At 40.4% G+C, this 132061-nt stretch overlaps 3 protein-coding genes and 1 pseudogene across 3 annotated transcripts; 3 read left to right on the top strand and 1 right to left on the bottom strand.

Moving 5' to 3' along the window:
* The first annotated feature begins 45452 nt into the window (after positions 1-45452).
* LOC146380120 (B-cell receptor CD22-like) lies at positions 45453-51566 on the top strand. The gene is made up of 7 exons (XM_084939005.1): positions 45453-46351; positions 46654-46713; positions 47227-47610; positions 48469-48774; positions 48861-49118; positions 49757-49838; positions 49944-51566. The coding sequence occupies exons 2-7, from the start codon at positions 46671-46673 to the stop codon at positions 50023-50025; spliced, it is 1155 nt and encodes a 384-aa protein (XP_084795131.1). The 5' UTR covers positions 45453-46351; positions 46654-46670; the 3' UTR covers positions 50026-51566.
* Positions 51567-69335: 17769 nt separating this feature from the next.
* Positions 69336-73162, top strand: LOC146380119 (myelin-associated glycoprotein-like). Its single transcript, XM_084939925.1, has 5 exons — positions 69336-69399; positions 69529-69912; positions 71116-71421; positions 71874-72128; positions 73074-73162. The coding sequence occupies exons 1-5, from the start codon at positions 69357-69359 to the stop codon at positions 73160-73162; spliced, it is 1077 nt and encodes a 358-aa protein (XP_084796051.1). The 5' UTR covers positions 69336-69356.
* An 8059-nt stretch (positions 73163-81221) lies between these two features.
* Positions 81222-107297, bottom strand: LOC146380118 (vascular cell adhesion protein 1-like). Its single transcript, XM_084939924.1, has 10 exons — positions 107147-107297; positions 106563-106868; positions 106228-106488; positions 105739-105823; positions 104783-104822; positions 104284-104461; positions 84962-85222; positions 81798-82067; positions 81355-81436; positions 81222-81258 (listed from the first exon to the last, which is right to left on the bottom strand). The coding sequence occupies exons 1-10, from the start codon at positions 107295-107297 to the stop codon at positions 81222-81224; spliced, it is 1671 nt and encodes a 556-aa protein (XP_084796050.1).
* A 12298-nt stretch (positions 107298-119595) lies between these two features.
* Positions 119596-131406, top strand: LOC146380117 (myelin-associated glycoprotein-like; annotated as a pseudogene).
* Positions 131407-132061: the final 655 nt, after the last annotated feature.

Raw genomic sequence — 132061 nt, 5'->3', positions numbered from 1 at the left:
CCAGACGAGTTCGACTGCAAGAATACAGGGTATAATTGGATTGAAATGAAACCCTGAACTCATGATGGTGTTTAGAGATGTCCACCAGAAAAAAGGGAAAATGAAGAAAGAAAATAACTGACAACTACGTGAATGAATGGAAAACACACATACACAAAGTGTTACATGTGAAATTATTTCTGGAAAGAATCAGAAGTGAGATAGTTTTGAATTAAGAAATCAGTGAAATGAAGTATGAATTAAACCTGATTATAACATACAGAGGCAATGAAGAAAGCAGCTTACACTCACTGAACATTAACAAAATACATAGGAAAAGCAATGAAGACCTGCTTACACTTATACACATGACATAAGCTGGTATTTCTGACCAGAGAGAGGGAAACGGGTAGTTTAAGTACTCACGATAATAATAAAATGTCTCAGTTGTGTTTCTTCAGGGGCGAAACAGACCTGGATCAATTCTCCACGTGCAGCGGTCGGAAGAAACCTATAGGTTAACATGACTGGATATGATAAGGCAAGTTTCTGGTTGAATTGTCCACAGCGCCATGTCTCCATAAACCTGACAAGTGGGCCCTAACTTCTGGCTGAGGACCAGGAATGCTGTTAATAAGGTGGGAACTTAAAATTTGGGTTAGCAAATTTGGGTAGGAAAACTGACGGCTTAAGTGGAGAAATGTGCAGGAGTCTGAAACACTGCAAAAGCAACATATGCAAATTCACATACACAAGCAGAAAATGCATTAGCCTTACAAGGACAAGCTCATAATGATTAATGCATAGACATTGATTAAACCTGGCTACGAACACAAACATACGCAATGAAGAACAGCTTGCTGTTTCTATGAGTGATAGAATGGTGTGAATGTTTAATAGAATACATTTGAGTTTGAAGTAGAGGAAATTCAAAGAAGCTATATGACAAAGGGAGTGAGTTATGAACAAAGAAAAAGTGATTAAAGTAGTTTTAAGCATAGCAGACAGAAGAGGAGTGCAGATTTGCATAGGAAACATATAGTTTAGTGATTATATGTTGTCGTAAGGGGGTGATTGTTGTGTGCAAATTGTGTGGTTTTAACAAGACTTTCGGTGTATTGAGGAGGTGTAATTATGTGAGTTGACCCGGGAGTGTCAGGACTGCGGGGTCAATATTTGTGTGTGTAAGGTTGTTGAGGTTGTGGTGATGGGTTGATTTTGTCAGTGAGGTTCGGGTTGTTGTTGTTTTGTTTTTAATAGAGGGAGTTTTAGGAAACATGGACATGTCTGAGAGGGGCCCATTATTTTTGTAACAGTGCACTTAGAGAAAACCTGTCAGGTGATTTTGTTTTGTGTTTTCATGAGCTAATAATCAGCTCTCTTTTTATTTCTCATTTTTGTTCTAAGCAGGCCTGTAACAGTGGATAACAGCGCTGATAAATTCTCGGGAAGAGCAAATATAAGGTGGGCTTTCCAGATTACAACTGGCCAAGGGGAAAGCTACCTGTGGGGATCTGATCAGGTCGTAAGTCCCTGTCGAAAAGGATTGTAGCGATTCAATCCAGTCCAAAACATAAGGAATTAGTTTCCTATCGAAAATAAAAAATGAATGAGCTAATTTTGCTGAGGGTGGAGAATCTGACGCGGGAGGCTCCACTATTAGCAAAATATGGTGTGATTACAGGTCAGTGAATGTGTGTCAAAATAAAGGGGGAATTTAGGGTTTAATAATTTAATTGTTAAATAATTTAGGATCATTTTATGACTTTTGGGTTTTTTGGTCATTTGGATATGGTAAACAGAAACTGTTATTTTTATGTTAAGGTTAAAGGATTAAAGTGAACTGAATCCTGTTTAGAAGATACAATGCCAGTGTTTTAAAGCTGTGTACAAATTTTAGAGGGAAATTGTGGGACACGTTGACAAAGGAAGTAGTGGTTATAATGTAGGCTTACACATACAGATATTACATAGATTTATTTTTAGGATAAAGGGGAGAGCTTATAAGTAGAAATGATTTTTTATACATATTGCATTCTGTGCCTTTAAAGGAGTTGTGGCTCAATTCGTCTCTTGAGGGTCACGAGCTTTTGGCTAGCGCTATGATTGGCCAATCTACTATGAGGAGGATATGAGTTATTGAGGGATTGCACACGCTTACAGACACAGAGTCCAGAAACACACATGAGAGTATTGATTCCAGGCAAAAGGCCTGAAATTCGTTTAGCTTTTAACTGAACTTAAAGACGGACCAAAGAGGAAGGAAAGCATATATTTTGGTTACAGCTGATAAATTAGAATTAGAAGGTATTTTTACATTAGAAGGAGCAAAATGAAATAAAAAGAGTTATATCAAAACAGGTTATAACATAGGAAATGTGAGGGTAAAGGGAAGTTAGTGTCAACACACAGGAGTTGTGTCTAGCCAGCATTTAGCTCTGATCAAAGTTATGCAGGAGTAATTGCTTATATGCTTAAACTCAATTGATTAGAGGGGAAATGGGGTTTTGTTTCCTTTGCAGAAGATCTCTGGACCACGAGAGAGGGTCAGAGCGAGGACACAATGTATTGCGACCTCTGGTGTTCCAGAGGGCGAGAGAGGGAGTGTGGAGCAGGGAAATTATTTTACTGCTATTGCTAAATAATAATCATCATCACCATTGCATTAATAATATAATTTACAGCACAGATATTGCATTCGGAGATTTATACAGTGTGTGTCTTTCAGAAAGACTAAGTTGCATTCTTTTACTAAGCTCTTAGTAGGGGTTCTTTTAAAGTTTTACTGTTGATTTTTGTTTTATATTTTGAACAGTGCACTGATTTTTGTTTGAGAGTCTTTTCTTTAAGCAGATCTGCACATCGGAAATTACAAGCATTACACGTCGGCGAGAAAATTGTTGCAAGTGAGTTTCTCCACATTAAAATGGGCTCTGGAGAAAGCCACTTATTGGGACAATTAGAAAATAAGGGTCCCTGCCTAAAAAGGATTCAGCGAGGTAATCCGATCTAAAGTTCTTGTTTTTCTTTTTGAAATGACGTCATTTTGCTGAGGGCGGAAATCTAAATGCGGCGATGGTTTCCACTATCAGCAATGAATGAATGAATGAATGAATGACTGGAAATAAAACAAACTGACTGACTGGTAAAAGCTGACAGGACTTGACCACGACTCAAGGTTAACCTCCACCTAGATAGGAAAAAAGGGTGGATGAATTTAGGTGTGTTTCTTTTTACAGGAGCAGATAGATGACAGCGACATCTGAGGTTGCATGACGATTTAACTGTTAAATACTACTTTCGGTGTTCGTGAACCTACCAGGGTGGTTGTTCAGGGGTTTGTGTTGTGGTGCTCACAGAGATAACTGTGAGAAAGTGTGTACACACCTGCGCAGCGTTAACATTTGCATTTTCTTCTTTTGAAACAGGGTGATTCTTTTTACAGGAAATGTTTTACAGGACCTCTGGAATGTGGATGGCTGACGCCTAACCCGAGATGGTCAAATGTGGTTTGCTAATGTTTGTTTTGGCATGTGGAGGATTCAGTAGAAAACAGACAAGTGACATGAGAAAACAAATAAGGGATGCAGTTTCTATGGAACAGTTTAATATGGGGTTCGTAGGGATAAAGCAAGTGGAGTGACATTGCTTAAGGGAAGTCACTGATTAAATTGGGGATAAAATAAATTGCGGCAATAATAGTGATGTAATGATTTGGGAAATCCTGAACGTGATACTTGTCTGTTGTGCTGAATACTTTATCACTTTCGTGATCTATAGTTGGTTATAAATAAGATGTCTGATTTAGCAGATTTGTCTTCCAGGATACAGGTTCCAGGTGGAGCTGGGAGTTAAATGAGCTTAACCTGTAACTGCTGACTGATGTTTTTACACAAGCTTACAGGTTGGCAGGAGATTGTTTTAGAGAAAATGTGTAACGTTCTTGTACAGGCCTCAGTAGGGAGTCAACATGTGGGAGGAGGCCAGGAAGGCCCAAGAGGAGGTGGCCCCGGAAGAGAGCTTACTCGAGATAAGCTCCACCCTAAGTAACACGGGGGGAACATAGAGGCAGAATAATCCTCTCCCCCTGTGCCGCGGTTCTCCCCAGCAGTCTACCTGGGGACACGAAGAAAGAAGAGGAGCGTGACATGCCAAGCATTAATTCATTTCAGGCTCCTAATAGGCTAGGGCTCTAGTCTAGAGTATTTGATAGTTTAAAGGAATCGTAATAGTTTTGTACGGTTTTTACTTTTATACTCATAACGTTATACTCTTATCATGAAGTGAAAGTAAAAGAGCCTGGGAACAGTGATCATGAAATTGTGGGAAAATTGGAAAATAACGGGGATGTTGGGGTTAATAAGTGTTATAATGTGTTTGTTTGTTTATTGGCAGACAGGTGAATTGCCCAGACGCAGAGGTCTATCCGCTCCAGAGTCCAAACCGATCGAGTCGTCGAGGAAATTCAAGCGCGAGGTTGGCTCAGGTGGGAACAATTAGGTCCGACGTCTTTAATGGGAGTCCAAAATCGAATGGCTCTGGACATGTTGTTGGCTGAGAGAGGTGGAGTATGTGCAATGTTTGGTGACATGTGCTGCACCTTTATTCCCAACAATACTGCTCCGGACGGAACGGTCACTCGGGCGCTTGAGAATCTGAAAACGTTATCTAGAACCATGCATGAGCAATCAGGCGTGAACACGGGGCTGGGAGACTGGATCACGTCTGTCTCTGGGCAATGGAAGGGTGTGTTTATGTCTGCCCTGTTTTCTCTTATAGTTTTTCTAGGTATATTGATGATCGGATGTTGTCTCATTCCTCTGGTAAGGCGAGTGTTGGTAAAACTGGTAAGCAGGGCCCTAGACTCTGGTTCAGCTGGTTCAGCTGGTCCGGGGTATATGATGCCGTTGCGAGAAGCCGCCTGGACGGAGGAGTGAAACAAAATTCGGGTAAAGGTTGGCCGATGGCCAAAGAGGAGGAGTGTGGACAAGAGATATTTTATTTTGTATTCTTAGGGTGACAATTTATAATCAGAACTATCATTGATCAATCATTCATCATTGTCGAACCAGTTGACAGAATAATCTCTGAATTATATCTATGGTAATCTGAGCAAAATATTAATGTATGTATATTATCATCACTTTAATTAGTCTATTGTTGTTCTCTATCATTCTTTCTATCTGCTTAAGCTGTTGCAAATGGTATCCATATCAGTGTATTCACACCTCTCGAAGCTGTGGGTCCAGTAGGGCCTTCTACATTCACTTACACACATATTCAGGCCCACACCAACATGCACATAGAGAGTCATGGAAAGTACGCACGTTCACTCCTGCACGTACTAAGAACAGGGAGGTCGTCTCAGGACAATCTCTCGGTTGGACACACAGTCTCACAAAATTGCACAACATATCACACACTTGTTTGTTTCGAAAGTAGTATCGGATGTCTATATAAGGAGAACTTTGGAACTGTTATCATTTCCAGTAAGATCTAGCTGTGATGTCATCAGGGTAATATAAGGATGGGGAGCGGTCTGCTCGAGGGAGATTGGAAGATTGTAGGGTGGCTGTTGCAAGTTTCTTCTCACACTGTACTGTGTGTTTCAATAAAATAATTTGTGTTGACCCACTATGGACTTCCAGTCGTATGTCTCTTCCTCAAAAAATCGAACCACGACAATAGTAGCCTGCTGTCAGGCTATTAAGAGGTTTGGCTATCTGGGAATATCCTTCGACAAACCGCCGATAATACCCAGCGAAGCCTAAGAAACATTTAAGCTCTTTCCTATTTGAAGGACGAGGCCATTCTCTCAAGGCAGATATCTTGTCAGGGTCAGTATGAACTCCTCGTGCATCGATGACATGACCAAGATACTTCACTGACGCCTTAAAGAAGTGACATTTTTCCGGAGAAAGCTTTAGACCGAAATCTTTAAGACGGTTCAGCACCTTCATGAGTCGTGCTTCATGTTCTTCCAATGTGTCGGAAAAGACAATTAAGTCGTCCAGAAACACCAATACCTCATTGAGATGCAAGTCACCGACACACCTTTCCATAAGGCGCTGAGAAGTGCTTGGCGTGTTCGTGACACCCTGAGGCATGCGATTGAATTGAAAGAAGCCGAGTGGACATGTGAAAGCGGTTTTACTCTTGTCTTCTTTGGCCATCTCAACCTGGTAATAACCAGATTTAAGGTCCATGATGGAGAACCATTTAGCACCGGTAAGGGCAGCAAAGGTCTCCTCAATGTTCGGAAGAGCGTATGCATCTCTGATGGTTCGAGCATTTAGCTTCCTGTAGTCGATGCATAACCTGATAGAACCATTCTTTTTCCGGACCAAGACCACTGGGGATGCAAAAGGGCTCTGTGACTCTTTAATGATTCCTGCATCAAGCAGTTCTTTAAGATGCTGCTTGACTGCTTCCCTGTCACTGGGATGAATAGGCCTTGGCCTCTCCTTAAAAGGAGTCTCGTCATGTAGCCTGATGTGATGTTTCACTGCAGTGGTGTGACCATATAACAGGTCATCCACAGCAAAGACTTCTGGAATAGATCTAAGCTTGGTGATGATACGATCTTTCCATTGTTCAGATATTGGTGAATCATCAAGATTGAACTTGAGGTTGTCACTGTCAGGCTTATTGTGATGAGAGTCACCTTTCACTGGTCCAAGCGATGTGACCTGCTGAGCTGCACATATTTGAGCAATGATGCATTTTGGCTGCAGCGTAACATCATGGTCACTAAGATTACGCAGGACGACCGGGACCTTGCAGCTAGACTTAAATGGAATGTCCATCAGAGCAGCTTCAAGGAACACGCCACCTGGCAACCTGTGATGTTCATTGGGTTCAAGCACAAATGTGGTCTGACTGTTCCTTTTCAACCTGACATCACCTGTGATGCAGCACTTTTGTTTTGCAGGGATGGTGATGGGGTTTCCACCATGTAACCTGACAGGATGAGCATGGTTGTTGAGGTCATGGATCTGGGCAATATGCTGGAAGATCACTGCAAAATCTCTAGAGAAGAGTTTGCAAACAACCTCTGGACCATCTTGTTCAAGTACTTGTTCATAGAGTCGTAATAACACATTGGTACCAATCAACAGGGGGTCCTGCTGTTGAACTGACACTCTGGCACCACAAGTGCTAACACGACTAGCTCCTCTTTCCTGCCAGGAACGGACAGCGGGAAAGTGACACGCGCTTCTATGTAACCAAGATAGGGGACCTGCTGTCCACCTGCTCTTTCGATTTCAAGAAGGGCATGAATTGGATGTATAGGTAAGTGAGACAGATGGTTCTTATGGAAACACTCGGACACTGTTGTAACTTGTGAGCCGATGTCCATTATTGACTCACACTGTACACCCTCAAGAAAGACAGAAGCCGCACACCGAGGACCTACAAGCCCTGCAGGTATAGATCACTCTGTGCAACGGTAGGTTTCAGTCATTGTGTGGGTTATAACTTTCTTTTGTGTTCCAGCACCATCAACTGATCTGTTGGGACAGGGGTTATCATCAACTGCAGCTCCTGGATGTCCCACAACAGGAGCTGCTACTAGTTTAAAGTGAATGGGGAAGCAGCCTGCTGAGCTAAAAACTTATCCTGCCTCTCCCTGAGTTCTGCATTTTTCTTGCGAACCAGTGTGGGGTTGGGTTCATTGGAGCAATCAGCAGCAATGTGGTTGTCTTCCCCACACTTAAAACAAAACCACGGCCTCTGCATTCCAGGCACCTTAAGGCCCCTCATCATGTTACTACTACTGATTGCAAAGCAGTCGGTCTTTTGAGTACTCTCTCTCTGATTTTGTGCTAGTTTTTCAACTTGCTGTGTCAGTTCAGCTATCTTGTTCTCAATGTTAGAGGTTTCATCTTGCTTTGCTTTTACCACTAGGGGAGGATTACTATCATGAGTGAGGCTCGGTGGCTTTTTGTTTAGCTTTTCCAGCTGTTTAGTTAGCTCATTTACCTTCTTTTCAAGCTTTGATGTCTCATTTGGCTTTGTGTTAGGCAGTGGGACAGGCTCGCAGTCATAAGAGGGCATATCAAAAACATGGTGGGCATACATGTTAGCTTTCGAAGCACCTAAATGCTTTTTCATCCTATCTAGCTTTGTGGAACGGCAGTCTTCCTCAGTTCTCAGCATGAGGAGGAATTCGGGAAATGTTGGTGGATTTCCCTTTTTGCACTCTAACTGTAAGCCGATGATGATGCTCTGATCCCAACAGCCCCTACAAAACTGTCTGAGCAAATGATCATTGGAATTTTCAGCTGAGGCTCCCCCTCTAGAAATTGCTCTTGTGAGGAGGCTATGGAGCCTGTTCAAGTATGCTGATGGCTTCTCTCCACTATCTTGGTTAGAGCCGAGAAATGCAGCAAACAACTCCTCTCCATCCTCCACAACACCAAAAGCAGAGTCGAGTGATGTAGACACTTGGTGGTGAAGAGATGCCAAGAGGCTTCTTAACATCAGCTGCTGGACTCAGCAAGCTCTCAAGAATCCTTCTCACCTTGTGAGCATCATTCAAGGAAGGATCGTTAAGGAGAAGATCAACTTGGGTGTGCCATGTTTCGTAGTCCACCTCACCGTTTGGCCTTGGCATCCGCCCAGAGAAGTTCCCCTGTAGTTCCTCCCGAAACACACTCAAGAAACCTTTCCTGCCACTGCCTGCGACAGGCCTTAGTTCGCCCAGGTATCTGCGAGCTATCTCCCTCCCCACTGCTTCCTGACAAACATCTCTAATGGTCCTCGCAAACCACAACATAGCGGGGTCCTTTGGACTTGGTACGGTACCCAAGGTAATGGGGTCGATTCTAGAGATAGACCTGTCAGATGCATACTGAATCAGGGCTCTACCCTCTGGTTGTCCTGATTCGTCAGGGATCCTGACTAATTTAGAAATGTCTCCATTAACTTTGAACACAGCAGTTATTTCTTCATCTGTGTATTCTGGTCCTATACTTGTTACATACAGGGAGTTCTGACCATTAACCTCAAAACCGTTGCAAATATCCATACCTGACTCAGTGGAATGAATGACAAAATCTCAAACGTGCGTAGTGTGGGGTGGAAGATCAGAAAGCTAATATTAACCAATCTCCTGGCTGGCTCGCCACTTTTTATATAACCTGGACGTGTGTCCCTCTATCTATAAAGAGATGATCTATACTGCTTGCTCAAGTGCAATGTCTACAATATCCAAATCTAGGTTTGGGAAGGAGATTGGCGGTAGCAACTTTGTAAGAGCAATAAGACTTCCAACCCACATAACACGCACAGCCACAGGTTTGTGAAATAAAGTTTGCTTTATATATATTTTCTTTAGATCAGTTCCCTTTGCTCATCCTCAATGTAGGGATACCTTCAAATGCAGTAACCATCTCAAATGCATCACAAAAATAATTGAAACAATCAAAATAGATGTAAGACAAGAAAGAAAACACAATATTTCAACACACCAAAGAAAAGGAAAAAGAAAAGAAAATAACATGTGAGTGTCCAGTTCCTTATGGTGTCAGTTTATTCAGTCACCCACTGTCTTGGGTTGAGAACTGAAAACGACCTGAATCTCAGGCGGGGAAAAAGTAGCAAAATAAAATGATAAGGTATCTCTCAGGTGGGCTTCCTTTTGTTTTTTTCCCTACCGCCCTCCTGGTAAGGCAGGCATCAACGTGTCGGCGTCCTGACACACAGAAGGCCTCCACAGCAGCAACAGTGTCTTAGACCCACGATACCAGCTCCTCACTCGGCACACATGGAACTGTTCCTCAAAAAAAAAGAAAAAACAGTCAGAACAGTTCAAAAAGTTCATAGAACCACTCCGACTCCTTCGAGGTAGGTACCCGTCTGTGGTTCACCGCTAACGGCAGCGCTCTCACAAATGTTAATTGAACCTCTTTTTTCTCTTTCAACTGGAAAACCGTGCTCCGCGGCAGCATGGAGTTTTTTCCTTGCCGTCTTTGTTCCCCTACACCACACCTTCACGCACCGAGCTGCAGATGATTCCTTCAGGGCAAGCCCGGAAATTAAACTATCAGACAAGAACTACGATGCATTCAAAGAACTCTGTACTTCTGATTGCTGTAAATCTTACCAGGGTTACACTTTTATTTAATGAAACTAAAGCTTTTCTTTTGTGATTCTTATTTTAGTGCACTGACAGTTTTACTCACAAAAACAAACCCTGTTGTATTATTACTGTTTTTATATTTCATACGGCAAATGCTGTTAACAATGGTTCCTTATGAAAAAACGACAGCTCCTACTGCACAGTCTGGATTATGAATATGTTTTAAAGAATAATGAAAAATCTCTTCAAAATCCATAATTCAAATTATTAAATATGTGATGTGTGTTTGTAATTCAGGGTTTCAACAAGTTCCTGTGTGTGAACATGGTGACAGTCGACATGTTGCTGATTGTCCCCTTTGTTCCAGGTGAGCTGTTTGTTCAGTCATTCACAGACATGGAGTCATTTTGCGTTCTGAACTTTAACAAAGAAAATCTTAAAGGTCAGTGAAGATAGAATCAACAGCTAATAATGGCACTGTATTTAAAGCTGCTTTGGTAGACTAAAAGAAGCATCACTCTCCATAACTGCACGATTTGTTTAAAATGTGCAGTTGTGTGATTGGATTAATCATTATGTTGTATTTACAGGTGCGTTGGCTGGTTGTACTGTTAAAGCAACACTCTCCATAACTGCACCAAAGATGCTGGAAGCACTGAGTGGATCTTGTTTGCAAATCCCATGTAGCTTCAGACGCAAAGAAGGACAGAAATTTATCAGCACAAGAAAAATCTTTGGAGTGCGGATTAGAAATAGATTAGGCATTTATTCAAACAATGTGATCTTCAACAGTAGTGGAGCAGTTAGCATCTATCCAATGAGTATTACTGGGAACCTGAGTCAGAGAGACTGCACCACTCTGTTTTCTAATTTAACCACCACATACACAGACACATACTTCTTCAGAGTAGAGAGTGAACCATTCAAGGCAACAGCTTCTTGTGATCCTCTTCAAATAACAGTCAGAGGTGAATGATTAAGTTTTAATGTTTAATAACAAAATGACAATAACCCACATTCAAATAGTTGCTTTCTGTTCTTTGCATACAATATCTCTTGGAGCTAAAAATAGCAATGTAGGATCAGTGATTGTCCTTACAGATTATTCATGTGTTACATAAAAGTCTTTCCAAAAAAGTCAGGCTGTAAAATGTAAGTAAATGAATGGATGCAGTTTTCACTATTTTCAAAAACAGGTTTGGTCAGTTAAAGCCGATTTTAATCTCTGTCTCACTTCATGCTAAATAAGTTCACAGGAATGGACTTTTCTGTTTCCAGCTCTACTGATGTTTGATAGAACTGTCTATGTTCACTGCAGTTTGACCTGAAGGCATGAAGATCATTTTTACAGATTTTTAAAGTGTGCTTAGATATTCCCCAACTTCTCCCATTCCCTTCTCCATTCCATTCACATGTTTACTGCTGACAGGCCTCACTCTTTTTAGGTCTATAAATGTTTATTATTAAACTTGTTATTTGTTAGATATGAAAAGATAACAAAACAAATTGTGGCGGGGCGTGGTCTGCAGTGCCACTGCAGGGGAGGCAGATGCATCTGAGAGGCATCTGCAATCACGCCTCGCCAGCTTTAAAATCTGTACTGGGTCCGGAGAGTGGTTTTTGGTGATGTGTGTGTGGCTGGCAGCTGTAGAGCTGCAGCCAACTGTGTACAGCACCCGTGTGTGCAAATAAAGTAAACGCTAAAAAGCATAAACATGTGGACGAGTCTACTGTGTGATTGTTAGACAAATATCTTAATGAGGTAATCTGAAATCAAAATCAAGTAAAAAAAAAAATGTTAACAATGAAATTCATTCCAATTGAATAAAGTAAATTACAAATGATTATATAAAATATTTCAAAATTAATACCAAAGCGCTGCAACAGCAAACATGTGACAACAGAGTGGTTCATAATAACAAGTGTAGTGTGCAGTACATTGCAGTATACTGGATTAGTGTGTGTTAAGTGCAGAGTTTAAATAAATAAAAGAAGAAATGATTCTACACTAGACAGATATAGTGCATTATATACTGTATTTATTTGTATGTATTTGCAACATCTTTGAAACCACAGATTCTCCTTGGAGGCCCAATATTACAATCCCAGGTGATCTGAAGGATAAGGAGTCTGTCACTATAACCTGCTCAGCTCTCACTCCCTGTCCACACTCCCCTCCTCAACTCACCTGGAATCTCCAACAAGACTCTCACAACAAAATAGAGCAAAACACAGATGGAAGCTTTACAACTAAAATCCAGCAGAACATCACTCTGTCAGACACACATGGTGGAAAGAAGATCAACTGCTCTGCCAGATATCCTGTGAACCAAGGAAACGACACCAAGACAGCAGAGACAGAAGAGACTCTCAGTGTTTCATGTAAGACAGTCAGAGTTTGTTGTTGGATCCTGTCAACATATCATCATTTATAGGAAGTCAGCTATTTATAATGAATAATAGGGATTTGTGTTAATATTCTTCTTCACATGCTCCTAAAGACACCTCAGCATCCATCAGTCCATCAGGTTTGGTGTCAGCAGGCAGCTGGGTGAAGCTGACCTGCTCCAGCAGAGCCAAACCTCCAGTCAGCAGCTTCACCTGGTTCAAGAAGAGCAGAGATGGAGCTGTGAAAGTATCTGAAGGAGAGATTTACAGCTTCAATGTAACAGATGGAGGAGTTTATTACTGTGTGGCCACTAATGATCTGGGTAATCAGACATCAGCAGAGATTCATCCAACAGGTAAATGCAGATAGCAGCACAATAATCAATCATTTATTAATATTAATAAACTGTATGCAGAATTGTGATTAACAGGTTTGGATTTAACAAAGAAAGTTTGGTGAGAATAAACATATTCACAGAAATAAGAGCATTGCAAACAGGTTGTAAGAGCTTAATGGTGTCCTTCTAAAATTCCAGTGCAAACAGAGAGTGTAGAAATAAAGTGCTAATAATACATTATTGCACATTATCTTCTGCATATTTATTTTTTTGAAATCAGGAATTGATCTGACAGTGAAACCAACTTTGGTTAATGGTAAGTAGATTCAGATACAGATACAGATACAGCACCCTGAACCTCATAAGTTACTTTAGATGAGCCTCAACACAGTGACAAACATGATATTTAATAAAATGTTTTTTTCACTTGTAACTTTTTTATATCTGTAGTAACAGAACAGCCTTCATCATGGTGGGCTTCTGTAGGTGGGATCAGTGGGATCATCATACTCCTCTATATGGTTTTTGTGTTTTGGTAAGACTCTCACATTAATGTGAAAATATTTAATTTCTTCTCAGTTTTCTTAATTTCGTGTGTTCCCCAGATGTGTCCTCTCTGCCTTGATTGTGTAGATATTTTCAGATTCTTCAGCCTCTGTTCTTTGTCACATCTTCGTTGACTATTTTTTTACATGTTGCGTGCTTTGTGTTCAAGTTCCCTCGTCTAGTTTCTAGTTTTAGTTCCTGGTGCTAGCCATGCTGCATTATAGTTTTGTATTTTGTTCTCAGGTATATGAATTCCAGCAATAAAGGTGTCGTTCAGTTCACTTTATTCTCTGAAGTCCTGCACTTGGGTCTGTGTTCGTGCTTCCACACAGCTGCCACATGACAAGATGTTATGTTAATTCATTCTTCCTGAGTGTCTGAAAAATTATCGTTTTTCCCCTGTGAGTGTCTAAGTTATGTAGTTAATTCCACACTTGTCAAATCAACATAACTAAACTTGTAGAAAATGTTTCATGCAGATTGCTTTGGAGTTTTTTGTTATTATTACTTCTGAAAATTTAAGAGAGCGTCTATATTTTTTATAGGCAACAAAAATCAGCACGTCAACCTTCACATCAGACATGGGTAGGAAAACTAACTTTTTGTTGTGAATATGATTGTAGTTATTGGAACTGCACTTAAAAAAAGACAAAGGCTTGCTGTGACTGTTTTCAAAAGCATATTTGTTTCTTAGTGTCGTCTCATTATATCATCAGCAATTTTTCAAGAAACGTTTCTTCATTACATTTCAAGTTTGGTGTATTTGATTTCACAGAGTCTGTCTCTACAAGAAGCAGCCAGAACAGCAGAAAATGAAGACGTCCATTATGGAGAGATTGACTTCTCCAAGCAGAGACCTTCTTTAGACACAGTGCAGGAGAGCACACAGCAGCAGGATTTGGTGTATTCACAGGTCAAAGTGTGCAAGACTCCAAACAGCTTAACACAGACATGTGATGGGCCAGAGTGTGTCTACACTCAAGCGCAGAAGAAATGAGTGAAACCAAACCATGACAAAGAAAACAGAGGACTGTTTTCCCTTTTTCTGAATATGTCAAATATGAGGAGACTGTGTAATTTCCATCACTTCACTGTGTTTTTAGCAGACACATAAATGATCTTTTTTAATGACACATCAATGTTCAACAGGAGAAATGTGACGTTCATGGGCATTGTTAACTGTATTATTGTAATTGTTCTAAAGATGGTCTCATTTTACTCAAACTTTTATTTAGTTATTTTTCTTTTACTACACTGTGGAGATCTTATTTACCAGTTTTTAGATTTTGAGTTTTACGGTTTTAGTTTCATTCAGAAAAACCTGAACACTGTTGTGTTACCATAGTTTTTATATGTCAGGCGTTTTGAAAATTCACAGATGTTAATCACTTGCGTTAAAATAAATACAACTGTGCTCTCAAAGGCCACGTTTTTATTGTGAATTAAAAACAATAAATGATCTGTAATAAATGAATAGACCCAGATTAATGCCAGGTCAACTGTAAATATGTAAAGACTGGATATTAAGTATGGAAGGTGCCAAATATATTAAATGAATGCAATAAACTGTCAAGAATGGATGAAAATGAAAAAAAGAGGAAATATTACTTCATCAATTATTATTTTAAAATTATTTCCAATTGAAATTCATTAATGACCCATTAAATTATTGTTTTAGTTATTTCCAGTCAAACCGATATGAAGTGGTCGTGGTGTGGACTTTGGGCAGTACGGTGTCCCAGAATGTTTTTCAAATCAAAAGTGTTAATGGTGGAGGAAGGGCCCCAATCTTTGAAATACTCAGTTTTTGTGTCACTAAATACGCTAATATTTTTTTTGCTGAGATTGTAGTGGTGTACGCTTAAAATATCTGATCAATTTGTTACAATAGAGCCTATTTTCAATAGTGCTTTGATGTTTTTGGAGATGTCTGTTACTCCTGGTCTAACAGCCAGCTCACCTCATCAGCTGTTATCTGACCTGGTTGTCAGAGCTCATGATAACGCCGACAACACCTGGTTCCAGGCCCACTGCCTTTTTCTCAGTATGCACGCTTGTGTATCCTGCTCTCTTGTGGGCCCCTGAAATGTCATCAGCCACAGATTAAGTGCTGTTCAGAGTAAGCATCAATTTTGTGGAAAATGCCTGGATGTGTTCCCTCTCTGCCCATTCCATCCATAATGGATTTTGCATCAGGATAATGGTGTCATGGTCCTGGGCCTGTGACCCAGTGTTTATGTGTTTTCAGGGTTAATTTATATTCTGTGGTTTAGTGTCCATCATGGTTCTGGTTCTCTTAGTTTACTGTTATGTTATATTTATAGTTTCCAGTCTGTAATTTTCTGTTACTGTGCCTTCCCTGTGTTCCACGTTTCTCGTTAAGTTAAACTTGTCTCCATGATCCATGTTTCTTTTGTGTCTGTTGTGTCTCCATGTCTGTATCTCCCCTGGTCACAGTCTCAAGCTCGGGTGCTTCCTGTTTTGTTTTGTTTTTTGACAGTCTCTAGTCCTGTGTTCATTGTGTTCAGTGTTGCTTTTCCTCTCCTGTTATGTCTAATTAGTTCCTTCAGTGTTTCCCAACTATCTCCAATTCCCTGATCTACACTGTGTATTTATAATGTGAGTTTCCCTTTGTCCTTTGTTGATTCATCTGTTTATCGTCTGTCATGTTTCATGTTTCAGGTCTTCACATTCCATGTACTTAGGGTTTAGTTGTTTTCACAGTTTAGGTTTTGTTAGTTTAGTCTTTGTCTTCCTTATGCTTTTTCTTTGTATTTCAGCCATAAATAAAGACTTGCTTTTAGTTAAAGTTGCGTTTCTTCTCCAGTGTCTGCATTTGGATCCACTCTCTCCTCTCCACACGGTCTACCAGCACAGACCTGACAAAGTGTTTAGTCTTTAAACTTTTAGTCAATTCACCAGTAAAACCCCTCATTAAAAAATTTCCTCACAGGAAGATGGAGTGCTTTCACGCGATGTTTGTTGAACTTTCTTTATCTTAAAAAAAAAACAACAACAAAAAAAAAACAAATCACACTTCTTTTTTTTTTTGCTTAAAGAACCAAATTTATAATGTGGGAGAAGAAAAATGTTGTTTTTGTTCTCATAAAAGTCAACATACTCCCAAACTATTCATGGCAGGAATCACATGGGAGTATTTTGCGTGTATACATTGGTCACTGCTTGTTGAACAAAAAACACACTAATCAGATCAATAAATTAATCTAATTTGTGTCATTTTTCAGTCAATCTGATTTTATTCTAGTAGACTTCCAACATTTATAAAAGAGAGCTGGTGTTTAAAACACAGCTGAATAAGTTTTTAAAAGACAAATAATTGAATCATTTCTGAAGCCGGCTGCATGTTAACAGTATTAACATGTTGGTTTAGATGTTTCTGCTCCTTGTGAAAATTCTAAACCCAAGTGAATTAGATCCTGTGTTTAGATCCTGAGAGATGAAGGTCAGAGGATGTCTTTCAGACTTTGTGCATGGATTTGGGCTTTTTTGGTGGTAACATGAGTTCTGACCATGCGGTCAGCTGACAGTTAGCGAGGCAAGGTGGCTGTTAGTCCAGCAGGAGTTGATGGAAAACATTGTAGCACTTTTGTAAATAGGCTCTATCTTGACAGCTAATCTGCCATCGGCCTTGACAGATTTGTGTGTGACTGTGTCTCCAAAGCATCATTATACATGACTTTGAATAAAAGAAAGGGTATTAATGGTTAAACACAGAACCACAGTTCACATGTGATTGTGCTGATTAAGTGAATTATCCCCTGATACTGATTTAAATGTTATCAGTGTGTTTAAGTTGAACTCATATGACAAGTAAGAAAATCTAATCTAATAATGATTAGATTAAATAACACCTCACAGTGAAGAGTCTGACCTTGGTGTGTGTGAGTGTGCGTGTTGTTGCCATTAGGTCGGTATGCCACTTGCAAAGGGAGTGAGTGGAGTCAGGTGGGTCTGTCAGTCATTAGTGCTGTGACTGTCCTGGGGCCCCAGTGGTGTTAAGTGATGTGTTGAGCTGATACTGAGGTGAGGATCTGTTTTCCTGCCTGTCTGGACTATTGTGACCACTATAAAAATCAATTATTTAATAATGTTAAATTAATGTTAAATTCTTTTGCAGAATTGTGATTAACATGTTTGAATTTAATGAAGAAAGTTTGGTGAGATTAAATGAACAGAAATAAAAGCACTCTCAACAGGGTGTAAGAGTTTAATGTCATCCTTATAAAACTGAAGTGCAAACAGTAAGAAAAAGTAGAAATAAGGTGGTCATAATACATTAGGATGAATTGGTTGTTGAAGTCCAGTTGAGGTAACAATGCCCTAAAGCGTAGACTGATTTATCTTCTACTGTACTGAATATAATGCTTTATTAAATAAGACATCAAAGCAATGATTGGGATCATTATGTTAATAGGTAAGCTTTTGCTTTCATAACAACATTTCAGAATCAGAATCAGAATACTTTATTAATCCCGAAGGAAATTAGGGTTACAGCAGGCAGCACGCTAATGGCGCATGCGCACTTACAAAGGAACCTTCTGACCAACTTTACACAAACATCACATTGGGGAGACATGTCAGAAAGGTAGGCTGATAGAAAAAAACAATGAAAATACATAACATGAGGTAAGAGGAGGAGAAAAAAAACTCCACTCAGACTGAGCTCCTAGTGGGAGAACAGTTTGATAACAGAAAATTTCATTGGATCAGAATTTGATTGGATGTAAGTAGATTACACCATGCACAGCAACTTGAACAACTTGAACATTTGAAGTTACCTTCATACAAGCCTGAACACTCAGTGACAAACATGATATTTATCAAAGTGCATTTGTCACTAACCTTTTTAAATCTGCAGGAACACATCAGCCTTCATCATGGTGGCTGCTGTAGGAGGGATCACTGGGATCATCGTACTTATCTGTATGGTTTTTGTGTTTTGGTGAGACTCTCAGATTCATGTCCAGTCCAGATTTATTTAGTCCAATTTGCATGGACAGATTTAGTCCATGCAAATTCAAATTTTGTCTCACTTTTGTTCATTTTGTTTGATTGTCCATCATTTTTAACTTATTCAGTATTAGTATTTGTTCTTTTACAGCTTGCTTGAAACTGTTGATTGTTTCATTTTGACTGAACTTTTCATACAACAAGTGGAAGTGTTGAGATGTATTTTTTAAGTTTATAGCTTCAGTATTTCAGTTTTTGTATTACTGGGAAACCAAAGCTAAACCTACAGATGTCAGGTTGTATCATAAGATGCTCAAATTATACAAAACCCCCCAGAAATATTTGTTTTAGGCAGATGATAATATCCCTGATATCATATTCAGGGGAACACAAGGCATTCCCAAGCCAGCTGAGCGATATAATTTCTTCACCATGTCCTGGGTCTGTCCCAAGGCCTCTTCCTGGAAGGACATGCCTGGAACAACTCACCCAGGATATGCCCAGGAGGCATCCTTGTCAGATGCCTGAACCACCTCAATTAGCTCAATTCGATGTGGAGGAGCAGTGGCTCTACTCTGAGCCCATCCCGCATGGCTGAACTCATCACAATATCTCCAAGGTAGAGTCCAGCCACCCTTTGGAGAAAGCTCACTTCCGTGCTTGAATTCATGATCTTGTTTGGGAATATTATTATTATTTCGGAAAATTAAATACAACATCTGGTTTTGTAGAAAGTTACTACATTTCATAAACTGCACTCATGCATTTAGAATATCATGTATTGTTTCAAAAGCTTTGTGACTTCAGAAACATGTTTCTTATAGTTTACTTTTATCATGAGATTGATGAGTGCATATCTGCAGATGTAGTCAGTAACACACTGACAACTCCTAGCACACTGTAGCTGAAGCAAAGGTATTTTAAGAATGCTGTTCATTATATTTATTCACTTTTATATGGAAACATTTACATGAATAACATTTACCATTTAAAACCAAAACATATGAAAGCAATCATGTCTGCCCACCTTTTTCTCTATATACATCAAAGACAAGTAGATCATGTAATTTCCATCACTTCACTGGTTTTACTGGCAAAAACATTGATAAATTGGCACATCAGTGTGAGATAGGAGAAATGTGACATTCATACTGGGAGTTATTAAATATATTGTGTAAGGCTGAGTTTACCATGTTAGACTGTTAAGGACAGAAGCAGGATGTGATGTGTTCACAGGTCAAAAGGTGCAAGGCTAAAAAAATCCATCACAGATGGGTGATGGCTCAGTGTAGAAGAAATGAGTGTGAAAGTGTCTTTGGTTGAACAAATGTTGTTAGAAAAGCATTTCTCATGTAGAGTATCACAGGGAACCTGATCAACATGTTCAGGATGTTCATGTCTGATTTATATGTAGTTTGGTATCAGCACTGAGTCATGCTTCCACAAAACTCTCAAAAAGCCATTAAAGTGATGCCACATTCAGTTCATTTCCAGTTTTCTTATGGAACGTGTTGCATGTTTATACAGGGAGTGCAGAATTATTAGGCAAATGAGTATTTTGTCCACATCATCCTCTTCATGCATGTTGTCTTACTCCAAGCTGTATAAGCTCGAAAGCCTACTACCAATTAAGCATATTAGGTGATGTGCATCTCTGTAATGAGAAGGGGTGTGGTCTAATGACATCAACACCCTATATCAGGTGTGCATAATTATTAGGCAACGTCCTTTCCTTTGGCAAAATGGGTCAAAAGAAGGACTTGACAGGCTCAGAAAAGTCAAAAATAGTGAGATATCTTGCAGAGGGATGCAGCAGTCTCAAAATTGCAAAGCTTCTGAAGTGTGATCATCGAACAATCAAGCGTTTCATTCAAAATAGTCAACAGGGTCGCAAGAAGCGTGTGGAAAAACCAAGGCACCAAATAACTGCCCATGAACTGAGAAAAGTCAAGCGTGCAGCTGCCAAGATGCCACTTGCCACCAGGTTGGCCATATTTCAGAGCTGCAACATCACTGGAGTGCCCAAAAGCACAAGGTGTGCAATACTCAGAGACATGGCCAAGGTAAGAAAGGCTGAAAGACGACCACCACTGAACAAGACACACAAGCTGAAACGTCAAGACTGGGCCAAGAAATATCTCAAGACTGGTTTTTCTAAGGTTTTATGGACTGATGAAATGAGAGTGAGTCTTGATGGGCCAGATGGATGGGCCCGTGGCTGGATTGGTAAAGGGCAGAGAGCTCCAGTCCGACTCAGACGCCAGCAAGGTGGAGGTGGAGTACTGGTTTGGGCTGGTATCATCAAAGATGAGCTTGTGAGGCCTTTTCGGGTTGAGGATGGAGTCAAGCTCAACTCCCAGTCCTACTGCCAGTTTCTGGAAGACACCTTCTTCAAGCAGTGGTACAGGAAGAAGTCTGCATCCTTCAAGAAAAACATGATTTTCATGCAGGACAATGCTCCATGACACGCGTCCAAGTACTCCACAGCGTGGCTGGCAAGAAAGGGTATAAAAGAAGAAAAACTAATGACATGGCCACCTTGTTCACCTGATCTGAACCCCATTGAGAACCTATGGTCCATCATCAAATGTGAGATTTACAAGGAGGGACAACAGTACACCTCTCTGAACAGTGTCTGGGAGGCTGTGGTTGCTGCTGCACGCAATGTTGATGGTGAACAGATCAAAACACTGACAGAATCCATGGATGGCAGGCTTTTGAGTGTCCTTGCAAAGAAAGGTGGCTATATTGGTCGCTGATTTGTTTTTTTGTTTTTTTTGAATGTCAGAAACGTATATTTGTGAATGTGGAGATGTTATATTGGTTTCACTGGTAAAAATAAATAATTGAAATGGGTATATATTTGTTTTTTGTTAAGTTGCCTAATAATTATGCACAGTAATAGTCACCTGCACACACAGATATCCCCCTAAAATAGCTAAAACTAAAAACAAACTAAAAACTACTTCCAAAAACATTCAGCTTTGATATTAATGAGTTTTTTGGGTTCATTGAGAGCATGGTTGTTGTTCAATAATAAAATTATTCCTCAAAAATACAACTTGCCTAATAATTCTGCACTCCCTGTAATTCTGATAAAATGAAGATGAAGCACACTTATTATTCTTAATAAGAACCTTCGCCTGCAACTCAAATACAGTGTTGGGCAAGTTACTTTGAAAAAGTAATTAATTATAGTTACTAGTTACTTCTTCAAAAAAGTAACTGAGTTAGTAACTGAGTTACAATATTCTAAAAGTAATTAATTACTTGAAAAGTAACTATTGCGTTACTTTAAAAAAAAAAATGTTTAACCCGCTGGGGTCCAGGGTATAATTGTCCATTTTTAACTACTTTAGATTTTCCCTCCACATTTTACCTTTAAAAACGATTTACTTTGGTATCATCCTTTTCAGCACAACCTCACGTGTCTGAATTTACAGTCATGTTTTCATTTTGACATACTGTATTAACACAATTGATCTAAAATCAGACAAAAAACATAATATCAGAGTAGAAAAGTTATATTTTTTACTGTAACAACCACAAACATCTTTAATGAATCATATTTTATAACTTTAAATGCAAATATAAATTGTCAATTTTAAAATCCTCTGCACAAGTTTTGCAAACAATAAAGTTATTTTCATCCATTTACCTTTTATCTTGATTTTTTAAATAACCATTTCAAACTATTTACAGAACAATCAGCTGTTCTGCATTCAATAAGATGCCACACAAATTATTTGTGCCACTCCAAAACAATAATTTCTGTCCACTATAAAGGAGAACATCACAGCCTGATACCTGCAGGTCTGACAGCAGCAGGTGTATCACTCCTTTTTCTACCTGGAGACAGCAGTCACCTCATTGTTCTGACACACAACACAAAACTATCCACAACACTACACACTAACTACACAAGACAACAAATTAACTACACACTCCAAACACGCTAAACATCACAAATCTCTCACATCTCAAAACTCGCTCTCTCTCTCTCACTGTCACTCCTAGAACTTCCCCTGTTTTTTTTTTTTTTTTTGGTCATAAGCAGAGAGTGCTTGCTAGCGCTGTCCTTAGACGTTAAATGTGACAAAACTATTGAGGAAAAAATGCTGCGTATATATTGTTTATCATGGTTTTACGTGGCCTATCAACGCAATTTAAAACTGGTATATATCACCTTGTTGCTTTTTCCTTAAGTGGTCATGTGATTGACTTACCACGACTACTTTATTCTTCCTCAGTCAAACAGCAGCACTCATGCGATTGTTTTGCCCCCTTAGATCCAGGTGTTGTGCTAGACCAGCTGCCAACATCTGCAAACAAATATAATTCTATAAAGTTGTTCTATATAGTGTAACTGTTAATATAGTGTGTTATTAAATTTATTGCTAATGCAGTCATATGGCACATTGACTTCTGAGGAAATTTTAGATGGCACTCATCATCAGAAAGGTTGCCTACCCCTGTGCAGTGATCGTGATTACCGTCGTGATTACCGTCCGCGCAGCTGCTTAAAGTTGTAGCGTCCAGATTACTTATGTAGTCAGCTACTTCGGTGCAACTGATATAAGATGCGGTAAGCTGAACACAGCTTCAACCGTCTGTTTGTTGAAAAATAGTAACGGACCGCTTTTTCTTGATAGTAACTGTAACGGCATTGTAACGATAGGAATAGTAATTAATTAGATTACTCGTTACTGAAAAAACTAACGTCGTTAGTAACGCTGTTACTTGTAACGCCGTTACTTGTAACGCCGTTATTCCCATCACTGCTCAAATATAACATGTCTTTTTGTATTTAAATACAACTTTACTGGCCTTTTACTGGTCATTTGACCACTCATAGTCAGGGTCAAATTTGTTGTCACTGATTCATCTGACTAACACAAGTCAAAGTCTTTTGTTACTGCTTTATGTCTGACAAACAGCAACTTCTCTTTTCAAGTCTAACACTTGCTTCATTTGACTATTTGGTTCTGTGTGTGTAATTTGCAAATATTAGTTGTATTGGTAGTATTTTATAATAATGTCATAATAATTAAGCATTACATTACTAGAGATTAAACATAAATACGGCCAGTTGGGGTGAAGAAAGACAAGATAAAAGACATGCTGAGGAAGAGAGCCTGAGATTAATAACAAGTATGATTCGGTGCAGAGAGGTCTATTAACACATACTGAGTAAGAAAGGCGACTGACGAAGAAACACTGATTGCATCATGGGAATCCCTCCAGCATCCATCATCTATTGCTGCATAACTAAGGGAGGATTCAGGGTCATTAGTATTTTTATAAATACAAAAATATGATTATGATTATTACTAGCAGTGATGTAGTAGCAATGATAGCTCACTTCAGTCACTAACCTAAATGCATGTTTTTGGATTGTGCGAGGAACCCAGGCAACACGGGGAGAACTCACACACCTCACACAGAAATGCTCCAGTCTGGATTCAAACCCAGGACCTTGTTGTTATGAGTGGATGGCGCCACCACACAGCACCACCTGCTGCCCCTCTTATTAAGCTGGAGCTTCATATATGCTGAACAAACCTTTGAGATTTGCTGTAGCCAGCAGAGGGCGTGCTTGTGCTACTTTTCATGCTTTCTTGAATCCAGCTGGCACTGAATGACACAGATGTAAAGAGGAAGTGCAGGGAGGCAGAGACACGTGACACAGGCTTGCTCAGTTTTAATTAATAAAATTCTTTAGTATTAATTAGTTTCTGAGCATTTTTAATGGTAACCCTAATAACCTGTAACATATAATTGCTGGTAGTTTGAAAATATATTCACTAAAGTTAAACTTACAGGATTAAAGGTACAGAAAGTGAACGAAGTTAGTATCCGTGTGAGTTTACAGTTTTAAAGCCTTAAACATGAAACAACTGCCAAAAATGCATTTCTTTTTAAAAATGGAGTTAATTAAAAATAAATCTATATTCATTTGCAAATATGACTTTTAATTTGTATCACATCTGCTACGTTGTTGTTGCAACTTATTCCTATTAAATGTTTTGGGGAACTTCATTACAGGAAAAAAAATCACTCTGATGATGAAGAAGTCTCAAAGCTCAAAAGTTCTCATCATAAATATGACAAACTTGGTGTTACAGGTCTAAGAAAGAATACTAATTCACTTCCTCTTTTAGCAGGTGAGAAGCAGGAAGGACATAAATGAGTTTAGTATGCAGACGTTAATCAGTGGATATCTCAGTGCTTGCTTCTTTCTGATATGATGATCACTAGTTTACAGGGTTTATTGTAGTTTTGCTTCATTTCACTTTAAAACTGTTTGGTAAGAAAACATTTGATGCTTTTTTTTAATGAAACTGAAGCTTTAATTTTGTGATTCTTCTTTTAGTGCACTGACGGATACATTTATGTCATTTTCTTTCCTGTTGATTTAGTTTTACTCACAAAAACAAACTCTGTTGTATTATTACTGTTTTTGTATTTCACATGTCAGATGTTGTTAACAATGCTTCCTTATGAAAGAATGACAGCTCGTATTGCAAAGAGGAAGTTTGGATAATGAATTTGTTTTAAATAATAATGAACAATCTCTTCAAAATACATAACTCAAGTGATTAAATATCTGATTGTGTGTTTGTAATTCAGGGTTTCAACAAGTTCCTGTGTGTGAACATGGTGACAGTCGGCATGTTGCTGATTGCCCTCTTTGTTCCAGATGAGCTGATTGTTCACTCATTCAGAGACATGGAGTCATTTTACAATTTGAACTTTACTGACAAACAAAATCTGAAAGGTCAGTGAAGATAGAGTCAAAAGTTTACTAATAATGACACTGTATTTACAGCTGCTTTGGCTGATTGTCCTGATGAAGCAGACCTCTCCATAACTGCACCAGAGAAGCTGGAAGCACTGAGTGGATCTTGTTTGCAAATCCCATGTAGCTTCAGACCCAAAGACGAACAGAAATTTATCAGAACAAGAAAAACCTTTGTGGATTAAAAATGATTCTAGATTTGTCAATAATCCAAACAATGTGATCTTCAACAGTAGTGGAGCAGTTAACATCTATCCAATGAGTATTACTGGGAACCTGAGTCAGAGAGACTGCACCACTCTGTTTTCTGATTTCGCAGGGCTAACATAGAGACAGACAACCATTCACACTTACAATTTATAGTTATCAATGAACTTAACCCCATTAATTTCATGTGTTTGGAATATGGGAGGAAGCCGGAGTACCCGGGGAGAGAATCCATGCAAACACAGGGAGAACATGCAATCTCCACACAGAAAGGCCCTGCCCAGAGTGTGGATTTGAACTTAGGACCTTCTTGTAACTGATGTGCCACCATGTTGCTGCATTTTCTTAATTTTTTATTTTATTTTTTAGATTATTCGTTTTTTTTGTGATATATCTCAGAAGAAAGTATAAACAGAAGCGTGCTTTTTCTGAGACTGAATTTTATTTTATGGAATTCAAAGATTTTATTTCATCCTACAATGTGTGGTTTTTCATGTGTTAGACTTGGAAAAGTATTTTCTCACCTTAAATGATTTTATTTACTGTTAAATGTTCATTCTCTCACATACTGTGTTAATCAATCTCAAATCTTGTTGCATTACAGATGGAAACCTGGTTGGTGTCTACACTATAGTGAAGACTGTGGGAATCATAATGCTCGTGATCACACTGATCATATTTGAGTGGTGAGACAAATGCTTCTCATGTATATACTCATGTGAAACCAATAATAATAAAACAAAATAATTCATTTATTCTTGTTTATTTTTTGTTTTTTCCTTCAGCTGGTTCAGATCAAGACGCTCCAGCAATCCAGAGACTGGAAGCTGTGAGATGAGCAGAGTCACATCACAACACATCAACTAAAGTTTCTGCAGGAGGACATACTCCACCTCAAAATATCACTAAATTCACTGCTGTGACATGAGGCAGTTTTGCTTTCCTTTGAGGACAAGTTTATCCCACTCCTCAACAGGACTGAACTTTTTAAATAGGCCCTGCTTCACTCTAAGGTCAAGCATTTTATCCATGAACACTGATCTAACCCTACACTTATGTAAGACTGCTTCAGCATGATGCTTCGACAATCCTGTCAGTTTCCACTCCGTTACAGTTTCAACTGTTTTCCTAACATTAGTATTAGATTCAGAATCAGACTCATTATTATTTGGCCAAGTTTGTGCACACAAACAAGGAACAAGTTACACAAAGTCTTAAGAAAGTATACAAAGTATTGTTGCCAGTCTGAGTAATATGCATGTCTGATAATGATTTGAAAAATGTAACACTGGGTCATTTCACAATGTTCATCAGAATGACAGCCCGAGGGAGGAAACTCTCTCTGTGGTTTTTGTAAACATTGTTCTGTAGCAGCCGCCTGAAGGCTGCAGTTTGAACAGTGTATTTAGAATAGAATAGAATAAACCTTTTTATCCCACGGATTAGAAATTTGGGTGTTACACATCTCTTATAATAAAATATAAAATATAAAAGTAAGACACAAGGTGATCCTATATACATAAGCAACTGAAATTCGCATTTAGAAGTAACAATGTATAGAAATATGTATGGAAATGATTGTACGGAGATATGATAAAATGTACAGGGTTATGTATTCTGGGATGTGAGGCGTCTGCAGAGATGTTTTCCACCTGTTTCTTAACCCTGGACTTGTACAGGTCCTGGATGGAGGGAAGATCTTCTCTGCAGACCTGACTGTCCGTTGAAGTCTGGCACCTAAATAGCTTTTCCACTGATAACTACTGCCCCCTTGTGGAACTTTGCCAAAACAATTACAAATATTTGAATGCCCCGAGGTGCTCAGGCTGAGGTGGGGGAATATCAGTGATTTACAAGTGCAACTTGTAAAGTTGTCATCCATTTACTCTGAGCTCATATCATCCATTCAAATTTAAGTATGTAAATCCATTTTGGTGTATTATTATCCACCGACCTCCTGAATCCTGTGATGACTTCCTAAATTAATTATCTCATCTGTTTTCGTATATTGTCAAATTTGACCAATTCCCTTTGTTTGGTAATATTGATTTAAACATTGATGATAGTGCAGCATGTTAATGGTCCTACACATAACAGTGAGCACCCCTGGATCAGGTTTTTAATCCCATCTTATCTATAACTTTCCTGCATATCTCTGATCTACTGACTGACCACACATTTGTATTTTTTGACACAGTGTTTTTAGTTAGTGTTGTTTTCCCAGAAACAAACTATTTAGTCTTGTTCCTTTAATGAGAATTAGGGCGCTATATCAACACACCATTTTTCAGATGTCAGTGATTCACTTCATGGGTCTAGTAGCCTATGTTAATCATCTATATTAAGTTTTAATGGAAATTTTTAAGATTATTCTTCTTGTCTGTGTCAAGCTGACTTTACAGAGTAAAAGTCTCTAAATTATCCTATTGTGTCTCTATGTAATCTTTAAAGCAAATGTTGATGGGTTTTCTGTTGTATACAATGTTCTAAATGTACTCTGTAATCATAGCAGGTAGATACCTTCTCTCTGTAAATATTCTGGGCTTACAATCCTAACGTGTGTCAGAAGACAATCAGACTGTGGTCGCTGCGTGTACTGTTGTTGACTTCTTTGCAAAGGTAAATAAACTGATAAAGAAAACCTGTTTTGTTTTTTGTTTTTTGGCACCACAGTTTTATTCAGAGTTTATTGCTAACCAGTTTTTGTGTATTAATTGGTATTTGAATATTGATTTTCATGACAACCCTAACAGCTAACTGCTGGTAATAATGATGCTTTTATTTAATGAAAACTGAAGCTTTTATTTTGTGATTCTTCTTTTAGTGCACTGACAGATGCATTTATGTCATTTTCTTTCCTGGTGATTTTGTTTTACTCACAAAAACAAACTGTTGTATTATTACTGTTTTTCTATTTCATATGTCAGATTTCATTAATAATGGTTCCTTATGAAAGAATGGCAGCTCATATTGCGCAGAGGACGCTTGCATTATGAATTTACAAAGCTGCGAAGAGCAGAACACCTCAGACAACAATATAAGAAGAAAGAACGGACAAGGACCCTTTCCTACAGCAACCCATACAACTTTGTTAAGGGTCTTTTTGTCGAAGAGAAGAGCGGGTGCCTCAAAATGCCCATAAAAGACCTGGAAGATCATCTGAGGAAAACTTACTCTGAGCATCGGAGGCACAAGCCAGTTACTATTCCAAGTGATATGCCATCTATCCAGGCACCTGAACACCAAATTGACATAAGACCACCTACATGGATTTAAGAGGAGAAGATAGTGAAGCAGGAAAGAGCAGCATCAGCTTCAGGACATAATGGAATCTCATATAGGATATATAAAAACATCCCACGAGTCCTGTGGAAGATGATGAAGGTAGCGTGGCAGAAAGGAGTGATTCCAAAGGCTTGGCGAAGAGCAGGAGGTGATCTGATCAACTAGTTTCTCCAGATCAGCCTCTGAAAGGTAGAGGAAAAGATCTTCTTCAGTGTCTTGGCCCAAAGACTATCTACTTTCCTGCAAAGAAACAACTATATTGACACACATTTACCATGGCAATGGAGTTGGTCATGCCGGCATCTCGGTGAGTAGTGGAAGGTGAGAGACTAAAGAGTGGCTGTCATGAACCAAAAGGTTCGCCCAGGAAAGTGGACCCAAAAATGCAGACAAACATGGGCGAAGAATGCTTCTTTGGAAACGTGATCTAAAGTGACGAGGGGGGCCAAAGAGGCTAGTGCAGGAATTGGGAAGAGGTCAGAGTGCCAAGGGAATATTCTGTAACAGAGGGAAAGGCAGTTATGATCTGGAGAGAAAACTGGAGCCTGATAACTAGTAACTGGAGAATAGTTTGCCTTACTGTGCCAGTCCGGGTTAATGTCACTGAGTGTAGGGGAGAGAGGTCTGTGGAAAGCGTCTGGAGGGTCTCAGGCTGAGGCGGGGAGGTCAGAGGGCAGGTGGGCGAGCAGGCTGGGAGACAGGGACTGTCCACGTAAGGTGAGGCCAAGATGGAAACTCCGCACCGAGAAGAGTAGAACAAACTGGCAAGGAGGAGCCGTTGAGTCAGCTGAAGTAAGTCTCCTGCTGATTGCTCGCAGCTGAGGCTCAGGTGAAGCACTGAAGTCTCTGTCCCAAAGGGATGGCTCAGCAGCCACAGAAGGAAACCCCCTCCAGGTACTCCCACGGACCATGACAGTGGCCTTCGTCTTCCACCCATTAGAGCCTACATGGATGACATGACCATCATTAAAACAACAAAACCATGTACTAGGCGATTGCTACAGAAACTCCAGGAAAACATAGAATGGGCAAGTAAATCCAAGTAAAGCCAAGTAAATCTCGCAGCATCTCCATCATAAAAGGAAAACTGACAGCCGAGCTATTCTACCTGTATATCAGTGGAGAACAAATTCCAACAGTCTTAGAGAAGCCCATAAAGAGCCTGGGGCGGTGGTACAATGCAGACCTCAATGATACGTGGCAACTAGAACAACTAAGGCAGAACTTGGCTGATGACCTCAAGTGGATTAACAACACTGCACTCCCAGGGAAACTGAAGCTCTGGTGCTTCCAGTTTGGGTTATTACCCAGACTACTGTGGCCTTTGACAATGTACGAGGTCTCACTCAATCATGCCAATCGATTAGAGAGGCTAGTGAGCTCCTACGTTAAGAAGTGGCTCGGACTTCCCAAATGCCTCAGCAGCGTTGGACTCTATAGCGACGGGATACCTGGTAGAGGAGTTGTGCAAAAGTGAGGCTAGAGATGTCACTCATGGACTCCCAGGACCCAATAGTGAGAGGCACTGCTCCCACCCTAGCAATGGGGAGGAAGTGGAACCCAAGTGGTTTGAAGAAAAAGAGCAAACATGTGTAGATTGAGTCCAAACGGTTCTCATATTTCCTCATTTTTCCGATGTCGTCATTTAGGAACGTGTTAGCTGCCCAGAAATGTAATATGCTGATGATTTATCACCTAGCGTAAAATGTTACGCTTTGGGAGTGAGAACGTGTTGCTCCATCACGACGTGGTGGGTCACGTCCAACAGGGCAGCAGAGGATTTAATCTTGGAACAGTAACACCTCGGTGGCAACAGGCATCTGTCACTGAACATCGAAAAATGGTGGTGGAGGAGGTGCGTCGACAGGAGGAAACAGCCAGACATGCCAGAGCCGTGGCACTGGCCAAACAGGGTCGCTGGATGAACTGGGAGAGTGTGGAAAAGAGGAAACTGTCATGGAGTGAAATCTGGGGAATGGAATCTAATAGACTAAGTTTCATCATCCGAGTGACATACGATGTGCTGCCTTCCCCAATAAATCTGCAGCTGTGGTTTGGAAAGGACCCATCTTGCCCCCTGTGTACAGTCGCAGCCACACTCAAGCACATCTTGGTTGGTTGTAGGACTAGCCTTACTCAGGGCAGATACACATGGAGACACAACCAGGTCCTCAGGTGTCTAGCCGAGAAAGTTGAGTGCAAAAGAAAATCCATCAATGCTCAACCTTTCACGAACCGAGAAGATCGTCGGCTTTCATTAACATTTGTCTGGGAAGGAGACAAGTTGAGGGCAAACCCCTCAACCCCGGACCTGGGACCGCTGGCCAGGGATTGGCAGATGCTGGACTTGTATAAGAGGCTAATTTTTCCCACAGAGATCGTAACAACTACTCTGCGACCAGACCTCTTCCTTTGGTCTAACTCCCAAAAACTTGTGTACGTCATTGAGCTGATGGTACCATGGGAGGAAGCAATTGAGGAAGCATTTGAGCGTAAGAAGCAGTGGTATGCCAACTTGGCAGCTGAAGCAGAGGACAGAAGCTGGAAGATCAAGGTGCGCCTGGTGGAAGTGAGGTGCAGGGGCTTTGTTGCCAGTACAACAGCAAAACTGTTTAGAGAGATTGGGATCAGAGGACAGGCGCAATGGCAGGCTAGAAGAGAATTAGCTAACACTGCTGAGAGGACCAGTCACTGGCTATGGTTAAAAAGGGCTGAAATCAATTGGGCAGCTAAGGCAGTCAGCTAACTGCGAGAGAAAAGAAAATATTCTGCTCTTCTTCCCTTTTCTGGGAGGCAGTGGGGAGGTAGAGCGTACAGCCTGATCCGGCGGGGAGGTGTAGGAAGCCAGATTGGGTGCCCCCCTTCTGACTCTCCTCTCTCTTATCTTGTCCCTTTTGTCTTACTTCTCTCTATCACATTTTCTATTCCTTTGAAGAAGTGAGGCTAAAGAGGTATGTATTATTTCTCAGCTGCAGTGAATAGATAGGAGAAATATAAACTGCAGAAAAATAAACAGAAGAAAGAAGAAGAGAAAAAACAATTTAACATAAACTAGTGACACACTCCGGTACATGATCAACCCTGGCCTCTTTGGATGAGGGTGTCTAGTGATAATGGCCGAAACACCCGATGAATCCAAGGTCCACTACTGACGATGTGTCCCAAATCTTAATATGATAATCTAGATCAGCTCTCTTATCAGAGCTCCCCCCCCCCAAAAAAAACAGCATCTAGTCCGTTTTATTGAATCAGAATGTTTTAAACAATAATAAATAATGTCTTCAAAATCCATAATTCAAATGATTAAATATCCAATTGTGTGTTTGTAATTCAGGGTTTCAACAAGTTCCTGTGTGTGAACATGGTGACAGTCGGCACGTTGCTGATTGTCCTCTTTATTCCAGGTGAGCTGTTTGTTCAGTCATTCACAGACATGGAGTCATTTTACAATCTGAAATTTACTGACAAACAAAATCTGAAAGGTCAGTGAAGATGGAGTCAACAGTTTACTAATCATGACACTGTATTTACAGCTGCTTTGGCTGGTTGTGTCATGAACTGGCTGTGTGGAGGCAGATGAGGACCCAAACGCAAAACTCACGGAGACAGGAACTGAACTCAAAATCACTGCTTTATTGCAGGCCTTACAACGAAACAGAACTAAACTGGAAATGCTAACAGAAGACCGAGGGAACACAGAAAGGCACACAGGTTCGGGGAGGAGACATTGACGACGCGACACCGAACTGAGGGAGACACGCACATAAATACACAGAGGGTTAACGAGGGAAGTGGGAGCACACGGGGAACACAGCTGACACAGATGAACATAACGAGACATGGCAACAACACTGATGGGAGACTGTCAAAGTAAAACAGGAAGTACACAGAGGTGCGGACAGGAGGAGAGAGAGCACGGGCATAGTGGGCTGGGGAAACATGGAATGAAACACAAGGAGAGACGAGGGCTCACAGATACATAGAGGGGCACACAGGGGATAAAAGTCACAAGGAGAAATCAAATAAGGAACAAAATACAAAAAGACATGAATACTAAGACTGCTGGGCCAACATGGCGCAGGATCATGACATCACCCCCCCCTCAAGGGCTGGCTCCCGACAGCCCAAACCCGAGAACCAAAACACAAGACAAACAGAAAACAACCCACGCAGGGCGGGAGGCGGGGGACCAGGACGGAGGGAACGAAACCAAACAAAAGACGAGGAGCATGAACCAAAACTGAGTCCACAAAGACAGTTCAAAACAGGTCAAAAGCAGGGAAGCAACGTCCATATAGAACGGAAGGTCGACCCGGGAGGTGACAGCACAAAAGTTCAGTTCGGCTATTCCGGGGGCCGGCCACGTGAAAGGTGGCAGCAGCGGCAGAGCGGGTCCGGAGGCCGGCCGCGGGGAAGACGGCGGCTGCGGCTACAGAGCGGGTCCGGAGGCCGGCCGCGGGGAAGACAGCGGCGGCCCCCAAGCGTCGGGCGTACTGGTCGAGGCTTGGTGGGCACAGGACCAGACGAGGCAGGACCAGACGGTGGCTTGGTGGGCACAGGACCAGACAAGGCAGGACCAGATGGTGGCGTGGCAGCCACAGGCGACGGAGCTGGACCAGACGGTGACGTGGCAGCCGCAGGACCAGGCGATGCGGGGGCCGGACCAGGCGAAGCTGAAGCCGAGGCCGAGGCCGGACCGGGCGAAGGCGGAGCTGAAGCCGATGCAGGGGCCGAACCGGGTGAAGGTGGAGCTGAAGCCGATGCAGGGGCCGGACCGGGCGAAGGTGGAGCTGAAGCCGATGCTGGACCAGGCAACGGCTGAACGGGCCCCTCGGACCCTCCAGCGGAGACGAGGAGGTGCTGGCCGGGCTGACCTGAGCCGCCAGCGGAGACGAGGAGGTGCTGGCCGGGCTGACCAGAGCCGCCAGCGGAGACGAGGAGGTGCTGGCCGGGCTGACCAGAGCCGCCAGTGGAGACGAGGAGGTGCTGGCCGGGCTGACCAGAGCCGCCAGCGGAGACGAGGAGCGGCTGGAGGGGTCCTCCTGAACCCCCAGCGGAGACGAGGAGCGGCTGGAGGGGTCCTCCTGAACCCCCAGCGAGAACAGACTCAGAGCCAGCAGGTGCAGAGACTTCTGGCTGAGGGGACGCTAACTGTAGCTGCACAGGGCACGCAGTCGGCTTGGGATGCAACGGCTGGGGCTGTGCAGGGCCAACAGTCTGTCCAAAGTCCATCAGTACCACGCAGTCCTCAGCTGGCCGAGAAAGCCCACAAAGGCTTCCAGCTGAGGTTGGCAGTGTCTGAGTGGGTTGCTGAGCTATTAACTGGGCTGGTGACTGAGCTAACAACTGAACTAGAGACTGAGCTGGTGACAAAACAGGGAACTGGGCTGATAACTGAGCTAATGACTGTGCTATGGACAGAAGTGCAAGTTGTAGTTGTGGTTGTAGTGATGGTGGAACAGCAGGTAGGTGAACTTGTGATTGAGGAGGTGACTGACTCTTGGCTGCTCTCCTCCTGGGAACAGGAACGGGTGCTAGGCCTGGCCGAACACCAGCCATCCCCACCCGAGGAACAGTTACGGGTGCAGGGACGAGCTGGGCTCTGGCTGCCTTTACCCTGGGGGCCGGTGTAGGTGCAGGAGCTAGCTGGGCCTCTGCCGCTCCCACCCGAGGAACTGAGACGGGTGCAGGAGTCGGCAGGGTCACAGCTGACCTCACCCGGGGAACCGGAACAGGCGCAGGCGACGGCTGGGTGTCCATCAACCCCACCCGAGGAGCAGGTACGGGTGCCGGGATGAACGGAGCTTCTGCCAGGCTGGGGACAGAAGCAGGGACCAGCTGGACCTCAGCCACCCTCACCCGAGGAGCTGATACGGGAGCAGGGGAAAGCTGGGCCCGCGCTGCCCTGATTACAGGAACTGGAGTGGGAGAGCTGAGCTCAGGAGCAGTAACAGACACTGGGAAAACCAAGTTAGTGGAGCCAAACACAGTTTCAGCAAACAGAGACTTATGGCAGGCCAATCTTAGCAACTCTGCTGTTCTTAAGCTGTCCATGTTAGAGGTAGCAGTCTTTAAAACCGTCAGAAGGATCCAGGCTTAGCAAAGTTAGAGTCTGTAATTCTTGGCTCAGAAGGAGCGGTTATAGAAATAGAAGCATTCTCATAGACTGTTTCTAAATACGCTGGTTGGAGAGCAGCATAGTCCAGGAGTGAAGGAACACCATCCACAGTCTCATACTCAGCAGGTTCATTAGTAGGGGAGTTAACACAGGTAGTGTCTGAAGTAACTGGGTGCAAAACCAACTCTGACGTATTCAATCTGAGCTCCCCCAGCAGTTTACTCATGATGGACGGTAACCTGTTTGCCTTAACCTTAACAATCATGATTGAATGCACAGTCTTAGTGTTTTCAAGACCTGAGATAACAATCTTTATCCCTGGAGAAACAGATTCAAAGCTAACAGACAAGGCAGGGAAATCTAAATGTGACAGAGGGTCAAAAGCAACCTGAAGAACAGAAAGCGCAGCCTTTGAAGGTTGGAAGACACACGGTTCATTTTCCAGGGGGTCCCCTCTGGTTTCAGCAGGAAGAGGGACCTCAGGACTGTTTGTTTTAATATGTAGTTCACAGGTATGCAACTCAAAAATAGTCTTTTGCTTTTCTAAGATGAGAGTATCAATCTGTGTGTTAATTACTGCTGACTTGGGAGAAGCAAAGGGAAAACAGTCATTTCCAAACATGGGCGTGAGGGTAGGTAATGCAGGCTCTGGATTAACCGACCCAGAATTACCAGACACAGAGTTAATGGCCTCTGGGATGACGCGCATAGAGTTTACAGTGCCAGAATTTTTTAATTCAGCATGAACAGCAGTCTCTAGGGGGGCAATGAACTCAGTCTCGTGCTTACTAGGTGCAGAGGTAAACTTAGAAACATTATGAGGTCTGGAAACACAGTCATTTTCAAACTTACTATTCGTCTCTGATGTGTTACAGACATGAAAAACTGCGGACTCAGGAACAGAATATTGTCCGAGTCGGTCCGACTTGGAAGTGGCATGGGAGAAACAGTCAGATTCACTCACCACCGGAGTTTGCTCAGTAACTTTAGGGTGGCGACGGCGTGAGCGTCGTTTTTTCCTGGGAACTGTGCCGTGAGTTCCCGAGGCTGTAGACGCAGGCACCTCAGAGACGTCGGCTGACTGAGCCGATGACGGGCTGGGCTGCGTCGAAGAGAAAGGGAGCTTGTGCAGCTCCGAGCGTGGAAGTCCCAGAAAGAGCGCAAAGGACTGCAGCGGAGATAGGCTGCTTGTCGGAGGCACGAAATCTCTCCTCGGCCGCCGAGTAACCCTCTTCTTTGCGCGGGACGTGGGCGGCGATTGGGGAGGTGAACCGGAAGTTGAGAAGGCCGGAGGAGTTGTGGCAGGCGATAGGCTGAATCCTCCAACTCTTATCACCGGGGGACGAGGTGGGGAAAAAGCAGTAGCGTTTGCAGTTTGGAGGCTGCGCGGCCCACCTAGAGCCAATCGAGTCCCATAAAAGGCAGACTCGCGCTCCCAGGCATGCCGAGCCTCCTGTCTTCTCCTCTCGTTAGGGAAGGCGGAGTCTGCACGCTGCCGGTTCCGTAGGGAGTTTGCTGGGTCCATTACTGGTCGCGTTGTACTGTCATGAACTGGCTGTGTGGAGGCAGATGAGGACCCAAACGCAAAACTCACGGAGACAGGAACTGAACTCAAAATCACTGCTTTATTGCAGGCCTTACAACGAAACAGAACTAAACTGGGAATGCTAACAGAAGACCGAGGGAACACAGAAAGGCACACAGGTTCGGGGAGGAGACATTGACGACGCGACACCGAACTGAGGGAGACACGCACATAAATACACAGAGGGTTAACGAGGGAAGTGGGAGCACACGGGGAACACAGCTGAAACAGATGAACATAACGAGACATGGCAGGAGTAAACAACACTGGCAGGAGTAAACAACACCGACGGGAGACTGTCAAAGTAAAACAGGAAGTACACAGAGGTGCGGACAGGAGGAGAGAGAGCACGGGCATAGTGGGCTGGGGAAACATGGAATGAAACACAAGGAGAGACGAGGGCTCACAGATACATAGAGGGGCACACAGGGGATAAAAGTCACAAGGAGAAATCAAATAAGGAACAAAATACAAAAAGACATGAATACTAAGACTGCTGGGCCAACATGGCGCAGGATCATGACATCACCCCCCCCCTCAAGGGCTGGCTCCCGACAGCCCAAACCCGAGAACCAAAACACAAGACAAACAGAAAACAACCCACCCAGGGCGGGAGGCGGGGGACCAGGATGGAGGGAACGAAACCAAACAAAAGACGAGGAGCATGAACCAAAACTGAGTCCACAAAGACAGGTCAAAACAGGTCAAAAACAGGGAAGCAACGTCCATATAGAACGGAAGGTCGACCCGGGAGGTGACAGCACAAAAGTTCAGTTCGGCTGTTCCGGGGGCCGGCCGCGTGAAAGGTGGCAGCAGCGGCAGAGCGGGTCCGGAGGCCGGCCGCGGGGAAGACGGCGGCTGCGGCTACAGAGCGGGTCAGGAGGCCGGCCGCGGGGAAGACGGCGGCGGCCCCCAAGCGTCGGGCGTACTGATCGAGGCTTGGTGGGCACAGGACCAGACGAGGCAGGACCAGACGAGGCAGGACCAGACGGTGGCTTGGTGGGCACAGGACCAGACGAGGCAGGACCAGATGGTGGCGTGGCAGCCACAGGCGACGGAGCTGGACCAGACGGTGACGTGGCAGCCGCAGGACCAGGCGATGCGGGGGCCGGACCAGGCGAAGCTGAAGCCGAGGCCGAGGCCGGACCGGGCGAAGGCGGAGCTGAAGCCGATGCAGGGGCCGGACCGGGCGAAGGTGGAGCTGAAGCCGATGCTGGACCAGGCAACGGCTGAACGGGCCCCTCGGACCCTCCAGCGGAGACGAGGAGGTGCTGGCCGGGCTGACCTGAGCCGCCAGCGGAGACGAGGAGGTGCTGGGTCTGGGGTGCCATGCGGACGCACCTGCATGGCATCCGCAATCACGCCCACCGAGTTAAAGACACAGGGATTCAGTGTTGTTGGTGTGTGTGTGTGTGGTGGCAAGGAGTATGTGCGGCCTGCAGCTAAGAGCTGTAGTTGCACTGTGTGAATAAAGTTGGCTCTCAAATCACACCTGTGGACCCTTCATCCTACTTGCCACACTGTAATGAAGACTGTGCGAATCATAATACTTGTCGACATACTGGTCATCTTTGAGCTGTGAGGCAGTTACATACCAGCATGTAATTTCAAATGTATTTTCACGAGTTATAACATAAATCATAATGTAACCAAAATCAAATGAGAAGCTTTCCTCCTTTCTAACTTGTTTCCACCTTTTTCTTTCAGCTGGTTTAGATCAAGACGTCCCAACAAACCAGAGGCAGAAAGATAAGCAGAGCTTATAATCTAACAACTAAAGTGTCTGCAAGTCTCATGAGGAAGTGAAATCTTATGGCGTTATTCTTGTGCCACTATTCTGAGTGCACGTAAAAAAAATTGAGTGCACGTAAAAATTTGCGAGTGCAAGTGTTGCATTTTGAGGAGAAATTTATTTTGAGTGAAGAAAAGCGAAATTTGAGTGAACAAAATACATTGCTGCGTGCAAAAAAATTTATTTCAGTGTTTGCTATTATCCATACACACACGCAATAGCAGCCCCTCTAGCTCAGTTTTGCAACAGGCATCTCCGAAAACGTTAGAGCACTTGTGCAAATATGTGATGTCTTGATGAATCGAGCAGATATTTTAAGTTTACACAGCAACATCCTCGCATGAAAATATCTTAAAAGTTTATTTTGTGACCCAGAAAGAGTAATATTTCAAACTCCGCCACTCTGTGTTCCTGCGCCACTGCCTCGTTTGAGTTTTGGACGAAATGGATTCTGGGATATTGCATTTCGTCATTTCGAGCTGATTGGAGACCAAAACAGCCAATTAGATTTTTTTTGCATCTAAGTCTGTGATTGGCTGGTTTTGTGGCACAAATATAACGGTGTACAGAAAGAGTTGAGCACACACGGGCAGAAATGTTGAGAGCGCAAGCAAATCATTGCGAGGGCTATTGTGTGTAGTGATGGGATTTCTGGCTCTTTTTAGAACCGGCTCTTTCGGCTCCCAACCGGTTCTTCGGGTTGTTTTGTTGCTTTAATTAATTTATTATTAACAACAATATAAAATTATACCCAAAAGGAATTACTAATGTAAAAAAAAAACATGGTTTTATTTATATAGGTTTGTACATAAATATATACGGTGGCCCCTAGAGACAAAGCACATACAAACTCCAAAACACATTTGTAGCGTTAACTGAACTTCCAAAACAGAGCTACCTAGATCACTTAAATTACACAATTGAAAGCATATGTGTATTGTTTGTGTATTTATACACAATCACTCATATATATTCAAATCATTTAAAAAAATGTTCATTTACCTGTTACTACTACACAACAAATCCGGTCGTCGGCTTGTGTAGCCACTAGGTAACAAAAGCTCAACACTGCGCCTAGCATCCTGGAGCACTTCTGTTGTGTTTTGTACGCGCTTCAGAGTTTTTACATGTTTTGGAGTTTTTATGTGTTTTGTCTCTAGGGGCCACCATAAATATACTTTTATTCACTCACTCCACATCAAATGTAATAAATAAATCATATAATACAAAAGCCAACTATTCACATTTCAACTTTTAACTATTTAAATTTTCAGCTTTTTCCTTTTAAACAAATTTAAAGTGAAACAACACAAAACACTGCAAACCACAACACAATTAAATATAAATTAAAATATGAAAACAAAAAGAAGATGCATATTCTCTGTCATATGGACCTGCATGAATAAACTTTCTGAATCCTTTATCATCTGCAACTGAAAATAGTTGTGGATGATTACTGTACCTTTCTACTGTGATGTTGTTGTCCCTGGCTCTCTTTCTCTCTCTCTCCCTCCCGCTCTGTTCCTGTGCTGCGAGTGTAACTACCGCCCCTTCCCCCTCTTCCCAGCACAAGCGAAAAAAGGTGTGAGAGAGAGAAAGAAAGGAAAAAAGATCCAGATCCAGCTCTGTTTCGTTCGCAACCGACACATCATTTTTTGCAAGCAGCAATGAATTTTGTTCACTCAAATTGAGCTTTTCTTCGCTCAAAATAAATTTCTCCTCAATATACAACACTTGCACCTGCAATTTTTTTTTTCGTGTGCTCAGAATAGTGGCACAAAAATAACGCCATAAAATCTAAGGAAGTAAAAACTTAAAATATCCCTTCAGCTTGTACAAGTTTCTAAAATTGTCTGTTGTTTTAATGGTAATATGGAAGAAAGGTTTGAATACTAGTGTCCTCACCAAATGTAGAACACACAGCATACCGAGCAGCCACATGATAGTAAAGGCAGTTGTTGCTGGTTTTGAAAAGTATGGAATCAGAACGATGCCACCTTGAAACGAAATCGAAAAATGGATTGAAACCGAAAAAAAATATTGTAACTGAAATAAATGTACTGAAAAATCTTGTATTGAAACCGGAAAAAAAAATTGATAGTGAAAAACAATTAATTGAAACTGTAATTTTTTTGTTTTCGCAAATTTTTTTTTTTTTTTTTTTACTTTTTTTTTTCAGTTTCAGCCATTTTTCAGTTTCAATCCATTTTTTTTTCAGTTTCAATCCACTTTTTGGTTTCAATCCATTTTTCGGTTTCAAACCATTTTTCAGTTTCACTCTGCTGGCACTGTTTTGGCGTCCGGGGGCGCGCTGGGGGGGCGGGGATTCCGACCCGCATGTATTTGCATATATAATAATGCTGACCAATGACTGGAGAAAACACTGACGACGCAGCTGCGGTCACGGACAAACTTGCACGTGTCTGTTCGGGAATGGCAGATGCTGAGAGGTCCAGCGTTTACATTACCGACTATTTCAAAGTGACAGCCTCAGGTGTTCTTCAGTAAATTGGACTACCGGACAGGAGGACCTGAGGCCCCACTGCATTATTTTTGGTAAGTTAAATGTGTTTGTAAGCTAATCCGTAATTTAGGTGAGCACTCGGCTGTTGGGGAAACTTGTTTTGTAAAGTTCATTTAGCTAACCCGTGCAGGTGAATGAATTTACCCTGACTAAAGAAATCAAGAGAAATGCACCGGGCTGCTTAGTGACTAACCACGGTTACTGTACTTTTATTATGAGTATTATACTGTAAGAGCAACAAGCTGGACTCTGCTTCTGCTCCTGTGCAGAGCTGATTATTAAATATGTGCAAACAGCAGCATGTTTTCTGTCGCTTTCCACATGTGGAAGGACATTAACGCCAACTTTTAAAAACCTGGCACTTCAGTAACCCCTCATTAGTCAATAGCTACGGATTAAATACAAAAGCCCAATACTTATGTACTGAAACCAACTACTTCCGCTTGTCAGCTTAAGTTAAAATGTTACATTTTTCCTCTGATTTTTTTTTTAGCATTTTTTTTTACTGAGTTTGTTACAAATATTCAGGTTAAAAAACTGTCCGAATTATTTTTTAATGAGTTATGTTCACAAAGTCACATGTGCAGTACTCTGTACAGCTTGCATCCTTTAGGACAAATAATTTGAAACATTAATGTTTCTTGTTCAATATTGAGCTGATAACACCTCCGTATGTTGTGACCAGGATGCAGCAGCAGACTGAACCTCGACTGAAACCTGCTCCATCATCTCATCTTTGCAGATGTCCATTTATAAAGCATCAACAACTCAAAGGTAAACATGATATTAGAAAATGTGTTAGTATATAAGGCCTTTAAAACAAATAAAAAATAAACAGCTGTCGGCAGAACTGTAGGACTGAACAACTTCAGATCCCGAGTGTGTGAGGACAGAGAAGGATCAGCTCTATTTCAGATTTGAGAGATAAACTTTATATTTCAGTTTGTGATGATTCTGTTCTGTTTGTGATTCCAGGAGTCGTCCTCAGATTCAGACCTCGGCACCACCCAGTGACAGCAGACAGATCATCCTATATCTTCAATCTTTGTAGTAACTCCAAAATTAACTGAAGAAAACAGTACAAAGGTTAAAGTACCACAAGTGCTGTCAGTTAAAGCTGCAGCTGTTTTATTGATAAATTTAAAGACAAAAAGTCAAAAGGATTAATCACCCACGTAACTGTGTCACTATACATCAGCATTAACAGTACCTCAGTTTGGTGTTTCAGAAAACTGCTGATCTCAGACCTGCACAACTTCTGTTTTAAACACTGAATGTACTCAGCTACATGAAGAGCACATGATGTGTTCTCTGACACAATTAAATAAAACCTGATTAAAGTCAAAGGTTGTTACTTGTATTTGAACTAAAAACTTGTGATCTGGAATTCTTCACTGTTACACACAAGTATTGTGGTGGAGATGGGTGGGGTTTGCTTTTCCTGTTTTCTTTAGGTGGGTGAGTGGGTGTGGCCGCAGTTCTCGGGGTGTTCAGCTTGTGGTGTTTGGCATCGTCAAGCTGGTGATGAACAGCGGTGTGCCAGCTGTGCTTCAGCTCTGTGGTAATGGGCTCATTTCGGGAATCTCCAGCTGTAATCTTCGTCTTCTCGTCATCCCTCTGCAGAGCTACTCCTACTAAGATCACTCGTCTGTCTACTCCGTTCGCCCCCCCGAAGAACAGCGTTAGGCACGGATTCCTCACTTCGGACCTTCACGGCGGTGCTTCACCTGCTTACCTGGATTTCTACTCATCACCTTCCTGCACCTTTCCCAAACGTCCAGCCACCTGCCCGTCTGCTCCCATTAATGTAACGTTACTGTGTGTGCGCTTATCACCGGTCTTTGTCCTTTTCCTTTCTCCTCAGGTCCTTCCCGTTCCACCTGCTCACCAAGTGTTTCCATTTTCCTTCTTTAATTCACCATAAATCAACTTTTTCACGTGTTTGTACGACTGAGTTGGTTTGCTCCTTTGAATCCACTCTTAGTGAAACATGGCAGAGATAATATAATTTCATCATGTTATTAAATATATAGTATAAAAGCACAAAACCTTAGAATAACTCAAGTTAGTAAAGAAGTTCTTTGATGGTTTGTAAGTACTTTGAGACTTTAACGATGTTGTAATCTTTGACTTCCTTTATCAGAGGATATTAACAGGAAGGACAGATAAGTGAGTATTTTCCTGCTTCGGTCAGAGCATAGAATAGAATAGAATAGAATTCAACTTTATTGTCATTGCACATGCACAGGTACAGGGCAACGAAATGCAGTTTGCATCCATCCAGAAGTGCTTTAGTGATATAGATATATTACAATATATATTAGCAATAATATAGATATGTAAGTATATTACAGAAATGGGTCTATTATGGTATGTTATAATGTACACGGTATGAAGTATGTTGTGAATATTCTATAACTATAGATATGTACAGGCTGTAGTGAGTACAAGCTATGTACAGGCTATGAACAGGATATAAATATGAAAAACTATACAGAATATGAAATAAATAACTTTACAGAAATCTGAGATATACAGTTATACAGAAATGGGAACTATGCAAGTTGTAAACAGTTGTAGGGTTAAAAATTATCGTATGTACAGAATGATTATTTACAGAGCTATACAGTAGTGCAGTTAAGATAAATTAGATATGTGGATAATTTCTACAGTATCTATATAAAGTTCTAGTGGTTGTGAGTGGTGGTTCAGTCCATGTTATTATTGTGTGTTTGAGGGTACAGTTGTCCATTGTGGGTGTGTGTATGTTCAGTCCATGTGTTAACGTAGGTCAGATGTCAGGAGGCAGAGTTCAGGAGTCTGACAGCTGTGGGGAAGAAGCTGTTCCGGTACCTGGTGGTCTTAGTCCGGAGGCTCCTGTAGCGCCTCCCAGAGGGCAGGAGGGTGAAGAGTCCATGTGATGGGTGACTGGGGTCTCTGATGATTTTCCCAGCCCTTTTCAGACACCGCTTCCTGTAGATGTCTTTTATGGCAGGAAGTGGTGCTCCGGCGATGCGCTGGGCAGTTTTCACGACCCTCTGCAACGCCTTCCGGTCCGAGGCAGAGCAGTTCCCGTGCCAGACTGTTATACAGTTGGTCAGGATGCTCTCGATGGTGCAACGATAGAAGTTCACCAGGATGTCTGAGGACAGGTGGTTCTTCCTCAGAGTCCTCAAGAAGAAGAGGCGCTGGTGAGCCTTCTTGACCAGCTTGGAGCAGTTGGTCGTCCAGGTGAGATCCTCGGAGATGTGGACTCCCAGGAACTTGAAGCTGCTCACACGCTCCACAGCCGTCCCCTTAATGTGGATGGGTGGATGTGGGTCAGCATTCCTCCTGTAGTCCACGATGAGCTCCTTGGTCTTCTCGGTGTTAAGCAGCAGGTTGTTTGTGTCGCACCACTCAGCCAGACGATCCACCTCCTCCCTGTAGGCGGCCTCATCGTTGTCACTGATGAGGCCAATCACCGTGGTGTCATCTGCAAACTTAATGATGGTGTTGGAACCATCAGCAGGTCTGCAGTCGTGGGTGAAGAGGGAGTAGGAAGGGGCTCATCACACAGCCTTGTGGTACACCGGTGTTCATTGTGATGGTAGATGAGCAGTGGTTATCCAGCCGGACATGTTGGGGGCAGTTGGTCAGGAAGTCCAGTAACCATTTGCAGATGAGGGAACTGATGCCCAGGTCTGTCAGTTTCCTGATGAGTTGTGAGGGGTGGGTTGTATTGAACGCTGAACTGAAGTCTATAAACAGCATTCTGGCGTAGGTGTTGTTGTTGTCCAGGTGTGAGACGACAGAGTGCAGTGCGATGGAGACTGCATCCTCTGTGCTCCTGTTCTGGCGGTATGCGAATTGGTGGGGGTCCAGGGTGGGGGGGAGACAGGATTTGAAGTGTGCTAGGACCAGCTGCTCTAAGCACTTAGTGATGATGGGGGTGAGTGCTACTGGGCGGTAGTCATTGAGGCAAGATGGGTTGGAGTTTTTGGGTATCGGGACGATGGAGGTGGATTTGAAGCAGGCCGGTACCACAGCGTGGGCCAAGGACAGGTTGAATATGTCTGTGAGCACTCCTGCAAGCTCCCCAGAACACGCTCTGAGAACACGCCCGGGTATGCCATCAGGGCCTGCAGCCTTGTGGACATTGATCCTGCTCAGCACCGCTCCTACATCGGTGGGGGAGAGAGTCAGAGGTTGGTGGTCTGGCGTCACGTCTGCTTTGGTTGTGGTTGTGGGGTTCCCTCGCTCAAAACGAGCATAAAAGTTGTTGAGCTCGTTGAGGAAGGAGACATCAGAGGATGCGGGGGAGGGTTTGGTGGTCCTGTAGTCTGTGATAGTCTGGAGTCCTTGCCACATGCGTCGGGGGTTGGAGTTGGAGAAGTGTTCTTCTACCTTCTTTTTGTAATGGTGTTTGGCTTTTTTGATGCCCTTCTTTAGATTAGCCCTGGCTGTGCTGTAGGCGTGTGCATCTCCTGACCTAAAGGCGGTGTTGCGGGCCTTCAGGAGGAGACGAACATCCCGGTTCATCCAAGGCTTCTGGTTGGGGTACATGGTGATCCGTTTCTGGGTGGTGACACTGTCTGTGGTTTTGGAGATGTAATCCAGTACAGATGAGGCGTACTGGTCCAGGTCTGTGTGGGTGAACGTATTCCAGTCTGTGTTTTTAAATCTGTCCTGGAGCACTGCGTCTGTCCCCTCTGGCCACACTTTAATTGTCCTCACAGCAGGTTTCACACGTTGGATGAGTGGTGAATACCGAGGTGTGAGGAACAGGGAGAGATGGTCCGATTGTCCAATGTGGGGGAGGGGTGTGGCTTTGTAGGCTCCAGCCAGATTGGAATACACATGGTCTAAAGTCTTGTCTCCTCTAGTGTGGCAGGAGACATGTTGGTGGAATCTGGGGAGGACTGTCTTTAAGTTGGTGTGGTTGAAGTCGCCAGCAACAATAAAAGCAGCCTCGGGGTGTTTATTCTGGTGTTTGTTAATGGCTGCAGAAAGTTCTTTCATGGCCAACCTAGCATTAGCGTCGGGGGGTATATACACGGCAGTGAGTATGATCGAAGTGAGTTCTCTGGGGAGATAATAAGGTCTGCATTTGACCATTAAAAACTCCGCATTAGGTGAGCAGTGACTCTCAGTAGTAGTGCAGTTCATGCACCAAGCATTATTAATATAAATGCACAAACCTCCACCTCTGGTCTTGCCGGAGTCATCTGCTAGCCTGTCGGCTCGGTGTGTGTGGCGTCCTGCTAACTCGATAGCATTGTCCGGGCAGCTGTTGTTCAACCATGTTTCGGTGAAAAACATGACATTTGAGTCCATAATCCGTCTGTTGTTAGTGATGGAGAGCCGTATGTCATCCATTTTGTTTGCCAGAGAACGGACATTGGCGAGGAAAATACTGGGTAAAGGCAGCCGGTGTGGTGTTAGCTTTAGCTTAGCCCGTAGCCCTCCGCGCTTACCTCGCCTTTGTTTACGATCTCGGCGCCGTCTGCGTGCAATTCCGCCCAGCCGGGGAGAGTGGGCAGCCTCCGGTGTTCTGGAGATCTCTGGGATGAGTCGCATCATGTGATGCCATGCCCGTAGCAGCTTTGCAACCAAGCAGGCTGGCCTTAGGACACTTTCTTAAAGAGCATGTTCTCCTTCTGAACTTCCTTCTTTTTAACAGCAGTCAGGCTACATGGTTCACTGTAACTGTGCTAAAAAACCCTAATTTCTCTGTGAAATCACTCGTTCACTTGGTAAGGAAACATTTCACTGTTACTCTCTAAAACTAATAATTATTTATTCTTTTACTTAAATGAAAGACGCATTAAGTAATTTTAAATGTAATATGTATTAAATTTTACTTAGTTGTGTTGTTGTTTTACATGAACTGTGTGATTATAGATTCAGAGAGATCACTGCTAAGAAAAACTATGTTGTTAAATAGGGGAAGTTCTCTTGTGAAACAACTTTAACAGACTGTCAGTGCTGTTTTAAAACTTCATGTGTGGAATGATTAGATAAACAGATTTCTTTGTGTTTGTGTGTTAAAATGCAGGAAAGGAGTTTGTGAACATGGTGAAAGTCGGCATGTTATCGGTTCTCCTCTTTGTTTCAGGTGAGCCGTTTGTTCACTTATATTGAAATCATTTAAAATGTGAATTTTATTTGGAAGAAAAAGTGAACCTACAGCTACTTTTTCCAACTGTTATTGTCCTAACTTGAAATTGAAATTCTTTAATTGGTAATTTCTCTTTGGTTTGTTTACAAAACAAGAATTTAAATGATAACAGAAGAAGAAGTCAAATGACTGAAAGGGTGTTGGCTGAAGCTACAGCTTGTAACACCTACAGCTTAAGATAAAATAAAGAAAGTATATTAAATCAACTACACTTTTAATGTCTAATTTAAAAACTGAATCATGACAAAAGAAAAAGAAATAATCACTAACCCTTTATGTCTAATTCAGGTCCAGATGAGCTCTGTTAAAACCTGTGATTGCGTAATAAACACACAGATACAAAAATCTAACGACAACAATCACTTAATCTAAGATTATGTTTTAAGTCTCGCCTGGACTACAGTACAGTATTAATATGTGAATAACTTAATCCATGAATTGTATTTACAGGTGCTTTGGCAGACTGTACAAAAGAACCAGCACTCTCCATAACTGCACCAGAGAAGCTGGAAGCACTGAGTGGATCTTGTTTGCAAATCCCATGTAGCTTCAGACCCAAAGACGAACAGAAATTTATCAGCACAAGAAAAACCTTTGGAGTGTGGATTAAAAATTATGATAGATTTGGCATTTATCCAAACAATGTGATCTTCAACAGCAGTGGAGCAGTTAGCATCTATCCAATGAGTATTACTGGGAACCTGAGTCAGAGAGACTGCACCACTCTGTTTTCTAATTTAACCAGAACATACACAGACACATACTTCTTCAGAGTAGAGAGTGAACCATTCAAGTCGACAGCTTCTTGTGATCCTCTTCAAATAACAGTCAGAGGTGAGTTATTTTTTTTTTTAAATGTAATGTTTAATAATAAAATAACAGTAACCCACATTCAGGTAGTTGCTCTCTATTCTTTTCCTAAAATATCTGCTGAAGCTAAAAAAAAAAAAAAACGCAATATAGGGTCAGTGATTGTCCTGACTTAAAGTTTATTCATGTGTGGCATGCAACTCTTTCCAAAAAAAAGTCAGGCTGTAAAATGTAAAAATCAGAATGCAACAATTTTCAAATCATTTATAGTGTCCGTAATTTCCTCAGTGCAGACAGACCAGTTTGACACCTGGACTCTTTCATCAAACATAGAAAAACAGACGGATGCATTTTTGACTATTTTCGAAAACAGGTTTGATCAGTTGAAGCCAGTTTTAATCTCCGTCTCACTTCATGTAAAATAATTTCACCTAGACGAAGCAAGAATGGACTTTTAACTTCTATTTCTGCATCCAGCTCTACTGATGGCTTTCAGAAGTGTTCCTGAGCTCATGCACTGATTCTTTTGACAGAACTGTCTGTGTTCAGTGCAGTTTGACCTGAGGCCATGAAGATCACAGTCATTCAATAATGATTTGGGGATTTTTACAGTGTGTGTAGAGATTCCCCAACTGCTAATTTGTTTTAAACATCAAACATGTGACAACAGAGTGTTTTTTAATAACAGTGCAAAGTGTAGTGTGCAGTGCAATGCAGTATACTGGATTGGTGTGTGTTAAGTGCAGAGTTTAAATAAATAACAGAAGAAATAATTCCATATATACATACATAGTATGAATTTAGAACAGGTTTTGAAAGCATTAGGTTTGCAGACTTTAATCAGTGGTGCAAAGAGCAGTTTGATTTTATGTGAAACCACAGATTCTCCTTGGAGGCCCAATATTACAATCCCAGGTGATCTGAAGGAGAAGGAGTCTGTCACTATAACCTGCTCAGCTCTCACTCCCTGTCCACACTCCCCTCCTCAACTCACCTGGAATCTCCAACAAGACTCTCCCAACAAAATAGAGGAAAACACAGATGGAAGCTTTACAACTAAAATCCAGCAGACCATCACTCTGTCAGACACACATGATGGAAAGAAGATCAGCTGCTCTGCCAGATATCCTGTGAACCAAGGAAAAGACACCAAGACAGCAGAGACAGAAGAGACTCTCAGTGTTTCATGTAAGACAGTCAGAGTTTGTTGTTGAACCGGATCCTATAGGACAACATGATTTGTGTGATATGTCTTTGTTTGTTTGTTTCTCCAGATGCTCCTAAAAACACCTCAGCATCCATCAGTCCATCAGGTTTGGTGTCAGCAGGCAGCTGGGTGAACCTGACCTGCTCCAGCAGAGCCAAACCTCCAGTCAGCAGCTTCATCTGGTTCAAGAAGAGCAGAGATGGAGCTGTGAAAGTATCTGAAGGAGAGATTTACAGCTTCAGTGTAACAGATGGAGGAGTTTATTACTGTGTGGCCACTAATGATCTGGGTAATCAGACATCAGGAGTGATTCATGTGACTGAAGGTAAGGTTACTCAGCAGATTTCTTTTCTTTTCGTTTCAATTCTACGCTTATCCTTTTCAGGGTAGCGGGGACCTGGAGCCTATTTCAGCTGTCTTAGGGCGAGAGGCAGGGTACACCCTGGACAGGTCACCAGTCTGTTGCAGGGCTAACATAGAGACAGACAACCATTCACACACTCAAATTCACAGCTATGGGCAATAAATAGTTGTCAATTAACCTAACCCCACTAACTGCATGTCTTTGGAATGTGGGAGGAAGCCGGAAGTATCTGGGGAGAGAACCCACGCAAACACAGGGAGAATATGCAAACACTACACAGAAAGGGCCTCACCTGATAGTGGAATTGAACTATCAGGTGGTGCCACCATGCTGCAGCATTTTCTTCTTTTTTTTTTATTTATTTTTTTTGATTATTCCATTTTTGTGATATATCTCAGAAGAAAGTAGAAACAGAAATGTGTTTTATCTGAGACTGAATTTGTTTTATGAAGTTCAAAAATTTTATTTCATCCTAAAATGTGTGGTTTTTCATGTGTTAGACTTAAAAACTTTTTTTCCCTTAAATGGTCTTATTTACTCTTAAATGTTCATTCTCTCACATACTGTGTTAATCAATCTCAAATCTTGTTGCATTACAGGTGGAAACCTGGTTGGTGTCTACACTATAGTGAAGACTGTGGGAATCATAATGCTTGTGATCACACTGATGGTTTTTGTTTGGTGAGACAAATGTTTCTGTGATACACTCATGTGAAACCACAAACAAACGCATCTGTTGTAAAATAAAATAATTCATTTTTTCTTATATTTTTGTTTTTCCTTCAGCTGGTTCAGATCAAGACGCTCCAACAATCCAGAGACTGAAAGCTGTGAGATGAGCAGAGTCACATCACAACACATCAACTAAAGTTTCCGCAGGAGGAAAAACTCCACCTGAAAATATCACTGAATTCACTGCTGTGATGTTAAACAGTTGAGTAGAGATGGTGTTGCAGGAATGGAGACATTTCCTTTGTGGACAAGTTCATCCCACTCCTCAACTGGACTGAAATTTTTTAATAGGACCTGCTTCACTCTAAGGTCAAGCATTTTATCCATGAACATTGATCTAACCCTACACTTATGTAAGACTGCTGCAGCATGATGCTTGGACAATCCTGGCAGTTTCCACTCCATTACAGTTTCAGCCATTTTCCTAACATTAGTATTAGATTCAGAATCAGACTCATCTTTATTTGGCCAAGTTTGTGCACACAAACAAAAAAAAAGGAACAAGTTACACAAAGTCTTAAGAAACTATACAAAGTATTGTTGCCAAACTGAGTTGTGTAATATTCATATGTGTTATGACCTGAATGATGTAAGAGTGGGTCATTTCACAGTGTTCATCAGAATGACAGCCTGGGGGAGGAAACTGTCTCTGTGCTTTTTGTAAACAGTGGTCTGTAGCGCCTGCCTGAAGACTGCAGTTTGAACGGTTTATTTCTGGGATGTGAGGCGTCTGCAGAGATGTTTTCCACCTGTTTCTTAACCCTGGACTTCCACAGGTCCTGGATGGAGGGAAGATTCTCTCTGCAGACCTGACTGTCCGTTGAAGTCTGGACCCTAAATAGCTTTTCCACTGATAACTACGGCCCCCTTGTGGAACTTTGCCAAAACAATTACAAGTATTTGAATGCCCCGAGGTGCTCAGGCGGATGTGGGGGAATATCAGTGCTTTACAAGTGCAACTTGTAAAGTTGTCATTCGTTTACTTTGAGCTCATATCATCCCCTTCAAATCTAAGTATGAAAATCAATTTTGGTGTGTTATTATCCACCAACTTCCTAAATCCTGTGACTTCCAGAATTAATTCTCTCATCTGTTTTCATATATTGCCAATTTGACCGATTCCCTTTCATCGGTAATTGTGATTTAAACACTTGTGATAGTAAAGTATGGAACCCCTGGATCCGGTTTTTAGTCCCATCTTATCCATAACCTCCCTGCATATGTTGTCACGGTCCTGGGCCATTGACCCATTGACCCATTGTCAATGCTGCAGCAGTCTTACATAAGTGTAGGGTTATATCAATGACCCATTGTCTTTGCAAGCTCCTTTGACGACCCATTGTTTAGTGTTCTCTGTGCCTCCCTTATGTTTGGCCTCTGTGTTTCTTAGTTGCTCTGTTTCCCCTGTCATGTGTATCCCCTAGTCAAGTCCGCGTCTCAGTGTTACGTTTCCTGTTTTACTTTGAAAATCTGTGTCTTTGGTGAATCTATTGAGTGTTGCTTCCCTTGGGTCTTGTCATGTCTGATTTCTCCCAGCTGTGCTCTCCTTCTGTGTCTCATTCCCCTCGTTATTCCCCAGTGTATTTAAGCCCTGTGTTTCGCTGTGTCACTGTTTTGTCCTCTCTCATGCTGTGTGTTTCCTTGTGTGCCTCTTGGTGAAGTTAAGGTTTTATTCTCGAGCAGTGTTGGGTAAGTTACTTTAAATTAGTAACTTAGTTACATTACTAGTTACTTCTATCAAAAGTAACATCGTTACTTTCAAAGTAACTAGTTACTAGGGAAAGTAACTTTAGTTTTACTCAGAATTCTCTTGTTAATGTGTTGTTTCTGTAACTGGATACCCAGCAAGATTGGCAGTCTTCTAGCTTGCTTACTTGCCACAAGTGCACTGTGCCACCTACCAATAGAAAGCAAAAAAAGTAATCTGCATATTTCCACGAGAGAAATCCCACGCCTGGACCATCGTTGACCGCCGCCATGATTCTAGCCTACGTCACAGCATCATGTGCGCTTTTTATATCCAACACAAAAACTGCAAGTGTGGTGCTTTCGACTGTACTCAGAACTTGGAAATTCTGCCTTCCGAATAGGAAGATGTAGGTAACACCAGGCTGCAGATGAGCTGCATACAGGGCTGGACTGGGTTAGAAAAATCAGCCTGGGCATTTTGACAAGAGACCGGCCCACCATTATAGGAAAAATCATAAAGCCTTTGAATGAAAACAAATGCTGTTGTGACAGTGATGTACACTGTTCTGATGGTATATATGCATCAATCTATCAATCGCTAGACATTTTAAACGAGAATAAGAAAGAAAAGTACTTCTTTGTGCCCCCCTCTCCCTGTTAATGCCCTACCTGGCCCCCTGGTAAAACTTTGCTAGACCCGCCCCTGCACAGTTACCAGCTGTCAGCTACTTAGAAAAGGATCCTGGTGTTATTTGTCTCAGAGAAACAGTTCATAACTTCCCTTCAACTCATTCATGGCACCCAAAAGGTAAACCTGTTTCTCCATCACCTGTTCAGCTCTGATGATTCAGTAAGGACATCTCCTGGTTTCATCTTCATGTTTCCCTCTCACCAGATAACCAAACCGATATCATGACCAGCAGGTTTACAGCGGTGGCTCCAGAAAACATCAGCTGATACTAGAAATTAATATGAAATAAATTCTAACAGCTGATCAAGCTTAAACGTGCTGCTGTTGTTGAGCACAACGTCCACTGGTTTCCTCTTTCTGGTGCAAAGTGGGCGATAAACAAAAAAGAGACGGGACTTGTGACAGAAAAGCCGATCAGCTTATCATTGATCAGTTTCAAGATTGAAGTACAATGTGGGCCATTTATATGGATACACCATAATAACATGGGAATGGTTGGTGATATTGAAGTCCTGTTTGTGGCACATTAGTATATGTGAGGGGGGAAACTCCTCAAGATGGGTGGTGACCATGGTGGCCATTTAGAAGTCGGCCATCTTGGATACAACTTTTGTTTTTTCAATAGGAAGAGGGCCATGTGACACATCAAACTTATTGGTAATGTCACAAGAAAAACTGTGCTTGGTTTCAACGTAACTTTATTCTTTCATGAGTTATTTACAAGTTTCTGACCACTTATAAAATGTGTTCAATGTGCTGCCCATTGTGTTGGATTGTCAATGCAACCCTCTCCCACTCTTCACACACTGATAGCAACACCGCAGGAGAAATGCCAGCACAGGCATCCAGTATCCGTAGTTTCAGGTGCTGCACATCTCATATCTTCACACCATAGACAATTGCCTTCAGATGACCCCAAAGATAAAAGTCTAAGGGGGTCAGATCGGGAGATCTTGGGGGCCATTCAACTGGCCCACGATGACCAATCCACTTTCCAGGAAACTGTTAATCTAGGAATGCTCAGACCTGGCACCCATAATGTGGTGGTGCACCATCTTGCTGGAAAAACTCGGGGAACGTGCCAGCTTCAGTGCATAAAGAGGGAAACGCATCATGTAGCAATTTCAAATATCCAGTGGCCTTGAGGTTTCCATTGATGAAGAATGGACCCACTATCGTTGTACCCCATATACCACACCAAACTTGCTGAATGAAGCAAGGACAGCCACTGATGTTCCTTCATTAGTGACAGTTTTCTTGCGTCCACATTTTGGCAAATCCAACACTGAACCAGTTTCACGAAACTTGGCAAGCAGTTTGCTAACTGTAACATGGGAGAATTGGTGGTCTTGTAGGGTGTCTTGCATTGAAATCTGCTGCAACGACCCGGTTACTGCTTTCACCAGATATCAACACAATTTCTAACCGCTCCTCACGTGTTAATCTCTTCGACACGTCAATGGCTGTGAACAAAGAGAAACTTGTAAATAACTCATAAAAGAATAAAGTTACGTTGAAACCAAGCACACCATTGTTTTTCTTGTGACATTACCAATAAGTTTGATGTGTCACATGGCCCTCTTCCTATTGAAAAAAACAAGTTGTATCCAAGATGGCCGACTTCTAAATGGCCACCATGGTCACCACTCATCTTGAGGAATTTGCCCCCTCACATATACTAATGTGCCACAAACAGGACTTTAATATCACCAACCATTCCCATTTTATTACCGTGTATCCATATAAATGGCCCACCCTGTAGAAACAGGAGAGGGAGGAGGAGAGAATGAGAGAACTCCAGCTTTGTCTTTTTCATTGTAGCCGAAGTACGGGACAAACTGTGTTCCTTTTCACCTCAATACGAAACGCGTAATATTTTCTCAGAATATGAGACAATTCCCTTTTTTTTTTTTTTTTTTTTTTTTTTTTTTTTTACGGGATGTTTGGCAACTCTAATAATTAACCTTCTGAACAACATAAAGTTCAGCATCAGTAACATCATAGCACCCACCCAGTTGTATAGAAACTCTGTCATGCTAGCTAGTACCCAGTACGAAAAAAAATCAGCACAACGAAAATAAACTCCACCTAAACTTGGTTTATATCTGACCCAGATAGACTTAGGACAAGCTGATGGCATAGTCATAACTTCTTACCTGAAGTTCAGTTCACCTGACACTCGGACCGGCGGCCGCCTCGGGTCTCTCCTCCTCCTGCGTCCCCTTTCCCTCATCCACCTGCTGGTCTCCACCACTTGCTAACGTTACTGAATCTGTGGAAGCTCTGCGATAGCCACCACACGAAGTAACGACCCTATCTAAATCCCAGTAACGATTAACGCGTTCCTGATTTTGGCATAATAACTTGTTACCGTGCTCGTTACCACAATGATAACGTAGTTACTGTAACACGTTACTTAACCCTTTAAATCCGGTCGGAGCGGGCACGCTCTGTTTTGCGTAACTATTTTTAAATCCCGGTAGCACTGCAACCACGTAAGCTAGCGCAATAATTTTTTTTGCATATGAAACCGGAGGAGTTGTACTTACATCTTATGCCATCAGCTTGTCCTAAGTCAGTTTCCTTCCACATATAGCTTTGCAAAAATTGCATAAAAAGCACTTGCAGCAACAAAAACATAATATTCCAGAAACACGCTTTGCCGATCCGATCAGCTGTTTGTAACACTTCCTATGTCCATCAGCGTAAACTATCGCATGTCCTCCATGTCCTGCCCGAAACCGGAAGGGACGTCATTTTACGGAAATGTAGTTTTTTACCATCAGGGCCTTATGAGCCTATACTGGTGTTTTTAAAAGTCATGTTTGACTTCATGACTTTCTGTGTCGTTTCTGGGATGCTTAGGACTCAAATTGCACTGCTGGAAATAGTTTATTTTGATGCACATGCTGTTTTTTTGCAAATTTGCACTATAATTATTTTCGTTTTTCCTGCAGTATATAAAAATTGGTGTATTTCAAAAATAAAACTATGAAGACACTTAAAATAAATTTCCTGTGGTGGGAAACTATTTTGTGCAACTTTTTTGTATTTACAGTTTTGAGGGATAAGCCTCTTAAATTTCTCTAATGTCAGATTATAATATTATTTTATGCCATGTTAGACCCTTAATTAAAGATGGTGAATTATTATGTAGTTTTAGTTTGCATTATTCTCCTGAATTAGAAGAAGGTGATAACTATTGCATTTGTTAAACTGATTTGCATTGCATTAGACTGCTGGTTTATTGTGAATGAATGATATTGTTTTATGATGCATTATACTGCTGAGTTATGAGAAATACTGTTTGCAGAAAGTCATCGCCTTATTTGTCTGATTAGAAGGGAACAGAACATACTGGAGTTTTCTGCCCCATCTCAGCGGGAGCAGATAAACAGGGAGCCAAGGTTGTAGCTTAGGCACTGTGTGAGAGAAAGAATGAATGTTTAGGCTTTTATGATTAGGTGGGGGCCACTAGAGGCTATAAGAGTTTGATCAATGCTCCACCATTTTGAGATCTGATGCTGTCTGCGTACGGTGTCCATCTCCCACGCGTGTGATCATTAAAATCATCGTTTGACTCAACCCGGCCGGACCAGTGTTGTTATTGTGGTTTTTCCTCTTGTATCCATCCCCAATATTTGAATCCGTAACACTAACTAGAAATATATGTTAAAAAAACAAAAATGATTTTCAATTTTTTTGTAGTTTATTGCACTTTTTTGCAATGTATGTAATTACTATGCACTTAATGCAGACATATTATTAAAATTTGGGCTATAATGGTTGTATTGATGTATATCAACTTGAAATGCTCCCAAAAATGGCACTACAGCATGTAAAATATAATATAAGCTCTGGCGGACTTGGTTCTATGGTAGGTCTTTTTTGGGGGCTCGTCCTGTGGTATTGGGGTGGAATTTTGGAGGTTTGGACGGTCCGAGGTTGTCGAACGGACAGGCACAAGCCAGTGGTCTGACGTGAGTGGGCATAAGCCGGCTTATACAAAGGTAAGGCACTACCTGTTGAATTATTTCCAAAGTGTGCCAAATTGGACATGATAAAATTAAAGTCTACTCACTGAAAGTACTGGTAAATGTCTGTTTTGATTTTGATGAAAAAATCTCATGAGTTGAAGCAGTTAGAGGCTGCTAAGAAATTAATGCAGTTAGAGGCTGCTAAGAAATTAATGCAGTTAGAGGCTGCTAAGAAATTGAGTTAGAGGCTCAAGTAGTTTGGTAGGGAATTGGTCATTTTGTGAGTTAGAGGCTCCATTGGTTATGGTTGGGCCTGAGTTGGTCATGTTGTGAGTTAGAGGCTCCATTGATCACTAGGTTGCACCTGCCTCAGTCATACTCTTGTTTTGGGGTGCTGACTGTTGTTTCAAAGTGTTATAAATTATTATAGGACGGCAGTTAGAGGCTGCTAAGAAGCGCAGTGCTCAGAGGTAACGCTTGCCAAGGTCGGGGACGCCTAGGCCTTGTCCTCTTTGAGGGATAGTCAGTTGGTCACTGTGGAGCTTGGGGCACTCCAGAATAACTAGTGGTTGCACCACTCACCGTTTGGAACGGTGTCTGCGCTTTTTTGGACACTGTTAAATTGAGTCAGGGACTTTAGGGATTAGGCCAGATACAGTTAGAGGCTGATACTGGTTAATTGATTACAAAAAAGTTGGACTTTCTTCGGTTGGACCCGTTAACTTAAATTTGTCAAAATTGTGTAGGCGCTAAATCTGCCAGGCCTGACAGTGATTGTAAATATAAGACGTCTTTGTAATATAAAATAATAGAGCTGTGTGAGAGGCTGTGAGTAAGGCTGTGTGTGTGTGACGACAGCGCGCTGCAGCGCTGCGAGCTATTTTTAGATGGTGTGTGAACATGCAAATGAGGTGGCTGCTGTGAAGCGCACAGAGGACTTCTGCTTCCTGTTTAGCGTGTTTTTTGAGTTTTATAATTATAATTTGCAAATACTGTTAAAGACCTGTAAATAAGACGCTGATTTTGCTGATTATAATATTACAAATAAGGTTTTGAATGACTAGGGTGAATGTTTGATGTCTGGCTGAGGTTTGAAATAGAACAGACAAATCGTGCACGATTTAGACCGACACTTCAGTCGGCAGAGTAAGATTGTGTGAGAAATACAGCTGTGATTTGTTTCAGTTTTATGGTGTGAAGCAGGATTTATAAGATTTTTAAAGTGACTCTTGGTTCAGCCCAATAATATAAGCGGTTACATTTGATTTACTGTTGGTTTTATCATAATATAGGGTGTGATCAAGCACGAATTTCAGCTGTGTGTGTGACAGGAACTCTGCATGCCCATAAAAGGCAACGGCCAGACTGTGAGAAGTATGCACCGAGAGAGAGAGAGAGTAAAATCTAGTCAGATGAAGTAAGTGAAGGTTTTTAGAAAAGAAATAGTAAGTGGATGTTTTCAGAAAAGAAATAGTAAGTGAATGTTTTAGTGTGTTAATACAGGTGGATTTCTCCCAACCTGGAAACCTGAGTACAGCGGCAAAAGCATAAACAGAATTGGGACGACAGACAGGCCAAGCTTTGGCTCAAAAGTTTACAGCTTGACCTCACTTTGTCCCCACCCGGAAAATAAGCTTAAAGGACATCTTCTCCTCCAGTTATCGGTTACCATCACTGGAAATTTGCAGGCAAGTTTTTGACTGAATTGTTGTTGGCACCATGTGTCCCTGAATCTCACAAGCAAGCTCTAACTCCTGGCTGAAGACATGGAATGCTGTTATTTAAGGTGGGAAATCAAAATTTGGGAAACAAAATAAAAACACACACACAACCAGAGAAATGTATGAGAAAGGCACGTGTTAGAGAAATGCCTCGTTTGAGAAAAATGTTATAAAATGAATTTTTTTTTTTGAGAAAAAAGTTAAAATAACCCACCTACAAACGCGCACACACACGCAATGAAGAAACAGCTTACATTCATGAACACGTGAAGATTTTCCAGCAAGGTTAAAGCAGCGAAATTTAACATACACCTGTTGTTAAATGATAAAGTTTATCCACTACTAACAAATAAACTCTCTGGGTTGCAGGACAACAACTTAACTTCAAAAAAAAAAAAAAAAAAAAAAGAGACACTGGTCTGACCAACCAGTGACGCCACGACAAATTTAGTGGTTAAATGATTCAAAGTGTGACATGTTTTCTGCTGATTGATTAATACAAGTGATTACTGAATGAAGGAAAATTCCTTTTTGGGCTTTTAAACATGATTTTAAGAATTTTAACATGTACCTGTGTTGTCCTGTCAGCTTGGTGGGTTATGAGTTGATTATATAGTGAGAAAAAAAACAAAAAAAGGGGGAGAGAAGGCTGACACAGGGCCTGGCCCGGTGTTTCTCCCCTCTCTGAATAACACAGCCAACACAACATCATTTTCCTGTTCGTCTGTTTTTGTTTTTTCTCTTTATGCTTGATTACAGGCTGCTTTGCCGAGGCTGACCTGGACTCCTGCTCTCCCCTCTACCATGTTTGCTCACTCCTCTACCATCTTTGATGTGACCCTGACCAAATGCTACAGCAGCTGGACCCACAACAACAACCTGAAAATGTCAACAGAGCTGCAGGAAAGCGATCTCATGCAGCGGAGACGGAGAGCATTAAATCCAAGGCCCGTTTCACTACACGGGGGAGATTTCCAGACAGCTTCAGCTAACAGAGCTCTGACGAGACGCCCATTAAGCCCAGAGGAAAAGTGAGGCCGAGCAAAAGAATGCTGACCTTAACAACTCTGCATTAAAACTGTGCAGGACAGTGACTGACCAACACGGATGATCGGGCAGCAAAAAGGGCGTGCCAGAGACAGGAGGAGTAACTGAGGTCAGGAGGCACCTCAGAATGGACAAAAGCACAAGAAGAAAATAAGCTGAAGGCACAGGTGTCGGGGCTCGGCCAGGAGCTGACCTCTGAGAAGAGCCGAACAGCAAAGCTGCAGAAGGCCGTGGAGCAAAGCAAGGAAAACATCAATAAACTTTAATCTGACGTGTACGGAAAAGACTCTGAGGTTTCTGCCCTCAGTAAGAGCTCAAGGCATCAGAGCAAAAACTGAGCATGGCTCAGGAGGAGCTGGCTGCTAATCGAACCCATCAGTCAGGCTTAGAGTCCCAGACACAGGACTTGAAATCAGGCTGGAGCTTGCTGGAGCAGGAGGTCGCCAAACCTGACAAGAAGCTCCTACAGCAGGAGCAAGCCCTGAAGGAGCTACAGAAGCAAAAGGGTCAAGTTAAGGAGGAGCTGGACAAGGAGAAGATGCAAGACACTGGAGAAAAGGACTGCCTCAATTGAGGCCAGAACCAGTATGGACAGAACTTTGAGCAGCAGCACCAATGGATGCAAACGGACTGAAATGGAGGAGGGCAGGACCCCAGGGCACGCCTCAGGCCGTGGTTTACCCAGAACACCAGAACAGGAAGGTGATGAACACAAACACACACAAACACATACAAACACACACATCTACATACACTGACTCAGAATGAAGAGAAACACACATATGAACACATATGCACTCGTTGATTCACTGAGAACTGACACACGTGCTGAGTCAATTGAGTGAGAAATGACACACACACACACACACACAAATCGAGATGCTGATTCAGTTCACTGAGAAGTGATCCACACACACACGCTGCTGCAATGAAGAATGCTTTACTAACAAATGCTTATGCTGACACGCAAAATGCTGCACACAAACGTCCAAATACAGAATCTGTTACAACAACAAGAAGCCATTGATTGTTTATTGGTTAAATGCATTTCATGTCACCCAGAGGGCATTTGTGTAGATTTGGGGGACAGGGTCTAAAGCAGTTTGGTTATGAAAACAATGTCTGTGCGTGATGTCTGTCTATGGCTCAAGGCCTCGACTGAATTGTTTACTGTGCTTCACACAGCCTGATAAGGAGCAGTGGTACAGAGTGTCCTGATGAATTAACGGTGTGAGTTTTATTTCGGAGCGCCACATTTTTGATTGAGATTTAATTGAAGGAGGAACACACTGGGGAAAAAAAAAATAATAATTAAAAAAATAGAGAAAAAAAAGGGGCCAGCCCTTGGATTTACGTAAGCATCTCGCGTGTATTTAACACAATTGCCTCAGGCTTTAAAGCTCTGTACGAAATCCAACAACTCAATTTGTTCTCATTGAGATGACACAATACGATCTAATAAGAGTGGTTAGCTGCTGAACTCACGGAATTCACAACACCGCATAAGATTTCAAACTACAGGAAAATCACTGGAGTTATAAGAGGCAGACAACGACACACACACCACATGCATGCTATTGCTATTTATTGTGAATTAACCTGTCAAGGGCAAGAACAAAATAATTCTGCATCAAATACCGGAAATCATAGCTTTCCTGTATTTCCTACATTGTTGGCATGCTGGTTAGTGCTGTTGCTCCACAGTAAGAAGGTCTTGGGTGCAGGTCCACAGTCTGGCTAGTTTGCAGTGGTTTCTCTCTGGGTATTCTGGTTTCCTGCCACAGTGAAAAGTCATGCAGCTATTAGAGCTAGGTTAATTGATGATTCTAAATTATCCATGAATGTGAGTGTGAATGGCTGTTTGTTTCTATCTGATAGACTGGTCAGCTATCACTTCAGGGTTATTTCCCAGCCCTGGTGCAACCAGGAGAAAGATAGAAGGATGGTAGTTGTTGTAGACCCATTTAATTTTATGGTAACCAGGATCTAGACTTTGTTGAGCCGTATGCAATATGAAGACAACATGTAGTATTTAAGTGACCAAGTAGAATTTGAATAAAAGTTATTGAATAGTGTTGAAATAAACTGACAGAATTGAAGGATCAAAATATTCCAGGAGCTCAACTTACTCCATCTGAACATGTTTCAATCGTGTTTTATGAACACAAAATGCACAGGTTTACTGAATATGAAAAGGTTGTGTTGATTTAACTCAGTTGTTTGAGTTTCTGTCGGAGCAAAACATTTGTGTGCAACCAGTGTCCACTATTGAATCGAGTAAATCCAACGTGTTTTTTTGTCAGGGCAAAAAGGAGTTACGGTCCCTGTATTCCTACACAATATTGTCCCAGGAGGGAGAAAAACCTTCTGGCGAAGTTTTGGTTGATTTTTGAGTTTTGCTTAACACTAGGTTGATTTCATCAGTGAGGTTTGGATTGTTTTCTTTCTCTAAGAGAGAGAAAGATGGTTTTATGCTTGGACATGTTTGCAATGGGCCCCAGTATTTGTTATTATATGAGTATTTTATTGGTTACGTTTGTTTTTGCTTTTGTTACAGTGCACTGAAATAAGAACATCTGAGAGGTGTGATCCACCGGTGGTGATATTTTGGTATTTTGTGAGTTCCTGATTTAACAAATCAGCTCTTTAATCCAGGCCTGAGAGATTGAACTTTAAAGCGCTATAAAATATTCTTACTGACGACAGTCGCAAAGTGTTTTTCTCCATGATTATAATGGGCTTGGGGGAAATTCGCTTATATGGGACACTGATCACATGAGAAGTCCTGAGCCTAAAAGGATTGCAGCGAGTCAATCCAGTCAAAAAACAAGGAACTGTTTTCCTTTAAAATGATGACGTCATCTTGCTGGTGATGGAGGCTCGAATAGGTTGCGCGTGAGACTCCATTATCAGCAACTTCTGGTATGAATGTGTGTGGATGTATGCATGTGGCTGGACTGTGATGGACTGACGACTAAAAGTTTTAACTGATTTGATACTGAGACAAAAACGGTACCGACTTTAGGATTAGTAAATGTCCACAAACAATTCACCCAGCCTGTAAAAGAAGGGTGGATGTTTTGTCTTGCTTTGATTTGTTTTTACAAGAACAGAAGGATGACAGAGACAAAAGGGGGAGGCTGTATCTTCACATGAGCGTGAACTGCAGACTTAACCCTTTGGTGGCTAATTTTGAGTTACTGATGTTTGCATTAAGAAAATTGTGTTTTAGTAGCTGTGTTTCGATTAATGTATCACATTATATTGTTGGGAAGGTTAAATGCTAAATTGAAGAAAAGGTTGGATTTCACTCATGACTGAACATGTTATTATTAACCATAGCAGGCCACTGTAAAAAGTCAATTAACTTTTATAGAGGAAAAGAAAAAAAGCCAAAAAAAACACTCTATTGAGGTCTGTGAATAACAGGGGAATGATAGGCTTGTCACATTCAAAATGGAGATATGTAAGGATAAACACTGGTCCCCATCTTTTAGGTCCTTTCATTGAAATAGTCAATAATTCAGAAAAGTAGAGATATAACCGACAGGGGCATGTGCTGAGAGGTGGTGCTGCACAAGAACAAGAGAAAAATAAACAAGGAAAAATTATTGTGTTTAGCTTTGATAAATTCAAATTAAAATGTACCATTACACTCAGAGGTTCAATATGAAATCAAATATATGCTAATTTTGTATGTGAGTACATGACTGGTGACTGTTCTGTCCTGAGCTTTTGTTTTACAGCACCCACTTGACCACACCAACAGTTTCTCGCCACCAAAAGGGGGTACTTGCAAAGAATAGGGAGGAATATCATCAAAACTGGGAAAGGTAAGCCCCAAAAAGGGGGTGATAACACCATAACTTTCACTTATGGTCAAATTCTCAAAATTGACCCCCGGCTTGAAAAATTCTTCAAAACATTTAGAGACAGAGTGGAGTTTTAGATAAATATAATGTGCCAAACCACATGCGGATGGAGAGTTGGAATCGATAACATGGTGAAATAACACGCAGGAAAATATTGACCATGTTGATTATGTTTATTCAAGTGTGCAGAGATTGGCTAATCTGACAAGGAAATGTTATAAAATGAATTGTCGGAACAGTCAGCGTTAAAGTCACCTTTGACAGTCCAGAGCAATGTTATTATCGTTAATAATTCGGTCTAAACTGCTGCAAGTGAATTGGAAACAAAATTTGAATGAATTTAGGACACTTCATACTTATAACACAAGTGATGGTAAGCCATAACTTGATTAGGTAAAGCTATTAAGATAATTATGAGCTGCCTTGACACAAAGAAAGTGGAGTCCTTCACCCTGAAAGGATGGAGTGATGCTCTGCCTCTGTAGTCAAGTTCAGACATAGGCCTTAAGCAATCATGAGCCACTAATAAGCGTGACAGAATTAATAAGCTTAAATAAAGCACATTGGGTGAGCGACCCTGACAAAAGAAAATCTATGAGCACGCGATAAAGTGGATTTGTTAGAGCCCGTTTAACATTTGCCTTTCAGAAAAATAAATAAATAAATAAATTGATTTGCATTTACAGACACACACTAAAAAAAAAAAAAAAAAAAAAAAAAAAAAAATCCCATTTGACACTGATAAATCCCTGTTCAAATAGAGTACATGTAAACGAAATAACGAAAACTAGAAGTGAAAGAAAAAAACATTTTCATTAACAGAAATAAAAATAAGAACAAAAAAGGAAAACTAACTAAAACTATAATGAGCGTTCACAAAACTAACTAAAATTAACTGAAGTTATAGCAAAATGTGTTTAGTTTTCATTGAGGTGTGCGTGTCCTACAATAGTCACGGGTGAAAATGAAGTTTAGTTTCCAGATTTTTTTCTTGCCGTCTCATTATGCCAGCAGGTGGCAGTACGTTAGTCGAGTCGTCTGTGTTGCTGCTCCGTCCACGTGCAGAATCATGTCAGGAAAAGTCAGGAGAAAGCGCCAGAGTCCAATTTGGGATTACTTTGAATATGACTGTGTTTTGGATAAAGCAAGTGTCTTGTAGTGGAAAGAGACAAATTATGAGGGACACTTCTAAGGGGAAAAATCCCACTTTACAAACCTTAAAGTGCACTTGAAAAGCCCACACAAGAAGGCTGACCTGGCTTACCTTGAAAAGGTAAGGGAGAGCTCCCCCACTCAACCCTCATCCCCAGAAAACAGAAGCTAACCCCATGCAAGGCAGTGTGATGCATCCCAAGACAACAGGACTGGGACATCTACATAACTGTGTGAGTCAATTGCCTACAAAAAGATTATCAATTCACTTGAACCAAAATTGCGAACACCCGGTGCGGCAAGAGTTAATAGTCTCAATACCCAAGGATAAGCAGAAGAGCATGACTGATGTGATGAAACTGGGATTTTGTTACACTTAATTATTGCAAACACAACTAAAACTATAACTGAAACTGATCAAAACTAAACTGAAACTAAGGATTTTCAAAAAAAATAAAAACTAGACTGAACTAGCAAACAATTGGTAAAAACTAATTACAACTGACATAAAATTGAAAATCTGAAGTCGAAGCTAAATAAAAATAAAAAAACTAACGAAAATTGCAAATCTATTAGAACCCTGATCCAGACTAAGATGGCATTGGACATCTTCAGGGCGGAAAAAGGTTGGTGTGACCAAGGTGTGGTTTGGCTTGTTGTATGTATGTATGTACGAGATGATATGGCTCTGGATGGACCAGTTACCAGGGCATGGAAGGAGGACAGACTTATTAAATGAGGAGAAGGAATTTTCTGGGATTGGAGATCCTCTGGGTGAGTGGTTGACTAAAAACATGCATAAAATAAAAGCTATTGTTCGTTATTGCTTGGTTATAGATTGATAATTGGCCACATTTACAGCTGTATTGACTTGTTGTGGACGTAGTCTACTTCATGTTTAAGCACTCTAATTAACAGATTGAAAATAGAGACATTAAAGGAAGAATATGCAGCACCACCCTGTCAGACGCCAGTGACGATGGGGCTCAGTGATGAATCAGGTGGGCTGGATTCATGGCTGAATCAAAACAAAGTTTCCCCCGCTGTGGTCAGTGAGGGGGAAAAAAGGGGGAAATAAAATTAAAAGAGGCATGGATAAATGTTTATTTGTGAAGTTTGTAAACGGGATAAAAGGGGGTGTTTTACTGTTATTTTAGCATCAGCATTATTATTGCATCAGAATCATATAACGAGCATTGCATTAATGATTTATTGAAGCTTTTGACATTATATTAACATTTGTGTTCCGGTGATTGTCATAACCTCAGGTTAATCTTCTATTTACAGGTGTCAGGATAATCGTATGATCTTTCATTGCAGGTGTAACCATGATCATTTTTATACATATTGCAGTTTGTTGCTCATTATAGAGTTGTGCTCGAGTTAATAAGGGTTAAAAGCTACAGTCAGCGCGATGTCTGGCTGATCTATGGACTGGAGTGACTTTAAGCATAGAAGGCCGCACGCGCTTACACGACACAAATATCATGCTTTTCTTGGCTCCGGGCGGAGCCTACTGGAGCAATGCACACAGATCACAAGTCACTAACCTTTTCTTTTAATTTTCTAGCTCCGTTGATTTGACACATGGGAATGTGTCAAAAAAGGGGGGGAAGTTGGGTTTTAACATCAAACAAGGGTTATATGAACATTTTTAGGACTTCATTTGTGTTTTAATAACTTAGGTATGGTACAGCTTAAGCTAATAGTGACCCAAGAGGTCTCCGGACTTTTTTAGAGAACCAGTGAGAAGCATAAATCATTTTTCCATGTTTAAGCATTAATCATTGAAATGAATTGAATAGCGTTTAGAAGATAAAATGCCTGTGTTCACGAGAAGCTGAGTACCACACTGGAGAGGAAACCGTGGGACAGTAGGCGGAAGGAAACACAGGAGTGGTTTTACTAATTTCTTACACACCTTGCAAATGTGCTTATAAGGAGTTGGCACTTGGTCTTTTGAAGGTCATAAGCTTCGTCCGGCGTGATGGTCCGGACTGATATATTGCAGGTATTGACTTTGAGTGCAGAGGGCTAAATGCAAACACGCTTACACACACATAGGATATGATTAGAATAAGTCCCGGGGACATTCTGAATATTCTAAACCAATTCTGAATCACCAGCAGGTCAGTAGATAACAACAGTAGATTATTAGGGCTAGGCAGAGAGGTGTTTTGGTTTTCTGTCTCTTACAGAGAAAGGAACAGACACCAGACAAGGTCACAGATATACGAGGATCCTTCGCAGCAGAGGCAGACACAGTGACTGCCGAGACACCAACTGGGTCCAAGTGTCATGGCATTTTGGGCTCTGATAAGTCACCTCAAAAGGATGGATCCCATAAACACAGCAATAACCATGAATGGGTTGGCGGAGATCCAGGAACACCAGACCAACGAGGTTCGAGAGGCTCTTGGGCAAAAGGGGGACACGTTCCTGTTCCTTTTTCTGGGGAATACACGGGATACACAGGACCCGAGGATACACAGATTGTTGTTTGACATCGGGGCAGAATAATCCCCTGATCTGTGCAACGACTGAAGGGTTGTCTAACCCCTGAGGTTAAAGAAAGAAGAGCAGTGGATCACCCAACTGGAAGACACTGGTGGCTGCAGCAATAAAATAAAGGCTAAAAGCTCCTCGGACAGAGGTTCTAGTCTGAGTACGTGTGAAGGGTATAAGGTAGCACCAAAATAAAGCTGTGGGAGAACTGGGGAGTGTCATCTGTACCTGCTACTGTTGGAATAATAGTTCTTCTTGCACCTGGACTGCGCAAACACAGAGGTCATCTCACATATGGTTCGTCCAACAGGGGGACAAAGGGCCTCAGGCGTAAGAAGAAATGAACCCGGCCGCATTGGACTACAGGGTGTAGGTGTGCTCTTTATTCTAAAGAGCACAAAAGGGGGAGTGTCAGATTATAATATTATTTTATGCCATGTTAGACCCTTAATTAAAGATGGTGAATTATTATGTAGTTTTAGTTTGCATTATTCTCCTGAATTAGAAGAAGGTGATAACTATTGCATTTGTTAAACTGATTTGCATTGCATTAGACTGCTGGTTTATTGTGAATGAATGATATTGTTTTATGATGCATTATACTGCTGAGTTATGAGAAATACTGTTTGCAGAAAGTCATCGCCTTATTTGTCTGATTAGAAGGGAACAGAACATACTGGAGTTTTCTGCCCCATCTCAGCGGGAGCAGATAAACAGGGAGCCAAGGTTGTAGCTTAGGCACTGTGTGAGAGAAAGAATGTGAATGTTTAGGCTTTTATGATTAGGTGGGGCCACTAGAGGTTATAAGAGTTTGATCAATGCTCCACCATTTTGAGATCTGATGCTGTCTGCGTACGGTGTCCATCTCCCACGCGTGTGATCATTAAAATCATCGTTTGACTCAACCCGGCCGGACCAGTGTTGTTATTGTGGTTTTTCCTCTTGTATCCATCCCCAATATTTGAATCCGTAACACTAACTAGAAATATATGTTAAAAAAACAAAAATGATTTTCAATTTTTTTGTAGTTTATTGCACTTTTTTGCAATGTATGTAATTACTATGCACTTAATGCAGACATATTATTAAAATTTGGGCTATAATGGTTGTATTGATGTATATCAACTTGAAATGCTCCCAAAAATGGCACTACAGCATGTAAAAATATAATATAAGCTCTGGCGGAGTTGGTTCTATGGTAGGTCTTAAAGGGTTAATAACGTGTTAGTCCCAAAACTGTTCTCCAGTTTACTTTAGTCCTGTATCATTTCTGTGTCGTCAATAAAGCTGCATTTTGAGTTATTCCCATGTGTTGTCATGTAAGTAAGTAAAATTTATTTGTATAGCGCTTTTCACAGATGATAACAAAAAATAATAATAATCACAAAGTGCTTTACAACACAGGAAATGGAAATATAAAACAATATAACAGTAAATAAAACAGCAAATAACTTTCTGCATTTTGGGTTCTCTTCCTGCCTGCACAGAGCCGAATCATAACACATGTCTGATCTACCGACTGGCCACACATTTCTATTTTTTTGACATAGTTTTTCAGTTAGTGTTTTCTTCCCAGAAACTGTTCAGTCTTGTATCTTTAAGGAGAATTTAAGAGCTGTATCAACACATTTTTCAGATGTCAGTGATTCACTTCATGGGTCTAATAGTTTGTCAGAGCTTCTCAGAGTGTGGGGCACACCCCAATGGGCGGCGCAGAACCATTGCAGGGGGAGTGCGGTATGAAAAGGGAAAAACATTTTTCTTGTAAAACAAAGGGGGGCCCCAGCAAAAAAAAAAAAAGTTTGGGAACTACTGGTCTATGTTAATCATCTATATTAAGTTTTAATATAAATGATTAATGAAATTTTTAAGATTCTTATTCTCTGTCTGAAGCTGGCTTTACAGAATGAAATTCTGAAATTGTCTTATTGTGCCTCCATGTAATCTTTAAAGCAATTGTTGATGAGTTTTCTGTTGTATAAATGTAGTCTGTGATCATGGCAGGTAGATACATTCTCTCTGTAAATATTCTAGACTTACAATCCCTCTGTGTGTCAGAGGGCATGCAGACCGTTGTCATGCTGTCTGTTGTTGATTTCTTTGTTAAGGTAAATAAACTGATAGAGTTTCAGTTTATTACTAATCAGTTTTGGGTTTTTTTGTTGGTTTTTTTAGTATTAATTTTTACGATGACCCTAACAGCTTGTAATAACTCCTGATAATAAGTGACGGTCATACTGGGATTTTTAAAAAATATTTTAACCAAGGTTAAGCTTGCAGGCTTAAATCTTTTCGGTTGTGAATGTGAGTTCAGACGTTAAAAATAGACATGTCATATCCTCTCCTTCAACTTTTAAGCAGGAAGGACACAAATGAGTGTATCGTGTAGTTTACTCAGTGGGTATGTCAGTGCTTGCTTTCGCATATGCTGACCACTAGTTTACAGGGTTTATTTTAATTTTGCTTCATTTCACTCTAAAACTGAGACTAAACTAGGACTTGTTTGGTAAGAAAACATTTGATGCTTTTATTTAATGAAACTTAATCTTTTATTTTGTGATTCTTCTTTTAGTGCACTGACAGATACATTTATGTCAGTTTATTTCCTGGTGATTTAGTTTCACTCATTTCATATGTCAGATGTTGTTAATAATGGTTCCTTATGATGACAGCTCGTACTGCAAAGAGGAAGTTTGGATTATGAATTTATTTTAAAGAATAATGAAAAATCTCTTCAAAATACATAATTCAAGTGATTAAATATCTGATGTGTGTTTGTAATTCAAGGTTTCAACAAGTTCCTGTGTGTGAACATGGTGACAGTCGGCATGTTGCTGATTGTCCTCTTTGTTCCAGGTGAGCTGTTTGTTCAGTCATTCACAGACATGGAGTCATTTTACAATCTGAACTTAATTGTTGAACAAAATCTGAAAAGTCAGTGAAGATGGAGTCAGCAGTTTACTAATCATGACACTGTATTTACAGCTGCTTTGGCTGATTGTCCTGATGAAGCAGACCTCTTCATAACTGCACCAAAGAAGCTGGAAGCACTGAATGGATCTTGTTTGCAAATCCCATGTAGCTTCAGACCCAAAGAAGAACAGAAATTTATCAGCACAAGAAAAACCTTTGGAGTGTGGATTAAAAATGATGATAGATTTGTCAATAATCCAAACAATGTGATCTTCAACAGTAGTGGAGCAGTTAGCATCTATCCAATGAGTATTACTGGGAACCTGAGTCGGAGAGACTGCACCACTCTGTTTTCTAATTTAACCACAAAATACACAAACAAATACTACTTCAGAGTAGAGAGAGAACCATTCAAGGCAACAGCTCATTGCACTTCTCTTCAAATAACAGTCAGAGGTGAGTTATTTAAAATAATAATAATAATAATAAAATGACAATAAACCACATTCAGATAGTTTTCTGTATTCTAAAACATATTTTATCAGCCTAAAAGTTTCAATACAGTCTCAGTGACTGTCCTGATTTACATTTTATTTCTTAACTGTACAGGATTCTTTCCAAAGCAGTCAGCATGTATCATAGTTTTTGTTTCATAACATTTTGAAAACAGTTTCAGTGTGTGATCAGTTAAAAGCCAGTTTTAATCTCCATCTCACTTCATGTTAAATGTGTTCAGAGCAGGAATGGACTTGTAACTTCCATTTCTGCATCCAGCTCTACTGATGGCTTTCAGACGTGTTCCTGAGCTCATGCACTGATTCTTTTGACAGAATTGTCTGTGTTCAGTGCAGTTTGACCTGAGTCCATGAAGATCACAGTCATTCAATAATGATTTTACAACTTTGGCCAATTTTCTTCAAACTGTCCATTCCCTTCACATACTTACTGCTGACAGGCTTCACTCCTTTTATGTGCATGCATGTTAACCCTATAATGCCCTTTGTATCATATTTGATACATGAGTTTCTGAGACCTGTATATCATCAACATGATCAATATTTGCAATAATTTCAAAATGTTATGGACAAAACTTTTTTTTTTTTTTAATTAACATTGTTTTTAACAAACTCTTGCCACGTATCTTATGCAATACAAAAATATAACAGTTATACAATAAATACAATAAAATACACAATACAATAAAAATATATCATACACCACATGAGAGCAAAAAATTGTGGATTTTGTTATAAGGGTTAATAAACATCTCAAATTTCTGGCTTTTTTTTTTTTTTTTTTGGATAGGTTGGCTCTTACAAGGTTAATAATTAAACTTATTTTTAAGATACGAAAAGATGACCAAACAAATATCTTAATGAGATAAAAAGTAATCTGAAATCAATTGAATAAAGTAAAATACAAATGATAATACACATCATAAAAAATATTTGAAAAACAATGCACCAGCAAACATGTGACAAAAGAGTGGTTAGTAATCACAGTGTAAAGTGTGCAGTGCTATGCAGTACACTGGATTAGAGTGTGTTAAGTAGAGTTTAAATAAATTGTTAACAGAACAAATGATTTTACATTAGACAAATATAGTGTATTACACACAGTATTTATTTGTATGTATTTTCAAAATCTTTGAAACCACAGATTCTCCTTGGAGGCCCAATATTACAATCCCAGGTGATCTGAAGGAGAAGGAGTCTGTCACTATAACCTGCTCAGCTCTCACTCCCTGTCCACACTCCCCTCCTCAACTCACCTGGAATCTCCAACAAGACTCTCCCAACAAAATAGAGGAAAACACAGATGGAAGCTTTACAACTAAAATCCAGCAGAACATCACTCTGTCAGACACACATGATGGAAAGAAGATCAGCTGCTCTGCCAGATATCCTGTGAACCAAGGAAAAGACCCCAAGACAGCAGAGACAGAAGAGACTCTCAGTGTTTCATGTAAGACAATCAGAGTTTGTTGTTGGATCATGTCAACATATCATGATTCTGCCAGCTCATCATGATTTGTGGGATATAATTTATAAGTAATTTTTATTCACAGTTGTACATAAAATTGTTTCAAAAAAACGAAGAAAAATGGAAATACTTAATTTATCCTGCAATGTTTGTGTTACAGAAATCAAAATGTGAAACTAATTATATAAAGAAAAGTCTAAATGTGTTACAATAGGGAGCTTAAAATTAGCCCTGGTGGTGGTAAAGATTTTTGGCGTCTGTCCTTATGGCAGCAGAGATAACACATTGTAACTCTGCTGCAAGTTTTCATCTCCATGTGCAGATGGAGGTGCAGATGAATCATGCCATAGCAATGCACACGACCCAACTGACAACTATAAATTAAAATTTATTTACATTATATTTATTTATCTAACTCACATCTTTTTCTCCAGATGCTCCTAAAGACACCTCAGCATCCATCAGTCCATCAGGTTTGGTGTCGGCAGGCAGCTGGGTGAACCTGACCTGCTCCAGCAGAGCCAAACCTCCAGTCAGCAGCTTCACCTGGTTCAAGAAGAGCAGAGATGGAGCTGTGAAAGTATCTGAAGGAGAGATTTACAGCTTCAATGTAACAGATGGAGGAGTTTATTACTGTGTGGCCACTAATGATCTGGGTAATCAGACATCAGCAGAGCTTCATCCAACAGGTAAATGCAGACAGCAGCACAAGTATCATTCATTTTTTAATATTTATAAACTGTATGCAGAATTGTGATTAACAGGTTTGAATTTATTGAGTTTGGTGAGAATAATGGGAACGCATCCATATTTACAGAAATGAAAGCACTGTCAACAAGATCCAAGAGCTTTAAGTCATCCTCAGAAAATTCAAGCCCAAATTAGCATTTTTCTTTCAAAATGCTATAGCAAGTCGATGTGTGAAGAAAATAAAATGTCAGGGATATCCTTGTAAAGTATATCCCTGACATTAGTATCAACTGCTTACTTGTCTTGTTCAGGTTGGATTCATTGCCCTAATGCATAGAATGGTTTATTTTCTATTGAACTGAATGAAGTGACTTGATATCAATTAGGCCACTCAGAGGATGAAGTAGGGAGAACTGCTTTGCTGACTCATTCTTAAATAGACCAGCAAACAATCCAGCTTCCATTCATTTTCCATTGAGCATTTATTCCATATTTCAGTCATCCATCCACTTTGCAGTCAAGCGCAAGGACATGCAAGCTACTTGAGGGCAATCTAAAGAAGGCAAGGCATTTGACATGCACAAACGAACACAGTCAGCAAAAAAATACAGTCTATTAAATCTATCATTCATTAAAACATCCCACATGAACCCAAATCCCTGGAATAGACATACAACACCATGCAGACACAACCTTATCACCACAAAGTTTTTGGCCCCAACATTGAATATGATGCTGTTTTAAATAAGACATGAAATTATTGATTGAGATCATTAAGTTAATAGGAAAGCTTTCACTCTCTTAACATTTGATTGAATGTAAATAGATTAAACCATGCACAGCAACTTGAACATTTGAAGTTACCTTCATATAAGCCTGAACACTCAGTGACAAACATGATATTTATCAAAGTGCATTTGTCACTAACCTTTTTATATCTGCAGGAACACATCAGCCTTTATCATGGTGGGCTGCTGTAGGAGGGATCACTGGGATCATCGTACTCATCTGTATGGTTTTTGTGTTTTGGTAAGACTCTAAGATCAACGTCCAGTCCAGATTTATTCCATCCATGGAATATCGAATTTTGTCTCACTTTTCTTTATCTTGTGATATTGCTTGAAACTGTCAATTGTTTCATTTTGACTGAACTTTTAACTAAAACCAGTGGAAGTGTTGAGGTATATTTTTAAGTTTATAGCTTCAGTATTTCAGTTTTTGTATCACTGGGAAAACAAAGCTACAGATGTGAAGTTTCTTCAGATTGTATCATAAGATGCTAAAATATTCCACAAAATAGAAATATTTTTTCATGCAAATGATGATATGATACATTTTATCGTTCCTGCGTGTCTGAAGTTCCCTTTGTGAGTTTCTAAGTTATGTAATTAATTAATTCCACAAGATTCAAAACATATTTTGAAGCGTGTAAACACGTAAGCATTTATTTTGCAATGAATGTGTTGCTGTGATGGATTCTGGACTGACCTGTTCAATTAAGCTTGTAGGAAATGTTTCAGGTAGATTGCTCGAGACATTATTATTATTATTATTTCTGATGATTACATCTCTGTAACTTCTAGGCGACTAAAATCAACACGTCAAGCTTCACATCAGGCACAGGTAGGAAACTGACTCTGATGATTGTAGTTTTTACATGTGCACTCATAAAATGAAGCCTTAGCGTGACTGTGCTGAAAAGCAGATTTTAGATGTTAGTATCACTTTATTGTATCCTCAAGCTCTTCATAGCATTTCAAGTTTGGTGCGTTTTATTTCACAGAGTCTGTGTCTTCAAGAAAATGAGGACGGCCATTATGAAGAGATTTTCTTCTCCAACCAGAGACCTTCTTTAGACTGAATGTAGGACAGCAAGTAGGCAACAGTGTAACAAAGACAGGTAATCGGGGTGCTTCAGTACCTATGTAATTAGCAGGCTGCACATCTGGAAAGGCACCATCACTGCTGATGCATATTACAGCAAGATGAATCACATAATGTATCTATTACACCTGCTTGAACTCATAGTAGAAGAATCTGGGTGATGCACTGGTCTGCCTGCAGTCCAGACCTTTAACCACCTGGAAACATTTGGCACATTTTGGAACCAAAAATATGACAAACTGAACACTGTTGAACCCTATGAGACAAGAAAGGGACAACATTCTTTTCCAAAAAGTTTCACAAATGCTCTCCTCTGTTCCCCGAGTTTTACTGACTGCTGTTAAAAGAACAGGAAATGCTGAATGTCTCTGTTTTTGGGGGGAACAATCAAACTCAGTATGAGCTTTTTCTGTCTCTGAAAATAGTATATTTCCTCTCTTTAACCATTTGATATGTGTTCTATGTTCTGCTGTGAATAAAATATAAACTTATGAGATTTTGTTACACCCCAGTCTAGGGATACAGGAATGTAACATAAGAGTTAAAAAAAAGAAGTGACCCCGCCCTGGGCCCCAAAGCCATACAGAGAAAAAACTATTTCTTAGTGAACAGTGGTTTATTGTGCCTAAACTGAAGCGTGACTTCCGGGGTGAACAAAGGGCAAAATAACAAACAAAACCAGCTTAATCAGTCAAGGTTGTGCTACCTGAACCCTACATGATGAAAAGAACAAGCAAAAGACAAATGCTACGCCTAACTCCCTAACTGAATAAACAGAAGGAAATAATACAGAAAACAACAAGGCAGCTCACCACTTCGGCTTCAGTGACTATTTACAAGTGCTATTTACAAGTGAAGGCTAATTTACACACTATATTCAAAGCTCTGTAAGTCACGAGAATCACAAATATCACAGAGTTTGGAGGCCAGGGTCAGGTCAGGTCTGCTGCTGCTTTCAGTGGCTACCCCGGGACAAATGCTAGTGAGGGATTTTGAAAGCAACCATATGATCAGGGGACCAATCAGCAGCCGTCAGCTTATCCAATCAGGGACCTGCAGAGACTTAAAGACACAGACAGAACAAGAAACGGCTACCAAGACACATTATGGCCAGGGCCGTAACAGATTTGCAAATCATTTAATTCTGTTTTCAATTTACATCTTACAGCATCCCCAGAGTTTTTTTAGAACTGGGTTTGTAGAAAATTGCTACATTGTATAAATTTCACCCATGAATTTAGATTATTATATATTGTTTCAAAAAGATCCTGACTTCAGTACCATATTTGTTATAGTTTACTTTTATTTATTATTGCATATCTGTAGATGTTGTCAATAAGACACTGACAAATCCTAGCAAACTGTAGCTGAAGCAAAGGCAGTTTTAGGAACTTAAATGCTCACTTTTATATGAAAACATGATTTACATGAGAAACACTTACCGTGTAAAAGAAAAAAAATGGAACATAGACTGACATGTAACATATAACAACTTATGTAATTTAGAGTTAAATATACGAGTGGCAGAAGGTGCACTCTGATGAACTATGCAGAAGGTCAATCTGAAAAAGACAGGAGACTGCAAGTTGGTGGCAGGTGAGAATGCAGCTAGGCAGCATCAGTAGTCTGTAGGATGACTTTTACATGAAGAAAAGAAATCAGGTGAAGGCAAAGTTTAAATAGTGTAAGTTCAAAAAAGAATAATGTTGCACAGAGTTCAGGAGTTTTAGTTGACTGAGCTAAATCTGGTAAATTACTTAAGAAACATAAAATGCAATTAAACTTCCTGTTTTCCAATTTTACTCTATTGGCAAAGCATTGAGGATTTCTGTGACTGTCTTCAGTAAGAGCTGTTTGTTCTAATATTATCAAAATCAAGTGAATGAGCCTTTTCCTCCAGTTTTTTTTTCCATTTCACGATAGGTGTGAGTCTGTCTCTTCAGGAAGCAGCCTAAACAGCAGAAAATGAAGATGCTCATTATGATGAAACTGAGTTTTTGAAGCAGAAACCTGGACCTTGTTTAGACTGAGGGCAGGACAGCTCGCAGCAGCAGGATATGATGTTTTAACAGTTCAAAATGTGCAAGGCTAAAAAAAGCCAGTGCAGAAGAAATGAGTGTGGACATGTATTGCACAAATGTTGTACAGAGAAATGTTGTTTTGTAGTTCATCTCAGGTAACCTGATAAGAATCAGGATGTTTGTGTCCGATCCATATATAGTTAGATAATGGCAGTGAACTAAAAAAACAAAACAAAAAACCCCTCTTTTAAATGAGGCATTAAAGTGATGTCACACTAGCAGTTTACTTCCTGTGAAATATTTTTGTTGTGTGCTTCCTATCTGTGTGTATTTTTGTTATGGAACATATTACATGTTTTAAATTCTGCTAAAATGAAGATGAAGCACACTTATTATTTTTAATAACAAGCTTTGCACGTAATTGAAACATAAATTCTCTTTTTGTATTTATTGACCTAAAATGTTGTGTGTTGGGCTGAGAGGCAACAGTAGAGGCAGCTTCACAATACTTGTGCATCCAAAGCTTACAGATACAATGTGATACTCGTACTGAGTGATGTGTATTCTGTAAAAGGTTATGCACATTTCGAATAACCAAGCCACAGCTGACCTCGTGCTTAGTGAATACCTCAGGCAGCAGAAACCTCAGAAAGAAATGGTGCAAGAAGAGGAACCATCATGAAAGGCACCTGCCTTTCTAAGTATTCATATTTACATATATAGATCTCATTCATAGTTAATCTGTTTTTTACTCTAAAGTTGTATTTTTTGTCTCCCATTTTAAACTTCAGCATGTTTATATAATTCCAGACACCACCCACAAAGCAGCAAAAAGAGACCGCATTAGAAAAACATTTTGAAGATGACGACAGCAAGCCTTTGTCCTTACAGCAGCAGCAGCAGCAGCAGCAGCAGCCCCTCATCTGTAGCACATAGGATGGATCAAGAATCCAACTGTATAGAAGGCTTCTTCCTATTCCAACCAAGGACAGCACCACCCTCTGGTAGAGGATGAAGAAGGCCACATATTAATAATAATATTAATGCAGTGAGGTGTATAAACAGAAAGTGAAAGAGAAAGGTCACTGAAGTAGAAATACTCAATGCATCATGGGAATGCCACAGCAGCCTACACCTATTGTAGCAAAGTTAGAGGATTCAGGGTCACCTGATCCAACCCTAACTATATGCTTTAGCACAAAGAGAAGTTTTAAGCCTAATATTAAAAGTAGAGATAATGTCTGTCTCCTGAATCCAAACTGGGAGCTGGTTCCACAAAAGAGGGGGCTGAAAGCTGAAGGACAAATAAAATGGGATGTCATCTGGATACCAGTTAAAATGTATCAAGTTTCAAGTTTTATTGTCATATACAAATAAACAGTGTAGCCACATTTACCCGTAACGAAATTCTTTGGTTCGTGCTCCTCAGCTTTACATGAACGTATAGAAGTGTGCAGTTATATTAAAGAAAAAAATCTGGATCGGCTACATCTTCCTCATGCAGCGCTGTCTGTCTGCTGATCCTGCATCGCTGGCAATTCAGACCTGGTGATGCGCTGTGCTGATCTCACCACTCTTTGCAGAGCTTTGCAGTGCGGAGTGTTACAGCTGCACACCTGGTGGTGATGCAGCCAGTCAGAATACTTTCAATGGTGCATCAGTAGAAGTTTTTAAGTATTCTGGAGTTCATGCCGAATCTTCTCAGGCGCCGCAGGAAGAAGAGCTGATGTCTTGCTGCTTTTGTGATAACACCAACATGGTGTGACCAACTCAGATTCTCGCTGTTGTTGATGCCTAGGAATCTAAAGCAGCTGACTCTATCCACCTCTGCTCTTTCGATGTGGATGGTGGTGTGGCCTCCTCTCTGAAGTCTCCTGTAATCCTCGATGCGCTCCTTGGTTTTGTTGTCGCAGCACCATGCTGTCAGGGCTGTAGCAGAATTCCATCTTTTCTTTGTTTTCTTTCTTTCCTTTCTTTCTTTTCACCTGTCCCCTACATTGCTTTCCTGAGCGCATACTGGGATGTTTTGTATTCACCTGGGTCTCTGGGTTTAAAGGCGGCAGTTCACGCTCTGAGTGACTGTGGGCGCAGGGTGCTGTCTGATTGGTCGGTCCAGTGTTGAACCGAACGCGACATGGCTGCTCACTTTTCAGCTTGCAGCAGAACCGAGGAGTGATCTGATTTGCCGAAGGTCAAACATGGTCCAAGATGTTCCCACTATGCCTTCTGATGATACTGCCTAAAGGAAGCATGTATAATGTAAACAGAATTGGTCCTAACACAGAACTCTCTGTGGACGTGATATCGATAATGGAATCGGAGTGTGCAGAGATGCCCCTGACACAATCCAGCACATAACAGCAGGGTACAAGATGCGACAGAGGCATCAGGATCACACTGGAAGATGGGCAGGAAGAGAGTAAGTCGGAGACCAGTGGCCACCAACTTGCAGTCTCCTATCTTTTTTAGATTGCACCTTCTGCATAAGATATAGTCCACCAATGTGCACCATTTGGCAAAAGGAAACAAATTGGAAAACAAAGTGGTGCCAAAAAACAAAACCCCACGTGCACCACCACCTGTCCTCCAGCATTAGTCTTTTTCAGTGGCTAGCACAACTGTCACCACTAGGTGGTGTAGGCTACTTGGATGGTAATCACTATGTTGTTGTCTCCCCTCTCAGGACTTTGACTGGACCCATTCATCCACTTCCTAATATAGAATCATGATTAACAAACTACTGTTGTAGTCCTCCATTTCTTAAGCATTTCAATTTAGAAACAGGAAATGAAAAGTTGACTCTGACCTCAAATCCTTTAGATTTATTTCTAAAAGAAGTTGAAATTGTAAGATGATCCCATGTCTTGGAATAACTACCCAGAGAGCTCACCTGAAAAAAAGCCACAGTTATATTTATGATTATTAACATCTGTGAGTTCAAAACAGTTGACATATAAAAACTATAATAACTATAAGTATTTGTGAGTAAAACTGAAACTGTAAAAATCAAAATCTTAAGATCAGGAAATAAGATCCCCACATGTCAGTGAAGTAAAAGAAAAACAATTAAATAAAAGTTTGAGTAAAATAAAACCAGCTTTTGAACAGCTAAGATAAATCATGCAAACTAGTTTTTATCTTGTCAGAAAGAATATATGGACATGCACTGACTATCACACTGCATAATGCAGTCACTTTTGTTCTTTCTCCTTTTATCCTGCAAAAGAGGAACTCAGTCATTACTGTTTAAAATTATTTGCCACCCTCAATGTTCTAACTTGACTCAATCAAAAGCCTCAAAAGCTCAACCTTACAGAACATACATAACAATACGAACTACAGTGTGCTAGGACTTGTTAGTATGTTATTGACTTCTGTCCCAGCTACTGTGCTGACGTTAAGATGCTGTTCTGCTTATAAAATGTAGCAACTTTCTACAAACCCAGTTCAGAAAAAGTTGACACTGTGTGAAATTGAAATTAAAAATACTGACGGCCGCCAGTGCTTCACTTCATTCTCATAATAGATACACATAGGGTATCATTTTCAAAAACCCCGTGGCTCAGGGGTAAAAACAGAATCCAAAGATTTGAAGTCTCAAACGTTTCCAAATATGCAGTTTTTTTGGACTAAATAATGAAAACAAGCCAGATGCAGCATCTGTGTTTTCCAAAAGAATTTTTCTGACTTCCACTTTTCGTCAGTCCATTTTAAATAAACTTTTGTTAGGACTAAAATGATTAAATAAAGTTGTGTGAAATGCACTACACACAGGTACACACACGCACAGGTCTTTGTCTCCAGATGTCACATTTATTTATAGTTTCCTGTGTTATAACCGACCACAGTCTGACAGCTGTCGGTCTCAGCTGATTTCCCGCTCTCCTCCACTCCTCTCCCGTCTCACTATAAAAGGGAAGGAAACCATCATCATTCCAAAACGCCATCAGCTGTTTTCACCTGCCTCTCCAGCACCGCCCCGTTGAGCTCACCGCACCACTCCTCCCCTGCAGCCGCGCCCGGGACCACACCTCCACCACAAGCTGTTTTTATGATTTTATATAAACATTGCATGTGCTCATTAAAGTGTTGGCACTCTGTGTTTTTGAGAGTCGGAAGCTTCATTCAACACAACAAGGTTGTCTTCTTGAGTTTTATTTGCCATGTACTGTCAAATGACAGTACAGAGAACATGACGGCACTTTATGTTTTTACAAAGAGCTACAGTAATACTAGAATATATACAGAATCAAAGTATCTACCTGCCAAAGATTACATGATGACAGAAAGAGACAATATGAAGCCTTTCATTCAGTAAAGTCAGCTTGACACATAAGCAGAAGAATCTTATAATACATCTTATGGAGAAATGATGAACATAGACTATTAGACCAAGACTGGCCCTCTTGCATATTGATATCAGGGAGTTCTTTTCTCAAGGTGCATAACATAGGAAGGAGAATATTTAAATCAAGTACACAAATGATTCAAACATTTTTATGGTTTACGATTTCCTGCTAATTGTTACGACATAGCTATGCTGTAAATTTCCCACTGAAGCAAAAATCCCCAGTTAATATTTAAACTTGCACTAAGTTACGTGGCTCTTGGCAAACTGGACATTTCACATTGAAATGAATTGACGGTGCTTGTAAAACTAACCACACCTATCCTATCAGCACCATATAATGCAGAAACAACAGTATTATACTGTTAACACAACTTCGGCTCTTTGCAAGTACCTGCAAGAATCCAGAGTGATGTTAAAGCTGAGTAAATGCTGAACCTTGCCCAGCACCGTGATAACGGGGGGGGGGCACGTCCTTTTCAGTGGAGCTAGCCACTTTTTGAACATTTGAACCTAAGTGTACTTAAGCAATATACTGCATTACCTTTAAGAAAAGTTCTGTGTAATATGTGTAATAACTTTTCTACATTTGAGTAATGATCCCAACACTGATCACAACAAAAGAAACAATTCCCATCCTTAGGGAAGGCAGCAGTGGTTTGAGGAGAGATAATTCTGTAATAACATCCCTATAGTCAAAGTAAAATGGTCATACACAGCTGTTGAACATCAAACTATAAACAAATATGTTACATTTTAATGGTTTAGCAGGTAGCATTTATCATCCTGCAGACACTTTAGTTGATGTGTTGTGATGTTACTCTGCTCATCTGACAGCTCTATGTCTGTTTGTTGGAGCATCTTGATTTGAACCAGCTGAAGGATAAAAACAAATGAGAAACAATTAATCCTTTTTGTTTTACTAGAGACGAGTAGTTTCAAATGAGTTTGTCATAGAAACATTTGTCTCACCACTCAAAGATGCTCAGTGTGGTCAAAAGCATTATGATTCCCACAGTCTTCATTATAGTGTAGACACCAACCAGGTTTCCAGCTGTAATGAAAAAAAGAGTGATGAAAAATAGTGGCAGAATAAATGTTAAAGAGTAACTGAGGTCTGTTAAAGTGAATCAAAGTCAAGAAAACCTTAATTTATGAAACAAACAGTGCAAACAACTGCTGAAGAAGCATTGTTTTGTTTTTAAAATTTCACGGCTGAAAAACAACATGTTGAAAGATGAAGCACAATCTATAAACAAAAAACCATACCGACGCTCACATAAGGCACACTTCTTTTTGTCTCTTCTATAGGTATAACACAAAAAAGTTTGAAAGAAGGAAAAAAAAATTATATTAACACTTTGAAATTGGATTCATTACAGAAAAATAAAATAAAAATCTGTGACTGACTTTACCTTCACAGTAAGTAAGAGTTGAGAGAGCAATGTCTGCTGATGTCTGATTACCCAGATCATTAGTGGCCACACAGTAATAAACTCCTCCATCTGTTACATTGAAGCTGTAAATCTCTCCTTCAGATACTTTCACAGCTCCATCTCTGTTCTTCTTGAACCAGGTGAAGTTGCTGACAGGTTTGGCTCTGCTGGAGCAGGTCAGGTTCACCCAGCTGCCTGCTGACACCAAACCTGATGGACTGATGGATGCTGAGGTGTTTTTGGGAGCATCTGAAGAAAAAGAAATATCCATAGATCAAATTCTGACTGACACACAAAGATGATCAGTGTGCTCACAAGAATTGTGATTACCACAGTCTTCACTATAGTGTAGACACCAACCAGTTCTGTAATGCAAGAAGATTTCAGAGAAAAGAAATCTGCATGAAATGACAGAATAAATGTTTAACAGTAAATTGTCTGCTGACTGTGTGGAGAGAGGAGGAGACACGCAAAATGAAAACTTGATTCTTAACCAAGAGCAAGCCGTTGATTGTGGCTGATTAAAGAACCAAAAACCAAAGGCAAAGCCAATTCAATGATAAACAAAAACCTAAACTGGGAAGACTAGAAAGAAAACATTAAATATCTTAAACATGAAAACTTGGCATGGATACATTAATAACTAGAAACATGACAACAATATAACAGATGACCGGACAAGGAATGAATGACAGCAGACCACATGAATACACACAAGGGTGATGAGGGAAAAGAGAACACATGGGGAACACAGCTGGGATGAATGAACATAATGACAAGACAGGAGGAAGTAAACTGAACACACAGAACATGGGATGTAAGCCCGTCAAAGTAAAACAGGAAACATGCAGACTAAGACAAACAGGCTTAACATGACGAACCAACGAGGAAAACGTATACTATAAACCCAGACGTAGGGAAATGGAAACTGGAGATGAGACATGGACATAACTAAGCAACAAACAGGACTTGATGGCTAGGGAGAACACATGACAGATGGAAATGAACACAAGGGGAAACATGTAAACAGAGGGAAGAGAGAGAGGTAGCGGCGGCATGAGAGAGAGGAAGAGACGGGGACACGAAGGAAAACAAGGACATCACTGAGACACATAAAGGACAAAAGGGACTTAAACACGGGGGACATGACAAACTTGCACACTGAAGAAATGATACTAACCAACATAGTGGGAGAGACAGCACAGCACAGAAACAGCTTTAGTGAAGGTTACAAATGATCTTCTTATGGCCTCTGACAGTGGACTCATCTCTGTGCTTGTCCTGCTAGACCTCAGTGCAGCGTTCGATACTGTTGACCATAATATCCTATTAGAGCGATTAGAACATGCTGTAGGTATTACAGGTACTGCACTGCAGTGGTTTGTATCATATCTATCTAATAGACTCCAATTTGTGCATGTAAATGGAGAGTCCTCTTCATACACTGAGGTTAATTATGGAGTACCACAGGGTTCAGTGCTAGGACCAATTCTGTTTACATTATACATGCTTCCCTTAGGCAGCATCATTAGAAGACATAGCATACATTTTCACTGCTATGCCGATGACACCCAGCTCTATCTGTCCATGAAGCCAGATAACACACACCAATTAGTTAAACTGCAGGAATGTCTTAAAGACATAAAGACCTGGATGGCCGCTAACTTTCTGCTTCTTAATTCAGATAAAACTGAGGTTATTGTACTCGGCCCTGAAAATCTTAGAAATATGGTATCTAACCAGATTCATACTCTGGATGGCATTACCTTGGCCTCCAGTAACGCTGTGAGGAACCTTGGAGTCATTTTTGACCAGGACATGTCCTTCAACGCACATATTAAACAAATATGTAAGACTGCTTTCTTCCATTTGCGCAACATCTCTAAAATTAGAAATATCCTGTCTCAGAGTGACGCTGAAAAACTAGTTCATGCATTTATTACTTCCAGGCTGGACTACTGTAATTCATTATTATCAGGATGTCCAAAAAACTCACTGAAAAGCCTTCAGCTAATCCAAAATGCTGCAGCAAGAGTACTGACAGGGACTAGAAAGAGAGAGCATATTTCTCCTGTTTTGGCTTCCCTTCATTGGCTTCCTGTTAAGTCCAGAATTGAATTCAAAATCCTGCTCCTCACATACAAGGTCTTAAATAATCAGGCCCCATCTTATCTTAATGACCTTGTAGTACCATATCACCCTATTAGAGCACTTCGCTGTCGCTATGCAGGCCTACTTGTTGTTCCTAGAGTATTTAAAAGTAGAATGGGAGGCAGAGCCTTCAGTTTTCAGGCCCCTCTTCTGTGGAACCAGCTTCCAGTTTGGATTCGGGAGACAGACACTATCTCTACTTTTAAGATTAGGCTTAAAACTTTCCTTTTTGCTAAAGCATATAGTTAGGGCTGGACCAGGTGACCCTGAATCCTCCCTTAGTTATGCTGCAATAGACGTAGGCTGCCGGGGGATTCCCATGATGCATTGAGTTTTTCCTTTCCAGTCACCTTTCTCACTCACTATGTATTAATAGACCTCTCTGCATTGAATCATATCTGTTATTAACCTCTGTCTCTCTTCCACAGCATGTCTTTTATCCTGTCTTCCTTCTCTCACCCCAACCGGTCGCAGCAGATGGCCGCCCCTCCCTGAGCCTGGTTCTGCCGGAGGTTTCTTCCTGTTAAAAGGGAGTTTTTCCTTCCCACTGTCGCCAAAGTGCTTGCTCATAGGGGGTCATATGATTGTTGGGTTTTTCTCTGTATCTATGAAGCGCCTTGAGGCGACTTTTGTTGTGATTTGGCGCTATATAAATAAAATTGAATTGAATTGAATTGAATTGACACTGACATGGGCGGAAACAGGGAAACTGAAACTGAAACTAAATTGTAAATTATACAAAAAGGAACATAATAATACAAAAAGGGCAGGCAACTCAAATTGCTGGGTCTTTTAAACAACAGTGTTAAACCTAGTGCAGGATCACATTTTTGTTTTTAATGTTTAAAGGCTGAACAACCACACAGTGACGGATGAAGCTGATTTTTATAAAGTGAAATTCACTCTCTTATCAATTGTGAAGTATATCACAAAGAAAACTTGAAAAAATGAAAATGCATTTTTTTTTGACAATAACTGGTGAGTAACTTTACCTGCAACAGTCACATGAATCTCTGTTGATGTCTGATTACCCAGATCATTAGTGGCCACACAGTAATAAACTCCTCCATCTGTTACATTGAAGCTGTAAATCTCTCCTTCAGATACTTTCACAGCTCCATCTCTGCTCTTCTTGAACCAGGTGAAGCTGCTGACTGGAGGTTTGGCTCTGCTGGAGCAGGTCAGCTTCACCCAGCTGCCTGCTGACACCAAACCTGATGGACGGATGGATGCTGAGGTGTCTTTAGGAGCATCTGAAGAAACAAACAAACAAAGACATATCACACAAATCATGTTGTCCTATAGGATCCAGTTCAACAACAAACTGATTGTCTTACATGAAACACTGAGAGTCTCTTCTGTCTCTGCTGTCTTGGTGTCTTTTCCTTGGTTCACAGGATATCTGGCAGAGCAGCTGATCTTCTTTCTATCATGTGTGTCTGACAGAGTGATGTTCTGCTGGATTTTAGTTGTCACATTTCTGAGCAAATTTTTCTCTTTTTTATTTTTTTTTAATTTAGAATTTACAAAAAAAAAAATCAAATAAAATTTTTTTAATAGAGAAAATAAAACACAACATATATATAAAACAATTCAAAAATATGAGATACATAATTTCAGAGGTTCTTACAAATTCAGGATGCCTTGGCAAAATGTAATGTTTCCATTTGTCACAAATCTCAACAAATGTATCAACCTGTTAGAAAAAATAATTTTTGTCCATTTTGAACAACCTCATGCCAGTCATTTAGTGATGGGATTTTTTCACTTAGCCATCTCTTAGTGATAGTCTTACGGGCAGCCAAGCTCAAAGTGCCATATAACAGCTTGGTCACTTTATCCACGTTTACTGAGTATAAACATCCAAACAAGAGTTCATTCCAGTTAAAGGGAACTTGCATACTAAAAATAATCTGTAACTAAGAGTGTATCGAAACCCAAAAACTGTTTTTCAGTGGGCAGGACCAAAACAAATGGAGGCGCTTTCTGAGCAAATTATTCTCTTTTTTAAAATTAGTGAGATAACAACAAACTTTTTTATTCCTCTGTCGTTAACATTTTGTACATAAAACATTTTAATCTAAAGTCAGCATATAAAGAGTTTGAAAAAGTAATGCCATGTTTGCTTGGTATCTAAATAATGTTCACTTTGTAAAATAACTTCAGTGTTTTTGAATGACTGAACAAACAGCTCACCTGAAACAAACAGGACAGTCAGTAGCATGCCAACCGTCATCATGTTCACAGAGCTCTATTGCCTGAATTTCTAACGAGAAAAAAAATGAAACACCGTTAATGATTATTATCTATGGTGCTGTAACATTATACTTATTTTGTATTTTAAGATTGACGGTAAACTCTTATCTACACATTTTCTTCTGTTATAAACATTTAAAATATAAAGTTGTAGTGACACAAAGCTGTTTATTTAAAACTGGAACATCAGTAAAAAAAAGTTATATATTCACTTGTCAGCACATCAAAAAAAGGAAAAAAAGTTATAGCACAGAAAATTATTGAATAAAATCAATAAAATGTTACCAAAGAAGACCAAGTGTATTCCTATCATTTTACAGTTTTTGCAGAATTACAGTGAACCGTGCCGCACAGCCAATGTTGAAAAAAAGGAAGTACAGAAAGATGCTGTTTAAGAAAGTGCATTAAAATCAGCTTGTCACAAAGCTGCTAGGTGTCACATGATGCCCTAAAAAACTGTTTAGAAATACAGTCAGTCAATTTTGCTAACATCTTGTGATAGAGGAAGGAATCTTTAAAGTTTCAAAGTACCTACTCACCCTCAAAGACCTTTTGACTAACTTTAGTTATTCTAAGCCTGTCCATTTTTAAAGGACATATTTAATAACTAGCATAAAATAATACCAATAACATAACCAGTAATTAAGTGCACAGATATAGTGAAGTGACTTAAATGAATAAATTAATCCGATGCTGATGTCATCCATCATCTCTATTTTCTTTGCTGTAAACGTCACCACACTGATTTTAATGTTCCCATGATGCACTCTTTTCTAGTAGTGAAGATGCTGCTATTCCCGCCCTCCTGTCGCTAAATTGACCTGACCTGGCCCTTCACGCATGTTCTAAGCTGTTACCCTTTCCATTGCTTTATAGTCATTATAGCAGCTCATTTCCACTTTGCTGGCTGATGGCTTGTCTTTGCCCCTCAGCTTTTTAATTGCCTGTTCTGATCTTAAACCGCCATTCTACTTTGTCCACTTGGATTTTTGTGTTCATTGAAAAAAAAAAATACCTGGGTGACAGACATGCTGCCTCAAAACTGTAAAAATACCAAAGTTCCCATTCTACCTTTTTCTCAATCTCTAAAAACTTTTTATTTACTTGTAACATTTATTTTATGCATCAGTTCATTGATTACAATAGAAAGTTACTCAAATTACTTTTACAGTGTGTAAACCAGGGTGGTCAAAATGTTGAAATATAATCAGAATAACTGCATCCTTAAGTAAAAACAACTGACTGCTCTTTTGTATCCGAGTGTTTACTCTTGGGATGCTCGTAATTTGATTCACAATTTTAAACAGTACATATAATTGTTTATATATTTTTATGGTCAAACAATTCAGTAAACTACAGAACACATACATTCATACAATCTTCTTAAAACAGGCTGTGAATAGAAAAAAAAACAAGCTGTGAAACAGTGGCACACCGAGCTGATTTGAAGCTAAAACTCCAAACATAAACTGTTTTTATTCTTTCAGCTCTGTGCTGTTTAAGGGTTTGAGAGTAGAGTATAAATATCCAAGCAAAATTCAAACATAGGCTTAGTCTATGTTCCAATTTCATCAACAAGTATAGTCCTGTTTTAGGATCATATTTTAATGCTTATAGAACAATAAAAATGTAAAATTGTTCATTACCAATTGAAAGAAAAAAACCCTCAAGGAATAAAGCTATGTCTTAGAATTTATTACTGATGGTCAATAGAAAAACACACAGAATTTATACACAACTGAAAGAATTTTACCCCATTTTACACCCTCTTAATTCCCCCACAGACGCCTCAGGAATCTTCCAGAAATGTGTTTTCAGTATTGTGATATACGCCACTAAGAAGTGAACGATATTGCAGTACAAGAAAACCCAGGTTTTACCCTGAAGTTACCTGGGCAAGGCAAAATCCTGCTTTTTAGTATAGGCCTCTCATGTTATTCTACCTCAAAAGATAAATAAGCAAATCTTTCGGACTTCAAAATCTCATGGAAGCACTAATTACTTGGGAGCTGGAAGCACTGAAGTGAATTTGTAATGTGTTCTGGTTTCCCCTTGCACCACTATAAAAACAGTGGTGGAAACAGACTACCCAAGGAAGAGAGAAAAGAGTAAGGATGTTTTCTGTTAGAGAAGCACATTAACAGAAGATGCACAAGAAAACACAAACTGAATGCAGTCTACATAGCATGTCAATGTTTCCTTGGGCAAGATACTGAAGGCTGAGTTGTTTCTGCATGCATGCATATATATGTCTGTGTGTGTAAATGCTGAATAGAAAGCACTTAAAAATAGAAAAAAGGCTTGTGTGAAGGGGTGAATGAGCTGTGTTGTAAAAAGCACTTAGTGCTCAAATAGGGTAGAAAAGTTCTATAGAAGAAAAATATTTTTTCTGTTTTTTTAAAGCGAACTATGAGAATTATGATATGCAGCATCACACTGGCTTAGGGATATGGTAGGAGCTTCATGTAAGTTACATCTACATAGACAGGACTGGCAAAAAGTTTAAAAATAACTTACCGTTTAGCTTCTTTATCAGTTCCTCAACACAAGTATTAAAATGTAATTTTTATCTAACCACATTTGCGCTCTTTCATCAACATATGGTTAATCGTGACTCCAGAAGACAAACAATGAGCAGAACACTCACGCAGAGAGCTAAAATTTTGCTTGGAGGACTCAACCAACTTCCTCCCTGACCAACTTCCCCAAAATACAGTCCTTGAAACTGAGTGAAGTCTCATTGTCACAAGCGCATACATTTACATGTATATTTTAACACATCAGCACTGGCTGCATCAGCACTTAAAATAATCACAAAGTGTGAAAAAGGCCTCAGTAGCAACATATTTTGGTTGTTGAGGAGCACCACCAGGCGTGTGATTTTTTGATGTGAGTATAGTTATTAAAGACAGCACTTATTTTGTATCTGAGCTCAATAAATGATACTTCATTTTTAATGAAGCAACAAGTCTAAATTTTGATTGTATGATATTAATTAATAGGATAGACTGGAAATAAACTATTTCTGTTAAATCTCACCTTCTACTTCTGCAAAGTTTATGTTGATAGATGTAAATGACAAATCATGTATAATCTTAGTGGTAAAATACAAAATTATTATAAAAATCATTCCATCTAGGAGTTTTGTTTAGAAACATAACAGTACGCACAAATAATCTATTAATTTATTCCCCCCAAACAGATCTCGGTGAATAGAAATAGTGGGTTGTTGTCGGATCATTTAAAAGCATAACAAAATCAGTAATTAAACTATTTTTGTAACTTAACTTAAAAACTAAACTTAAAAACCTAACTTGCATTTTTTTGTATTTCTATATATGCCATGGTGATTCGTCAAATCAAATACTTTTCAAAATATTTTTTGTCTTTTTTGAATTTTTCTGTTGATGATGAAACCCTTTCAACAGGCTTTTGGTACTCTGGTACAGTTTTTTAAATATGTTTCTTTTGACAGGAGTTTGCCTAAAAAACTGTCTGTGTGTGTAGATAGTGAAGCAGGCAGAAAGACAGAACAGTGAAGGTTTTCAAATGGGATGGTCACACTAAGTGCTTGGATATTGGGATTCACTGATTTCGCACCACAGTGGGCGATGCTGTTAACATTGAATGTTCATCGGGTCAAATAATGTATAAAAACCCTCTGCAAATAACAATTAGTCACTATTTCTTTAGGGAATCTTTGAAGTGAGCAGAAGATTAGATGACTCTGGTTCACACAGTGGATTTTTACATCGAGAAACCCAAAGGATTATCCTTCTTTTTCCAACCCACTGTGGGTTTTTTGATTTTTGGGGATTTGATCTGCTCACTGTCACCATCTTGGATTGGGACTTAGAGGATGTTTTGGGAACTTTGAAGGGATTCTACCCCCTTGAAAAGACTTTCATCCAGCCTGGCAAAGGTTCTTATCATTTTTTTAAGCCTTTAAAAATTAACAGATCATTGGGCCTTATTTTCTAAGCTACTAAAGTAAATCCCAGCAAATTTTCAAGTGGCATAGGTCAATAGGGGGGAGCTACCATTAATAAATATGGCTGCTGATTGCACCTTACTCAGGGTTGCTAGCGGGGTGCATCTTCTAGCGGACTGCGGGGGAGGCATTCAGATGGAGGTAGCAAGTGCTGGGCCAATCCCCCCCAACATTGGCTTAAATCAGTTTCTGTTAACCCACAGAGGTAACTGGAATATTAACAAACTCCATTTTAACATGTACTGATAGACACAACTTACTGATCGGTATGACACTGGGCCATAGGACGAGCACCTCTACAAGTGATAGGAAGATCCTGTACACTGTGACCTCTCTTCTTTTGATAATTCTTTTCTTCCCATATGTTCTTCCATTATTGCTTAGTTGGTATTAGGAGTTGGTGGGGTTTCTCTGGTGTGGTGTCATGGGTTTTCTTCCTTTTTTAGCACAGGTAGGTGGAGCGGTGTGTCGCGGGATGCTGGCACACCGGCGGTACATCAGACGTCATTTGATAGAGCATTATTTAGGAGCAGCGCGACAGACGTCTGGTGTCAGAGTATTGTTGCCTCCCTGAGTGTCGGATCCATCTCCCACTTGCCTGTCACCGATTGTTTGGTATCTTCCCCTAAAATTTCATTTTCCCTTTTCTCGTAGATCCACTCTACGTGCGCTGATTACCCCCTTCCCTCCGAGTGCGTGTCAGCCCCCTTCTCTGGTTTCCCTCCGTTTATTTATCACTATACACAATCTCCCACCCAGTGTAAATAATCCAGACATTGTAAATAAAGAGCACTTTCTGCATTCCCTGCGTTTCTGTGTGTTCTGCCATAAGAGTCCGTTCATTCAGCCTAACAGTTGGTGCTTTGGGTGTATCTAACCATGTTCCATTGGTCCTTGGCAGCTGGGAGTGCAACTTGTCTTTGAAGAATAATACATTTTCTTGGACGCAACTTCCCTCGTGTATCTCTTCAGTCTACACAGGAAAATGGAGAGAGTAATTTTTCCAGAGTTAACATTATTTTCATCTAAACGAGTCATTTTAACTCATTTTGGATTGTAATCATTTCGACTAGCCACTAGAGTTGCAGCAAAAAAAGGAAATTCTATTGGAGTAATATGGCAAGACCGCCCCACTAACATTTCCTAAGTTTCGTTTCTGCTGCTATCCCGCAGTGGGACAGAGACAACTGTCAGCGGTGAGCCAGGTAAGTGAACAAAGTGCCTAATAATGATTTAATTTAGGATAAAATGGGGATAAATGTTTATTTGAAAGGTAACGCCTGTAAGTAACATTCCAGCTTGCAAGTTTGTGGGTCTTACATGCTGCATAATTGCCAAGGTTGATGCTTACTTTAGCTTCTGCCAAATTAATGTCGTTAGACTACTCCCCAGAGAGGGGCAGTAGTAACACGTTACTGTAATCTGATTACTTTTTTCAAGTAACAAGTAAGGGATTACTATTGCAAGAAAGTAATTAGATTCCTGTTACTTTCCCATAAGCATGCTGCATTACTAAACTGATTTTGTTTGTGAGTGTCTCATGACAATGACGTAAGCGGGTGCAATGTTCATGGTAACAGACGTGTGCAGATCAACAATGGTTAATATATAGAGTGCGTGAGCGAGTATGAAAGTGCAATGTTTAAAGCGTGAAAGCACTGACCTTACTTTGAGTTTGATTCTGTAAAAAGTGACAAAAACATTAGCGTCCACTGTTCACTGCGGGGGATGAAAACTTTTTTACAGCAAAAAAACCCCCCTAAACTTCTGAACAAGCACCGAGTACGCTGCCACGGGAATGCGAAATTCACAGAGAAACCCCCGGATGTCACGGAACGGCTGTGTGCAGGCAGGAGTGGAAGTAGAAGGACCCAATGTGCAGACACTCGGAGGCGGAAAGTAACTCAAAACTCAGCTTTTATTGCTGGATGGCAAAAATCCAAATAAACTTACATGAACAGGCAGACAGAACACACAGCATAAATGAGAGTAGATCACAACACAGACACAAAGAAACACAGGGCTTAAATACACAGAGGGAGCAATCAGGGAATGGGTAACAGGAGGGAAACACAGCTGGGGCAAATCAGGCCTAACGAGACAAGGGGAAGCAAAACCACACACATTAACATCAGACATGGACTTTCAAAGTAAAACAGGAAACATAACACAGACTCACAGGCAGGCACTATAACAAAGGGAACAAAGACGTGGGACCAGGGCAGACACAGACACTGACTGGACGTGGGGATACAGCAGACAGGGGAGACAGCAACTATGGAACACAGACAGAAAACCAGAACACTAAAACTCTAACCAAACCCCACCCAGAGAACCTAAACTAAGAATAATCCTAAAACCCATAAAGCAAAGCTAGAATATAATGAAATAACAAAATCAAAGAACCAAAAACACAAAACACTGGGTCAACGACCCAGGGACCCTAACACCAGATCCCCCCACTGACATGACCGCTGTGGCACCGGGCAAACCTCCACCCGCCCCACTCCTGCTAAACAGGTGAAAATAGATTTAAGAGAAACAGGACTTAGTGCCACTGAGTCTTTGATTTCATTTATTTTCTACTCTGTTTTACCCGCATCTATTTGAAAGAGTGAGTGTAAACACAAAAAATTATTTTATTTTATGTGCTGGAATATACAAGAAATAGGTTTAAATGTTAAACAAATTTCTTCAAATCAAAGACAGTTGCATATAATTTAATTTTTGCTTGATGAAATGTGCATGAAGTGAAAAGATTAAAACTAATAAATCAAGTTTTAAAAAGAGACTTTTTAATTCGATTACAATTTATATGATGGATTATGCAGAAAAAATTGAATTGGGCTGAAAGGTCTATTGCTTTATTACCTATTCAGGTTGTGTATCATGTATATTAAAAGTAACTAAGTAACTAATTACTTTTGAAAATAAGTAATCAGTAAAGTAACAGAATTACTTTTTTGGAGAAGTAATCAGTAATCTGTTAATAATTACTTTTTTCAAGTAACTTGACCAACACTGCTACTCACAGACAGCATTACAGTTTTTCTCAAATGTTAAAACACAAAAGCCAATCCTGTAACCCAAATGACCAGTAGTCTAAACACATTTACTAAATGTAGCCACCATATTCCAGTACCATAAACACATGTCACATGAAGACACAATTCACAAAACACAACCCTCTGTACTCATAAATCTAAACACATTTTTCCTTGCTAAAACACATGTTGCAAAACAACTCTGCTCATATTCTCAAATGAAAGCCCATGTGATGCAAAATGCTTGCCACAGTCACCAATCTTTGAACACAGGGAACACACCTGGCGTCAGTCACTACACACAACGACTCAAAATTGAAGACACCTGTTGCTAATGATGTGACCCCACCTATAAAAGCATAGTTTGGTGAAGATGCCAAACAATCACAATGGATGAAGGCATTCGAGCGTGCGGAAGGAGAAGAGCTGCAGGCCGAAGAGGGGTTGAGATCAGAGGAGGAAGAGGGGTTGAGATCAGAGGAGGAAGAGGGGTTGAGATCAGAGGAGGAAGAGGGGTTGAGATCAGAGGAGGAAGAGGGGTTGAGATCAGAGGAGGAAGAGGGGTTGAGATCAGAGGAGGAAGAGGTGAAGGCTTAAGAAGAAGAGGAGTTCGGAGTAGAGGAGGAAGAGAAGGAGGCCAACAAGAGAGAGGAGAAGGTTCAGGTGGGAGAAGAAGACAACCTCGCACCATCATAACAGATATGCGAGCAACAGTAATTGATCATGTCATTGGCCATGGCATGACAATGGCTGAAGCGGGACGAAGAGTACATCCAAACCTGAGTAGGTTCACCGTGGCCACCATTATCAAGGCATTTAGACAACACAACAGGTATAGTACGCTATTGCTTTCTTTGTCACACTACAGTTTTACAGGCCTGTGAAAGTGGTCTGTTACTTTACATGTAGTTTTACATATAAATCAGTCAATTGACAACACATGTTTCTTTCTTTAGAGCTGAAAGGATGCCACATAGAGGTGGGAGGGTTGCCATATTCACAGCGGCACAAGAAACCCTCATTGCAGATATGGTCCGTGAGAACAACTGCATTAGACTCCGAGAGATCAGAGACAAAGTCATTGCAGATAATGTAAACTTTGAGAACATTGATGCTGTCAGCGTGTCCACAATAGACCGAGTTCTCCGGCGCCAACAGATGAGGATGAAACAGGTCTACAGGGTTCCCTTTGAGCGCAACTCTGCGCGACACATAGAACAACGTTACGAGTATGTGCAAGTACGTATACATCCATGTCCACAGTACAGTTAGTGGACATACTGTGTTGCTTAGTGGCCTACATTACTTCTGGACAATACTGTGCTACCTGATTGACCGTTCTGAACACCTGTACGCTTTTCCATGTTCACAGAGGATAATGCAGTTGGACGCGATGGCCAGACCCCATGAGTACCTCTTCCTGGATGAGGCTGGCTTCAACCTCCAGAAACGAAGGCGAAGAGGCCGTGACATCATTGGCCAAAGAGCCATCACTGAGGTTCCTGGCCAACGGGGGGGTAATATTACTCTTTGTGCAGCTATGGGTACGGAGGGGCTTGTCCACCGGCATGCTGTCCTTGGGTCTTACAACACCCAACGTCTCCTCACCTTCCTAGAGGAGCTAAAAGACATCCTCCTGGACCGTCAACAACACCATCCTAGGCTAGCACATCACATGTATGTGATCATTTGGGACAACGTCCGCTTCCACAAAACACACCAAATCAGAGAGTGGTTCACCACCAACAGTGACCACTTTTTAAACGTCTGTCTGCCACCCTACTCCCCTTTCCTGAACCCTATAGAGGAGTTCTTCTCATCATGGAGATGGAAGGTGTATGACAGACAGCCATACACAAGAGAGAACCTCGTACGGGCAATGGAGCTGGCCTGTGCTGACATCCCAGTGGAGGCCTTCCAGGGATGGATTCGCCATTCCAGGGCGTTTTTCCCGCGGTGCCTAGCAAGGGACAATATAGCCTGTGATGTGGATGAGGTGATGTGGCCCAATGCAGCTCGGCGACATGATGCCGCACAGTGACTGTGTGTAATACTGTAAAAAGACCGTGTAGACGATAAAAAAAGACTTCACACCCTGATCATGTTTCCGAGAGTACTGTTGTGTGCGATAGATTCTGTTTTTTGCATTGAGTTGTGTTACAGTAGTGTACGTACATGCAGGATGTTTTTATAGATTTATAGTCTTCATGTGAAACTCACAAATCTAAATGCCTAATCTTCTGCAGGGTTCTATGACGATCCGTTACTGTACAGTTTATAAAAATATGCATTGGCAGTTATGAACCAAAGAACCTTCTCACAAATTGAGCATTGTGTTTTCAATTGTTTTGCTGTAGTGTGTAATGCTGTGTATAGTGTTTACAGTTTTGACAGCTTCGAGCTGCTCTCTTGGTGTGGGAGTTTGAGTTTTGCAGTGGGAAGGTGTGGTTGTGTTTATGTAGCTTTAGAGAAGGGTGTTGTGTTTGGACATTGGGGGACCTGGTGGTAACGTTTGTGACATGTCTTTTAGCATTTGAGAAAAACTGTAACCACAAACTACACAGACACATACTTCTTCAGAGTAGAGAGTGAACCATTCAAGGCAACAGCTCATTGTGATTCTCTTCAAATAACAATCAGAGGTAAAGAATTTTGAATTCATTTCTAACATAAAAATATATGCCTTCATTCTGAAAGTTGCAGTAACCCTACAGTCACAATGACTGTTCTGATTTATTTCATTTAAAAAAATGTGTGAAATTTTCAGAAAGATGTTTTTTTAAAAGCCCAGAACCCAAATACAGGAATTTACAAACCATGTACAAACAACATATCAAGGGTTAAAACTGGGAAATTAGATTGTTTTATAAGTAAAATAGAAAGAAAGAAAGAACATCGAATTTTTCTGAGTCTGAGACAAACATAATTTTCATTGTTGCATAATATACAAAATCATTTTTAAGGCCAGAACCTGACCTTAAAAATGATTAAGCACATGGACTCTTTCCCTACGAATAAAGAACCCGTTTGGTTCTTTAGTCATCGGGATTATTGTCTGAAGGCCAAGAAAGATGCCCAATGGATTTAATTTACCGAGTGGATCATCACAGTCTTGCCGTATTGGTCCATTTGATTGACCTTTTGTTATTATCATTTATTTATTTTATTTTATTTTCAGCTGTTACTTGTTTAGGAGATCTTACATACAAACCTAGAGAAAGCAGTAGTGTTTGTGCATCTTTAGAATACAAATCAGCTACACTTGTTTTGACCACTGGTTGTCACTTATAGAATTTATAGAAATCCCTGTACACAATCTTCAATCTTTGCATGTTTTCTGTTGAGAACTTTTTTTTTTAACATTGTTTAACTATTTACCTCAACACTCTTTGAGAATGATAAATCCCTCACATGTTCAGTTCTGAAAACCAAAAAAAAATAATTTTTTGACATTACACAATATTTCTAGTATTTTCTCACCCTCGCCCCAACTTTGTTTTTAAATAGATTGTTTAATAATGTCTATGTTATTCAAAACGAATCCAATGTCTCACATTTTATCCTTAAATGTGTTGTTCTTGTACCATTTTTGATTCGTTATAATGTTTCATTGAGTTGTACATAGGTGCATTCAGTGGATTACATACTAAGTCTCAACTGCTTTATAGATGGGTTTGTTAAACTGCTATTTAGTGCATATCAGTAAACCTGCAAATGCACACCAATTAAACTCTTTTTTAAACTATGTTTGTGATGTAAAACCACAGATTCTCCTTGGAGGCCCAATATTACAATCCCAGGTGATCTGAAGGAGAAGGAGTCTGTCACTATAACCTGCTCAGCTCTCACTCCCTGTCCACACTCCCCTCCTCAACTCACCTGGAATCTCCAACAAGACTCTCACAACAAAATAGAGGAAAACACAGATGGAAGCTTTACAACTAAAATCCAGCAGAACATCACTCTGTCAGACACACATGATGGAAAGAAGATCAGCTGCTCTGCCAGATATCCTGTGAACCAAGGAAAAGACACCAAGACAGCAGAGACAGAAGAGACTCTCAGTGTTTCATGTAAGACAATCAGAGTTTGTTATTTGAAACTGTCAGCTCATCATGATTCGTGGGATATAATTTTAAGTAGTTTTTATAAGGACAGCCCAGTCATCCATGAAATTTTAAAAATGAAGAAAAAAGAAATACTTAATTTATCCTGAAATGATTGTGTTACAGCAGTCAAAATGTGAAACTAATTCTATGAATACAAATGAATACAAAAAGATTTTAACTCTGCTGCAAGTTTTCAACTCCATGTGCAGTGGGGTGAAAGTACCTCTGTGTTGGATTTAAAGTGACTAGTGCACAATGACTATGGTGCTCATGGTCAGAGTTAAGCAGCGTAAAGGGTTGTAGAGATAAATGTGAAGCTAAGTTGATGATGGTTATATAGTGTATACTGTAAAGAAATCATAAAAAGTGTCAGTATGAGGCGCAGAGAAATCATACCATAGCAATGAACGAGAGCCAACTGAATACTATAGTGAAAAATAGTTATCTAACTCGCATTTTTTTCTTAGATGCTCCTAAGTACACCTCAGCATCAATCAGTCAGCATCAATGATCTGGGTAATCAGACATCAGCAGAGAGTCATGCGACTGTTACTTACAATGAAGGTAAAGTAGGTTAGTTAGTTATTTTCATTTTGTCACTTCATACATACATTTAACACTAAAATCTGGTTTGATTTCAGCTGGCATACTGGTTGGTGTCTACACTATAGTGAAGATTGTGGGAATCATAATGCTTGTGAGCACACTGGGCATGTTTGAGTGGTGAGAAAAATGTTTCTGTGATACACTCAATTGAACTTACAGAATAACTGGTCTGTAGTAAAACAAAAGGGATTCCTTTTTCATTGATTTCTTTGTTTTTCCTTCAGCTGGTTCAGCTCAAGATGCTCCGTCAATCCAGAGACAGAAAGCTGTCAGATGAGCAGAGTCACATCACAACACATCAACTAAAGTTTCTGCAGGAGGACAAACTCCACCTTAAAATGTCACTAAATTACTCCAGAGTGCACCCTGGACATGTCGCCAATCTGATGCAGGGCTAACACATGCTGCCCTCTATTCACATCACTAATACTGTACTAAATAACCTGCTGCCCCCTTTGTGGAATTTTGCCCATCCAATTACAAATGCTTGAAAGTGAATGCCATCCTCTATTAAATAAGACATAGAAATGGCAATTGAGATATCTGTGTAGGTTCTCAGTCTTTTATTTCATGGAAGTCTAAGTCACTTGGAAAGCAAGCGACAAGAATTCTTCGTCTCTTGAAGACATTGCATCTCTAATCTAAGATGCTTCTTCAGTTCTAAAACCACATGGTTGAAGGTCCCAGTTATTTAAACCCTAGTGAGGGTTGTACCTGAAGAGGATCCTTGTACCAGTATTGATTATATGCCTCATCAAATGAGCCAAGGTGAGAAAAAAGGTGTGGGTCATTACCACCAAACCAGAGGTTTTCAGTGAAACCATTGTGAAACCTTGTCTTACCCTATCATGTGACGCAAAATGTGAGTAGAGGTGAGCCTCTACCTGGGAAGGGATCTGAAAACTGCACTGTAAGTGACAGTTGGTGTCGTAAGCCACCACCTCTGTTAAATAATGATCATTTACAGTGGACATAGATGGCCTCTATTTGTCCTCTTTCAAACCATTTGTATTCTGGTCCAAAATGGGAACATTTGCACCTTTATCCTTTAGATGCAGATGTACAGTTGAGTCTTATCCTGTTGAGGTGGACCTGAGTAGCTCCTCTATGTTGTGTCATGTGTTTATGGAGTGGCTGTTTGGTTTCTCCAATGTAGAGGCCTGAGCACTCCTCGTTGCACTGTACAGCATACACTATGTTGCTTAGTTTGTGAGTTTTAAATGACCCTGCAACACCAGGGAGAAAACATTCCCCCTAAGCCAGGAGGCAAAGAAAAAGAACACACTCATTTAAAAAAAAAAAAACATAAAATAAACCTGTGGTTATTACAACTGTGCTTTCATCAAATCAGCAAAGATGCACAGGAAAGAAGGTCAGACACCAACTAGGGGTAATCACAAGGACAAACGGAACATTTTCATATGTATGTCTTATGTAGCAGGTTTATCAGAGGGACACAGGAGAATTTTCTCCAAGCAAGGCATCCAAATCCACTTCAAATCGAGCCACAACCTAAGTTAAAAAATACTTAAACTGCCAAACTCACCTCAAATTAACAGCTAGATTGTTCAAACTTGGACAAAATATGATCTTCTAGCATTGTGTATGTGACTAGTGCACAATGACTTTGGTGCTCATGGTCAGAGTTAAGTTACACAAGGGGTAGTAGAGATAAATTTGAAATTAAGCAAATGATGGTTGTGTAGTGTATACTATAGAGTAAACATAAAAAGTACACTGTCAGTGTAGAGGATGGAAATCAGCCAGAACAACTATGCAAATCCACAAAAGCAGCAGTTCAGCTGATCACAGCTTGTACATTAAGACAGTCTAGAAATCTTGTACTGTACTTTTTCACTTTTACTTGAGTAAAGAACTTCAATCAGTACTTCAACTTTTACTGGAGTATTTTTTAACACTAGTATCCATGCTAGTCTAATTTATTTAATTATTGTAAAAAAACCCGAACCTTTTCAAAACACATAAATAAAGACAAAAATGTGTGAAATGTAAGAAAAAACTATATAAAATGATTTATTAATTAAATACAAAGGAGTTTGTCAAGGGAATTAAAACGAATAGACTATGTGCACGTTAGCATATGCTACTTCCGGTGCGGAAACTCCTGTGGGTAACTTTGTTTCCGGTGTCCTATTTGCGCCTGGTTTACGGTCCAAAACAAGTTAAGCAAATGAATGAATCAAGCGGCGATTTACATTTCTATAGATGTCTTGGGCATTTACCCAATATATCTGTAAATGATGTTCATCGACTTGTCGATATTTTTCCCCCGCGCCTCAGAGCAAAAGAGAAAAGGGATTCAAATGTTATATTTCTCAGTATCTGTAAACAGCGGTCCCTCGTTTATCGCGGGTGTTATGTTCTAAAAACAACCAGCGATAGGTGAAATCAAGTAGCCAATTTTATTTTTTGACGGTGCAAAACGTTTCGTCGACATCCAGTACTGCACTTCAGAGTCACACTGCTAGCGATTGATGCAGCGATTCTGTACTGTACAGGAGACACGTCATGGAGGAGATCGTCTGCAGCGATCAGGACGCAGGACACAATGTGATGTAAAAAAAAAAAAGACATGCAAACTTGCACTAAAAAATCTGTGAAACAGCGAGGTGAAAGGTGAACCGCGTTATAGCGAGGGACCACTGTAATTTTGAAGGTAAGTCACAACATACCCTTCGTAAATACTAATGTATAGAAACCCTTACCAGCAATCATTCATTTTTTGTGTGGCTTTTTTCACAGTTTGTTAACATGCTGTGTAGGTGTGTACTTGACTAGCTGATATCGACATAACGGGGAAACATCTGGTTTGACTATTCTTCACCTGTAGTTTGAATGCTGAACATTTGCCTGTTTAAATCATAAGACCAGTCACTATACAGAGATGTGCTTCTGAATGTGGACGATGTGTCTTCTGCATGCAGTAATGCAGTTCTGCTTGTGTTGAGTGATGTAAACAACTGATCGATCTAAACTCTTTAAACGTCAAAATTGATCATTAGATTTTTTTATGACACAACAGTGGTGAGTGTTCCCACCTTCTGCTCTTTGTAACTTAACGCGATCTTTCCGTTTTCGAGTTTTGGACATGATTTTGGAGTATATCTTCGCAGTAGCGATTGACCGCAAAGTAAAGCTACCGGAAATGTACAACCCTACATCCGGTCTCAAACCAGGAAGTTAGCATTTTCTCATGCACAGGGTCTATTAAAATTTATGTCATTATGTACAAAGATTTTGTAATAGATTATGTAACTAGAACACACACACACACTTTTGTACTGTACAGTAAAAAATGGAAAATCTAAATCTAAATCCACATTCTTTGAAAGTTTTAAAGTTTATTCAATTTTGATTAAACATGTTTCTAAAATAGCGTTAGGCTAATGCTAATGCTAATGCTAACTACTAATAGGAAATGACACACAGAGAGCATAATGGGAACCAGGAAACAGATTCCCTTTCTCAATTTTCACTTGCCAAGAATGCGAGTACGGACTCGCGATTTGTACAATTGGAACACCAGTGTACTTGATGATGTCACAGGTCGGAGTTTTTACTGCCGTCCCCGCGTAATTTAACTGGTATTATGTTATGAAGCTTAACTTTAATCTCAGCCAAACCAATTTACTCAGAAACAAATAAAACACTGAAACAAACCAAACATTAAGATTTAGAAGTTATCTAAGTGGCTTATATATCATGTTTAACCTCAGTAGCAAAATCTCTCTATTAATAAAACTAGTGTACATGTATGCCTGAAAAAAAAACAAACAGGTAAGATCTTAGAACGTTTTTATTTTTATTTTAGTAGACACTCCAAATTTACAACAGACAGCTGCTGGGGTTTGGAAGAGAACTGAACAAATATTTAAAATATAATCTGATCATTTTTGAAGCAGCCTTCAGAATCTCCATGTATTAACATGTATTATTGTTCCCGGTGAAAATGTTTCCTCCTGAATTAAAATATTTTTAATGTTAGAATTAATTCCGAGTCAGCTAATCTCAGCCAAAATGATTTACTCAGGAACAACAACAAAAAAACACAGACATAAGCCAAACATTAACATTTAGAAGTTATCTAAGTGATTTATATATCATGTTTAACCCTGAGTAGTGAAAGACCGCGGGGGGTTTGAAAATGATGTGCCGGGAGTCCGCTGTTCTAACTGGGCTCTAGTGATCCTCGACCTCCCGGTCTGCTATCAAGCTGGTGGGTGACAGACGTCCCCGAAAACGTCGGAGCACTTTTGGAAATATGTGATGTCTTGATATATCGAGGAGATATTTGATGTTTATACAGCTACAATTTCGCCTGAAAATATCTTAAAAGTTTATTTCTCCATTAGCAGTTCACTGGCAGAGAAGAAGGGAGCTATGGAGGGCCTGTGTACCTGGAGCACTGCCCCCCAGTACATCCTAAACACACCGATATTTTGTTTTCAAACTCCACTGCAGTTTATTTCACACATCAAACCTTTTGTAAACAATGAAACACATACAAGTAAACTACAATAACTTACATGTAGCAATAAAATAAACTGCTACCTCTTTTAAATAACAAAACATCTTTATGGTGTAATTATTTTACATGTAGTTGTTATTTTTGTTTTTTGTTTTTTAACTGTGTAATAATATTCAATATTGCTATCAGTACATTTTTCAAAAATGATTCTCTGTGCAAAATGGGTTTAAAAACACAAACAGCTGTGGGATGCTGTTTGTCCGTGATTTGGACAGCCCTGCGCGTGCTCTCGATGCACAGGAAACAAATTCTGTCGGGGATACCTAACTTGGCACCGCCATTGTGCAGGTGAAGTCAAAGACAAGATATTCTTGATTATATTTTCTAGTCTTTGGCTTGGAAGGAAGCTGGTGTGGAAGCATATTTGGCAATGCTTCGTCTTCTGCTTTGCGTTTATGTGGGAGCCCCATCAAAAAACCTGTCCGTTATGCTAGCAATGTCCAAGCATTCTTTTTTTTTTTATTCACAGCGCGTTGTTGGTCCTTCAGCCAGCTATTTGATGTTTTTTAATGCTTCTCCTGTTCCTGATAAACTCCAGAACAAGGCAGATGGGTCTGTTCTGGCCCTTGTGTCAAGAAACCTCCATTCAACCTATGAATGCTAAAAAGCTACATGCTGTTTGGTTTTTGGAGGACTGCACAGGAGCACGTTCGTGCAGACTGAAAATCCTTCTCTGTAGGCAAATACTTACACAGATGGACTCAACCACACTACCACAGTACAAGGATTCATGGCCTGCAGTCAAGTACAGTTAAGCCTACGTTCAGAGACAATAGAAAACTGCTGTCACAAGGTGGCAGTAAAGGATGGATGCAAACTAGCAAGAAGCTTCATGAAAAAAATACACTTTTTAAAACAAAAGAAGATAGACTCCTTTGACTTTATTTGGAACTATAACTACTTACTAAAGTTTGAGTTGAATAAAGAGCTCTTATTTTGTGTCCATCTCTCTAATTGGAGACCCACTGTAGAGGAAGAGCTGGCATTCAGTTTTTCACCCAGTTTAGACTTGCTAAACTTTATAAATTCATTTATAGATCGATGCATTTATATCTTCATTCTTTCAGTCATTCATTTACTTAAGATCTGAGTTTATGAAAGCCTGATTGTATAACATGTAACTCAGGTGTGAATCATGGCACAAAAAATATTTCAGAAGTCTTCAGAAAACAAGTTGTTGTTTTTTATTAGATTGTAAAATGTTACGATCTCTAAATAATGATTCATGTCAACCATAGAAAAATGCAAAAAAATGAGGGTTTAAGACTGTAGTTTCTCTCCTAGTTAGTGGTGGACAGAAACAGATCACTACAAGAGTGACGCATGTAAGAAACTAAGTGACCACAAAGGAACCCAATGTTACTTCCCCACCCAACACACAACATTTTGGGTCATACATACAGAAGGTGGAGCTTATTTTTTAGTTGCATGCTGAGCTTATTATTTTAAAATTCTTCATTTTAGAAGCACTGAAAATGTAGTATGTATGATAAATGGGTTCCACAGAACAAACATATTTTACTGGAAATAAACTGCTAATGTGAGTCACTTTGATATCTCCTTTGTTTACTTTAGTCTCCTGTGGGAGCACTATTCACTGCTGTTAACAACCATCAGACATTACCAGCTTAAGCATATTGATCCGGTTCCCTGTATTTTACTACAAGAGAACATTTCTCTGTATTAACGTTTGTTTAACCAAAGACACATCCGCACTCTCACTTTTTCTGCACTTGAGAGTAGACGCACTCTCGATTACTTGTCTGTGTTAATCTTTTTTCAGTCTTGCACTCTTTGACCTGTGAATACACCACATCCTGCTGCTGTGTGCTGTCCTGCACTGAGTCTAAAGAAGGCCTCTGCTTCGAGAACTCGATCTCATTGTAATGGACGTCTTCATTTTCTGCTGTTCTGACTGCTTCTTCAAGAGACAGACTCTGCGAAAACAAACAGACCAAAGTTAATTCTGGTACCATTAAAATAACCATCTTTTACTGAACACAGTAAACGTAGAACTGCTATGAAGTCCAATGTTGCAGCCAGAGATCAGACCCAAATTCAATATTAAATATATAGTCCTGTGCGTCAAAACATCAGGTGTGTCTCACATCAAACAGTAAAAAGAGAAATAAAAGACACAACAAAGGGTCACATTTCACATTTCTACCTCACTTACTATGAATCACCTCAGTTAAATCTACGTCCTAGAATCATAAAAAACACAGAAAATATTACACAATGAAATTCAGTTAACCCACCTGTGTCGGATGTGAAGCTACATGTGTTGACTGCAGATACCTACAAAAAACAGCGGAGCTCTTTAAATTTAAATTTTCAATTATAATATTATTAATAACAATTATTAAATCATTATTAATAGTATTATTAGCATCGGTAGCATCAGTAGTATGTGAAGAAGTAATATTAGTATTATTATGTATTGCAATACAGTTTTGAACAAATGTCTTCAAAAATGTCTGAAAGTTGTTGAATAATAATTACATATTAATGTTAGATGTAGACAAGTCCCACGTACTTTCTCAATATCCCTGATCCCACCTTTTCATTATTAACCTCTTCCTTTGAATACTTTCCTGTACGTCCTCATTCCACACCGAGTTTCATTCCCTTCTTTCTTCTGTCCAGAGGATACACTTCCTTGGCAGATTACCTCACTACTTCGGCTGTACTTTCCCAGCCATCTGGTTACTCCTGTCTACCACCTGGAGTCTCAACTCCTCCATGAAATCTGTGCAACATTGTTTCATCTTTAACATACACCAACATTTAATCTGCCTTTATTCACTTCACTTTTCAAAGTGGAGCTGGAGAGTCTCCTGTCTCTTTCAGAGTGCACTTTTGCCACAAGATGTATTAAACTCTTATACGTCACCCTATGTCCCTCTCTCCTTAAAGTACAATGTCATTTACACAGTCATTTACATTCTCTCACAAAATCCATTACCATCTATCCTTCTGCATCTCTTAACACACACCTATCCAGAACCTACCGATCACCTTTGTTTCCATCACCTACACTGAAGTCTTCTACAATCACCACCCTGGAGACACTTCATCTAACTTACTCCAGAATTCCTGACATCAACCCTGTGGGGCATACACACCGGTATCTTGTATCTTTGGGTTTTATTTTCCAGTTACATAAAAGCTACTATGAATTTAAAACACCGAAACGTGTATCTGGGAGTCTTACCAAAGGATGAAAACCATACAGATGAGAATGATGATCCCAATGATCGCTCCAACAGCAGCCCCCCATAATACAGGCTTGATCATTGCTATAGAGAGAAACAAAAGAAAGAACCAAATCTGAACCATATAAGTGACTGAACCTTTCATTTGAGTGAGATGGGTCTAAGTTGGATATATACTTACATGTACATGTATAAAAACAAACAGCAAAATAAGATACGCTTAAAAATAAAAGTAAAGCACATATTTACACACATGACTCTTTCTTAAATTTCTGGACTTGTCCTTTATGCAGATTGCAAAGACTTTAATAAAGTCCTGATGAACAAGTTTTATATTTGTCCCATTCCATGATTCCTATCAGTCTTTTTATGATAACATTTAAACACATTATTTGCATTTCAGCACACATTTACCAAACTGTGTATATTTGCAATAAACAATCTCTCGTCTTCATTTATTACTGGATTCATTACAGTTTTGCAATTACCTCCAACAGTCACATGAATCTCTGCTGATGTCTGATTACCCAGATCATTAGTGGCCAAACAGTAATAAACTCCTCCATCTGTTACATTGAAGCTGTAAATCTCTCCTTCAGATACTTTCACAGCTCCATCCCTGCTCTTCTTGAACCAGGTGAAGCTGCTGACTGGAGGTTTGGCTCTGCTGGAGCAGGTCAGGTTCACCCAGCTGCCTGCTGACACCAAACCTGATGGACTGATGGATGCTGAGGTGTTTTTAGGAGCATCTGCAGGAAAAAAATGAAGTCTCATCAATCATGATATGTTGACATGATCCAACAACAAACTCTGATTGTCTTACATGAAACACTGAGAGTCTCTTCTGTCTCTGCTGTCTTGGTGTCGTTTCCTTGGTTCACAGGATATCTGGCAGAGCAGCTGATCTTCTTTCCATCATGTGTGTCTGACAGAGTGATGTTCTGCTGGATTTTAGTTGTAAAGCTTCCATCTGTGTTTTCCTCTATTTTGTTGTGAGAGTCTTGTTGGAGATTCCAGGTGAGTTGAGGAGGGGAGTGTGGACAGGGAGTGAGAGCTGAGCAGGTTATAGTGGCAGACTCCTTCTCCTTCAGATCACCTGGGATTGAAATATTGGGCCTCCAAGGAGAATCTGTGGTTTTGCATCACAAACTTATTAAAAATGAAGAGCAATAAAATCTTTCAAACTAATCACGTGATGCTATCCTCCTGAATTCACATAGAAGTTCAGAAACTGTGCTGAACAAAGCAGCACAGAAATTAAAAAAAGAAAATACATACATCCATTTTGTGTCAGGATGTTAGTTATGATGATCATTATGACTTTCATCTAACATTTCCTCTGCAGTTAATTTAATTAAAATTAATTAAACATAACATCTTACAAACTATAAACTGACATTTCGTTACCTCTGACTGTTATTTGAAGAGAATCACAAGAAGCTGTCGCCTTGAATGGTTCTCTCTCTACTCTGAAGAAGTATGTGTCTGTGTTTGTGGTGGTTAAATTAGAAAACAGAGTGGTGCAGTCTCTCTGACTCAGGTTCCCAGTAATACTCATTGGATAGATGCTAACTGCTCCACTACTGTTATTCCCTGCATTTGTGAACAAAAATGATTTTTTATTTAAATGATTTCACACATGGAGCTTTTATACTGTACCGGTGTGTTTCAAAACAAGTTAACAATAAAAACTTTCATCAGCAGATTTTCCATTCTTTTATTACCAAAGATGAAGAAAATCTAAAGAGCTGTGTGATTTGAAACCACTTGAAAAAAGAAAACAATAACATAACAGTTCCTGGAAAACTGAAGCATCAATAAATAAAATATGTATGCATCCCCCAGTAAAAGAAGAATAAACAAAAGTTTCTGTGACAAGCAGCAGTAAAATGTTTCCTTACCAAATGCACCCAAGTGAAGATCTCACAGTGAAATGAAAATGTTTTAGTGAAACATTTAGCCAACTTAACTTACATGGGATTAGATAAAAAAGGAAGTAAAAAACAAAACAAAACATGCGGTTCAAGAAAGTTCAATAAGTCTGTTTTGTCTGGTTGCAAAGCTGCTAGAGGTGTGACACGATGCCCCTGAAATACAGCAGTGCAAAAATTGTCAGTTTTTGGCTTCCTGAAAAAATCCTGTGAAAGAGGAAGTCAGACATGACAGCTGCTTAAGTCTGAAATTACTTCCTCACCCTCAAAGACTTTTTGCTACCATGAGTTATTCCAAGAATATATAAGTTGAGAGTAGATACACTCTGTGCCATCACCTGTCTGCAGTAGCGGTTTTTGATACGGGCGACACGGGCGGTTGCCCGGGGCGGCATCATGGTGGGGGGCGGCATCATGGGCATCGGGAAAAAGAAAAAAAATTACTCGTACTCATCCTGCCCCGACATCATGCCAGCGCATATCAGGAATGTCGTAGGCACCGATCGGTTTTCTATCGCCCATTTGCTGGGAGTAAGGGCGCCCTCCGTTTGCGAGGTGCGCCTGCTGCTTGCTGCACAGGGAGGAGAGGGCGGGGCGGCGGGGGAGTCTCTGGCTGGCTGGAGCAGCATCTAATAACCAGACATTATTATACAGACTTATAATTTGCATCGATGTTTTTTCAAAATTCTATACGTGAAAAGTGAGCGCGAGAGCCCTCGGTGCGCCTGCTTGCTGCTGAAGTCAAAGTAAACTTTATTGTCATCTCCGCTACATACAGTACAGTATATAGAGAGACGAGACGACGTGGCTCCAGTTACAGCAGTGCAAGTAAACAAATAAATATAAGAAGAGTAAGAAAATAAACATACACTTTAGGACTAGGGGTAAAGGGATCAATAACAATTTAAAATTTATAATTTATAGTTTGATGATTTAAAGTCTCACATACAACCCGTCGAAAGGGGAGGGGGCGGCTGCTTCCAAATAGAACACATTTCATTCATAATGATGTAAATCCAAGCCCATTATGTATTCATGATTTGAACCCTGGGTTGTGCGAAATCCCAAAAATAAACCCTAGACAAAGTGAATCTGTGAACTAAGGTGTAGGTATATTAGGTTATGTTGTGGTGATCCTCAGGTTGGGGGATTTGTGTTCATACTGGAGTGCAAAATTAAAACCAATGGAAGATGGACAAGAAAAGTTCAAAGCCATCAGGTGCTCAGTTTAGAAAAAAGAGAAAAGAAGAGGAGGAGAAATGAGCAAAATATACAGGTAAGCAGATGTGTGATTGGATAATGGCAGGTCATCCTGAAACAATCAGAATCAGAATACTTTATTAATCCCTAAGGAAATTATGTGGGTTACAGTTGCTCCAAGAAGAAATGGTAAAAATAGTAACAATAACAGACTAAACTCCAAACAATACATTATGTTACAGATTTTACACATTTAAAATCTTACACAGAGAGAGTGTTCGCCCAGGGCGCCAAACAGGCTAGGACCGCCACTGCCTGTCTGTGTTAAGCTGTTTTCAGTCTTTGAACTGTGAATAAATCCTGCTGTGTGCTGTCCTGCACTGAGTCTAAAGTCTCTGCTTGAATAAGCCAGTCTCTCTGTACTGGACGTCTTCATTTTCTGCTGATTTTCAACCAGCACACGAAGAGTTGGCTCTGTCTTCAGGGTTTTTTTTTTAGCCTTGTTTCTACAAGAAATTTAGATTGCTAAAATAGTCTGTATCTTTAAAAACTCTGGAGCAGGTCAGCTCACCTGAAACAAAGGCTAAGTTCACACTGCAGGTCTTAATGCTCAATTCCGATTTTTTGATCAAATCAAATTTTTCTGTCTGCTAGTTCACACTACAAATAAAATGTCACAGCAAATGTGATTTAGTGCAGCGGTCCCCAATCCCCGGGCCTCGGACTGGTACCGGTCCGTGAGTCGTTTGGTACCGGGCCACGAGAGTTGAGGCTCAGGTGTGAAATGTATAGTTTTCACGGTTTTTATCGGTTTTCAGCGTTATTTTGTTATCGTTTTTATCGTTTACTCGGTTTTCCTGGGTCTTTTCACGTGTGTTATGAATAAATTTTCTTTTTTTCGGTACCGGTACTAGTTTTATTTTGTTGTATTTATCCGCGACACCTTAAAGGCCGGTCCATGAAAACATTGTCGGGCATAAACCGGTCCGTGGCGCAAAAAAGGTTGGAGACCGCTGCTTTAGTGTGAACCGTTCACGGTCCTCAAATCGGCCCGCATGCGCAAAAGAAGACGTCACACACAACGCGCTCTGTTTAGACCCAGACCAAACAGTATTGTTTGACTGATGGCCCTTAATATAAAGACTTGTTTCGGACTTTACGTTTCCCAATTTTGCCCTAAGTTATAAAGTTATTTTGTTACTTACATATGGTCTAATAATTATCCTTATTGCTGTTTTAGAGAGGAGCGGTTCTTCAAAGGATTGTTGCAGATTTCTGTCAGAATCTGCAGATTATACAGTACAAATAAAATGTTCACGTTTCTCCAGCGTTGTCTTCCCAACAGTTTCACTAACATCTACACTGGATGGCCAGGAAGCGTTCACGATGGCTGTAGTACGACGCGTACTACGTACAGTGCGTACTATAGGTACGAGAAGTGCGGAAGTGAGAGGCTTGTAAAATGGGTCTAGCCTTCGTCGTGCGGCTCAGGTTGCCTAGCAACCATGACACTAACCGCGAGAAACGTTTCATACAGCTTTGATTGACAGAAATGAAAGAGAAAAAATGTTTTGTTGGTCATTCATTTTTTTCACTTTGGTAATGTATATATGATATGGCCAATCTTATATTTATTGTCAGATTATTATGATATATATATATATACATATATATATATGTATATATATATATATATATACATAAAATTCTCCACTCGCCCCTGTGGGCAGTCAATCCTTCAAGCTTGGGTCCTGGGAGCTTGAGGGTCCTGCGCAGTATCTTAGCTGTTCCTAGGACTGCGCTCTTCTGGAAAGAGATCTCCGCTGTTGTTCCCGGGATCTGCTGGAGCCACTCGCCTAGCTTGGGAGTCACTGCACCTAGTGCTCTGATTACCACTGGGACAACCGTCACCTTCACCCTCCACATCTTCTCAAGCTCTTCTCTGAGCCCTTGGTATTTCTCGAGCTTCTCGTGGTCCTTCTTCCTGTTGTTGCTGTCATTCGGAACCGCTACATCGATCACTACGGCCGTCTTCTCATGTTTGTCTACCACCACTATGTCCGGTTGGTTAGCCACCACCATTTTGTCCGTCTGTATCTGGAAGTTCCACAGGATCTTAGCTCGGTCATTCTCCACCACCCTTGGGGGCGTCTCCCATTTTGCACTTCCAGGCCATATGCGGAACAGATGTTTCTGTATACTATGCCGGCCACTTGGTTATGGCGTTCCCTGTATGCCCTGCCTGCTAGCATCTTGCACCCTGCTGTTATGTGCTGGATTGTCTCTGGAGCATCTTTACACAGCCTGCACCTGGGGTCTTGCCTGGTGTGATAGGCCCCAGCCTCTATGGATCTTGTACTCAGAGCTTGTTCTTGTGCTGCCATGATTAGTGCCTCTGTGCTGTCTTTCAGTCCAGCTTTGTCCAGCCACTGGTACTTTGAGTACAGCCCTGAGTACTTTCTCCCACACTAAAAACACTAGAATGATAAAATCATTTGAACATTACCTAATAAGACTGATTCAGGAAAGACAATTAGTTATTTTAAACTTTTCTATCAGTCCTTCACAAACAGGGAACAGTCTGTCTATTCTCTCCATCTGTCAGCTGCTGCTGGCTCTTCCTCCTCCTCTTCCTCACACACTGCTGGGTTTTTTCCTGGTGGATCATCAGGGGTGCAAAGCCTCACAGATGATGTGCAGCAGTGGGTCCCTCAGTCTGTCCTCACTCTGGACACTTGCAGTTGTCACACATGGAAATCAAATGTGTGATAAGCTGCAGGATTCAAACACAAGTGTAACTTATAAATACATGTTCATACTTTTATTACACAATCAGAAAGAAAGAAACAGAGAGAGAGAGTGCAGGACAGACAGACAGGTGACAGTCTCAGGTGTATACACTGCTACAAAACAGCACAAGAGAAGGAGGATTTAGTGTTTGTGTTATTACGAGTGCTAAACAAGAAGAGTTCCCAGATGGTACAGTGGACACATGTGTGACTCCTGTGATTAAAGCATCTTTCTTTCAGCTTAACGAGTGAACCGTCAGCTCGTTCAAACACACATTAAAGTCTGTTTGGCTCGACACCACCGAACAGAGGCAGCAATATAACATAGCTAACATTAACAGTCCAGTGAATCCTGCTTGTGCCGTGATATTCAGGACTGCAAACCGAGCAGCATCACTGACTTTCAGCTTGTTGTGTTTGTGGATATATGACTGACTTTAATTATCCATAAAATCATCACATCTCTGTAAGATTAAGGTCAACTATTGAACGGCGTATATTTTAAAGTAAAGGCTCTAAAACCAAGTTAACGCTGAAAGTACAAACATCTCTAATGTCCCATAACTTTGCCGACATGTGGCCAACAGTAATGTTTTAATGTTCTTCATTATTAATCATTCGCACATAAATAAGTTACATAATATTCAGTACTTACTTTTGAAAGTTTAGTCTTAGGCCGCTCCGCTTCTGCCGCCTGCCGTATAGACCCTGTGCACGAGAAAATGCTAACTTCCTGGTTTGAGACCGGATGTAGGGTTGTACATTTCCGGTAGCTTTACTTTGCGGTCAATCGCTACTGCGAAGATATACTCCAAAATCATGTCCAAAACTCGAAAACGGAAAGATCGCGTTGAGTTACAAAGAGCAGAAGGTGGGAACACTCACCACTGTTGTGTCATAAAAAAATCGAATGATCAATTTTGACGTTTAAAGAGTTTAGATCGATCAGTTGTTTACATCACTCAACACAAGCAGAACTGCATTACAAAATCAGAAGATACATCGTCCACATTCAGAAGCACATCTCTGTATAGTGACAGTTCCTATGATTTAAACAGGCAAATGTTCAGCACTGAAACTACAGGTGAAGAACAGTCAAACCAGATGTTTCCCCCGTTATTTCGATATCAGCTAGTCAAGTACACACCTACACAGCATGTTAACAAACCGTGAAAAAAAGCCACACAAAAAATGAATGATTGCTGGTAACGGTAAACATTAGTATTTAGGAAGGGTATGTTGTGACTTACCTTCAAAATTACAGTGGTCCCTCGCTATAATGCGGTTCACCTTTCACCTCGCTGTTTCGCAGATTTTTTAGTGCAAGTTTGTATGTTTTTTCTTTACATCACATTGTGTCCTGCGTCCTGATCGGCTGCAGATGCCCGCGATAAACGAGGGACCGCTGTTTACAGATACTGAGAAATATAAAATTTGACTCCCTTTTCTCTTTTGCTCTGAGGCGCGACAAGTCGATGAACATCATTTACAGATATATTGGGTAAATGCCCAAGACATCTATAATGTAAATCGCCACTTGATTCATTCATTTGCTTAACTTGTTTTGGACCGTAAACAAGGCGCGAATATGACACCGGAAACAAAGCTCCCTACAGGAGTTTCCACACCGGAAGTAGCATATGTTAACGTGCACATAGTCTATTTGCTGCAAAATTATGCACACCCACCGCCGCGCTATGAATTGTGGGATATATGGGACCACGAAGCGTGCATCGGACCACGCTTGATATTTGAGGAAATCGACGGCGCATTTGGAGTACGCATTTGGAGTACGCATTTGGAGTACACTTCGAATTGGGACAGCCGTCGTCGCGCCGCGGTGACGTAATAGATCTCAAAATGCGTACTCCAAGCGTGCGGTCTCTGAATTGGGACACAGCCGATGTCTTCTCGGGTGCTGATAATTGGCGCCTGTCTTGTGTCAGTGACGTAAAAGACGGATTTAATGCCACATGACCATTCAAACAGCAGTCGCTTTTTAAAACATCAGATATGTATCGGATTCAGTACCACATACGAAAGTGACCAAGGTCAGATTTGAAAATATCGGTTTTGTGCTTTTAAACTGTCATACCATGAGCGGATATGGGTCAAATAGGGTCAAAAAAGTCAGATTTGATGCGCTGTCGCCTGCAGTGTGAACATAGCCAAAGAGAACGATCAGTAATGTGCCTACTGTCAGACAGAAACTGACTCCCTGGACTGGCAAATATACAAAATACTAGCTAATTCATCATTTGTTGATTAGTACAATGTTTTGATTGTCTTTAATTCACAATAAAAACTTTGCTTGTGCAACCAGAGTTGGATCATATCAAATAGAAGTGATTATTCATTTCTGTGAGTACAAAGTTGCTGAAAAATAAAAACTATAATAACACAGTGTTTGAGTTTTTGTGAGTAAAACTGAAACACCAGTCAATGAAATTCCTGAACATATCTGTCAGAGCAGTATGAGAGAAATGGCAAAATACAGCTGAGAAATCAAAAGACTTCAGTACCAAAGAAGCTTTACATTAAGTTCTATGATTTCAGAGCAAAATGAATTTCTTTAACACACTTACAATAAATCATGCTAACAAGTTTCATGATAGAAAGAGTGGCACATGCATCAACTGACTATCACACTGTATAATGAAGTCAGTTTTGTCCTTCCTGCTTATATCGTGCAAAAGAGGAAGTCAGAAGTAACTGTATTGTGAACATCTAAAGTGACATGCTCAAAATAATCATCAGCAATACTCACCATTTCCAAACGCTGGTCCAGCGTTTGGAAATGGTGAGTACTGCTGATAGTTAAATAAATAGTTAAATAGTTAAATGGTTAAATGGTTGACCAGAGAATTCACAGGGAGAAGAACACCAGGTGAGCATATGCTGAAAACTATGATGCATAGAAAAACTTGGAGGCCTCACACTAAAGCAGGTTAGCAGAAGATCTGGCCAGGACTCACTGAGATTGCTGCTCTTAAGTGCAGGTAGCCCAAATTGCAAACAGGTGCAGACTGTGATTGGAATGAAGGGGCTCCACCCACGGGTGAAAACTCCAGCTCTATGAAAAACACAGCCACTCACCCAGGCCATGACAATGTTACTGACAACATCTGCTGATATGCTATTGTAGGTATTGTAGTGAAGCATGTGCATTGGTTCAATAGGGAGGTCTGCATTCACTCATATGTCTGCTTTCCCAGGTGTTGGCTACTTGTCTATTCATTACATCACTTTCACTTTCCCACGGTGTAAAAGTCAATGCCGATGTCATTGCTGGTGTTTCTGCTTCTTCCAAATCAACCACTCGCAGATGAAAAAGAACCAGAACCAAGCCTATTTGCTATCTGGGTCTACTAGCTCTATCTACTATCTACTCCATCTACTAGCTGCATGGATGTGGTGCAGTGCTTTCAGACAGTCATGCATCTCTACATGCCATCGATGCCGTCTTTGATCCCTCCAGCCTAGCATGCTATGTTCATGCTATGCCTTTGCCTCCATATCCTCCCAGCAGTTCTCTGGGAACTGCTTCTTCCACCTCCTGCATAAGAAGGTTGCAATAAGAAGGTTGCTTCTTATGCCAGTTTAGCAACTGTTCTCAAGTCATCCGATCCTCGCCTGTCTGTTGGCAAGTTACAGGTCGCTTTAGCCATTCTTCAAGACACCATCTGCTTGGTTTATCCTGAACAAAGGCAGAGTTCAATGCTTCTTTAGTGCTGATAAGGGTTCTTATTATCAAATACAGCAAACATTTGTTTCACTGTCACAATGTACTCTCTATTAGATAATTAAATGAAAAAATGAATAATTATAAATCAATTTCAAAATGAATTCATAATTTATGAATAAATGATCATGAATAGATTTCACAAAAAAGAATTAAACTCTCATTTAAAATTTTCAACAATCATTTCAAAAACCATTTTCGAAATCCAAATAAAAAAACAGATTTTCTAAATCTTTTTGTTGCAAATTTCTGAGAAATAAGAAATTTGATTCAAAAATCAAAGATTTATTTCTGACATTTAGAATGATGATTCTACTCATTTAAAAATCCATTTCCTCACTGCATTTCCCTTTCCTATTAGCTAACAAATTGGCTATCAGATTAGCTATAAAATTAGATAACAGATTAACTATTGGATTAGCTATCTCATTTCCAAATTTCTGAAGAAATATAAATTAACTGAGTAGTGCAATGTAAGGAGCTCTCTGATTGGTTAGGCAGACACGGGTTTGCTGCCTGGCTTTTTCTACACCGCTGTTTGTGCTGATAGCTTTGCATTTCTAAAAAGTGTACGTGCACTTGTACATAGGCCATTCAGCCTCAGTATTTACACTCTGCCAAGCATGGATATATGAAGAATAGATTATTAGAACCAGCACTGAGCCCTGCTATATTTTTACACAGTGTTAGAGCGATGGCTGCAACCTACAGCTTTTAAAATCAGAATTAAAAGGGCTGGAGATCCATGCCATATTCATGAAGGATGTTATGACTTTGTGGCATCAGACAGGCACAAAGGAAAACCAGCACCTGGACTTCATGTACAATAGACTCCCTTAGTGATGACTGACTTTGCATCCTCTATTTTCCATCCTATTCTCTATCTCCTTTAACATACAATTAATATTACTACAAAAAAGTTGTGTAAATTTATTAAGTACGCATTTGTACTTTTACTTGTTTTATGAGTTATGCAAATGTAAAACGGTGTTATTGTTTCTTTTCTAGTCCGTTCAGGTTATTTTCACTCAAAATTTAAATTCATGCATTTCATACGTTTCTCAAAACTCGAGGTGACGTAAATAACTAAATTCATTGCAACTTTCTTTGCACCTCATCTACCACCCCTTGGCAACCAGAATGTATTTTATTCAGTCCACAAGACATGTGCATGTGTTAGTGATTCTTTAATCTCACTGCTCCAGCGCCACTTCTATTTGGCTTGATCAGAGCATGTGTTGGAAGGTTATTTGTGCTTGCTGGTCAACAGTTTAAATTGTTCATCCATGTTTATGTCTTCTTCATAATCGACTTTAGGAGGCTCAAACAGGTCCACTCCCCTCTTATTATAAATGAAGAATGGGTGGAGTCTCCACCTTCAAGTTTTTGGGCACCCACATTTCCACTGACCTCACCTGACCCACAACACGCCCTGGTAAACAAGGCCCAGCAGCGGCTGCACTTCCTCCATGTCCTGTAGAAGAATAACCTGTACCAAAAGCTGCTGCTGGCCTTACACACCTAGTAATATATATGTATAGCATTGGGGGCCTAGTCTGGGGGAGTGAACAAAACATCAATTCACGGATGTTAACAACTGGGATCTACAGCGATGACATCCAAATAACATTCGTACTGGAGAAGTGTAGTTGTATGGTAACAAACTAAAAAGAGGGGATAGTACTCCAAGAATACAACACTCCAGACAAAATGGCGCTAGGAAAGCTAAAACCACCAAATACCTGCAGAGGATCAGACAAGTCCTGAGGAGTCAGCTGAATAGGAAGGGGTGTAGATATTGATTACCAAGAGCAAGATCTCAGCAATTAACACCTATGCCCTGCTGGAATAATAAGCTGGTCAAAGGAGGAGATAGAAGCCACTGACATTAAGAGAAGGAAGTTGAATGGAGGATTTAAACCCAAGTCCAGTACCATGACACTGTATGCTAGGTGGAAGAAAGGACGTCGAGGACTAGCCAATGCCAGAACCACCTGTACAGGATGAAACAACAAGCATTAATGAGTATATGAGGAAGATGCCACAACTGACAATGTGCTTAATGAATACCTCAGGCCGCAGAAATCTGAGAAAGAAGAGGAGCCATCATGGAGGGACTGAAATAAAGCACTGAGGCACTATTCACAGCAGTTTATGACATTTGGTCACTTTTTCACATGTGAACTATGAGTTTAACCACATATAGTTCATCTCTCCCCAATACAATGCTTGTTGTCTTTTTCTATCAATATATCAAACATGAGTAGATTATATAATTTACATCACTTCACTGGTTTGTCTACGAGACACATATCTAATAGAGACAGATCTCATTTAATGACACTTTAATGTATTGTTTTTAAGATAAGAGAAAGATGATAGTTTTTAGCAGAAAAGCATTTTTTATCATTAATTCTCTCATCATGTGTTAGTAGAGCTCATCAATGACAGCTGCTGTTACAGTACAAAGTGGTATTCATTCTGGGAGAAATTAAACTTATTCTGTAAGATCAAACTTGGAGGCTTTCTTCTTTTTCTTTTTTTGAGGCTGTGCACATCATTTTAGACTTTTAAGAAACAAGAATCGCTGACTTCCTCATTTATCACATATAACAATAAAGGACAAAACTAACCTCTTTATGCAGCGTGATAGTCAGTTGATATGTAAAGGTTACTCTACCTATCATGAAAACAACTAGTCAGCATGGTTTATTGTAACTGTGCTAAAGGTGACTTCATTTTGCTCTGAAATCAGTACCAAATCAGCTTGTTTGGTACTGAAATGTTTTGAATTCTCAGTTTTATTTTGCCATTTTTCTCATACTGCTCTGACAGACATGTTCAGGAATTTCATTTACTGGCGTTTGAGTTTTACTCACAAAAAGTCAAAAGCTGTTGTGCAATTATAAGTTTTATTTTTCAGCCACTTTGAACTCACAGAGATGAATAATCACCTTTATTAGACATGGTTCAACTCTGGTTGTACAGGGCAAGTTTTTTATTGTGAATTAAAGACAATAAAAAACTCTCTAGTAATCAACAAACAATGAATTAGCTAGTATTTTGTATATTTGCCATTCCAGTGAGTCAGTTGCTGTCTAACAGTATGCACATTACTGATCGTTCTCTTTGTTTCAGGTGAGCTGACCTGCTCCAGAGTTTTTAAAGATACAGACTATTTTAACAATCTAAATTTCTTTTAGAAACAAAGCTAAAAGAATCTGAGGACAGAGCCAACTCTTCATGCCCTGGTTGTAAATTAAAATGCTTAACAGATTAGTATCAAAATGAAGTGCATGAGAGTTTTCCTCCAGCTCGACATCACAATTCAACTTTGGTATGTTTGATTTCACTGAGTCTGTCTCTTCAAGAAGCAGAAGAACAGCAGAAAATGAAGATGTCCATTACAGAGAGACTGTCTTCTTCAAGCAGAGACCTTCTTTAGACTCAGTGCAGGACATCACACAGCAGGATTTATTCACAGTTCAAAGACTGAAAAATAGCTTAACACAGACAGGTGATGGCACAGAGTGTATCTATTCTCAACTTATACATTCTTGGTATAACTCATGGTAGTAAAAAGTCTTTGAGGGTGAGGAAGTAATTTCAGACTTAAGCAGCTGTCATGTCTGACTTCCTCTTTCACAGGATTTTTGCAGGAAGCTAAAAACTGATGAGTTTTGCACTGCTGTATTTCAGGGGCATCGTGTCACACCTCTAGCAGCTTTGCAAACAGACAAAACAGACTTATTGAACTTTCTTGAACTGCATGTTTTTTTATCTAATGACAACTAGGCTAAATGTTTCACTGTACTGGCTGCTAAAAACACTTTCTTTTCACTGTGAGATCTTCACTTGGGTGCATTTGGTAAGGAAACATTTTACTGCTGCTTGTCACAAAAACTTTTGTTTATTCTTCTTTTACCGTAGGGATGCATACATATTTTATTTATTGATGCTTCAGTTTTCCAGGAACTGTTATGTTATTGTTTTCTTTTTTCAAGCGGTTTCAAATCACACAGCTCTTTAGATTTTCTTCATCTTTGGTAATAAAAGAATGGAAAATCTGCTGATGAAAGTTTTTATTGTTAACTTGTTTTGAAACACACCGGTACAGTATAAAATCTCCATGTGTGAAATCATTTAAATAAAAAATCATTTTTGTTCACAAATGCAGGGAATGAGTTTCTGAACATGGTGACAATCGGGATGTTACTGATGGTCGTCTTTTTTTCAGGTGAGCTGCTTATTTGGTCAATCTAAGACATTTTTCAATAATTTACAGTGTGAAATTTATCAAAGCGAAAACAGAGCAATTTTTTCTGTTTATGTCTTGAAAAGCTTTATGTAGAAACAAGAGAGGGAAAATGTCAGTTTGTTTCCACAAACAACATGCAGACACAGAAACACCCATCCATCCATCCATCATCATCCACTTTATCCGGGGCCGGGTCACCGGGGCAGCAGCCTAAGCAGTGAAGCCCAGACCTCCCTCTCCCCAGCCACCTCCTGCAGCTGGCTCCTTTCGATGTGGAGGAGCATCAGCTCTACTCTGAGCCCCTTCTGGATGGCTGAACTTCTCACCCTATCTCTAAGGGAGAGGCCAGCCACCCTTTGGAGGAAGCTCATTTCCGCCGCTTGTATCCGCGATCTCGTTATTTCGGTCACTACCCACAGCTCGTGGCCATAGGTGAGGGTAGGGACGTAGATCGACCGGTAAATTGAGAGCTTCGCTTTTACACTCAGCTCCCTCTTCACCACGACGGATTGGTGCAGCGTCCTTCCATTATCGCTGCCTACCACAGTGGATACCTAATGTACTACAGACATGTTTCCATGTTTCTTAGAAGCGTTACATTAGAAACTGTCAGTTTTGTGTATGAATACATGTCTATATAAAATTCTGTCACATGATAATAATTACTGCTATATAATTACATATTTTACATGAGAAGCATTTTCAGCAGCAAGTTCCAATAATGTTTGTGATGTGGTATCACTGAAATAAGGAATATGTGAAACCTATCCTATTTCTTATTTTTTTGCACTGCTCTGCTTCAGAGGGCTCTGAGTTTGTACACATATAAAATGCTGACTAAACCACTCTGAGCATGTATGAAAACACCATCAATATTAAACACGTTTTCATGACTACTGCCCTATTTTACTAACTCTTATAATGATCAAGTGCTTTGAGAGGCTGGTAAAGCACTACAATATCTCTACACTGCCCGCCATATTTGTCCATTCTAGTTTGCTTACAGGCCAAACCACTCCACAGAGGACGCCAATTCTTCTGCTCTTCTCCAGAGCTTAACACATGTGGAGGAGAAGAACAGTCGTACGACTGCTGTTTGTTGAATTCAGCTCAGCATTCAATAAGATCATCCCCAAGCTGCTGGTGAGCAAACTGACGCTCCTTGGTATCAGCACCCAATGTGTCTCAGTCAGCGAGAGTAGGAAACATCATCACAAGCTCCTTCTCCCTCGGCTTCCCTCGGGGCTGTTTCCTGAGCCCACTGCTGTTCAGGCTGCTGACACATGACTGCAGAGCTGCATTAGCATCACACAGCTGTGATGGGTCTCATTGGGGATAACAGTGACCTCTCTTCCACTGTAACAATCTGTTTCTGAGAAATCGAGAAATCCAAGTAGATAATCACTGACTTTAGAACAAAACAGCCCAGTCATTACCCCCCATCATTGACAACATTCCTGTGCAAGGAGGTTCAAGTTTTTTTGGGTACAGATAACTGACAGCATCATTAGTCAAACGGGCTCAGCAGCATCTGCTCTTCCTGGAGGAGAAAGCATACCTCCACTTTCTACCGAGGGACTGGTGAGAGCGAGCTGACCAGCCTCAGAGACAAAATGTATGCACTTGTGGCAGCGCAAAGTCACTGTGGAAGGACTGTGTTTTGAGTAAGTTGGTCAACAGAGTCCTGTGTGTCATAATTGGGTGGGTATGTGTGAGCGAGTAAATGCTCTGGGTGTGTAAATGTGTGTGTGTCTGTGTCTGTGCATGGCTGGGCCTCAGTCTGGGGCTTGCTGAGCCTTGGCCCCTGTGGGACTTGGTCATGGAGAGTGGGCTTGCCCCTCCCTACTGCTTCCTGCTGCCCCTCTCGAGATGTGGCTACTTGTTGGTTTTGGGGGCACGTTGCTGGATGTTCTGGTGTGGTCGCTGAACTCTCTCTTGGGGGTTGTAGGCAGGGGTGCCTATTTTCAGTTTCCCTGCTCTATGTTTCCAGGTTTTTTTGTTCCTGATTATAAATCTTTTTTTAGAATGTGTCTCCCAGTGTCGGCAACCTTAAAAATATTGTGGCAGATGAGTGTTTTTCTTTCTTTTGTTAATAAGAAATGTAACCTCCAGGGGGACAGGGCCAGCAAAACTTCCACCAAATATATGAAATGTATTTAATAACATACATGAACATTTTTAAGAAAAAGGAAAGTGGAGTTGAAAATCACAATTTTTGTTTTCACTAAATCTGCATCTTGCTTATTCTTTCAACACATTATGTTTGCATAGCTTCTCTATACATGTGAACATAATTCAGGATTATTTCATGTTGATAAATATTCTGTAAACGTGCAGAAGCTTAAAAAACTCAAGTAGGTAAAAAGATGTTTGAGGGTGTGTAGGTAATTTGTGACTTTAAGTATATGTCTGACTTCCTCTATCACAGTATATCAGCAGAAGTGAACAGTTTTTCTCAGACTCATCATGTGACGCCTACAGCAGCTTTGTGACATTATTCCACCTTCTTAAACAGCAAGTTCTCTTTCTGTACTTCCTTCTTTCTAACATCAGCTGGACAACATGGTTCACTGTAATTCTGCTAAAATTATAAAATGAAAGACTATACTTGGGCTTTTTTGGTAAGGAAACATTTTATTGCTTTTATTCAATAACTTTGTATCTTTAATTCACTGCACTCACAGGCACATGTAAAGTAATTTTCATGTGCATATTTACTGAGATTTTAGTCTTACATAAACTGCTTTGTGTAAAGTTTTTATTATATTCCAACACATTTTAATACAAGGAAAAGAAAAGAAAATATATGGATGGACAAGCAACATTTTATTATGAAACTGCTTTAAAAAAATACCTAGAAAAAACAGTTCTTATATATTACAGGATATATTACAGCAGTGAGCTTGAACTCTGTGTCAAAGATTCAAGTTGCAGTTATTTATATTTCCTATCACCTTAAATCTTCACTCAAAGACAAGTATCTGTTACAGTGTATATATAGATGTATTATATATAAGAGGTAAATATTGTTCGTTTAATATGTTGGCATTACTAAATTTGGCACAATGCTTACATATATGTGTAAAAGCAAATGTATGAGCTGTGAAAACTGTTTCTGATAAAATGAAGAGTAGATTGATATATGAAATATTCCTTTATTGGGTGAGAAAATCAGACCATGTCATAACTCCTTATGTCATACAGAATAGATATCAGAGCCTTAAACAGGCTGACTTCTGCTAAATGGGTCAAACTGGGCAGAAAGTATACAAACACATAACATCCTTATAGAATATGATGTAACACTATAGATCAACTTACCTCAGAATATATAAAGCATATAAACAATTACAGCAATATGATGCAACAAACACAGCAGTGCTACTAATCCAAAATACTCAAAGCTTCATAGAACTGAAACAAACATTTATTTTTAGCTCCATTCTGCTGCAGATACATACTTTAGGTTTCTGAACATTAAACTTGTTGCTGCCTTTCATAGTGTGTAACTTGAAGGCCCTGAGTACTTTCTCCCACACTGAAAACACTGGGAGGATAAAATTATTTGAACATTACCTAATAAGACTGATTCAGGACAGACAATTAGTTATTTTAAACTTTTCTATCAGTCCTTCACAAACAGGGAACAGTCTGTCTATTCTCTCCATCTGTCAGCTGCTGCTGGCTCTTCCTCCTCCTCTTCCTCACACACTGCTGAGTTTGTCCTGGTGGATCATCAGGGATGCAAGGCCTCACAGATGATGTGCAGCAGTGGGTCCCTCAGTCTGTCCTCACTCTGGACACTTGCAGTTGTCACACATGGAAATCAAATGTGTGATAAGCTGCAGGATTCAAACACAAGTGTAACTTATAAATACATGTTCATTCTTTTATTACACAATCAGAGAGAAAGAAACAGAGAGAGAGTGCAGGACAGACAGACAGGTGACAGTCTCAGGTGTATACACTGCTACAAAACAGCACAAGAGAAGGAGGATTTAGTGTTTGTGTTATTACGAGTGCTAAACAAGAAGAGTTCCCAGATGGTACAGTGGACACATGTGTGACTCCTGTGATTAAAGCATCTTTCTTTCAGCTTAACGAGTGAACCGTCAGCTTGTTCAAACACACATTAAAGTCCGTTTGGCTCGACACCACCGAACAGAGGCAGCAATATAACATAGCTAACATTAACAGTCCAGTGAATCCTGCTTGTGCCGTGATATTCAGGACTGCAAACCGAGCAGCATCACTGACTTTCAGCTTGTTGTGTTTGTGGATATATGACTGACTTTAATTATCCATAAAATCATCACATCTCTGTAAGATTAAGGTCGACTATTGAACGGCGTATATTTTAAAGTAAAGCCTTTAAAGCCAAGTTAGGACAAACATCGCTAATGTTTGTAACTTTGCTGACATGTGGCCAACAGTAATGTTTTTATGTTCTTCATTTTTATGTTCTTCATTTGCACATAAATAAGTTACATAATAATATTCAGTACTGTACTTACTTTTGAAAGTTTACTCTTCAGCCGCTCCGCTTCAGCAAAATTATCCACACCCAACGCCGCGCTATGAATTGTGGGATATATGGGACCACGAAGCATACACCGGACCAAGCTTGAAATTTGGGGAAATCGACGGCGCATTTGGAGTACACATTTGGAGTACACATTTGGAGTACACTTCGAATTCGGACAGCCGTCGTCGCGTCACTGTGATGTAATAGGTCTAAAAATGCGTTCTCCGGAGTGTGCGGTCACTGGATTGGGACACAGCCTGTGTCTCCTCGGTCATTGTGTTAAGCTTACATGTCTTGAGTTCAGCCTGTGTGTTTCCTGTTTTACTTTGACAATCCTGGTCCTTTTTCAGTGTAGTCTGCTTTACTTCCTGCGTCTCGTTATGTCAGATTAATCCCAGCTGTGCCTGCCTCCTGTTGTCCTTTCCTGCCGCATTACCTGGTGTGTATTTATAGTGTGTGCAGTCTTCTATTCCTTGTTGGCCCGTCTGCTTGTAATCCCCTGCATTACTGCTGTTTGTTATCATTCATGTTGCCTCTATTATTATTTCCCTGTGTTCCTGTATGTTTCTTTTCTTTTGGTCTCCATCACCAACTGTAAATAAAAGCTCACTCTCAGTAAAGTCAGTTAAAAAAGTAAAGTCAGAAAACCCCTACCAAGCTTCTACTAATAAATAATAGTACATCACTTTACCAAATGACAGAACAAACAGGTTCCCCAGCTTTGCCACTTATATCTTCTAGTATCACCACTCCAGTAGCACACATACACTTCTCAGGGGCCAGCAGTCAAATGGCAAGCAACACTTGATGCTGGAGCATTATATGAACTTCCACAAACGTGTGTGGAGTAACCCATACTCCTAAGGATAACAACACCTTACAGCACCCTAACCCTAAAGCTGTCAGCATAGAAACTGTCCAGATAACGTGTGTGTGTAGAGTGAGAGAGAGAAAGTCTGTCATAGTCCATCAGCATGATTTGTGTTAGCACAGGTTGTACATTCATACTAAGAATGATTAAATCAGTTGTGTAAGGTTAAGGTCAGAGGCTTCGACAGACCAAAAGTTTAAAATTGTCTTTAAGGGCAACATCTGACTTTTTTCACAGGAAATAAGCAGGTGGCACAAAACAGACTTCATTATGCAGCGCTACAGTCAGTGGGTGTCTCTTCATGTCCTTCCTCAGATGATAATTTGTATTTTACAGTTTATAATAGTTCTACTAAAGGCTGCATTGTTTCACTCATAGGACAATCATCAGATGTAATGTGGGGTAAAGAAACATTTTACTGCTTTTATGTCTTAACTTTCTAAACTGAAACACATTTATTATTTTTGACTTGTGATTTTCTCAAAGAGCATGTCGTCTGTGGCGGAGGTGTGGTCCCGGGCTGGGCTGCAAGGGGAGTAGTGGTGCAGTGAGCTTAACGGGGCGGTGCTGGAGAGGCGGGTGAGACACAGCGGATGGCGTTTGGTCTGATGACGGTTTCCTTCCCTTTTTTAGTGAGACGGGAGAGGAGCGGAGGGGACACACCCCTGTTCTCTGCTGGCCATCGGGGCGGGGGGGCTGGGTGGAGGTGTTGGCCGTCCAATTGGGATCTGGGATGCGGGGTTCACTCTGGTACAGCTGGCTGCCAGCAGAGCCGGTGGGCACGCCACTGCAGCCCCCTCTGGCTTCTGCTCCGTGGCTACTGGGTGACCCCTCATCTGGGGCTCTCCTCAGCTCTTCCCAGGAGAGTGGCACGGATGCCCCTCCGGTGGTCCTCCTTGGGCTCTCGCACTCTGGGGGCCTCTGGATGTCTGGAGCCTGGATCTCCTCCATGCCTGCTTCATGCTCTGGGGGACGGGGCTATGGCTCTCTGCATCCTCTAGCAGACCATTACATGGGAAAACCTTTTGAATACAAGCGCGCTGATCCACAGAGGTGTGCACACGGGTGTTCACTGTTCATAGACATAAACTACACCTCTATTGGCTGCTATTTCCAAGCACATTGTGCGCTGTCGGTCCTGCTTGCTACACAACAACATTCAATATTTAGTATTTACTGCTGTTTACATTTGGCTAGATTAACGTGATGGTGTTGTGTAGTATGTTGCTCTGTTTTTTTTGCTTGTTTTCTCTTCTCACTATTCAACACTATTCTTCCCTCGGTTCTGAAGGACAAGCTGGAGAACTCTGGAGTGGACCATCACCTCACTACCTGGATTTTGGACTACCTCACCGACCGACCACAGTATGTGAGGACTCAGGGCTGTGTGTCGGACAGGGTCATCTGCAGTATGGGGGCCCCACAGGGAACGGTTCTGGCTCCGTTCCTCTTCACCATCTACACTGCAGACTTCTCCCACAACTCCACCCAGTGCTTCCTGCAGAAGTTCTCTGATGACTCTGCAATAGTCGGCCTCATCACTGATGGGGACGACAAGGAGTACAGAGGACTGACTCAAGACTTTGTGGACTGGTGCCAGCTGAACTACCTCCAGATCAATGGCAGTAAAACCAAGGAGCTGGTGGTAGACTTCCGCAGGCACACGCATCCTCCACTGCCACCACTGAACATCCAAAGTATGGACATTGAGGCTGTGGACAGCTACAGGTAGCTTGGTGTTCATCTGAACAACAAACTGGACTGGACTCATAACTCAGACGCCCTCTACAGGAAAGGGCAGAGCAGGCTGTACCTGCTGCCCCATATGGAAAAGATGTATATAAATCTTATAAAGTTTGTATCTGTCTTGTATGAAACTTGTATGAAAAGCATACAAGAGTGAAAACACATATAAGATCCCTTGAAAAATTATATAATGAAACTTGTATGTTTTGGATACTTACTAAAAAAATATATGAAAGTAATGAGAAAGTGGCCACTTTCACGAGTAAATCATGTAAGCCTTATATGATTTATATATGATTTACTCATGAAAGTGGCCACTTTCATGAGTAAATCATATATGTTTTTACTATTTCTTTTCCATATGGGTGCAGAGACTCAGGTCGTTTGGAGTGGAGGGCCCACTCCTGAAGACCTTCTATGACTCTGTGGTGGCCTCAGCCATCTTTTATGGTGTGGTCTGCTGGGGTGGCAGCATCTCTGCTGGGGACAGGAAGAGACTGAACAGGCTGATCCGAAGGGCCAGCTCTGTTCTAGGATGCCCTCTGGACCCAGTGGAGGTGGTGAGTGACAGGAGAATGGTGGCTAAGCTGTCATCCCTGTTGGACAACATCTCCCACCCCATGCAGGAGACTCTGACAGCACTGAGCAGCTCCTTCAGTGGCAGGCTGCAGCACCCACGGTGTGGGACGGAGAGATTTCGCAGGTCTTTCCTCCCCACTGCTGTCAGACTCCACAACAAAGACTGTTGCAGCTGATCAAACCCTCACACGTGCAATAAGACTGCTATATGTGCAATTCTTTCTCTGACAAAGTTGTACTTTTGTATTTTCTTACTCAGTTGTATATAGCATTTGTATTCTATTTATTTTATTGTATATATTATTGTATTTTATTCTATTGTATATAGTATTTTATTTTATTTTATTCTATTGCATTCCAGTGTTTTCTAATTTCTGCTACATAACTTTGCACTCTTGCTGTAACAAAACAAATTTCCCACCTGTGGGACTAATAAAGGTCATCTTATCTTATCTTATCTTATCTTTCCTTGCCCTTTCTCACTGTCCCTCTTCCCTTCTGTTTTTCTTTTCCTTCATCTTTCTTTCTCCCTTTCGTATCCCTCAATCATGTCTGTCCCGTCTGTAACAACTGAAAATAAAATAAAATAAATAATAACAACAAAGGTCGATCAAATGGACCAATACGGCAAGGCCGTGATGATCCATTTGGCAAAGTAAATCCATTGGGTATCCTTGTTGGTCTTCAGACAACAATTCTGACGGCTAAAGAACCAAATGGGACAGGCAAAAAAAAAAAAGAGAACACAGCTGATGGCGTTTGGTCTGATGACGGTTTCCTTCCCTTTTTTAGTGAGACGGGAGAGGAGCGGAGGGGAAGCTGGGAACAGCTGAGACTGGAGCTGTCCAGACTGTGGAACTGTCCCAACAAACGAAACCTCAAAATAAACGTAGTATCTGGCTACAAAGAACTGTGTGGGTGTGTGTGTGTGAAGTGCACTTCACAGTCTTTAAAAACTTCCTTAGAAACAGCCTAATGTTACAGTAAAACACATGTGCTTATTATGAAAGGAACATTTTATTCCTTTTATTAATTAACTTTATAAATTAAACTTTTATATTTCTTTCAGTGAACTGACTGACACATCATGTAATTTTATAAACTTGTGCTTTAATCTTAGACTTTATTACATCAACAGATGTAAATAATGATCACAAAATCATAATCTGTTTTTTGTTGATTTTTATTATATATATTTCTTTTATGATTCCAGGAACGTGTTTCTGTGTGTGAAGATGATGACAGTCAGCATGTTACTGATTGTTCTCTTTGTTTCAGGTGAGCTGATTGTTCAGTTATTCAAAGACATTATTGGATTCATTTGTAATTTAACTTTCACCCACTTTAAAACAACCTGAAAGACAGAGCCAGCAGTTCGTATTGTGATTGAAAATGTAAACAGTTTACAAACAGTGAACAGCAGAGGAAAGGACAGCAGCTTGTTCATAATGAAACTGTATTTACAGGTGCTTTGACTGGTTATGCTGACTGGATAGCACTCTACATGACTGCACCAAAGCAGATGGAAGCACTGAGTGGATCTTGTTTGCAAATCCCATGTAACTTCAGCACCAAAGAAGAACAGAAATTTAACAGAGCTGGAAAAATCTTTGGAGTGTGGATTAAAAATAATGGTCTCTTTAACAAATATCCAAACAATGTGATCTTCAACAGTAGTGGAGCAGTTAGCATCTATCCAATGAGTATTACTGGGAACCTGAGTCAGAGAGACTGCACCACTCTGTTTTCTAATTTAACCACAAACCACACAGACACATACTTCTTCAGAGTAGAGAGTGAACCATTCAAGGCAACAGCTTAAAAGAATCCTCTTCGAATATCAGTCAAAGGTAAAGACTGAAGTTTTTAATAAAATTTATATTATAAAATTATACAAACCTTTGTTCTGATACTCGCTCTCTATTGTTTGATTTCATTGTCAACAATATTGGCTGAAGCTAAAAGTAACAACACTCAAAATTATTGTCCCGACTTTGTTTCGTAATTTAATGCAGACATTTACAAAAGAACATTTTATGGATTAAAACTGAGAAATGTCAATGGTTTTTTCTTTTGTGTGTGTGTGTGTGTGTGTGTGTGGGGGGGGGGGGGGGGGGGGGGGGGGTTATTGACTTGAGACTCTGAAATATTTCTACATTAATGCTTCGGACGGGATTGCACTCAATTTCTTTCCTTTGCTGCTTTTTTTTATATTTTCATTGTTTCATTATGTTATAAAAGTCCAGTTTAGTTCATGGACTCTTTAAGTATAAATTTAAAAACCAGGATGTTCCCTCTCATCTTCAGCTCAGGATACAGACTTTGGGCAATTTTGAGAAGCAGCTTAACTTTTTGACTGGTCAGTTCACAGGACAGACTTTGTCTTCATCTCAGTCCATCTTAAATACATACAGGCTCAGAGAAAGCGGTGTTTGTGGGTCTTCTTTAGATATGTTGTTTTATTTTCATGGTAGACTGGACTCTCTGAAGGAGAAGGAGTCTGTCACTATAACCTGCTCAGCTCTCACTCCCTGTCCACACTCCCCTCCTCAACTCACCTGGAATCTCCAACAAGACTCTCACAACAAAATAGAGGAAAACACAGATGGAAGCTTTACAACTAAAATCCAGCAGAACATCACTCTGTCAGACACACATGATGGAAAGAAGATCAGCTGCTCTGCCAGATATCCTGTGACCCAAGGAAAAGACCCCAAGACAGCAGAGACAGAAGAGACTCTCAGTGTTTCATGTAGGACAATCAGAGTTTGTTGTTGAACTTAATCCTATAGGACAATATAGTATATGGGATATCACTTTCTCTCTTTTATTTCTCCAGTTGCTCCTAAAGACACCTTAGCATCCATCAGTCCATCAGGTTTGGTGTCAGCAGGCAGCTGGGTGAAGCTGACCTGCTCCAGCAGAGCCAAACCTCCAGTCAGCAGCTTCACCTGGTTCAAGAAGAGCAGAGATGGAGCTGTGAAAGTATCTGAAGGAGAGATTTACAGCTTCAATGTAACAGATGGAGGAGTTTATTACTGTGTGGCCACTAATGATCTGGGTAATCAGACATCAGGAGAGATTAACATGACTGTTGGAGGTAAAGTTACTCACCAGTTATTTTTAAAATTTTCCGTTTTTCTAATTTTCTCTGTGATACGCTTCATGAGTGAGGAAAAAGAAATGTGCTTTATAAGAGACTGAATTTCATTTTATAAAAATCACAATTGTACTTCATCCTTCACAGTGTGGTCGTTCAGCCTTTAAACATTAAAAAGAAAAGTGTGATCCTGCAGCAGCTTTTACACTTTTGTTTAAAGGTAGTTGTCATCTTCACTTAAATTCACCTTAAATTGTTTCATTTACTATTAAACATTTATTCTGTCAATTCATACAATTTTCTTTGCTCTGAAATGTCCTTGCATTACATACAACTGGTTGGTGTCTACACTATAGTGAACTGTGGGAATCATAATGCTCAGTGATCATACTGATCATCTTTGAGTGGTGACAGTCAGAATTTGATCTATTGGATATTTCTTTCCCCAGATGCTCCTAAAGACACCTCAGCATAGCTGTTGTTTTTAATCATTTTTTGTTGTATTCCTAAAAAATGAGTTGAGAAAGAATTAAATGTAGCTTTATGAAGTTCAAATCTTGTAATTTATCCTACAACATGTGGTTGTTCATGTTTTAGACTTGAAAACTTTTTTTTTCACCCAAAACAATCTTGTTTACTGTTTTCTGCATTGCAGGTGGAAACCGGGTTGGTGTCTACGCTATAGTGAAGACTGTGGGAATCATAATGCTCGTGATCACACTGATCGTATTTGAGTGGTGAGACAAATGTTTCTGTGATACACGCATTTGAAACCAACTAACTCATCTGTAGTAAAATAAAATAATTCATTCTTTGTGGTTTATTTTTTTGTTCTTTTCTTCAGCTGGTTCAGATCAAGAAACTCCAACAAATCAGAGACTAAACGCTGTCAGATGAGCAGAGTCACATTGCAACACATCAACTAAAGTTTCAACAGGAGGAAAAACTCCACCTCAAAATATCATTAAATTCACTGCAGTGATGTTCAACAGTTTGTTCATGACCATTTTATTTTGAGTGTAAAAACCAGTGTTGCACGAATGGAAACATTTACTCTGTGGATAATTATATATCATTGTTTCACTGCCCTGACTCTATTAAACAGGAGCTCCTTCAACCTGACCATTTTATTGTTAATAGTTTATCCATGAATATTGATCAAACATCACACTTCTGTAAGACTGATTCAGCATATTGTTTGGAAAATGCTGTAATTTTACAATCTATTACAGTCTTGTTCCTTGTTCTTGCTATTACTATTAAATAAGTGTTAATAGCCTGAAGTGTTCAGGCTGTGTTGGGGGAATAGCAGTGATTTACAAGTGCAACTTTAGTTATGACCCATTTACTCTGAGCTCATTTCATTCCTTCAAAGTTAAGTCCAGTTTGCTGCATTATTATCCACCAACCTCCTAAATCCTGTGATGACTCTGAATGCATTCTCTGATCTGTTTTAATATATTGTTGCTAATTTTACCAAGTCCTTTTGGTAGGTGATTTTAATTTACACACTGACTGCAAAGTCATTTAGTCTAGTGCAACATGTGAATGGTGACTTTGTGATCCTCCATTTAACTTGTG

The sequence above is a fragment of the Perissodus microlepis genome, chromosome 9, assembly GCF_051167445.1.
Source record: "Perissodus microlepis isolate ML-2025 ecotype Zambia chromosome 9, ASM5116744v1, whole genome shotgun sequence".
NCBI classification, from domain to species: domain Eukaryota; kingdom Metazoa; phylum Chordata; class Actinopteri; order Cichliformes; family Cichlidae; genus Perissodus; species Perissodus microlepis.
Note: the sequence above shows the minus strand (reverse complement) of the source record. Positions and strands in the feature narration are given on the sequence as shown.

Bases quoted from the DNA above. Each gene is read 5' to 3' on its own strand.
- LOC146380120 (XM_084939005.1), top strand. From the start codon at position 46,671: ATGGTGAAAGTCGGCATGTTATCGGTTCTCCTCTTTGTTTCAG. The intron at 46,714-47,226 runs GTGAGCCGTTTG...TTGTATTTACAG, and splicing joins GGTTCTCCTCTTTGTTTCAG to GTGCTTTGGCAGACTGTACA. The intron at 48,775-48,860 runs GTAAGACAGTCA...TTGTTTCTCCAG, and splicing joins AGAGACTCTCAGTGTTTCAT to ATGCTCCTAAAAACACCTCA.
- LOC146380119 (XM_084939925.1), top strand. From the start codon at position 69,357: ATGGTGACAGTCGGCATGTTGCTGATTGTCCTCTTTGTTCCAG. The intron at 71,422-71,873 runs GTAAGACAATCA...CTTTTTCTCCAG, and splicing joins AGAGACTCTCAGTGTTTCAT to ATGCTCCTAAAGACACCTCA. The intron at 72,129-73,073 runs GTAAATGCAGAC...TTATATCTGCAG, and splicing joins AGCAGAGCTTCATCCAACAG to GAACACATCAGCCTTTATCA.
- LOC146380118 (XM_084939924.1), bottom strand. From the start codon at position 107,297: ATGAGTATTACTGGGAACCTGAGTCAGAGAGACTGCACCACTCTGTTT. The intron at 106,869-107,146 runs GTAACGAAATGT...GCAAAACCACAG, and splicing joins TCTTCAAATAACAGTCAGAG to ATTCTCCTTGGAGGCCCAAT. The intron at 81,259-81,354 runs GTGAGACAAATG...TTTATCCTTCAG, and splicing joins ACACTGAGCATCTTTGAGTG to CTGGTTCAAATCAAGATGCT.